Below are 144179 nucleotides of genomic sequence, written 5' to 3' on the forward strand. Positions count from 1 at the left end.
GGGAAGGAAAATTATGTAAATACGATTTATAACAACGCTTCCTTGCTCCTCAGCATGATGCAAATGAGGCCATGGTGACAGGGCTGGCACAAGAGCTGTGCAGGGGGAAAGAAGAAATAGTGATGCTTTAAAACCAGAACCCAAAAATAAGTAGGAATAAGGTAAAAGGCAAAGTGGAGGAGAAAAATTGCAGCTGGTGCTTCCTCCAACAAATAGAATTTCATTATTCGTTCTGGGATTTCAAAGCAGATCACTTGGTGAGGTTTTCCTCCCTCCCCAGAATATTTGTTGTTCTTACTCATGAAGGGGACCCCCAAGGTGAGGTTTGGTCCTGGGATGGTTCAAGGTGATTACCTGCCTGCCGAAATCACTGGGAGTTGAAGTGCCCACTCCTGACATCCCTACTCCTATGAGGGCAGCTCTCCCCTCCTGAGGGCATGTGTGGGGGATAAAAATGAGACAATGACTGTAGGTGGGCAGCTGGTGCCCATGCCCTCACTTTCATGGCATGGAGATGCAGGGAATAACCTCCAACAGCCCCCTCCCCAAGGCAGGAGCTGCTTGATGAGAGTTCTAAGCACTGGTGATCCCATCGAGTTGCAGTCTTCTGCTCCTCTTTGAAGATACCACAAAATGAGCCTCTGGTCATCCATCTGCACTTGAATTAAACATCATTGTTCTGAATTCTCCAAAGTTGTTCGCCCCTGAGTTGCAGCCTCTGGAATACCAGTAATGTATTCTCTCCTTTCCCTCTCCACATGATTGCAGCATAATCTCCTACTCGCTTGATTTATTTAAGCAGGCCTTCAGATGCTCCAGTAATGGGAGTCATTTAGGTCCCTCTGCAGATATGTATTTATTTATTGCTGTTCATTTAAACTGCAGAGCCAGTTGGCAGGAGAGACGCAAGACTGGGGTCACAAGGATGTTAAATTATTCCCTGTCAAAAATAGCTGGTTGAGAAAGTTAAATTAAGCAAGGTCATTCGAGGTCACAGACAATCACTGGTGGGAGGAGAAGGGCGTTAATTAGCTCTTTTATTTGTGGGGGTCATCGTGACCGAAGGACCAGCAGTTGTAACAAAAAGGCAAACTATAGCAACTCCTCTTGTTTTTTGGCAGAAGCCAAATTGCTGTCCTTGACTGTGATGGAGAAGTTGAGGCTATTAAAAGGCAACATTGTGATGTTCAGCAAGATCCTGTGGAGCCCCACAAAGCATGGGCCAGAGAGTTCCCGCTTCCTTGTCTCAGGGGTGAACTCAGCAACAAAAAGCCTTGGGCAGACACTGGGAAGTGCTTAGCAGCAAGGTAGGTCTCAGAGGGCACCTGAGATACTTTGGTCACTCATGCAGACAGCCTTGAGATTTTGCCACCTCTCTTGGCAGACAGTTCAGGAGCTGCATATCCCTTCTGTTAATACTTGTATTTCATTTCCCCTTTGAACTTCATCAGCATCCTCTTGCAGCTGTTAGGCCTTGTAGTAAAGTATCCTTTTCCTCCTAGTACAAGAGCTCCCTAAAATCAGGCCTTTCCTCCCTTCCCGTTCTCCTCTACTGTGCAGTACTAGGGACAGGGTTTAGTGGTGGGTTGGCAGTGCTGGGTTAATGGTTGGGCTCAATGACCTTAGAGAACTTTGCCAACTTAAGTAATGCTATGACCAGCTAAGGTAAGAAATTCAGTTAGTTAACTGCGTCGGTATAACCTGGGGTCACTGGGAGCCAAGAGATCCACACGTTGTAGCTTACTGCATAACCATCACAGTAGAACAGCGCAATCAGGGCAGCCAGGTATTTAATGACAGCAATGCCTGGCCAGAAGAGACATCTCTGCTGAAAGATCCATTATTTCCCTGTTTCTGCATAAAATGCAAGGTGGAAACCATAAGCCCTGATGAAAGCCACCCTTTGCCTTGCTGAATGCATCGGCCACCATTTGGGATGCACCCACTGTGATCTGCACTGTGACCGGCTGACAAACAGCTCGCACTAATTGATAAGTCTGCTGGGAAATCCATACCATTAAATTCTCCCCTTAATTGTCTGTACAAGCGCTTACTTCTGCACAGCCACAAATCAAGCAGCTCTTTAATGGGCTGTCTGCTATTAAGCAATATGAAAGTCAAACAGCAAGAAGCTTGCTTGAAGAGGAATGAAGTCGTGGCATCGGGGTTCGTACTGGAGGAGTGAATTGGTGGTGTAGCTGAGATCACGGTGTGTGCTATGGCCCAGAGAGATGCTTAGATTGGCCTTTCTCTGAAAATCTAGCAAGCTAAATCAGCAGAGGAAATCACAGGAATCTGTGACTAAATCTATAGAAGGTAACTCAGGTATCACAAATGAAGCTCTGGCAGCATGTGGCTTCTTAGGCGTTTTCTCTCTCCTGAATCCTCCTTGAATCATTCACCTTAGGAGTGACACCAGGTGATACAAGTGTGGGAAAAGGGGCTGAGATCCCTAGTCCCACAGCAATAAGAGCATCATTTTTCTCAATAAGGCATAACTAGAGAAGAGCTGGACTTACTCTAACATCTTTCCTATACCACATTGATCCGATCTCCTATGTGAGTACTTCATAGAATCACACAATGGTTTGGGTTGGAAGGGACCTTCAAGATGATCTAATTACAACCCCTTTGCCATGGGCAGGAACACCTTCCACTAGACCAGGTTGCTCCAAGCCCCCTCCAACCTAACCTTGAACACTTCCAGGGATGGGTAGCACGTCTGTTATGGAGACACGCTGAGAGAGTTGGGGTTGTTCAGGAGAAGAGAAGGCTCTGGGGAGACCTTAAAGCACATCCCAGGACCTAAAGAGGGCTACAAGAGAGCTGGAGAGGGACTTTTGGAAAGGCATGGAGTGATAGGCTTCAGACTGACAGAGGGAAGGTTTAGATTAGATATTAACAAGAAATTCTTCCCAGTGAGGCTGGTGAGGCACTGGCACAAGTTGCCCAGAGAAGCTGGGGCTGCCCCATCCCTGCAAGTGTTCAAGGCCAGGTTGGACAGGGCTTTTAGCAATCTGGTCTAGTGAAAGGTGTGCCTGCCCATGGCAGGGGCGTTGGAATGAGATGATTTTTGAGGTCCCTTCAAACCCAAATGATTCTATGATTTCTGACCACAAACCCTTCAGGACTTTGGTCATTGTTCAGCCATGACTACCCAGCTGGAGGGAACCAGGGCTCAGCTACTTTGGCAGGAGTGCACCTCTGCTTAGAAGCAGACAGTGTTGTAGAAGTTCAGCCAATGACCTTGATTTTTCCATAGGATTTTCCACAGTGAGAAGCAAGACTGTGTGGAAAACATGCAGGTTGCCAGCAATCTCCCATTTCCTGTAGTGGAGAGGAATGAAAGGAGCGATTGGCACCACTGTCTTCTCAGCTGCTCTTTATTTATGACAAGTCAGAAGCCACCCTAAAAAATGCTGACTCCAAACAGTCCTGACAAGCACTTTTTAGAAAATTGTCCTGCTGATCCTCTTCTTCCCCAAAAGAAAGAAAAACAGGGGGGGTTTCCCCCTTCTGTCACCATCTCTGCCTTCAGCTCCCAGCAGAGAGACATCTGAAGCTCCCATTTCTAGCACCTCCCAAGACCTGGGCAAGGCAGAACTGCACATCAAGGCTCTTCCACACAACTCTTCTTGCAGATAAGTAGCTTGTTGTGATATTACAACAAATCCTGATCTCGGCTTCACAAGCCTAAATCAACACTGGGATCAGTGGAATTACTTTGGATTTACACTGGTGTAACGGAGACAGAGTTTTGCTTGATAAAATCTTCCCTCTCCTTACAGTCATGCTTGCTATGGAAAAGCAGTGGCTTGTTTCTGAAGGACTCACAAAAAGGCAGGATTTGCTTTTCCTAATCAAATTTTGGAATACTCTGATGAGTTTTGAGTTTTTCCTTGTTTCCCAGTTGCCTAACAATATCACCCATTTATAACGTGTAGATACATCAAAGCACCGCCTGGTTTCTGTGGCAGAAGAGACTTTGACCTTCCAGGCAGTGATCCTCAGATGTTACTTTTGGATTGCCCTCCTTGGCTTTTGAAGTGGCCATATCTGGGGAGGAGGAGCAAGCACACATTGGACCTCACGGGACGACCTTGACCAAATCCTTGCTACCACATATGTAGAGCAAAGCTCCCAGAAGACAAAGGTGACTCAGATGATTCGCTACAAGATGAGAAAGATGAGTAGATAATGAACCTGAAAGGACAAATCTCCCCAGGGATTTATTAATTTTGTGCAATATATTTCTTATTGAGCTACCTCCAACATTCACCAGGACCCATGGGTTGGCCACTCACATCCATTCAAGGAAATGGAGGTTTTGGAGTGGCTAAGGATAACTTGCCATGGTGTCCATGTGTTCCAACAGTCCCTTCTTCCCCCTGCACCAGGGACCATGCACTCATGTTTTCATCACTATCACCCCATGAGAACTTGACATTTGTAATTTCCCCACCATTTCCAAGGCAGATATTTTCACTCTACAACCTTCTCTCCTTCAGCAAGGAACATTTCTAGGACATGTCCCACAGGCTTCTAGGGTACTTCCTTCTATGTATCGCTTATCAGCCTAACCTTGACCTAACACCAGCATGCAGCAACTCCAGAACTTCTGCTGACTCCTGCATTTGGTGAGGAAACCAACTCCAAACTCTGCTCCCAGATGTCTCCAATTACAGAGCTCGGGAGAAGTTGCTTGGGTAATGATTAGAGAGGTCACCTCTACATCTCAGCTTCATCCAGGCTTAGCTTCAAACACTAGGCAAGCATAAAACCATCAGTGTAATCAAGATTTATTTGTTGCAGTATGGACTGGCTGGAAAGGTGGAGCCAAGGGTGTGGGAAAAAAACCAATGCAATGTAATTCTCTGTATAAACCCCAGGAGCAAGGCGCTTCTCAACATCCTTGTCTAACCCCTGAACCGTAACTCATATGCTGTGTTTGGAGAGCCTTGACTTGGGTACAGCCCCTCAATGCAGCCTCAGAAATGATCCTTGTTTCTTGCAGTGTCTAGTGATTGGCTTCTGCCCCTTCCTCCTCTGTAAGTTTTATATTAAAGGGGAAAAACACTGTACTGTAGCCAAAAAAAGAGTGTAGGAGAAGGAGATGTCCCCAAATGTACTTTTTTCAAAGAGATCTTTGACACCAGTAATTTGTCATTGCGTAGTTTGTGAAACAAACTCAAGCATCATTTTAAAAGCTCTGGATACACTTCTTTAACATGTACCGGGAAAAGCAGCAACTGTCCAGCACTGCTGATGAGAGTGGTAGTTACCAGCAGATATTTCCCTCACACATCAGTAAGCTAGATGATAATGGAACCAATGGCATTTCATATGCCTTGATTCTCCTCTTTTTCAAAGTTTTAGAGAATGGGAATGTTTCAGAGGAGAACTTGACACTAACATTTGCTCAGAGAAGCTGTAGCTGCCCCTCCCTGAAAGTATTCAAGGCCAGGTTGGACAGGGCTTCAAGCAACCTGGTCTAGAGTGGAAGGTGTCCCTGCCCATGGCAGGGGGGTTGGAACTAGATGATCTTGAAGGTCCCTTCCACCCAAACCATTCTGAGATTCCAATTTTAAATACTCCGTATTGCCAGTGCAGGATAAGGCAGTGCAGAAATGGTGATAAGGCCCCCTAAATCTTCAGAGGGTTCCTGGAAATGCTTCTCCACAAACCCCAAAACTACGATATGTGCAAGGCCCACCTAAGCTTCAGCAAACTCTGCTGAATTAGCTAGTTTTTTTATTTCAAACCTCCTTTACTTGGCCCTCCAAATAGCTTTCTTCCATTTTTTTGCACAACTGCATCACTCAAGTAAACAAATAATGATACCGTTTCTGAGCAGGCCTGTGGTAATGCCAAGAAGCTGTTGCCTCATTTAATCTGTGTCATATCTACTTTCACTCACGCAAGGATGCATGTCTTGGCGCTGGACAGTGCTCACGGGTTGAGAATTTGGGCTTTTTTTTGTGTGTGTGTTTCAGATTCGCAGTGGTTTTTTTAAAGGAGTCAGTGTTGCACCGCCTGTGGAAAGAGCAACAGCAAAGGAACCAGGAACTCTCTGATCTTGTAAAAAAGTAAACATAAATCCATCTTCTGGAGAAAATTATACCCAGCTCACAGTCAGAATTTTCTGCTTTGCAATGTGGAAGGAAGCAGAGTTACTCCAATTCCCTCCCGATTCTGCAACCGTACCTGCTCGTGGTGCAGTTACTGATCTCATTAACAAAGCACTGCCAGACCTGGCTGGGATTTGGAGAGGAGATCTAGGGAAAAGATAGGTTGCAAGAAGAGGCAAGGCTGATTCACAGCTTGGCTATCTTCCCTCTGAATCAGCAGGAAAATAATTAATATCCAGGCTAGGAATCAGGGACAGCAGCCAACAGTCCTCCTTACAACCCGAGGTCCTCCTTATTTTATAGTAACTCAAGTCACCTCCCTTATTTGTCAGTTGCAAAGAAAAGGCTGTATTAATTAGAAAACAAGTGCATTGTGCGAAGCATTTGTTAAGGAAAAGCAAACTCAAAATGATTAGCTTTTCCTTAAACCCTCAGTGGAGCTTCTTGTTTCACCTGGGTGAGTGATTGTAGCCTAAATCCAACCCTGGGACTTGCTGTGGTGCTTTCAGAGGACCTCAGGTAGTCTGGGCTGTGGAAGGAGATTCTTGCTGCTGCATGGGGCCAGTGGGATGGCTTTGGGATGCCTTACCCAGGTGTTGCATCTTTTGAGAGCCTCTGATCTTGCTCAAGGGGTTCCTAGGGGGATGGCATTGTCTCATATGTGTATCCCTGCGTTTTAAAGGGGAAAAAGAGAGAGAAAACCAAACCCAGCAGTAGTCATATAGCACAAAAAGACCGATCATCATGTATGAGGCTGGGAAGTCTTACTGCCCAAAGATATAAATCCATCCCAAAGCATCCAGATTGCTTCACCTTTGCATATGGTATTTTAATGGCTGATGATACACACAGCCAGTGAAAATGTCTTCATTGCTACGTGTCTTTGCCAAAAAGAAGGCATTGAAGCCAAAAAGGGATAGAGGAAATAGAGTTTCAAAAGTTTCTATTTGAACTCTGAAGACTGAAAAATCTTTTCTAAAAAGTCCAGTTTAGTGATATCAATAATTTAAAGAAAAAAAGGAAGATGAACATTCCCTTCACACTCAGCTTCTTACAAGATGAAAAGCCCAAAGGAGGGAACAGGCTTCTATCTAATCAAGAGATTACGGAAAACTTTCCAAGTCTGGCTTTGGAGTGGGCAGGCAGGGGAGGCTGAAGTATCCCTGTCACCAGAGATTTCGAACAGGCTGTGCTGTGCTAGAGCATGGCAGCTGTAGGAGTGGAGCATCGTGCTGGCCCTAATGGGCTCATCCCACTTCCCCCATTAGCAAGGGGAAGCAGGATAACCCCCAGGCACAAACACCCCTGTGCTTTTGGGTACAGCTCCCACTGCCACAGCATGGCTGTGTGCCAGTTTTTATCTGAGGGTGAGTAAATCAGTGAAACAGTTCAGCCAGAGACATGGGGCATCGTACCTTCTTCCAGGCACCTTAACTGAGGAGGTGTTGCTCCAGTCGTACCCACAGAATAATGTTGTCAGCCTGAGGTCTCTGTCAGGAGAAACCCCACAGCCTCGTATCTGGGTCAGTGCAAGCGACTGCAGAAATCACATCAGTCACTTGTGTAGAACCAAATGGGCTACTTCTCATTAGCCAGGCTGAGAAAAAAAAGGAACGAGGCCTTTAATGCAAGTGCAATGGTTTTAGTTTTCACATAGACATGGTTCATACCTTCACAGCTCATATGCACCTTTCCAGGACCAATGTCTGAGACTTAAAACTACTGTCACATCTTAAAGGGTAAGACTGGAGACTCTCTCTGCCCTCCTTAATTTGCTGACTTATAACTTCAAGCTGCAGGAGCCATGTCTGATATTATCAGATTATATATATATACACATTTGAACTATAGCTCTCTAAGCAGAGGCAGCCAAGCATGGATTTCATAGACCTCACCAGGGTTTCATTTGGAATCTCTCTACCTCCAGCCTTCTCACCTGAGGCTGTTCCTGCTCCAGATACTCATCACCACCTGTATTAGAGGTAATTGCTTCCAGCACCCTGTTTAGCACTGTTAAAACTACTTAAGGCAAGAATGGCCAGTTTTTATTTTGATTTGGGGTTCTGTCCTTAAAACACATATGTTTAAACACTTGTAGCTGTATAGAACAATGAATATAGCTTAAAACTTAAAACTATACAGTAAAACCATGTAGGTTAACCCATATAGCTTATCATTACAGTTCAGGCAGTCTCATCAGAACAGAATTTCTTAAGAGACAAAGTTTCTTTATTGTGAAGCAAAGCTGATAAAGCCGATGAACTAGACGAAACTGTCCTTGTGGTTGTACAAAGTGCACAGACACTGATTGCAAGAGCATGAAGATGTCCCAGAAATAAGAGCTCAAAAAAAAGACAATGCAAGGAAGACTATGGAACAAACAAGAATGACCACTCTGAAGGACCACCGACTCCAAATGGGAGGCGTGTCTAGGAGAGGAACAATTCTGGGAAAGCGGTGGAACAGTATTAGCTAATGCTTTGAATTGTTAATGAGGTAACTAAATAAAAGCAAGAGACTTTTGTAACTCATGCATTCATGTTTTTTGGAGAATCTAACATGTCGTGCATCTGAGGTTGTAAATAAAGGAATGCTGCCTGCTAAAACTCATAACTTGAGTCTTAGGGGTTTTCTTTTAAGAGCTGATTTTAGGCATCACACTGGTTTCCCCTGAAGCCTGATCATCATGAGTTTGGTCTGGAGTTGTTGCTGTCATGGTTGTACAAACCTGACACGGGGCTGGTGATGTGCCGTGTGATGCTTACTAGAGAAGAAGGGGTCTCTATAGGCTACAACATGGATTATGGTATGGGAAAAAGGCCTTTTACTCCATCCTGAACATGAGCACCACGTGATGTGAGCATATGGACAAAACCACTTAGTATCAGATGTCCTGGGCGTTCCTGAAGAGCCACAACTACTCCAGAGGGATGTGCATGAGTGCATCAGATGCAAAGCAAATTGATAGCCAACTGTCAAATCCAGAGGGAAGTGGCAGAGAGATTTTCAGCAGAAACAAGTCCACAACATTAATCAGCCCTCCTGCTTCGATTAATGTCAGCAGCAAGAAAACAGCTGTAGTTTGTTTACTTTTCAGATAACCTGTATAAAAATATCCCTTCTCTAACAGCTCTGTTTTCATGTTGTGCCTTTCAGGTTCATTGCTGGTTTTCATCTTGCAACTAGCACTTAATCTTGTTCTCATTCCAGCTGAGGTGGGATGTTAAAAATGAGATGATTAAAGAAAAAACCCCAAACAAACAGAAGAAAAAAAAAAAAAACACAACAAACCAACCCTCAGAGGACTCCAAATGAACAAAACCCTGTTAAGCAATAAAACCCTTTTAAGCAATGACTCACAAGTGCCTGGACAGGTTTGCCTGGCTGCAGAGTGGATTTAGCTGTTCTGTTCATCAATTCTCTTACCTGAGAAGTTGGATTTGTCCCCAGGCTTCTACAATACTGCAATATTTTAACAAATGTACTCAGTTCTGCTGTTCAGCTCTGAGTCAACACACCAGCTATGAGCAAAAAGCAGTGCTAAGGTTAGACATCCACATAAATCACGGCAGCTCTGATGCTGAGCCAGCCTATAAATATTAGGGGTTTGACATCAGTTTACATCAGCAGAATAACTTAATTAATTCAATTTCTGTGGGATCATGCAAGCTGCTGTTCATTAGCATTCACCTACCTGATGTCAGTGGTGAGGAATCAGAGTCAGAACCCTCAGTGTCTCAAAGTGCCACTGGGTGCTGTGCTGTGGGCACCTGGTCCATGGGAGCTGCACATCTCAAGCTCCAGCTGGTCCCCGTGCTGGCTCTACATGTGTGTCAGTGCCATTAATTACTGCTAATTTCATTAAGTTGGCTTGTGCCTCTTGCATGCTAATTACAAAGTCAGTCTCAGAAAAGGTGATTAATGAGGTTGAATGTTTTTCAGTGGCTATTTGTATTGCTGTAGCAGCTGGAAAGTGTCATTCACTGAGACCTTTGGGTATTGCATGTGAGCAAGGTGAGATATCCAGCTTGTGGGTGTCTCACCTTGGTAAGGAATTTAGGAGCCAGGATGCTGAATTAACCATAGTGATTGCAAAATAGGTCTAAAAGAAGTATGGAAAGTGTCTGCTTGTAGGTTGGGATGTCTTATCCATTACACACAGTGCTCCACACATTAGATCTATCTTGGCAAATACAGGGTCCCCTCGCATGTAGAAGGTGATTGGGACATCATCCCAGCTCTGTTCCTGCTCAGGGTCCAGGGGACCTCTCCTTCAGCTCACCACATTATCCCGTCTTGCGTGTCTGAGCCTGAATCCAGATATTTGTCCTTGTTCCACCTCTGTTGATCCTTCCTCCCATGCCAGCACAACCATGGTGGAGTTGTCTATCTGTCCTGTCCCCATGGGGACCCATCAGAGGAGCCCGGCTGAGCCCCAAACTGGTGTTGGTCCTACCCCTTCAGGCACCCCAAGTTTGTCCTCAGCTGTTGGAAAAGGGGCAGTTTGGGGAGGCAGCAACAGGGCAGATAGCACTGAAGATACTCTCTGAGGACAGAGAGATATCCCGGTTAGTGCCAAATCACCAATATCACCTTCGCCAAGTTCAAGTCTTGTTTTCCACAAAGCCAGGAAATAACATAAGCATGTTCAACAGAGGCATGTTGAGTGCTTGGGTAAGAGCCAAGCCAAAGTCATTTGGGCTCCTTGAGGTACATTCACAGCAAAAATGAATCACCCATTGACCCACAGAGTAGACAGACCCACCACAGCTCCATTAATGACTCCATTATCTCCTCCATCTCTATGCACTTAGCAACAAAGATCCAGGCTGCATAGCCAGCTCCTATCCCAATTGGCAGCAACTGTCTCTATACAGCACCATGAACAGCCAGATCTCTGATTAGAGCCATTGGGATTTAAGTGCTGCAAATCTAGAGCTTCACTTTCAGCCCTTTAGCAGCCTGAATAAAGAAAAAACAAGGGGGAAGTTGGGAGGTGGGGGGAAGAGAGAAATTAATAAAGCTGCAAATAAATTAGCAGTCTTGAAAGGGAATTGTCAAGCTCAAAATTGAATTTTCTGGTTGGGAGGAGGGCTTTGACGAAACCACAATGTTTTTATCTCTAGGGAAATTTCAAAGTATTACTCAGTTCTAGGCCAGCCGCAAGCTTGGTATGCAAAGCTGGATTTCACCCAGCCCAGAATTCTGGCAACGCTTGTCTGAGGAGTTAGGATGTGCCTTTGCATGCAGCACCACTGAGGGGAGGTGGCACTGCTTCCCCCAGCCATTTACACCACTGGCTCTGAGGTTTCCTGCCCTGTGGCTTGGCCCCCAAATAATTAATTCAAGGTTGTCCCTGCAGAGACACAGCTTTGAGAGAGATGAGCAGGAGAAAATAGGGTCTCTGAGGACCTGGGAAAGCAGCCAGAAGTGAAGAAAGTCACTACCAAGCCCTGGTGAGACTTGCTGGGTTAATGCCTAGTGGTCTATGATTTCTGCCTGGATAGGTTCTGCCCTGCAGTGATTATCCTCCTCTCTCACTGAAAGAAACAGGAAAAGGGTGAAGCTGAGGCAGGGCAAACTGCACACTCCAAGCTAAATGCACACTCACCTGACTCCTGCCTTTTCTTCTCCCACCTATGTCACACACCTGAATTCCCTTCTAACTGGTGTGTGCTGTGGAAGACCTTGGAGGTGAGATGTTCCTGCACTATTTGCAGTCAACACCACACCTCTGAGCAAGGTCCAGTGCTCAAAGGGCTCCAGCACAAGGCAGAAAGATTGAGGAACCCTACTGACATGTAGGCTCACCTGGTTGTAGTTGCAGGCAGGCAGCTTCCCCATCAGTGCAGAATATAAAAATCCTGCTGTTCTACTTGCACATCACTGGCCAAGACATAAAATCACTCTTCTACTGAATAGCATCAAGATGAACCACCCATCCCCGTGCAACACAAAAGCCAAGGAACACCTGGGAAAAGTTGTATTTAAAACAAAATTCTTTAATAATTTGTACCATAAAGACACAAATTAGTGCTTGACTGCAGCATGAATAATCAACAAAATACATTAAATATTTCAAAGCTATTGTGCTTTGCAAAACAAGATATGCTGATACATATAGGCCTAATGTTAGTTACCAGCTGGTTTGGTATGAAGAGTCAGTTCAGTGTATCAAAATTGTCAATAAGCATTGCTCAACACAGCTGTGTTTTACAAGTCAACTGCTACTCATCTGTCACAGTGTTGTTATCTATCTGCAACAATATACTGAATTTCAGGAAGAAAAATCACACGTTAGAACTAATAGTGTCAACGTTAGAAAGTTTGGTCACATAATGCATGGGGGATTTCGTATCCACTACAGGTGGACCGATGTTATTTGATCAGACAATGACATCACTGGTGCATTAAGCTGAGATCAACAGTCAGCATGAAACAGTCAACATCAATTTGGAAAATCAAGAAAAAAAATGAGTTCTTGTTCAGTCTAAGGAGTAACTACAGTTTATGCTGATCGAAACTCTCTTCCAAAATCCAGGGAGCAATATTATACACAACCAAAGTTCTTCCACAGTGACTGACCAAGGCTCTAATTTGGCACATAATTTGCTATGAGCACGTGTGAAAGTCCATTCTACTCAACATGATCTTTGGAGAAACATATATATGTTCCAGAGCTTTGGGGAAAGAATGATGAATCTGAGATTGTGCTTACAGCTATTCCTGTGGACAAATAAACAAAAGACCCTTTACCTTTGCATTTTTAAAAATCCTGACAATCTGCTCTTAAACATCAGGCAGATTCAATTTGTGTGAAATATGTGCAAAAAAAAATTGCAGGCACTGGTTTAGGGTCTTGCATTAACTGGACTCTGAACTTGATTCTTCTTAAATCTACAATTACACACCTAATCAAACCTAAACACTTTCAACAAGTAATATAGGAGAGTTCTAATGTAAAATAAGAGGTTCAAGCATCAAACCTGCCCCCATTATACATATGAATCCCCATATCCCCAACCCTGTTTGAAGCATCTGCCTGGGAGCTCCAGTAGTGGGGTTCTGCATAAAGTGCTTGCTCAACTGCTGCATCCTCACACTGCCTGTCATTGAACTACACAACCCAAAATAAACACCAGCTGTAAGCCTAAATCCCCCAAACAGCTCTCAAAGCCTGAAAAGATGCAACAGCATCAGGGATGTAGGGTAGTCAGGCTCACATTTGAGCCAGAGGCAGCCATATACTGGATAACTAACTTGAAAATCACTAAAAATAGCACTGTGATTCCTGTAGAAGGAGAATTTTTAACAATAACTGACCCCACCTTCCAGAGACTTTGTGTTACAGACCCCAGTGGAAAACAGAGCCCCAGCTCTCAGAAAAGCCTTGAGACAGAGAGATCAGGCACTTGGCAGCTGTAGGCAGTTGTGCGTGAGAAACTGAACAAAGAAACCTAAACCCAATCTTAACAGTTATACAGGACGTTCTCTATAGATTACAGACTCTGAAACAAAGCTGGCAGAGGACATTCCAGATGGATAAGAAACGTATTCATTGATGTATGAAACAATCCGTGTCATGTTCCATCCTCATAAAACAGCCGCTAAGTAATATACAATGAACTGAATGTAACAGAGACCACATCACTCCTATGGTGAAGAGTGTAGAGTCAACACAGAAAGCTAAATGTATAAATAGCAAAACATTCAAATAGGTAAAGTGCAGCTACCAGGAGGGCTGATGTAGTACTATGGGATTCTGTGCTTAATCTTTGTTATTCTCTTTTTATGTAAGATTTCTTAATCCCCTTCTGGCTTTGCTCTGCTCATGGGTAATAAAGACTCCATCATTTATCCCTCTTCATGATAAAGTCTCACAGTCAAACAGCACTTCACAGTTAAAGTGCAAATGGGGTTTAAAGTAAACCAAAAATTTTACCTGACTATGTTAAATTAGGAGGAGCACAATTCCACCAAAATGGAAGTGTGTTCCTGAATTCTGATGTCTACTAAAGAAAATAGCAGTGCTGCTTCGTTACAGCTCATCTTTGTCTGAGAAGTGTTGTATTGAATTTTTTCACCACCTGCTATCGAATGTCATAATATATCCACAGAAAGAAACAGGTTTAAAAAAAAAAAAAAAGGTATTACTGAAATTTTTGAATGCAGATTAAACAAGGTGGGAGCAATTGTGAGATACACCAATGGTATTGGGAGGATTTTCTGTTGCCAAGAGTTCCACATGGAAGAGTTTGCTGAAAAAGACATTCAGGTGCTCAAAACCAAATGCTGGGAGCAAATCCACTACAGTCAAAAGAATCAACTGCATTTCAAACCATACAGTTTAGCTTCAGCCAAACAAGACAGCCCCAGGGATAAACATAGTACAAAACTGGATTAGAAGAGAATTAAAACTAATTATAAAGCACTGTTTTCCATCACATTCCTCTTAAAACACTTCACTACACCTGTCTGAAGTCCTCCTACTTGAATCTCTTTCCAAAGCAGACAGACTTACACACAGATGAACAGCAGACTGAGCACAAGCTGTAAGTGACAGACACCAAACAAGTCAGGTTGTTTACAGGGAGTGAATAGAGTCAGTCACAAATCAATATAATACTGTTGCCACTCTCAGGGACTGCATGGTGTAAGTCAGGCTGCTCTAATATACAAGCATTCAGACAAATGTAATTAAGGGCACAGGTATTGTACAATACATGACAGAGGTAGATTGGCCAGTGATAGACTGCATATTCCAACTCTGACTATGGGGTAGGCTTCTAAACACTCATGAGCAGCACATCATCCCTGTGCTAACACAAAAAGCGTTAAGATGAAGTCTGGAGATGACTAATACTGCTAGCCAACAACACTGCCCTCAGAATATGGGTGAGATTCCTCCTCACGTCTTCTCTGCAGTTCTGGATAACGCATGTCTTGAGCTGTATCCAAAAAATCTAGATTCCCAGAATAAAGTATAGCTTTGATCTGTACTGTGAGAATAATTTTGAGGTTTTCCTCTTATTTCCAAGAAAGAATTTTTCAGCTCATGTTCTGCAGAACTACTTGCTGCTCATCTGTGTCAAACTGTAGTTTGTAAAGTATGGCAGATTTCCTGGTTCTTCGTAGATGTTAAAGAATAGAAGAGTTCATTGCTATCAAGTCCGTCCAACACATTCTGAAAGATTCATATTAAATTACATGTTACTTCTCTTTAACGCAGCTGCTGTTTGAATCCTACTCAAAAAATAGTATCAAATGTGACCTTATAAGATGTAGCGCGAGAAAAGTTTGGGATATGCTGCTCTAAGGTCTGTAGAAAAAAAAAAGATCAGCATTGTCATACAAGTGATATAAATAAAAAGCAATTTAACAGACATTTAACACATTACAGGAGTAAGGATGTATGTCTTTCCAGGCACTAGAAAAGGCAGTCTGAATTTCAGTAACATGTAGTTAAAACTGGCTTGTCATTTTCAATATCACTCACAAGATCAGTAAGGCAGTCAAACCAAAGCACCCATGATTTTAGATTATTTATGCTTAGAAGGATACACAGGTAAATTACATTCTTCAAGGTCTAATATAACCTGTTGAAAGAAAGGTTGCTGGCAGGGTGGTAAGAGGTGTGTGTGTTTTTGGTCATTTGGAATGAAGGAAAAAGCCAATTTGCATAATTTTTTTAAAGATAAAATCATCAATGACAAGTGATACGTGAATGGAAAACTATCAGCAGCATAAAATTAAAATAAGAGCTTTTCCAACTTTTTTTTTTTTCTAAATCCTGACAATTCCATTTAACACAGTCTGAAAAAAAACTCCATCATACACTCCCTAGTTGCAAATGTGCCGGAGAATCAACAAATTCTTTACAATATACCATTGTAGAGATGTCTGATCAATAAGAAAGTAGCTTTTCAGGATGCTCTGGTTCTTGCAATTACAGGGAAACTAAACAGAGCCCTAAGATCCTTCAGTATCAAAACTAAGGCCACTAAAATAAAGGTTTTGTTCTTTTTCATAAAAATAATACCAGTGCCTAGCAGATGTCACAAGTGACTGTTGATATGTCTTTTTGCTGCATTGCTCCTCTTATGGGATTCTTTTCCTAACTAACAAAAAAATGCAAACACACTAAATAAGAAAATGGGATACAGTGTGCAGAAGAATGCTTGAGAGAGCCTGGAGGTGAACAGGCAGGCACTTATTTTCAAGCTACATTTTTAAAACAGTTCTCAAATCTCTTTACAAAAAATATGCTGTCTGGATAATTAAAGACACTTGATCCACAACAGCATTTTCCTACCTCTATGCTAATTATTCTGGGTTTTTTTTCAATCTGAAAAGCACTCAAATTTCCCAGCATAGATGCTGACCTCGACTATGGAACTGGAGCCTACTGACACCAAATCTGCTCTAAAATTAACCCTCAGGTGCCTTTATAGTGGTTTACAAGTTGAAATGCACTGCTATCAGCGTGTCAGAGAGTGCTCACTGAACTCACTCAAGGTTAAGTATCTTTTCCCAGCCCCAAGTCTGGGACTATTTGATCCCAAGAGTCCAGGGTCAGTCACATAACAAAAGCCATAGTTTTATCTGGAGAGTCACATCAGTAGGAGTGTTACTGATGGATATGAAAGATGCAGATAAACTGCAAACAGAGAAAAAGACACTAAAGGAAGGAGACCATTTTAGCCACGCTGATTGTACAACAGTCAGGACTTTGAGATCTGGGAGACAGCTTTACAGCTACATTACTGTGCCTTGCTGCTGTGGGCATATTTCAAATCAATATAGAATGGGATTTCCCATCAGTCCGAGCATTTCCCTTTTTTAAATCCCTCAGAGCATCAAAAGCAGACAAAAATTGCATAGCAGGGCAGCAAGTAGGCACAGACTATGTTAGTTGCCCCAAAACCAAGACAATCAAAATCACAGCCTTCATATGAGGTATATTTTGAAAAACTGTGTTAGTTTAATGTTTTCTTTACATTTACTTCTTAACTTTCACCAGCTGGATAAATAAAAATTGCAGAAAACAGAGGGTTTGTCCCCCCCATTAATCCCTAAAGTTTGGTTTTAGAAAGGTGGTCAACTTTCCACAGAGTAACCACGTGACAGACAGATTAAGAGCAAGCCAAGTGCTGCCACTTATATTTGGGGTATCCTCAACCTCAATCTTGTTCTTTACTCCTTCTTCAACTTTTCTGAATAAGAAGATGCTTCTGAAAGTCAGACCAATATTTAAGACTTGTAAAATACAGGGAAGATGAATTCAGAGCTGAACTAGCACGCCTCTAAGGTGTTTGTCAATCGGTATGAATGGAAAATGGGAAGTAAAAAGCAGGGATAGAAAAAGAGGTATGTAAGTAATAATTATAAAAAAATAAAAAAGAGTGTTTCTTATGTTTCTACGGTCACTCTACAGTTTCCTGATGAATCACTGGTCAAACAAATTAGGAATTCAGTTTCCAGACACAAAAAAGAACCCCTATAAGGCTTCACCACTTCAGTGTCTTCAGCTGTCACCCTGGAACATCCTCCCTGATGAACCTCTCAGTCGGACTAAAGAGAATATAGAAGCTTGGTACAAAATGAACTAAATGGCACAGGTATCACAACCATTTTTCTTAAAATATAAATTGTAAAGAGGCTGTGGAAAAGCAAGATAGAATAAAGCCCTAAATCAACCATTACATACTTAATTAATTGTATAAAAGTGCAAGATTAAAATAGTTCAGATTAAGCATTCAGATCACTATAGGCCACACAAATGCTTAGCTTGGTCATCAATGGCCTAGTTTTGTCATTCAGTCATTAATATTAGTTTAAACCACAGAAAGAACAAAAACTGAATGAAAAAACGTATGCGATCCACTTTGAAAATGGTTAGATTTCTGTGACCAGCACGAAATATCATCAGCTATACAATATATACATAAAAATATTGTGTCTTAATCTTTGTTTTAACAACTTAGAATAAAGCTGTACTAAGCTCTATTTCCCTAGTGTGCCAACTCTTTGCTCTGTTCCGGCCGACTGGCCCAGAAATACAGAGAAGTCCTTTTATAGCAATGGTACTTGGATTGATCCACAATTTTGACACTTCAGCCACAGTAACTGTTGAAATGCTTTATTCAGCCAGGTTAGGTGATCTCATGCGACTGCCCAGGGCTCAGTCAAAGCTTCTTGGGTGGCTCCACAAGAAGAACAGGCCATATTCCAAAAACAAACTGTTAAAAGAAAAATAGGAAGAGGGGAAAGATTCCTTTGAATATTATGTTTCTTGGATCAAAAAGCAAACATTATTAAACTTAATGTAATGAAAAGGACAAAGGGGTAATGGTTCCAAAATGAAAAACTGTAGATACAGATTTGATATTAGGAAGAAATTCTTCCCTGTGACGGTAGTGTGGCAATGAAACAGGTTGCCCAAAGAAGCTGTGGATGCTCCATCCCTGGAAGTGTTCATGGCCAGGATGGAGCTCTGAGTAACCTGGTGTAGTGGAAGATGTCCTGGCCCATGGCAGAGAGGGTGAAATTAGATGATCATTAAGGTGCCTTTCAATACAAACCATTCTGCGATTCTCTGAAAATTTCAACCGCATTTTCTGGGATGTAAGTAGAAGTCAAAACCACTACCCTAACAGCGTAATTATTGATCCCCAACACAAGTTCAAAGCACAAGATATCCAAATGCACATTAATGAACACAAAATAATTCTTGCTTACCTTCACCTTTGGTCTGTGTTTCAGGAAAAGTGTCCTTGTGTATAAACTGAGGAGAAGGAAAAAAGCAGGCCTAAAATTTCATGTATAAGACAGCATATAAAATAATGATGTACTAATCCCAGTTTTATTTTCCAACTAGAAAGGAATGGTTTCTGTAATTGCAGGGCTACCCACTCTGCCTAGATTTATTCAAAACAGGAGACATTAACTTAGAGTAAATCCCTCTGTACTAGATTCTGATCAGCAAATTAATTTACCCTATCACCTATGTGGGGAGAAAGAAAGAAACCCAGAGGGGTAAAAAACAATTAAACTGGAACTAGAGTTGGTCATTTTAGAAGGATGAAATATAGCAGATGTAGCAGAGGGGAAAAGAGCATAACTTGATTCTTTCTCTCATTTTTGTTCTTAGACACTTTCTCCTCTTAGTAAATCTTCTCCTGTGTATGATCTCACTTTTTTAAAGGGGACGTAGATGATGCCACCGTGTGGCTAAGAAAATACTCAGGAAACTACTTCAGGGAAAGCTTACAGTCCACTGGGGTAAGACAGACAAATCAGACATCTGCACATTCCCCAAAGGATAGAGGATGCAAACCGAAATTATTTATGTGCTGCATGTTGGAAAAAACCTTGCCTATGCTTGATTCCTGTACAGAATTTTCTTAAAAATATTATCTTTAGTGTAGCAGACAACCTGTCAGCCAAAACGAGTAACTGTTTTCAATATACCTTGACATATTTTTTTAATACATATATATAAAGGTACATATATATATATATACATCTACACATGTATAGATACATAAATACTTGTACATATGTGTGCATATATATATATACACATGCATAAATATAAAACAAAAGCTAACAGATCAGCTGTTGGAACTGTACTTATTTTCCTTGCATTTTCCTTTTACTAGGTATTTTAACATCTGACCAAAAAGAAGAATACCATGCTAGATGTAGGAAAATTGATATGTAATCAGGTTTCCTGAACTACATAGACTGTATCTGTAAAAGAGACATTCTCTTAAGTTATGGCTAAGTGGTAAAATATTATTTCATTATAAGATGAACAAACTGCAGAAATTTTTCACAGACTTCAGCTTAAATTCTATTCCAGTCCCTGATTCCACTAGATGGTGGCATACAGTAAAAACGAGACAAACATCTTCTGGTTCCAGATTTGCTAACTTACATTCTGGTTTAAATCTTCTCCTAAAACTACTATCCTGCCCTTCTGGGAATAGCTTTACTACAACTACTTCAGCCATCACCCTTCTGCAGTACTGCATGATGCCTGCTAGTTTTTAGGAGTGACAGTGCCTATCAAAAAGATTAGTTGTGCTCTGAAATTTAAACATGTTAAAGTACTTTAGGACTGCTGGTCAAGAACAGACAGGTATTAATGGCTTACATTCTGAAATTAATATACTGTCAAATAGTTTTCCAGTTTAACTGCCAAAGGGTTCTCGTTTCTGAATTACATTTTCTTGAAGAACCATGACTATTTAAAGATTAGTGATTACATTTTGAAGAATATAAAATAATTGTAGAGAGTTTTTAGATCAAAGAGGAAAGGAGACCTTGCACCGGTATAATAAGCCATTTTCCTGCACTTCTGGATGATACAACATTCTGAAGTACATCTGAACCTTGGAAAACTCCTAAGATCTCTTTATGGACATCCAGTTTAGAAAACATTTCCTACCTTAGCAGGATATGAAGGTAAGAACCCAGGCCTGTGAGAATATGCCACCATGCATGAAACTGTGTCACAGCTCCCACCACAGGAGGCATCTTCTCTCGTAGTGCTCTGAAAGAAAGAAGCTCCACACAATGGGATATTTTTTTCCAAGCTAGGCAATCTCAAATCACAATGTTTGGCTGTCGGATCACACATTATTGTTTCCATATCTCAGGCATGCGCTTGATGGTTAAGGCTTCACATGATCAGGCTTTCAGCAGATGAGGAGCAGCAGTTATACCTTATACTGCCAGTACAGAAAGATATCGGCATACTGACTTTCTTACACATTTAAAGAAAGCACACACTTCCTCATAAAATGAGTGATCAGATATGTCTGGACTCAAATTTCAGGGGATATATTTACAGCATCTCACAGACCCAAATGAATTCTACCATCGTCCTCATCAAAACTCTGTGAACTCTGTCCACAGGATGAAACACTGACTTTAAGGTCCAAGAGAGGAAATGGGATCTATCAGACATCAGCACTTTACATGTGGTAATCACACCACCTATTCTCCCAGTCCATGGGACCTTAACTTGCCTTTCTCTGTTGGACTCTAAATCAGGGACAAAATGGGTGTTTAGTGAGGAAACAATGAAAGTAGAAGGTCTGAAATACTCTGCCAAGATGCTTTGTATTTTGCAGTTATGGGATGCGAGCTACTTGGAAATGGGCTAAGGGATGGAGGTAGAGAAATAAAGGGAAGGAGTCACATTGCTCTGATTTCTCCTGCTCACTAAGCTTCTGCAGATATTGCCTATTTTCGTTGATGGTGGAGCAAATGTTTGCACCTGCTTGTCTTTTTTCACTTTCATTTCACATTCAGTCAAAACAAAAAAGGGAAAACAATTGCATATGTTAAGGAAGAAAATTCTAGCTTCTTACTTACTGCTTGAAGTTATAGTACTTAGTCCCCTTGACTAAATCCTGAGCTATTGCTTAGTTTTCAGAGCTGCTCAGTCGCAAATATAAGCACAGAGCTTCAATTCAACTAGCCCAGCAATGACATAGTGGAACACACTTGATGTGCTGTCAGCCTGGCACAACCTCTGAGCCTTTGGATGGCAGGAAATTTCAAAGCCCATATGCAAAAGTGCATGGTTCCAGCCAGGGAAACTGAGTGCTATAGATTTTGTTATTTTGATTTTTTACAAAAATTTTAAAAATAAACTGCAGATTTAATGAAATATGGAAAAATAAAATGCGAACCAAACCCCAATTTTCAACTTGAAAACCAGAGCAGGTAGGTGGATTCACAAGTTAGAGCTTTAGAGACCAAAAGATTTCAAGGCATTGAAATGCATTTTCTCTAAATGTTCAAATTATAATGCCATTGATAGAAATCCAAGGCTCTGCAGATGTCTGATTAAAGCTAGTAAACAAGCATTATTTTTTTTTCAGCACCATAACCAAACAAGTATCACAGGAAGTATACTAGCATTTTTCCCTTTACAAAATGAGGATGGAAAAAAGTGCCTCAGCAGCTGGGGTAATTTTTGGGCCTAGGAACCAGCTCAAAAGATCCATGGACCCACAGCAGCTCCGCAAGCTTGGTGAATTGGGGGTTACAATCTCACCAGTGAGGTGAGGGAGCTGCAAAAATCAACCCTGATGCCAATATTTGCAAAGTAACTGCATACCCTACCACTTGTGTTGGCAAATAACTTTTCTATCCCATCTGTATCAAGTGTTTCTAGGGATGAGGCACCATATATTATATTAATTTTTTTTTTAAAAAAAGCTTCAAGAATACTCTGTTGGAGTTAACTTTCAGTTGGCCTAACCTAGTCCAGGAACTACAGAGCCAAAAGGGACAGATGGAAAACTCAAGACTCCTTAACAGCACACTATTATTTGGCCCTGACAAAGCAACCTACTGGGACAATTCTGTACACCACAGATTCAGTGGCATAACAGTGTTCCAAATTGCCAAGACTATATTTTTCAGGATGCTGGAATCAACCTTTCCATCTCCTCCAGCTTCTGGCAGAACACATGCATCACAACTGGGTGTTGTCTATTGGTAACATATATATTGTAATAGGTATTTCTTTTATGTTTATTGGTAACATATATATTGAAATTGGTATTTCTGTAATGTGCAGAACTACTGGTTTTGATATTTTGCTGGAAAATGGCAAGAGCAGGAATCAAAAAAACCCCAAAAAAACAAACCAACAAACCAGCAAGATAAAAACACATTCAGAAGAAATTAAGTGTAAATAGCAGGCTTTAATAAGCTAGAGATCCTCCAAATTACTTCAGTGACATAACTTCTATCAATTTAATTTCAAGTTAGAGATATATGTAAAAAAATAAATTTATTAATGGATAAAAACCATTAAACTAAAAAAAAATCTGTTAAGTGCTTAATCTAGTTATGAGCAAACTGGATAAAACCCTCATGGATGTTTTGTAGGCAGCATACCACATGTAACATGAGATGAACTTGAATATACACCACAGAAACAATCAAATCTTTATACTAAAAGACTATTTAGAGTTATCCAGACAAAGAGAAAAAAACTCACCTCAATTTATCACAGAAAATGTTGTCCACATTCCAGAGAAAAAATCCCATTAAAAATACAGTTAAAGACGTATAGCCTAGACCTCTAAGCCATGGGTATACCCTAGAGAGAGAGAAATAATGCAAAGTTTAGTTCCGAATGCTTTAAAGGCAGTGTGTGGCATACACAAATACTATTACATATTAAAAAATGCTTTAGCAATTTGGTTTTTTCCCCAAAAGAAAAAAATATTAACTTTAAATTTCATCTATTTAAATATTTTATTTTACTTCTCCTCTCTCCTGACTTCACATTCTCTGAGACAGTTATTTTAAATGTTTCACTTCTATATATCTAATTGTTTCCCTAAATACTGTACTCTCCTAATGAAACAGGAAGTGAGAAAACTGACATCGGCTAAAAGGCACTAATTCTTCAGTCCCACATATAATCTTTCATTAAAAAAAAAAACAAAACAAAACAAGAAACCATGTTACAAATTATGACTCTCTCAAAAGAAGAGGCTCTTTTCGAATAGATATCCCTATACTAGGGAACTTGTTTAAATACAGTGTTTCAAAATTACTTTTGTGAACACAGACCACCATGACCAACAACTAACCAAATGAATGGTATTAGAAAACAGTAACCTCATGTGTATTTTAGACTTAAGTGCTGCTGGAGATAGAAAAAAATAAATTTAATTCTGGGAGAAAAAAAATCTTGTTTAAGATATGGGAAACACACTGAAGAATCAGATGCAAAGAAGTGCATCATCAATAAACTTAGTTTCCCTATCTACATTCAGGTTGGACCACGGAATTGTAAACTTGCTACATGAAAGGCTCCTTTCCCACTAATAAGTCAAGTCCAAAAGCAAAGCCAAATCCAACCCTAAAAGGCTGCCATGAAATACTGTTCAAGTGATTTTTAAGTGTTATGAATGCACCGTTGAAATTCTGGGTTAAAATGCATTCCTGAGCTGCTTTTCCCTCCACTGTGTGTGCTACACACAGCACATGTTTCAGAGCTGTGAGCACTGGGAACAAAAACGTAGAGCTTCTTCCACAGGGCAAGCTAACCAGATACAAGCTGTATATGTTAACAAATGCACTGCTAATATAAACTATCAAAACTATTACTTGTTTATCTAATAAATGTGTGGAGCATCATGCAGCACACGGTAGAAACTACATTGTAATATTCCCAACTCAGTGCTCCAGGGACATAAGCAAGACCAAGACATTAAGGAGCACTAAATAGTACGTTAGACATGCTGGTAAGTAGATAATTATAGATAGAATTGTTCAGGGAATAAAAGGTGGTGTTTTGTGAAGGAATGAGAAAGAGACTGGCATCATTTATTAACAGGGAACATGCTTTGTGAACAGAGAATAACATTTGCCCAGTTGTCATGTTGTCAAGGAAGCAGACCAAGAAAGACATTAAAAGTGTGGGGGAAACAGGTAGGACAAGGAATAAATAATGAGGACAGGATGCAATAGTAGCCTGTAAGGAATAACATGCTGTTATTTGGGATTTTCACTCTAAAGTCAGAGTGACTTTAAGCCCCGCACCAAGAAATATGATAGGAAGTGAAGTAAAAAACAAAATAAACAGAAATCAGGGTCAATATTTAAACTGAAACAGGCTTGGACAAGTGCTAGCACTACTGATGGAAATACAGGAATATGTTCTAGCAGTGCAGAAAAAGTAAATCCAAAAGTGTGCTTGGAGATGAATTTTAGAGAAAAGAAAGGATACCTTCAGGCTGGCACAGCTTCTCTAGCAGAACTAATTCAAAATTAGCAGTAGTTTAGTTAAAATTTAGAAGTAGTTTAAACCCACTTCTCTCCCCATCCCAACTTTCTAACCAGTTTGCATAATATTCCCAAAGGGGGGAAGCAAGTCATTGTAGGGCCCTGTTGCAATGAAGTGATCAAGCTAATTAAGAATATACACTCCAAACCCCTAAAACTGAAGCAAAAAGTAGGTGGAACTTCAGAGACAGACTTTGCTGGAGGAAAACAATGAATTATACTCTGCAAGAGAGAATGGTGATGTTATTGATAAAGACAGAAGACTAAGATATATGTCAGAAACAATGGGAATGCACAGCTGTGTGTAATTTGCAGAACCAAACAAATAGCAGGCCCAAGAGTTTGTCTATACAGACAGAAAGAAATTTAATCTAAGTGACTAGAACTGTGCTAAATCCCTGAATAAGAACAAAATTAAAATGACTTGAACTTCATTCAATTTAGTTCCCCCAGAAGTGAATTAATGTAATATCACTTCAGACCTTTAGGTTAGGATTAAAACTTCCAGTTCATGGGTTTGAAAAGTGCCTTTAAATTGATGGTTGTTTCTAAAGCTGCAACACACTATTAGCTTGTTACTTTTGCTTAATAAAACTGTGAACATTTTCACTTGGTCTGTCAGAATTTCTTGAGGAAAGCCAAACCACATGAACTGAAATTGCAACTGGAAGGTGATTCAGTGCATGTACTTGATCCTTGTGGGTCCCTTCCAATTCAGGATATTTAATGATTCTATGAAACTTCAAATTCACACCTTCTGTTAAATTTTTCCTTGTGCTCCTGAACAGATATGTGTGCAACTCAAAACAAAGTTTAACAAAAAGCACACTTAGAATGATGACAGTAGAAAGAAATAAGCCATTTTCAGGAGCAGTTCCCAAATACACAAGAACACCAACAATTCACATGGCATAGACAGAAATGGACACCCAACTGAGTTCCTGAGAGCTAAAAGTATGTGTTTACTACAATACTCATTCAATTCTACTTTCTTCCCTTTTACCTACCAAATCTGTGCTCTGATGATTCTAATGCTTCTCATGTCTCCTAACACTTCTAATACCTTTTGTTTGTTACAGTTTTTATTTCAATTTCCATAACATATAGCTAACTTTACCCAGCCAAAACTGTAAGAAAAACTATCATTTTACATCTTTTACATTTGAATTTTAAATACTAGAGCAGGGAAGAAGAAGAATGGAAATTACTAAGTGATGGTTCTGCTCTGCAGTCTTACTCTTACCACTCTCCAGGTATCATCATTATTTTGAACACTAGCAATAGATTTCGCATTACCCAGCAATATGAAGACAAAAACTCCATTCCCCTTAAAGTCCCAGACTAACAGCTGAAGCCACCAGCAGGACACTTGGCAGTGAACATTGATCGTAAATGAAGAAATCTCAGTTTAGTTTATTGTTATCCCAGTGGCTTCAAAAAGTGTAAGGTGATGAGCCATTCCCTATGAACCAAGCAGAGCCCATGAGCTAGCATTATGTACCTAGTCAAAGAAATTCTGCCACTGCAAATTTCTTATGTTAAGCCCACCAAAAAAAAAGATGCAAATGTCATGTTATAATATTGAATTAAATGGTTACTTACCATAATACTATATAAACAGATCGTAGAACTATAATAGAAACTAGCGTTCCATACATGACCTGGGGAAAAAAAAAAAAAGATAAAATTCAGCAGTTGGATTTGAGAGACCTTATAAAACACTACAGGAGTAAAAAAATTTTGAAGCCTCTATTGTTTTTTTGATTTCTTAGTCTCAAGAAAACAGCATTCCTTCTAACTTCCTCTCAAGAAAGCCTTCCATTAAAGTTTCAAACAAAAGTATGATTCTAAACCATGGCCTTTATGCAATAACAGGAAAAGTCAGTTGTGTAAAACCAGTTTCACTGTTTTGAATCAGAAAGCAAACACTAGATGGCACTCGTAAACCACCCTGAAATCAAAAATGGTAACCAACTCCTATCATCTCTTCTTTGTCTCTGCATTTTAGCTCAGGATTCTGTAAGCATCAGCTAAAACCACTTTTGAAAGCTGTACTTCTTTCACTGATATCTAATAATATTTTTTCCTGAAAGCAAACACCTGAATAGACTTTGCAGTATGCCCACACTAAACATCAATATGGAAGAAACTTTCCAGGAAGCATTTCAAACAACTATTACAGATTGTTGGGATTCAATTTAATTATACAGTGGGAAGGCTGTATGCTCTGAAGATCCATGAGGAAAATCTGGCTCACTGCAGGCTTGATGAACTTGCATGCAATTGCCTGACATATATAAAAAGTCAAAGTAATCATTTATTTTCTGCCTCGTGATCTTTAAATCACTGGTTTTTATTCACAAACTTAGGATCCATGTAACACCATCTCCAGGATGTAAAGACTAAAGGAAAGGAAAAATGTGGTCAGTCATGCCTAGGAATTGATGCAGAAGCCAGTGCAGCAGGCTGGATTTTTAGACACTAATGACATTCAATTACTCTCTATACTTTTTATTCTGAACACTGGTTTCCTCCTGCCAAAAGGCAGTTTGTTCCAAGCAGCTGTGCCTTGCTCTTTGCCTCTCTCCAGTGGCCCACAAGCCCCTTGCTATTTTTTTTTTTCTTTCTTGTTCCCTGACTTAACCTTTCCCGTTTTGCTCCTAGTTAACTTCTATCTAATGCTGCATGAAAGACAAAAATGACAAAGCTTTGCTGTCTATTTTGAAAAGCCACTAAACCTCACAGAAGTGTGTCTACAAACCAGTGTCCTTACCATGTTCTACTGACCTCCTGACATCCTTTCTTCTTTTAAACTATGTTGCCTTCGAGACAAGGACTGGCTCTTACTTTGCTGTAACTGGGGCAGTCAGATACTACTCTCCTGTAAGCATATGCATGCATCTAGTCATCTGACATAAAATAGGTAGCTGTAATACTGCAAAGTGAAACCTGCCTTTCAAAAGTATATAAAGGCAAATTTGCCAACTCCTTTTAGCTTTAAGGATGAGGTTAGTAGTACACACCATATGTGCATACGTGCATATGTATCAAACAAGACAAACAACAAACCCCTTAGTTTTACGACAGGTAAAAGTAAGCTCCAATATTGACTATTCAAAGTTATTCAGTACAGCAGCTCTTCATATGCATTCAGAGGGAGATTGAAGAACTTCAGTAAATAAATTATTATTACTGTGTGTTCTGCTCTGTGGGCTAATTGATTCTGGCTTGAACTTTATACAAAACTGTTAATTCCAGTCCCCTTGTTGGGGTACGGCACATAAATCAGGAAATAAAGAAAACCAACAAAACCTGCTAGACACAGCCCAAGTATCAGGTGCCTATCAGTCCCAAGCTAAAGGTAGAAAGGAGAGTGATCAGGTGAGCTAGGTACTGCATGATGGTACAATTCTTTATTGCTGATATTTGGCCTAAAAAGACCCCACCATATAACAAATACAGACTAAATGTAAAACGTTAACAACATGTACTTTACCAGCCTCATGTAAAACAGCCTGTTTCTTTTTTTTCTAATCAAATTCAGTAATTTATTCTAAGAGAGGGATGGCACATAGGAAGATGGTAGTCGTAGAAAGGCTCCTCTAGAATCCAGATTACAGTTTGATGCCCTTTCTTTGCTGATCTCCTCCTTCTTACAATTTTCATTGCTAAAACACTCCTCTGCAGCAGAGACATGAGAAAAATCTATTCATGAAGAGAAATTTCTGTCATACACATTAGGGGTGTGACCCCCTTTATGCTTGTACCCAAATTGCTCTTGGATTCTTTGTACAAGGAGTTAAACAGTGTCAGACTGTGCCCAGAGAAACAGATCTTACAAGCAGCCCAAAGTCCAGGTAAAATGCTATTTTTTTAGCAGTTGCCAAAAGTGGGAAAGAGGAAAAGCTAAGAAAAGCTTTCTTTGTAGAGCTTCCGGCTTGGTATTTCCTACTGAACTGCTTAATGGCTTGCAGAAGAGGACAGTCTTAATGGAGAGAGGAAGGAAAAAAAATAAAAAGAACTTTGCAGTGACTGATGAAAAATATGCCTACAGCTGACAGTTCAATTTCTTGTCTTTTCCGCTCCCCCACCCAACCAGGTTGTTAGCAGTAAAACACATTTGTGTTTAAAAGCCTGTGAAAGACTGGAACAACAAACTGTTCTGCTCTGCATGCTCCAGTCCTCCATGCTGAAGGTGAGCACTGAGAGGGTGTTGCTGTGATATGCAGAGGCTGTAGCTGCACGTTTTGCTACAGCTCTTTCTTACTAGAGGGCTATACACCAAGCTGCATAATTCAGTTTGTACTCCAGGGAGCAGTGCTTACTTTATCTCCTTTACCAACTATGGATTTACTATTTTCATCATGGTAAAAATTTGTTAGGTATAATCTATCCACCCAAAGAAGGATAAAGTACAATATTAAAAAAAAAAAAATCTACCTTAATCAAGTTAACTCAAATTTTTCCATTCCATTACCTCCCTTTGTTCTTCTTCTTTAACACATCACTTAAGTGACAGATGAAAACCCAAGCAAGTTTTCTGCTCTTTTATCTCACAGTGTCTTTAAACCGTAAGCCAAAGAACATTCTTGCACTGCAATTGAAACAAAAGGAAACAGCAGAATCTTATCACCTTTTGTTATCACTAGACAGTTCCTTCTTTGCTGTTTCAGATGCAAATAAACCTGCACATATTTCAGCTTTGAAGCCCTTATCTTTGCAGTTGGGGAAAAACCCAAAGTTTGGATTACCTGAAAAGAAGGCCAAACATGAAGAACATCCTTCTAATTCGCAAATGGGAAGTAGGCATTTCAGGGCTCTATGTCTGGCAGCACTTTTGATGTGGAGGCAGTTAAGCAAATCATATAGATTCACTTATGGAAGTCAGAAGCAAAGTTAGTACTCCACACTGAGAGAGAGGAGCACACAAAACTGGTTCTTCATCTACCCTTCTAGTACAGAAAGCAGAAATAGCCTGCTATTTCCACTTCTCTGTTTCCTCTGCTCCTGGCCTTCTGCCCATCCTTGGTTAATAAATTCAATTTATCAGCTTCAAATATTAGCATACACATTGGGAACAGCACTGATAGATTCTAGGTTCTTGGCAACCACTACTTATCTATTAATACACCAACCAGCTATCAAAAGATAGTTAGCCTAAGTACTTGAACTCGGAAACTGTATTTGCAATTTGCAACAAAGAAAACTGACTTCTACATGTTTTTGGATTTCTGGAAAAGAAATTTGAGCCAAGAGAAACAGAAGGAGCATCCCCAAGATGATGCTGAAACATTGAGTAACTCCGCACAGTTACATGCTGCCTTGACAGGTCCTGAATGAACTAATTCAGATTCACTTGGTTGGGCCCTGTTCAGATGCATGATCATCATCATGGCTGGGTTTCGCAAACGAAGATTTGGGGAGGGTTCTACCCACATTTGTTACAAGTGCGTTGGTGGATAAAAAGGCCAATACAAGATAGACAAGATCGGTTGCAAAACGCACAGCAGAAAGACTCCTTAGGTGGTATATTCTGCAAGACACAATTCCTTCTGCGTTGTCTTTTCTCAAGAGTGATCCTGCGTGCTTTCTCAAAGGCATCAGCAGCGTTATAGATAGTGTGTCTCCAGACCTCCTGATTGGAGGCCAGAGTAGACCAGTTATGTTGATCAACATGGCCAAGGCTGAGATGTTGTTTCAGGGAGTCCTTGTATCTTCTCTTCGGGGCTCCTCTCATGCGGCAGCTGGGGGCAAGTTCACCACAAAGCAAGATCTTAGGGAGGCGGTGGTCCTTCATCCTGGAGACGTGCCTTGCCCAACGCAGGTGTGTTCTCAGCAACATGGCCTCAATACTTGTGATTGCTGCTTGTTCTAGAACAGATGTATTGGTCCCATAATCTGACCAGTGGATGTTTAGGATTGTATGGAGACAGCGTGGATGGAAGCGTTCTAGGAGTCACAGGTGGTGGCAGTAGATGACCCATGATTCAGATCCATATAAGAGTCTCTCTCTCCTCTACTCTACTACTCAGACGCATGAACATGATGGCAAAATGACACACAAGTCAGAAGACACTGCTGTAGAGCTTCTGGGACACTGCCTGTCACAGTGAACCAAGCTTCCCCTTCAGTGACTTGCAGAACTGAACCTTTGGAGAGTTAGAATATCCTTCCTCATTCCCTAAGCTACTGTGCAGGTAAAAGCACTAGCCAGAATGAAAGATGTACTCGCTTTCTGGAAGACATCCGCAAATGGTCTGTGTAACAGCGAAATATCACTCAAGTCAGTTTTATATGTGGTCTTCAACAGGACAACAACAAAACAGAAAAAGCTCTGTAGTGAAGACATGCCTGAAAAGGTCATTTTTATCAGATGCTTGGCAACCTGACCATACAGAAAGTAAGAACACATTCCCTTAAAAGGCACAATATATTTAGCCACAAGCCTACAACTAACTGTTGCCTTTGCAGCCAGAAGGACTCTGGAGAGCTGGAAGACATTGGGTGGGTACACACAGATTCCCCAGAATGGGGAGTCCTGTAAGTCTGAACCAGTTGTGTCCTGACATAACATATTCTTCACGCAGTTTCAATCTCCCCTATGTACTTCTACAGACATATTTCATTGTGATTTCACTTTTTTCTTTGAACATATATATTTAAAACACTCATAGAGAAAAATGTTATTAATTTTTTTATCAAGGCAAATGAATACCTTTTCCTGCTTTAGTCTCTCTCTCTTACTCAGTCACCTTAATTGGTAAATCTAATACTTGTATTTTACTTCTATCAAAAGTAAAAAAATTCACTGTTCATGTTATTGTGTTGTGATCAGTAAACATCCAGGTACTCCCTCTCCTCCTTTGGTAATCTGTTGAGCAGTTTAAAAGAAGTATGGTTGGTATTTGTCCAACAGCACATCTCTTCAATTTTGAACCAGCTGTCATCCTAGTCCTGAAGTCTCCCAGTTATCTCTTCATCTCCTCCCCTGTACTCAGTGATGCCTCTGAACTTTGTATCATCACAAATACCATCAGTACACTACTCTTTTTCCTGCTATGGGTTGTTAAAAAAAACTCCCAAAACAATCCCACTACTTATCCTAAGAAAATCCAGGCTTTTCATCATCTCCTTTAATTATTTTTCACTAGTCACTCCCTTACCCTATTCACAATTCTCATAATAATCTACTTCTCCAGCTTGCTTAGTTTCTCATGGGACACCACAACTACATTCTGAAATGTCTATTTTTTCATCACATTTCCTAATGTAGAAGAAACAGCTATTTAATCTGATTTTCCATTTACCTTTTAATTATTTGTTTGCAAAAATTTGCTTCAAACTCTTGCAGCAGACGACTATGCAAATAAAATAGGTTTTTAGAGCTATTTTATTATTCATGTAACTTGGCTCACTAGCTGAATGAGGTTTTTCACTGCTACAAGTGCAAATGCACAGTCAGCATATGATATGCGGCAAGCAAACAAATTAGGATGGAAGACAATGCTTTGTAGGTGACAGCTTTCTAGACCTCATCATATTAGAAAGAAGGCCACTTACTGTAAGACTTGACTTGAAAAGTTTAACTGTCAAGGTAATTTTGTCTGCTTCCAGGGCTGTCTTATATTTGTGTGTCTATGGATCACTCTATACTAGCAGCTGGTCTTCCCCAACCCCTCTTCTTGTATAAGCACTAATCTACATGTGGTAAACAGGGATGAACAACTAATCTGATTTAAAACTAATTCCGAGGAGAATTAGTTGTTGATTTGAACCTGAACCTCCAGTCAAATTGCCATCAGAGAGTAAATTTGTGTGCCAGATGGAAAAGAGGGAGAGGCACAGCTGTTTCCTGTGACAATATGCTGGCTTAAAAACAACTAGGCAACTGCAATGTAAGGTTGTTTAGCACCTTGAAAATTAGGTAATAATAGTGCTCTAGCCTGAGCAATTTGAACATAAGACAATATACACTGGTAAAGGCCACTGGTATCTTTCATTTAATTGATGAGGTGGCAAAAAAAGCTAGTTCAGTAGTCAGGCAGGAAGATGTTTACTTCCTTCTAATGATGTGCTGCCTCCAACTGCCCAAAACATGCATCTCATCGCTCCCATGGTTAAAGCACTAAGACCCTTAAAGATCTCCAATAAGTGGATGGAGAAAAAGAAATTGGTCTATGTTGCCATGTGCCATGGATAACAAACTGAAATCACCATTGTGCCTTGCTGGCAGTCAGCAACTTATGAGCCTAAGTTGAGAAGACAAGTAGAAAGTAATTTGTGGAAAACTGAGGCTTGGATCCTGGTTGCTAAATATAATACGATCCTTTTCCATTCTTACTGCTTTTCTTTCAGAGAAAAAACCACCCAAACTGAAACAATGAACAATATTAGGTTGTCCATGCAGTTATTCCCCTTTTTGCAAGCCTGACAAATTATGATAATCACAGACAAACACTTAGAGGAATCAAATGTTGCTTTATCTCCTGATGCTGCTTTCTAACACAGTTAGGGACCAAGACCGTGATTTCAACAATGATTGCATGAGCGTATTTAACTGTACTTCAAGTCCATGTGACCCATTCAGTTGGAAAATGCTTACTGAAATGACTTTACTTTTTTTTAATGCACTCTAAAGTAATGGACAAGTATTAAGAAAATAACTTTGCTTTGTTGTGCAGTCAGAGAAACATTTCCTCAGGATTTACAACATATTTGGCAAAAACTGTGAAAAAATGAGTACAGTACTTGAACATTTGGAATTTGGCCATAACTGTATGTTCTCCATAAAAATCAATTTGCAAAGAATTGTTGTAAAATGTCCAGCACTTTTATTGGCCCAAATATTTTCTACATGGATTCCTTGTGTATAAATTATAACAAAGAATTCATACTTTGAACCTAAGACAATTCAGATGCAAAAAAATTAATGGTCTGGGGCAACAGTTTAAAGTTTCCATATTTCCCTCTTTCCCAACAAGTCACAATATCTATTGTCTTAGTATTTGTGACATGGGACAATATCTATGCCAAAAGCATCAAACTGGAATATAGTGAGGCTGTGACATATTTATTGCAATAAATGTAGGTTGGGTAAATAAATGATTAAAGAGATAAAAGTTCGTAATAAATAAATAAGTAAATAGTAAACAAAAGTAGTCTAAGTCACTTCATTCAAAACCAGTTATGACTAGATGAGTAAAAACACCAGAAATTGCTACTTTCATCCCAGTCAGTATCTTCCTGCTGGAAACGTAAGTAGGGGGAAAAATGACAAAGATTTAATTAACATTACAGAAAAACCCCACCCTGCAAGTTTCTCTTTTATTTACAGGTAGAGCAACAATTCATGTTCCTAGGAGAGATTACCTGGAGCAGCTGAGAATGTATTCTGTTGATCAGCGCCTCACTAATCCAGCAACAGGAGCCACGTATCATTTTTACAACTGCTGATGCAGCAGGTACATTTTGACAAGCAATGGCACTACCAATTTTAAAAATTAAGGCTTTAAAGCTCTGACCTGCAAAGAGCTCAGTGCTTTTTGCTTGGCAATTTTTCAACTGTTACTCCTAATCAAAAAATCATAAATGAGGGAAAACTACCCGTGGCATACAGAAACTAGCATCTTTTCTAACCTCCTGTGAAGAGGAAAGCGATACAGTCCAATCCCCACAAAGGAGCCTGTACCAAACATGCCATTAAGCCTGTACAAACCAGTCTGCTAAATAACCCTAGAAGGCATTCTGTATTTAAATTCACCTTGAATTTACACTAAGTAAAGTCAAGTAGTTAAAAAACTCAACTAATATGTTAAAGCAGTGAGAAGAACATGTTCTAAGTCACACAGGCCATGTTATGATGCAAGGTCATAGATTCAAAGCAGCTACTAAAGGAAAAAAGCAGAAAAGGATTTCTTAAGCTCTGCCTCTCACACACACCTTAGGGACACCTTGTTATGTTTGCCTCTGATGAAAACCAAAAGAAATATTAGGTCAAATGCTAAAACAGAACATACATTAAACCATTCAATTTTTTCAGCTCATTAAGTGAGAGGATGGCAACATGACAGACAGCAACATATTCAAAGAAAAAGCAAAAGGCAAACCGTTCTTCCCTTTCATCTTCCTTCCAGCTACAAAATACTATAAAACATTCCACTAAAACATCATAGTTAAAAAACAAGATTAGCTGCTCCAACAAAGCAAGATTTACCTGATGGAATACAGGCTCTTTCAAATTTAAGTAAACCTGGAAAGATTAAAAAAAGAGAAATAATTTGCAACACAGAACGACTGTAACATTATTTATCTAAATATTGCCAAGACTTGTTCTGTTAGAATCAAGCCATAAATGTCTATCCATGCACCATTAAAGTTGATTAAACATTCGAAGTTTCCTCTGGCAACACCTGAGGTTTTAACTGCGGAATTATTTTAAATTAAGAAGCACAAATAGAAACATTAACACCTAACATCAGGCTTCTCATTTAATAGAGTTGCAGCACATACAAAACCAATTAAGATGCTGAAATTACCAGAAACGTTCTCAACATGCATTGCAAGAAGAAAAAGTACTCTATTTTGATTTGCTATTACTAATGTTTTAGATAATAATTTAACATTTCAATTCATTTTACAAAAAGCTAGTAGTTCTTTCTTTTGTTAATTAAGGTAATTTAATTTATGCTCTTAAATAGAGAAGGGCACTAGACCTTAGGCATAACATGCCACAGGTGTAAAAAACTGTAGGAGAAACAGAAGAGAAGAGGGTAGAATTTTGACAGCTGAAGATGACTTACAATATTACTTATTTTCTTTAAGAAATGGCTATCAACAAAAAATACGACAAATTTCATCTGTGGTTGACAGTCAGCACAAAACTAAGTTTATTCATAAAGGGAGAACACTGTGCTGTGTTTTGAGCTGTGACACAGAAAATATCAGAATTCTAACTAACAGCTAAATTCTTTTCTTATTCTGGCTGTTTTAAAACACCAGTCTGGACCGACTATCACAGTTCACTTTTTGAAGCCTGTCGAACAGGATGATTCTTATTTCTATAGATGAATTCCAGTGAGAGAAGGTGAGGAATGCAGCTTGTCCAAGGCCTCATAACAAATCAACAGTGACTATTTTTCTCACATTCCTATTCTAGCAACTGGATTATTGCTTTTCCCCTTCATTTATTCTATAAAGTGGTTTAGATAGAAAGGTGGCCAGCACATCATTTTCCCAACAAAAGAATAATTTGTCTTTCTTGACTGGAAGTGACAGAGATTCAGTATTGCCTCTGTAATGTTCCTTTGCTGGCAGGAAAACTGTCAACCTACAGGTGAAAATGCCATATTAGAAAAAGTTACTTACTATGCTGACTACAAAGCTGTATGTTATTAAAAAGAAAAGCAGCGGATAATTGACTGTGTTCTTGTACTTGAAACATTCGTACCTGGAAGAGAACATAAAGGAGAGTAATAACATTAATCACTTACCATATAAAGGATGCATTTTTCAAGGTATATTATCACAAAACTTGGGAGCAAATTGATCCTAATCGGTCTTAGACCCTTCAAGAAATTGTAACTCTTCCAATAAAGATGTATTATTTTAATAGAAAAATTCATACTTCTACCAATAAATGTTTTTTTAAAAACATTTATAGTGCAAAAATCCCCCAACACCAATAAGCATATACAAAAAAAAGTTACACCCTCTAAGAAAAGAGTCTGTAAAACAGAAGTGTTTTCAGAAGGTGCTTAAAGGGTGATAATGGATGTCAAATTAGAAGTCAGTTTGAAATGCAATACAGCCGTCAAAAACCATTACACCTGTGAGCTAAAGGCAGTGGAAAAAGGACTGCCTTGCAAAACAGTGAACTCCAGAGATATGTTAAAATGCAGATTGTTTATGCCTTCACTACAGTCACAGTACAGTAAATTTGCTAGATTGGGTACTGGTAGGAGTGGAAGGTAACTAGGTAACTGCTCCCAGTATGTAAACCAATCAATTAAAATTAGCTTCACAATCTCTGAGCTGTGCCTCAGTCTCCCTTGTGATGGAAATACACACACATTGCAGACCACACATCCATCAGAAATAAAGGTCCAAAATATCTGAACAAAGATGAACTTTGAGAAGCCCATCATCATTAGGGCTGGAGGAAGTTGTCTATAGAACTCCAAGTCACATTTGTCTAGTTTATTTGTTTATAAACTTTGAGAAACAGACACATTCATGAATGAACAAAAGGAAACAAATTAAAAACATATCTGGGAAAAAAATCTAAAGGCAGCACAACGTGCTACATTGCAGAATGGCTTGCTGAAGTAATTACACAGCTTAAGAGTCAGCAGGACTGAATGACGTATAAGGAAATGTCCTGTGCAGAACCACCTGCAATCTGCCTTCAAGAAAACCAAAATGATTATTAAAAGCCTCCTAAACTACACATTAGCTCATTCTTTTGAACATCTTAATTGCTACCAAGCTTATATATACAGAATCTTATTAGAGCTGTAAATGCAGTGACAGGCTTCAGCGCTTTTGAAGATAATATAGTAACCACTGCACACAAAAAAAAAAAAAAATATTTTTTCAGACAGATTTTTATAGCCACTTCTCATGCTTTTTCCCAATCACATTCAAATCAGCCAAAATAAATGCAAAGGCAGTTTCAAGGAGATAGGGAGCTACAATGGAAATATTTCCGCTAAGAGAGGCATTAGGATTCTGGTCCTGAGTTTGTACAAATCATACTAATGTATGAATCACAAATTGAGAGTTATTTCCACAGACAGAGGTTTAGTCCTTGAGCACCCCGACTCCATTGCAAACTGCTGGTAATCTTTACCAAAGACATTACAATTTTCAACAGCTGAATATTTGATATTTTCAAAAGCAAAAAGACTTTTTTCCTCTCTTTTTGTCTGCAACAAGTTGATTTATCATTTACATTATCCAAGTGACAGAATAAATCATGTTAAATACAGGCCTTGCAGCAACAGGCAAGTAAAAGCCAACTTAGGGTATCTTCACAGCTGTCAAATGTTATGTTGCTCCCAAAATTAAATGGCTGAAAACATCCTGGCATTGCATTAAGCTGTCACACATGTTCCAAAACACTCTCCACAAAATATACATTTAACTCTTCATAAAATCTTTTCTTTAATTTTCCAGCTGAGTGGAAAGCAGGTTTAGCCAGAAACCTGAAGTGTTTTGAATCAGACTACATCACAGAAATCCAGTTGCTAATTTTGTAGGTGTTACTGAAGTTGATTTTATTATGTCTGCTGTTTTTATACCAAGTAGCACTGAGCTCTGATTGTATACTAGACTAAATCTTTAATAAAAGTGGGGGTTTTTCCTGCTAAAAAACACCAGTAAAATATATCTAAATTAGCAAAAACCAGGACTAATGGCAGCCTACTGCTCCAATGTCATAGTGCTGTGCAAAACCAGACCTCACCGAAAGCAGTAGAAGCTTCATCTCACTATACACTAAATTTGGCTTCAGAGACTGCACATTTCAAAAGTTAACATTTCATAAATATTCGGGGGAAAAGAAATTAGCAAATACTTACAGGCAGTAGACAAACACACAACAACTGTATATCATTGGCAGTTCATCCAACAGCTATAAAAAGCAAAGACATTAAAATATGAAAACTACTTTTAAATCACAAGCTTGTGTAAGTTAATCAAGGAGAGGTAAGTCTTCAGTAAACATGAGTTTTTAAGTCACTTGGATATCCACCTTCTTGACTGTACTTTAAGATGTAGCAGTGTCAAACCCTAATCAACTACCAAAAGCTGCTGTGCTAACCAGTTATTACTCTGAATCTTTTGAATATTACTTTTCATAAAAGCCCACATCTTCAAATAATCTTGCTATATGCTGTTCATACTTTTTAAAAAATTTGTAAGAATTAGTTTTGAAAAGTCAGATTGAATAAGACCATCCCATCTATAGCCTTACAGTCAGTAGCATCTTCTTCACAGAGAAACTGAATTTTTTTCATAGCATAAAATACAAATTCAGCCCATTAGGATAGGCAATGTGCTTGCATGTTTACTTCCTAATTTTAGAAATTTCTTACATTGTTTTAATTCAGAGACAGAAATTTTTGTTTGTTTGATGTGGGGTTCTTGTTCTTTTTGTTGTGGGGTTCTTGTGGTGTGTTTTGTTGGGTTTCCTTCCCCCTCCCAGACTACAACTGCATATAAAGTTTTATTGCCTTAATTTTTATACTTTGGGAGAAGACCTGCTTGTTACAGCTAAATCAGTTATTTTTCTGAGAACTTGCCACATTAATAGAATGGAATTAAAATAGTAATCACAAGATACTTGATTTCTCAAGAACTGGTACACTCAAAATTGTCATTTATCATTAGAAGGAAAAAAATCATAGTACCATTTTCTTCTAAAACTTTTCTCATCAAAGAACTTTAATGAATTTTTGCTTGTAAATATATAGCTAAACTTACCTCCTCTTATGAAGGACTGAAAATCACAAAAATGAAAAAGCACACAAATGGATCAATGAAGATCCACAGCCTCTGATTTCTAATATGTTAAGCAAACATTAATAGTTAGGCCTTTTAGAACTTGATTCATTCCTAAGAAAAACAAGAACTAGACGCAAAAAAGATTTTGATCTTTCTCCATCATCACTTTGAAAATTCTTGATGGTTATGCCTGTACAGAAATTGCTTTCCTACTACTGGTAAAGGATCCCTGACAAGCTCAAAACCATGTTTTTCTGAATAATGAGACACATTAAGAGCAATAGCAGCTTACGCAAACCCTGTTATAAAGCCAGCCTGATTCTGCTTGGTTTGGGATAATTTTTCTAACTGTGCAGTCAAAAATGACATTTTAGTTTTGAAATTTCATACTGGGTTAAATCTAATTCTTTCCAGAAGGAGAGAGATGTATTATCCTAAGTGGTTTTGGTCACAGAAAGTTCAGGAAATGTTTCACAATGCTGCTAAACGTTTCTGCTGACCAGGTGCTACTGAAAGGGCAAGCCTTGCTTCTTCACCCACACTCCCACTGCTTCTCTCCAGTGAGCCAGGTCCAATATCTGAGCCAGCACACAACTAACCTTGTAGAAGAAGGTTGAAATCCCTGCACCTGTGCATTATAGGGTCAGGGACCACAACAGGTAGCACAAAGACAATATCAGGAACACTGACAGCAGCTGAAGCTAACAGGTGCGTTAGGTGGCACTTTGCCATCACATTAGTCTATCTTTGCTGTGATGCCTTGGAGGGGAAAAAATAGAAGAAATAGCTGAATTCAGCTTTATAGTAATAGTATTTTATAAAATTGGTGATGTGCTTTTTCAAGCCTGGCAGGAATTAGCTGCACGATTAATTCACGTGGCTGTTAAAGACCGTGAGTCATTTAACACCTCATAAAAGATAAAAGTGGGGGAAGAACAAGAAATACAACACGGAAAATTTTTCAAATTTGGATGGCTGATTACACTTTTAAGTTCATATGCTGGCAACATCTCAGAGAAATTACAGTAAGAACAAAGAGCTTCTCAAAAGATCTTAGTTAGAATTTGCATGCAGAAGACAATGGCTTCTGTATCCAAAGGAATTAATGCTTCTAGAATGTCAAAGGCATGTCTGGACAATGAAGAACCACGGAAAGAAGGAAACTCGGTGAGTTGATTTCACTGGTTAAATACGCATTTCAGATTCTTGAGGAATGCACAATCATGCAGCTCCCATAAAAACAAGAGAAAAAGGGGTGATTGCTTTAGAACTATTCTGAACAATTGCTTTCAAGAACAGAGGCTTTCACATTTCTCTTACTTAAGCAAACTGAATCAACCACATACTGTATTAAGACTGCAAAACAAATGTAAAAAAAAAATCTCTTTGAACAGCTATCAATGCTGATAAGAGATAAAGTGAACCAGAAAAGGTTATTTATTGGTTGAACTGTTTCCTCTGTGGTGATCCATGAGCCAGCAACTGGAGTAATTATGGGCCACTTACGGATTTCACCTGGCTGCCAAAAAAAGTGTACTTTCTCTGCCTCACACGAAGCCTTTTACATCAGTTGGAAAGATGATGCAAGACATTGCTGCTTCCCTCTCATCTGCTTCTGCCCACACTTTACTTACCACAGTTCATAGGCCCTTTAGTTGATCTGATGCAACATGGCAAGTAGCAGTAAAATGACTTGTATTAAAATAGCCTCTACACACACACAAAAATAAAATAAAATAAAATAAAATAAAACCCAAAAAACTCCATGTAAGAATGTTTTAAGTCTGTATCATCTCAATGATTGAGTTTCATGGTGCCCTTGCTCACCTCTGCATCAGTGTAAGAAAGAGGATTTGAAATACTGGCCATGTTAGGAATAAGTAGCTTGGGGAAGACATACGAAAAAGGTTGAAATTCAAGGCAATTTCACCACAGAAGTGAATATAGGTAAATCATACTTTAATTTGGGAAGAAATGGTGAAATGGCTCTACAAACTGCCTTTTTCATGCAAGAAAAAGACCAAATATTCTTACATGGTGGCAACTATATGCTTTGTGGAAGCTGGCAGTCTCCAGTACCTGCCAGAGATATGAAACAGAGCATTATGGAGACAAACTTCAAACAATTGGCAATATGTAGATGCCACTGAGACCAGTAGAAATGCAGGACTCCATTCGGCTGCCGCAATATAGTTGCCTAATACCATCTGAGATGCTCTGTCACATCCAATACACCCACCCAAGACTAGCAGATGTGACAAGGGAGTCTAAGAAACCTGCACCTCTGTGGCATGGCAGCTGGATGCCTGACAACACACTCACAGGGTTTAAAATAACACTAAACACCTATATTCAGACAAATGAATCTTTTCTGAGTGAAGGCTGCCAATGGAGTCTGGAGAACGATTCAGCCCAGCTGACTGCCTCCCTAAATTCCACTGACTTAACTGTATTTCCACTGACTACGGTGAGAGCACAGACCTCCAGCACAGACTTTTAAATGTAGATGTCTTTATTTTGAACTGAATCCCACTTCATCTTGCCTTTGATTCAAAGATGAATTTCCTTAATCTTCGAAGACCTAAAAGAGGACAACAGGACAAGACTTCCTGCATCCCTGTAAAAAAACAGGAAATACCAGGACTAAATCCCTATGCCTTGTGATTTGTTCTAGAATGCCTTCTACTTGAAAATAAGAGAGAAGACAACTCAACTACTGCTACTCAAAAGATACTAACTTCACTATTAATGCTAGAGGTACCTCTAGATAAATAGAAATCATAATAGAAAACAAAGATGTAAAAGATAAAATAAATAACAGTAACTCCTGTCTATACTGCTTGTTATTAAGCCAAAACTGTAGTAAATTTAAAACAACAACTTGTGTAAAAAAATAGCATGATTTTTCAAAGGATAAAAGTGTCCTCCACCAACATAAGCAATTGATTACAGCTCTTATTGTAGATGCAAGTATATATTCCTGTATGTCTATCAGTGGAAAATACCTAATGAAACAAGACCTGAATTACTCTCTTGTTGAGAGTAGGAGTCATGTACAATGATACTTAAGGCAGATTAATTAATTTTATATGAGTTTCATCTAGTCAAGAAATGGCAACATGACTGTATAAGTGAGATACACACACAAAATAATTCACAGCTACTTATCATTACTCACCTGCATTTCATACTTCAGGGTCATGTGGAAGCACCAAGATCCCAATCCCACAGCTGAAAACAAATCAAAACCATGGTCAACATAAGAGTCTAAATGTAAAATTTTCAAGTATATTAACTTAAATGCATGAATTTTACATTGAAAAGAATTCAGCAGAACATCAGCATGTTCCACTGCAGGGACAAATCTCCAATTTTCTACAGCCTTCTACTTTATACATTAGTCACCAGTGATGTCCCTGAATTTCTGGGTTTTTGGGGCAAGTGTCTTCTTTCCCTCCTCTCAATACTGTCTCCTATGAACTGGTGTAATCTCAAAGAGGATAGGAACAGAGGAAATCCAGAATGAATGGAGTATTACAATTCAATATATCTTTTTTTTCTTTTAATTTTAAGTACATTAAGAGTTATCTGTTTCAACCCTTCTATAATGAAAAGCAACATTTATCAACATTTCTGCTTATTGTCCAGTTTTAAAACTTACATTTTACAAAGAGCTTTTTATTGTCTCTATAAGCAGAAATGAATTGCTACTAGAACTCAGAACTTGAACTTCAAGGTAAACAAACCAATCCCACACAGTATGTATTCCTTTCGTGAAATGAGATCACCATTTCCTGGCCTTCTACAGAGAAAGACAAGCTTCCAAGAAATTAATTATATTTATCTGAAGTACCCTCTTTTCAAACTCTGAATTTACTTCTGAAATTACTTTATGAGATATATACTTTGCCTATGCACAGCTTTTTCACTTAGACATGGATAATGTTTCTTAGATTCCATTGTTTAGAGCAAAGTTGGTACAGTATTTAATGCATCATTCATTACTTTGAAATGTTATCAGTAAAACACTCTCATCAAGCACCAGGTCATTTTTACTTTGCAAGAACAATAATGTGATGTCTTGTCTTCTTGAAGAGAAGAAATTATGTTTTACCTCAGACTAGTTTCAGGGACAGCCAAGTAATTTGCACTTGAGCCTTGATCACCGGGTGGTGCTGCTATGTTTTGCTGCAAGAGCATCACCTTGTCTACACATGACAGTCAGGTTTCACTGATGCTTAAACAAGACCTGTATCTCTGCCTTCTGTAAAGGATTCCCAAGAGAGTCGACAGACATGTCTGGAGATGCTTCTTTAATGTTATTAAACTAGAATTGTGATTATTACACGTACTCAATGAAATTAAATACCTAAGCGTGTAACTTTACTGAAACCTGAAACTGTAATACAGCTACATTAAAAAATGTATTGCCAAAACTTCAACGTCACTAATTCTCTGGGAAAACTGAGCACAGCTCTCTACGACACTATAAACAACCATATGCACTTCTGTAAGCTCTGATTACATTGGTTGGCTTCTGAAAAATCTTTCCAAACAATCAGCAACAGCTGCTTTCACCTTCATTGAGATTCTAATGAGAAATTCTCATAGTCATTTTTCTATGTATACAGAATATATGACAACTACTATTCATTCTGTAGAAAAAACCCCATTAAGATCATAATTAAAACAATACTATCCATTATCCTGGCTGTCACAGGATACAAACTCCTACAATTTGTAACAAATGTAATTTTCAAATATGGGCAAAAGGACTGCATAAGAAATTTCAACTGATTTTAAATTAACAAAACACGTCATTGTGTTGTGGGGTTTTCTGTTTGTTTTTCTTAATGTTATTTGGGTTAATAAATCTCAACAGTCAGCTACTGAACTCCTCTTCTTCCTCCTACATGATTAGAAGCACTTACTTTTATCTTAATTTTTCCTTTCTAGTCTTTCAAAAAATCAAGAATGCAGCAGATATTACTGTTTCAGCTCATGAAATCCTCAACTACAATTAATTTCTAAAATTAATTAAACCCTTCTTGTTACTGCATAATGATCACATTTAGAGTTTCTCTGATTATGAAATTTTAATATGCATTGCAGAATGATATTTTAGCTATATTATGTAGCAATAAAGCAGATATTTGAAAGAAGAAAAGTTTACAGGGACTTGATCACATGGTCCTTCCTAAAATAAAAACCTCTAATGGAAATGGCTGCAATACTGCTTGCCGCAATCATAACAGAGCTCATGAGCATGGTCAAGTCTGTCTGGTATACATGCATTCAGCAGATAACCCAGAATGTTATGTGACTAAAAATTATATGACCTTTTTGTCACACTTTAACTTATAAACTTAGACTTATTTGTCTCCAGTAAGCAGTGGTTTAATACTTAGGCTAAAATGCTTTCACATGTGGCTTCTATCTGAAGTTCTACAGGAATGCAGTTATCTTGAGATATACTTCTCATCATCTAACTTCAGGCCCAAGGTATTTCTAAGAAATATCTACTTCACAAAAGCCATCACTGTAATGAGACAATCTGCCAGCTTTGTAGTTTTCAAAATAGGATTGATCATGACCATTGCGATTACACCAGTTTTTAAGAGAAGCAACTTTCCTGTACAGCCACGGACACACTGAGCAATAATTTGCTCCTTATCTTGTAAGCAGGGGTTGCAGTTTTTAATTTAGGTGTTTCCTTTTGCAAAGGAGCTTAAGTCACTAAAAGCTGCCTATTGGTAGGGAAGTTTTTACGTCATCTGAAGCAGTACCATTTCCTCCTTAACTATGGTAGCTCACTTTTCATAGATACTGCAAGTCACTTGACATTTTTACATCAAGGAACCTCTCAAGTTACATGGGTTATATAAAACTACGTCGTAAGCATAGAACAGACATTAAGTTACAATATTATGAGATCAGAATGGCACTTTAAAAGGCTGGACATGCAAAGTCAGGTTAGCTGCTATATGTAGACTAACAGAGTCTTTTTTTGTCCTGCAACAAACACAAAGTGTAGTTACTGCCAGTTGATAAAACAGTTGTGTTAGTGATGACGTAAAAGCAATGCATCTGCAAACTTTACTTCATATACAGTTATTCCACTGTCAAAAAACTTGAGGGCAGTAACTATACTGGAAATAACATTACACAGAAGATCCAGCTCTATATACGAACCATATAAACTTTCAGGATTTGAATCCTAGAGGGATTTTTTCCAAGTTTTAGGAAGCATCAGAAGTAACACGTAATCAGTGATAATTCAGTGTGATATAAATGCCTATCAGCATTCAAAATTCTCACCGTAAGCCTAAATCCTTTACAGAAATAGCATTTTATTAGGATTTCAGAAAGGCTTTGAATTTAAACTCAATTTAAATTTAAATTTAGGGTTTCGGAAAGGGTTTAAATTTAAACTTTGTACAGGTGTTGTATGAAAATATCCTGAATGTATGATGCTCCAGATGCAAACACCTTTATTTAGGTATCTACACATGAACCAGGTGTCACAGCTTCCACTAAGAAAATGGCATTATTGAAAGTAATTCAGCTGGCCAAACAGGTATTTTAGAATGAGTCAAATGATCCTTGTGGCTTTACTGATCCAGTAAAGTTCTGTCTGCAATGGCAGACAGAACCCTCTGCACAGGCAGACACGTATGTTTAGGTGTTTAAATTTGGAGGTGAATTCCATCTTTTTTTTTTTTTTTACAGTGATAGAACTGAATTAAAGATAAACAACAACACACTGCACTATAAACAGTCGAAGAACGAAACAATGAAAATGCAGAATTCAATTAAACTATTTTTAATTAATTATTTTGTTTTGCAAAGGTTTCCCTCCACAGCATAAGAGACAGGAGAGACCTTGGATACTCCAAGGTTACAGCTCTACAAGTAATAAAGACACTATAATACAAATGTCTGCACTAGTGAGTTGTTAGAACAGTCTGCACTGTGAATCTGGGCTACTCCAACTAGCACTTTCCCCAGGCAGCTTTCAGGCACTGCCCAACAGCCAGAAGAGTCCGGGGCTGTGCTCAGCAGGGAATTTGTATGCAGTCACCTTGTTTTGGAGGCTAAGATGAACAGACATGGGCTGTTCCATCCTACTTGGCTTCAGCACTCAGGAATGTTCCCAGCCACATTTGATGTACTAACACTGACACAGCCCTAGGAGCTTCTCTATGGGTGTTAGGTAAGAATAGGGGAATTAATTTTGACTGAAGAGCTTCAAAGAAGTATTTTCACAGATACAGAGTTTCACTGGAAATAAAGTTTAGTAAGTTGCTTACAAGTTCCTATGGCTATGCCTAATGCAGAAAACTTTTTGTATCCTTTTTTTTTCCTCCACTTTGGCACAGCTTGAATGACTGGGCCCTATTAAACAGGACAAAGAAATACAAACCAGAACAATCCTTCCAATTTTCAAGTAAAGTATCTAATAAAGTACATTACTCCATTTTTCTTATCTTCCTATGTCTAGAACAGTTACATTCTCTTTTTTCTTAATACATACCTATAGTTTTTTTTAAATTGAGACTCTTCTAGAATATGAATCATTTCAGAATCAGTTTCCCAGGATGCATGAGGAGAGGACATATGGTACAATCTGATACAATATCCCAGTATCATAAGGAACCACTCAAAACAAACTGCTTATTCTTTGAGGTAGTGACAGTCTGATGATTTGTTCCACGTAATTCAGGAGATGCAACATGTTAACGTAATTGCTTAAGATTATTCTTCATAATTTATAGGTTGATTAAATGGTTCTCTAAAACTTAAAACCCACATCCAGTTCCTACTGAGTTAATTGACAACATGATTTTTGCGCTGAAAGGCAGCAGAAGAAAGGTCTAAGAACAGTGTGCTGTATCTCAAAGAACTTGCTGAAAAGTGCAACTCAGTCTGGGCACCAGTATGAACAAGAAATTTATTTGAACAATTATTTAGGAATACACCTGATTGTCCTGCCAAGATCTTAGCATGTATGTGAAACAAACAGTGCTTCCATAATTCAAAATGCATTTGGTTCTAAAAGGAAATAAATGTCAACCAAAGAAATTGTGTGTATAAAAGTGAAGCACTGAACAGGGTGTGGTAAAACACAAAGGAACTGACAATCAGCTAAATGTCTGGAAGCATCTAAAAAAAGCAGCTGATTTGGATCAAAATAATGTCTAGAAACAACACTTCTTACATTCTCAAATGCTAACAGATTTAATTTTAATGTCCTCTTTGACAGCTGTCTTTTCATGTGTTGTAAAATCTCAGTAATTATTCCAAGTTTTTAAAATCTAACTGAAGTACCCTCCCTTCCACCTCCATCTTCACAGAAGAATTGTTAAAGCATTTCTACTTTGACAAAACAACCCTCAGACACTACTAGCTAGGTAGAAGCACTGCTATATGATCTTTAATGAAGCATGGTGCCTGAAGGAAATCAGAAGTTTTCATTAAATTCACTATCCCTTCACAGAGTAAGTCTCTACTTTTTTGTTACAACTTAAATAAGTAGAATGAAATCTGTTAATAAATAAAATTCCTGTGAGGGAAAGAACTCACTGGTACTTTCTTACAAAAAGGAATTTCTGTACACTTACTATCTCCAGTATGCAGCTCATTCAGTCACACGCACAGAAAAAATGCCAGTGTTCCTGGCACATTTCAACTATATTTAAAATTCTATTTATGTTTTCATTTGCTGCTTTTATTCTGTAGTAGAGCAAATGTTAAGAGGATTGTCATTCCAAATCATCCTGTTCCTGTTTTTCACTGAGAAACTATAAAGTCTTCTACATTCCTTTACATCTTTCAACAGCTGGAAAACAGTCCAGCCTTACGAATACTGAAGTAGAGACAAAACAGAAGGGAAATGCTTTTGGGAGTGACCTTTAATGCTAGGTTCCAACATATGAGATAAAAATCAAGTTATGCAAGCATTTATCACTTTAGACAGGAGTCAAAGCCATCCCAGTCACAGATGAGCAGGGCCCAGCTGGAACTCAGGACTGCCCTCCAGCACTGCTGTTGAATATGCAGGCTGAGCTCCCCTTCATCAACATCACAAAGAGTACAAAACTGAAGTCCATGGTATTTATTAAGATCAAAGACAGATGAGGGGGGTTTTTTAAGCATTTTAAAAATTAAATGGGATATGAGAAATGCCTAGCTAGTGTGGCAGCCTGACATTCTGGTCAGAGAGTGGCACACTTTGTCCATCATAAAGTGTCACTGACAGAGACAGCCACAAATTACAGTGAAGACAGTCTCAAACAGAGTTTTAATTTAATTCAATTTTTTTAGTTTAAAAAAAATGGCAGTATGGGATACTTTGATTCAAGAACACGCAAAGTCAACTTAAGCAAATGCTTACACACCATTTCTTTCTCTGTCTTTTTAGAAGTAAACCCTGACCTTCAAGAATTCTGTTTCATACTGAGACAAAAATAATTAATAACTCAAAACCATAAAAAGTCTACAAATGGCTATTTGGAAAGTGTTCAGACAACATGCAAAGCTGTGCACTGTTGCTGCCCACCTTCCACATAGATCAGCAAAGCTGATGTTACTGAATACTCACCAAGTTGCACCCTGTCACCATCACACACCTAGTATATGTTACAGTTTAACTGGCATCAAGGATACATCATTTAGCATATGGATATGTGTTTTTCAACAATGTTTGCCTAAATACAGAATATGCCAATATTAAAAGTAACATATATCAATCCCTTACCGCTGTGAAGACAGAGAAAGATCTCCACAGAATTGGGAGCTATAGCAAACACAGATACCCGTGAAACACAGAAATTCTGTGAAATCTAGTTTGAGACCCAACAGCCAAATGTGAACCATCTTCAAGCATCTTTTTTCATAAGGAGTATGACTTCTATTTGCATGATTAATGTTTCAAAGGAAGTTGGTTCTTTTCTGGATTTTGTTATTACAGAGAAAACAGACTGCCCTTAAGTAGACCTAAATATGAACATCACATTGTTCTTCCATCCTTACAAAACTTGCAAGCTGCTATGGCATTTAGGTTGTTGGGTGATATATGCCAAAGAGGAATTGAAAACAAATCCAAATTCACGAAAGAACACCTTTCCAGTTCCCTCAAGATCTTAGTAATTTCTTGTATTACTGTTCCATACAAATGTAACAAAAATATTAATATAATGTGAAAGCATCTTTTAAGTAGAACACACAAGACACCTTCTGTAAATTATCAGAAAAGTACAGAGATGCACCAAGCAGAACCTAAAGCCAGAAAGGGATCAATCTTATTTAGTTATTTACTGAATTCTAACTTCATGTCCTTCCAACAAATACCAATTTTCTGTACACGTTAACAACTATAACAAATTGAGGTTTACTTTTCACACACACAGTATTTAGATTTAACTACTTGGTTTATTAATATTTAGATATATTGCTCATTGCACATCTGAGCTCTCTTTATAATCACAGAGCAAATTAAGTTTTACACATACCTGTAAGACACAAATACGCAGCTAAATACCGTTTTTCAAGGCCATCTTTATAGGTCTGAATCGCACCATAGATTGGAGGTAGAATGAAAATCAGGTTACTCACTGTGTTCCCTGTAGGACAGAAACCAAAAGCAGAGATTTAGAATTGGGTACTATGCACTTTTAACTAAATATAACCACATTTAACTAAATAAAACTGCATTAACTCATTAAAGACAGATTCCAACAGTTTTCATCCAGAAAGCTACACCTTTTTGAAAGTTGTCTTCTGCTTTTGCACATAATACAAAGTTAAATTTTTATAACACACAGTTAACTACACAAAGGCAAAGAACATTTTAACTCTTTTGTCTTTTTTCACATGTGGATAGTAATAAAATACTAATTTAACTAACAGTTTGATTTAGATGGTGCTTACTTTCTTGTCAGAAGGGAAAAAGACAGGATTACCTTAACGACACAGATTATGAATCAAAACCTGATTCCTTGAAGAGATATAAGCCCCAAATAGTTCAAGCCTGGTATTTTAAGACTGTTTGTTTGTTTTTTCTTTTCTAAAGCCGATTCTTGAAACTCATCAAGTGACTCATTCCCAAATGAAACCAGTTCAATTTTTACTCTGAGTGTGCTAGTCACTTTGGGCACACAGAACAAGCCAGATGGGATGCTACATCACAGATTATAATCTAAGACAGTACAGTAAGGAATAATAAAATGTCGGAAGCTGCTACTGATCACCATGATGGACAAGTGTCAAAGCTTATTGAGAGTCTGAACTTCAGCAACACACCACTGCTCTCCATCCCTCCCGTTGATTCTAGGATGCTATAAGGTCTCCAGGAAGACCTTATACCAGCCTTCCAACGCCTAAGTGGGACCCACAAGAAGGCTGTAGAGGGACTTTTCACAAGGGCCTGTAGTGATAGGATGAGGGAATGGCCTTAAGCAGGAGGGCAAGTTTAGATTAGATACTGGGAAGAAGTTATTTACTGTGAGGCTGGTGAGGCACTGGCACAGGTTGCCCAGAGAAGCTGTGGATGCCCCATCCCTGTAAGTGTTCAAGGCCAGGTTGGATGGGGCTTTGAGCAACCTGGTCTTGTGGAAGGTGTCCCTGCCTATGATAGGGGAGTTTGGAATGAGATGATCCTTATGGTCCCTTCCAACCCAAACCATTCTGTCATTCTGTGATACATGCTATGCAACACAAAGAGATGACACGTTGCAGAGACCAGAGAAAGCAAGAACAAGCAAAGAGCTCAGCTCTTGTACCAGGCGGCAATCTGATTTAGATGTGGGGTTTTTTTTTCAAACTGTGCTGGCCTATGGAAAATTACAATGAAATACTGCAACTTTAGGTGAAGCATAAAGAAATGTTATATCTCTCAGCAGAAGGGATGCAGATTCAGCTTTTTAGCTTAACCACAAATCATAATTTTGAGAATAAAGGTTATGTTATGGGAATTAAATGCTATGCAATTTGGGAAAATGAGCAAATCCATTAAAAAAGGCAGAATGTTGCTTATATAAAACTGCACACTTTCACACATCATCAGTTAAATATATATAAAACTGAAACTCTAATTTCCTTATATCCCAATGAAAAATACAATGTATGAGGCTATGGAGACACCAAAAACACTCCCTATTTTGGTCTTTTTTATTCAGCAGAAAATATCAGAAGCATTTCACATTCTAAAACAAAGAACAAGAGTGAGTGGGTCCTGTCTGAATTACACCCCTAATTTAAGCACTTATTTTTCAAGAGTCCTACTTGCCAAGATTCCTTCCAAAGAAAAGCAAAAACTACCAAACTATGTTCATATAACCTAAAGTATTACAGCCCCCCTGGAAAAAAAAATTCATACTTGACAGTTTTAAAGAAAATTCAGACCCAAAGGGAAAAAAAAGTTCATTTCAGAATACATGGAGCAGAAGTATCTGACTACTTTTAACAAGGTAGCTCTTCTAAATTCTCACCAAGTAGATACAAATCTCACTTTGAGACAGTCTTCTCAACCAAATAAAAATCTCATCTGATTTTAATCAGATTTTCTTTAAATCACTTCCTTAATGATTTAACACCATCTCCTGCACAACCACGAATTTCACCAATTTATACCAGGCTAAACAGAGATGTGCCAGAGAACTTATTCTTCTAGTCAGTTCTGTGGTAAGTTCCTCCACATAAAAAAAAGCCCAACTGACATCAAAACAGCTTCTGAAAGACATACAAGTTTATACCAATTTAAAAGGCCTTTTTCATGTTTAAATTCTTTGGGGAATCACTAACCTTTCACCACACTCCCTTAGTGTTGCAATGGGTAGCGATTCACCTTCAGTGGAGACTAGGTTTAGAAGGAATTCACTAAAACTCTGCTGTGAGGCACGCTGACCATTCCCACGTTCTCTCATAAATCATGCAAAGATGTCATTCAGCCTTGAAAAGTAGTCTGGATTAGTGAATCTTCTGCTTTCTAAAGCAGTCCTCAACTACGTCCATTTTCAAGAGAAGTTATAAGATGTTATATAAATGTCACTGTTTAAGGTCGCTTAGTTATGAAACTGTCATAAACCTGGCAGAAATTCAAATATGAAAATGCCAAACAAAAGAAATATCACGATGTTCATCCGCAACTGGGAAGGCACGTGACTGCAGAAGAGAGTTGCAGTAGGATAACGAACCGCGGATGGATGTAAGAACGCAGAAAACAGAATCTTCTGTAGGAAAGAGAAGGTTTCAACACTTCCTGTAAAGCTATAATTATGTTAAATTATCAAAAATTTATGAGCATTTAATCTAGGACCATCTTGCTGAGAAAGGAAATACCGTAGACCTAATCTAGCTGCAAATTCCTGCCACTCCTTCTCTGCACTACTTGGCCCATATTATTCCGAACACTTGCAGCATGGATTAGGCAAGTCTATCTGCAAATATACTTATCAAAAGTTGCACAATTTTTAACAGGGGAAGTAGGGGCAGGGGAACAATACAGTCTTCTGGCATGGTGCTAGCAAAATTACTTCTTTCAAGAACAAAAACTGCAAGGTCTCTTGCAAACCCAAGGTCCCTAGGACTGTATATTTCATAAAAGTCTAGCTAGTCTTTACAAGATTATCCTCACACAGAACAGCTCATAAATTCATTAAAAGGGATATGCACAGATATTAGCAAAGAATACAAGAAAGAAAAAAAAGGTGACGCAAGTACAGACCCACAACTATAAAGTTAATTAACAAACAAGGGAGTGAAACATGCATTGAAGGGAATAGACAAGGAAGTTAAAAATGGGAAAATAGTCCAAACTATCAAAAAAAGAAAAATCTTTTTCACTAAATTTCCTTTCTAAAAAAAAGAGGGAAAAATAATGCAGCAGACCTCCATGGGAAAACCAGAGACTGGAGAAACTGCAATTAAGGCAAGAGGTAGAAGATATGTAAAATAATTAAAGAAGAGATTATTGGTTATGCCTATAGGAAATACAATATATCAAAAATTTGACGAATGTGCATGGACGGACCTGGGCTTAACTCTGTACAGTGCTGTTATATTTCAGTACTGGATTCCTTGAACACTGGTCCAGAGAGTGACCTGATTTTTCTTTATTGACCAAAGACTGCTTCTCAGCATTTTACTTTCAGCTTTTCTGTCAACAGAAAGGAAGACCATATTATCTGAGGAAGAAATGAATGAACTTGCAGACTGAAATGACAGGAATAGGATTAAATACAATGGCCAAGAACACATCTTTTAATGTGAATATGAATCCTTATTCCAAATGTAGAATTAATCTATTTGAAGAGGCAGAAAAGTGAATTTAGACTGCATGGTAAGTGACCATAAGCCATCACAGTAGGCACCAAACTCCCTAAATTTATTTCCAGTAGAGGAAGGGAAAATAGTGGTCTTCATGCAAGTCAGTAGCAGAATACACTGTTCTCTAGCTATTGATAAAAGAAGAGAGAAAGTACATCATGTACAGAGAAGCACCACTCATGTGGGAGTGATGAATGGGAGCCTACAATTTCAGAAAGGACAAAAATTGCTCAGCTCAGCTCCTGAACAAAACAGCTGGATGGATTAAAACTGCACTCTGTAAATACATCATGGGTCAGTGCCAAAGACAAGAGGGAGCTATTTGAATGAGAGGATAACACTGACAAAGATTAAATAGATATAAACTAACCCTAAATAGATGTGGGCTAGAATAAAGAGGAAAACTTCCCACTAAAGTGGAAATATTTACAACTGGTTCCCAACAGAAATGGGCAGCATGATGAACCTGCTTTCAGGGTGAAGCTCAGTAAGCTCCACAATCAGACTGCATGATGTGGTGGCCTGTCACAGTACTAAACCAGACCATGTCCACAAAGATTATACGTAGTACTAGGTACAGGACTAAATTAATGTCTAATCATGATAAATGCAGACTGTGTGACTGATCGCACAAAGTTTTACAGAAGTCTTCAAGACTGTTTTAATGCAAACCATTGTTTCAAAGTACTGTTTTATTCATTGAGCAAATGCCATACGGTACCAGAACAAAATCAAATTTATGCAAAACATCATTTCAACAAGCCTCTGTCTATAGGAAGGAGAACAGTATAAGTGTTAAACGACATCTGCACCCTGTTCTACAAATATAGCAGCAAAACCTGACAAGTCTTTTTTATGATGGATGTACATTCAGAGTCATCTTCAGGCCCTAGAAAGTGTATATATATATACACACATATATATGTGTATATATATATCATAAATGCACAAAGATCTGTACAAAGACTGACCTCAAATACAAAGAATATTAACTTAAAAGGGGAAATAGTATCTACAGGCAAACACAGGCACAATATACAGCTTACTGTCATACAGACATTATACAGACAAATAAGGTACACAAATTTGAAGTACCTTACTTTCATAAAGTTTCCATTTTTAAATTCCGCACTATAAAGTAACTTCTACAATAAATTTGGATGAGGAGTCAAAAGGAAAAAAAACATGTAAAGTTGTAAATAAGTTGAAACAGAACATGGTCAGAAAGAAATAATAAACAGGATGTAAAAACATCAGGAACAATACTGGGAGTTAGAAACAGATGCTGGTTTTGGTGAGGGAGGAAAAGTGCTATTATAAAAAAGAAGCAAAAATTATCATTTTCAGCTTTTGACATGGTGTTCAACATGATTTACCCAGTGTTAAGAGATGCTTTCTTTTATGTTTGTGCACAGAATGACTGCAAGATTTACCAACCAACAACAAGGATCTTTTGAGATTTTAAAAAGTTCTTTCTCTCTCTGTCAAACAAATGAAGACTTTTCATTCTCTTATGGTTTCTACAAGACAAAACCAACAGAATTAAATGTTACCCTCAGAGAGGAAAGAAGAAAATGTTTGCAGTTTAAAACACTGACTACACATAAAAAGCTCATTTAAAATCAGGACTAACAAACACAGCATTCACTACGGGAAGATTTTTCAGCCTCTCCTTAAGGACAACGGCATCTCACTGAAACAGGGAAGTAGCTGCTGCTTTCTAAAATAGATACCTAAGTTGCAATAAAGTCAAAGTATCCTTTTAAGTAAAAAACACAAGCAAAGAAACAAACAAGACTTTAAGGCTGAAAACATCCATTTCATTGTCTGGATATCACTGGGCTCTGCACAGTCAATTTGAGTGCACTTCCTGGATCATGTGGCTTTATCTTTTTCCATCACTGCAGGAAGACATTAAAAATATTGTAAAAAACCAACGCCTGTCAGAAGGCATCATGCAGAAATTGATTCCTCCTCCTAGCTGCTTTCAGTTATAAGGAATTCTACTTCATGGCTTTTGTTTCTGGAATCACCTCACATAGTTCTGGTACAAAGTCATTTGGTAATGTCTGGTTTTTCAGCTCATTATAAGAGAGTTTACCATGTTTAAAGAAATTGCAAAGCAATTCAATTTGAGGCACATTTGAGAGCTTAACCATTACCATTAGGTATCCCCTCTTTTCCTTTCCTTGGAAGGAACTCCATAGATATGAAACCAAAGACAAACACAAAAAGAGAATGACAATGAAAGAAAAGTGAATCCTGTGGCCCAGCAGCACCAGATAAGGGGAAACAGTGAAAGATAAAAAAGGTATTTGGAAATTAGATATGAACTGGAGGAGTAGGTAGTCTAACAGCCAAAAGACTGAGGAGGAATCTAGAGTATCTCCTTATAAGAAACTTATTCAAATCTAATATGGGAGTTTTTGCTAAGATATAAGCACTTCATAGCTTGCCTACCACAATATTCAAACTGTCAGAGAAATTAATGCGAATAAAATGCAACGAGTTGCCATACAGTATAAGCTATATATTATCAGTCAATAATAAGTAACCCAGAGCCCAGAGGAGGTTTGTATCACTGATTTTTGAAACTAAGAGCATTTCACGATTGTTCAGAAGAACCAACTACACAGAATTGGCTGGTTTAGCCCCTAACTCCAATCTCGCACTGTTTTCGTTTACGGCTTATCACCAGGAGGGCAGTGCAGCAATTAGATTTTCACTTCCACCAGCCAGTTTTAATATCTTCCACTTCAAAGTCTACAATAACTGCACTTCGGAGTGTCAGGAAATGAAAACTCCTGTTTCCATTTGATATTTCAGAAGGACCTCAAGGGGAGAAAACCGAGTCATCCTGACAGGAATTTTGCCAATATGTAATTACTGAACTCCCTACTCGCTAATGTCCATGAAGGAGTAATATAAACTTCCTGTTACTCAGTGAAATACAACACAGCATTACTCCAGGCTGAAGCACAAGACCAGTGCTGGCTTAGAAAATAGAATTACAAAATAAAAATAAAAAAATGTGAGCAGGGAGGTGTTTAGAGTGTTTATTTTTAAGTGACAAGATCAATTTTTCACCTTGTGTAATTCTCGTTTCCAAACACTAAGCAAGCTTTGATTTTGTTTACCAGGGAATTACCTGAAGTTACAACTTCAGCAATTCAGCTGCAATTTGTATTGGCCACCACATATCTAGTAACGAAATGGGAAAAACACCAAAGGAAACAAATACTGAAGGAATTACAGAACTGTTCAAGCTATGTACGCAAGCTTCCTTAAGAACTATAAAAACAGGTAAAGATAATCAACAATTCAAATGTATTATTAGAGAGGCTATTAGATCTCCCTATGTCTTTACAATAGAATCAGAATTCTAGAGGGCAAGTTCATATAGATCATGGGAATCATAAAATTAAGACATAAAACAGCATAGAAAGATGTGATGAACTGAGTACATTACAAAGCAATATGCACTAATCTAGCTCTGTATAGATGTTGTCATCCTATTATGAGAGAAACTGTAAGGAACAAATGGGAGGGAGGGAGCAGATACAGCAACGAGGAGTACTACAAAGGAAAATAATGATTTACAAAGGAAAAGAACAGCTTCCTAAATCTTAGCCAGGCAGTAGTTACAAGAAAGCAACATGGAATCCAACAGATTTAGATGGGGGAAGGACTGAAAAAAAATATTATTTGCATTACTAATGAAGAGTATTCTGATCAGCACTAACACACTGACACAAAGAAAAGGGAAGTTCCGGTAGAACATCTAGAAACCAAGCTTATTTGGCAGCAGAAACATCTCCCAGAAGAAGCCATGAATCCTGGAAGAGTTTCAAACAAAATGGACAACCCATGGCAAGATATACAAAGAAAACAAGGCACTGTGGGCAAAGAAAGGCAGCAAGCGAGGCAGGAACACAGGCTCCTCAACGCTAGCACAGATGCATACCACTCATGTGAGCACGCTGCGTTCCAGTCTCAGCGTCTCAGCCTCAGCAGAGCACTGCTCCCAGTAAGTCCAAGTGCTGGGACAAGGCCAAGAAAACTGAAGGCAGCATTGCTGCTGCAGAGCTGGTGGCCAACTGGAAAGTTTTAGTGTCTAAATTCAGCATGCAGGGCAGCTCTTCTTGGCTGCCTCTCCCTTGCTGGGCCTCGATTTCTCCAGGATATGTAAGTGTACACTGATATCCTTCTGAAGAGGTAAACCATTTCAGTGATTTATTGGGTTGGGGAGGGGTAATGAGGTAATTTTAGGAAAAAAAATTATTCATAACACAATTTGATTTTTATTGCCAGTGTGCATAGTGGTTCTGACATACTATATCAACTGATATGTTCTCATTATGGCCTTACACACTTTATATTCCAGCTGCAGAATTAATTCCCTTGACATTCATCATACCAGTTCAGCTAATATTTTTGTAGATTGATCTACTCTGATTACAGTATTTCATATTACAGTTGTGTTCTTCAAAACAATCAAAAGGTAATTAGAAGGAAAAAGCTCTCGACATTGCTGACTAACAAAGCACACGCAAGTAAGCTCAGTTCAAACCCGTAAAGTGTGGGTGTTTTCTTATGCACAAGCCTCTTTGGTATGTATGTCTTACAAAAGCACTTATAATAAACTGCTTCTGAATTGCTCTAGGTTACAATTAAGCTATCCTTTCCCTTACCCTCCTCTCTGCAAAGTGCTTTGCTACTGTGTAGTAAAGACACTCGAAAATTAGAATCTAACAGGAGACTTTACTAATATTGACCTTGCTTCTTGTGTATATTATACTGATAAATGAGTGAAAGCTAATACTACACAAATTCACATTTTAAAGCTCTACTTGTTTCTTCATAAGAAAGGGATACCTTTGAAGACACCCTTGTAATCCCAGAAACGCAATATTTGTGTTTATCATGCAGATTAAAATTTAGATGGTGAAACATTTATTGCTGAGCTAAAGAAGTTTTTGCTCTTTCCCTTCAAACCCAAAACACATTGGTTACCTATTCAGTCTCCTTTACTCAAGGGTCTAAGCAACCACAGCCTTCTGTGTACTACCTCTCAATATCCTTGCAAGGAGAGGACAGGCTAGATGAGGGTGCCCGAGTCACAAAGAAACCTGCATAAAACTGAAACCAGGACCTGCAAACACTAAAGTGTTCCTCTAGCTACTAGACTTTCCTTATCTGCCACAATGAAAATGAAGGAGTTCACCCCACCAGCTCATAAATAAAGCTTCAAAGCAGAAAGGACATGAGATTAAGAGCTGAGTACTTTTCAGAAGAAATGTTTGTTACCAGTTCTCATTTTTAGCATAAGGAGTCCTCCTTTGCCTCCTCCTGGAATTCTTGCAAATGAAGAAAAAGCATCTAAAGACCCAGAACTTGTATTGATGGGTTTTTTTGAGAAAGAATAACTGCTAATTTTTTTTCAAAGGGATCTGTCTTAAAGCCTTTCATGAGTGAAGTCTGAGATCAGCATGAGCTGCCGTTCCCCAGAAGAGCATTAAAAGGGCAGATTAAAAATGGAGGACCAACTGTGAAATTTAACAGGCAATTATGAAAGCAATTGCAAGGGAAATATTCCGAGGTGACAGGCCAGAATAAAGATAGCTACAACACCTAAGTTAAAAAGCCGTGTTCCTCCCTTTTGAAGCCAATTATCTTACGGTAGCCCTAACTATGTTTATCACACCTATGCCTGGCACGAGTGCAGGGCATTCTGAGGTATTAATAACTGGGTTATGCATTTTGAAGGGAGCATTACATGAAAAATAACAGTATTTAGAGAGGTAACAGAAATGCTATCAGTGGCCATTTTTTTGAGACTGCAGGAAGCAGCCTGGGAAAATGTGATAGTACACAGCTTCTTTCTAGGACATTTTATTCTCAATTCAAGATATCCACAATTACAAGAAATAAACTTGCATTACAACTAGCTGATATGTCATCCTGTAATATTTTAATATTTCTTTCCTAGAGTATGGGAAGCCATGTGGAAAAGAGAGCATCATTTCCCTAATAAACATGCATCTAAGATGATAGTAAACAGACCAATTACTTTCAAGTATACCTGGAAGGATTTTGAAAGCAAATTTAAAGGAAAAACAGTTGACATAGGCAGATCATTTGAAATACCAATCTAGAGAGCTCGCTAAAAGCAAGTGCTTACAGCTGGAAAATGCAATCAAAGTCTAAAGAGATTAGGCTGAGATGATGTAAAGTTAGAATATTACATGCAATAAGCTTGTTGCTGAAGGGCAGATTTTCTTCCATTATAGCCTTTACTGGAAAACAAAATAAAACATATTTTATATGTTATTTTAAGGCAGATTGATGATGTCAGACTGGAAGGAAACAACTGAGATGACAAAACTTACTCTTCAGCCCCTGCTAAAACTAAGCAGTGACCAATATGATGTTACAGTGATCATCTAGTTGATTTTCATCATTCTTAATTCCTTCCAACCTTTCTTCTGTGCTGGTGCCAGTGCCCTGGCTTCATGTTCAGTGCCTGCACCAAGTCCTTTAAGTCTAAAGGTCTGTCCAGAGCAGAAAGCACAGCTTTTGGCAGCAGGCAGCTTTGAGCTACCAAGTACATCTGCCCAGCACCTGTCAGTCCTCCCTACAGAGACGCGATTTGAGGCACAGAAGCTGTGGATATCAGCTCAGAGGCTTTGTTGGGGCTCCTACAGGCACTATGCAGTGACATATGAGCTGAGCCTGAGGGGAGCCCATTATGCTTACTGGATGGTGAACAGCAGAGGATAATGCATGCCAGTGCTCTTGTCCAGGTATCTGTAGCTTTAACTTGAGTACCCTTTCTTCAAAATCCAAAACCTCTAGCTTTCTTCCTTTTCTTGCTATCACTGTGGATTTCCCCTGTGTCCAGAACAATTAAAGCCTCTCCTGCTAATGACTCATGTCATTCTTTTGCATTTTGCCCTACTTGGATGGTAGGAAATCAAAGGTGAGATGCTACGTGACAAATGTAGAAAAACATATGGGGATAACGAAACCAGTCAGCAACCACAGCATGATTCAGATATACAGCAACCACTCAAATACTGATTGGTGACATTCCCCCTTCTATCAGCAGCATTAATAAAAAATCCCTTCTGTAACTAACTATCTTTTTTTTGCAGGGCTGCCTTAAATGAAAAGTCCCAAGGCTACATGGAACATGTGATAAAAGAAAGGCAACTGATCTCAGAAATGCCTCGGAGTCATCTTCTTTGCTCCTAAATACCTAACTTTATCTCTTTTACTAGGTATTTCTTTTCTCTAAAGTCTTCATAACCTTTTCCAGTTAATATAACAACCTCTGGCAAGAACTTTCAACAGTACCCAATTAATTCACTAACCCAAGACCCAAAGGTTTTCACTCCTAATTCATAACTTCTAACTCCAACTGTACTCTTTAGTCACTGTCCAATCGTAATTTCAAGACAAGTTTCTTGTTCCTGTTTGAAAAACGAAAAGAAAAAAAAATTGACAGTTGTCTATCCGCCCACAAACCTTGGCAAAAGCCATCTGTCTGGAGGGGAAAATGAAGCTTCTCCACAAAGACAGTAAGATCAAAGTCCATACCTTAAGTACCTCACAATCCAAAACAAACAGAGAAAGAGATATAAAACACATGGAAAGTTCAAGTTTTAAACACTGTCTTTTTGTGATAACTTAATGCAGTATCTATACAGTAACAGTTCATAAGGTGGGTGGTGAGCATTTGGGCAGAAGTCAGTTTTACCGAACAATGATACAACATAGTTGAAAACCATATACAAATTAACCAAGTTCTCAGCACAAATAGTGGCCCAAAGATTGGCAGAGGAAAACTTTCAGAGGAAACATTTGAGACAAACGTAGAAAAAAAATAATGATGCAAAAACCAAGTGGAAATCAGCACAGAAGAGTTAAAAAGCAGGAAAAAGAACAGAGGAGCTTGGAAGGAAATGCGTTTAAGAAACGGAAATAGCTTTAAGATATTTCTCCACAGCCCGGAGTAGATTAAAAAAAAAAAAGGGGGGGGACAAAAAACTAAACTGTGATGGATTCAAGAGTTTTAGCATTTGAGTACTGTGCTGATATTAGATATTGTGTTGAAGAAAATATTCTGAGGAGCCTTGCAGAAATATAAAACTTGGGCCTTGAAACATTTAACAGCCACCAAACCTCTGAGTGAAAAGCAACTGTGATATCACAGATCACAAAGCCATAGCAGTTTGTTTAAGTGAACGAAAACAACATCTGCTGTATGATTTCACTACCACAGTGCACTTCTATGCTGCTTTCCACGGCATTGACACAATTCAATTGAACTGATTCTTATTAGGGACACTGCATTCACCAGCTCGAAAGAGGCACAAATGACAAGAACCAGCGACGATCCTCTGGTTTTCACTCTGCTACTTCTAAAGCCACAAATTTCCACAATTGCTGCTAGTGCAGCTTTATAGAGATGGCACTAAACAGTGCCCATCTGCAGGTACAGCGTGCTATGAAAAGAACTGCATTGCCAACCTTCTTTCTAAATTTCTGGTACTAAATTGAAAAAAAAAATAAAGCAAAAAGTTTTGCTTCTTTGATTGACCAGGCAGTTTACTCACACACTGGTCAGCACACTGTGTACGTTAGTTCTCTCTGCTTATTTGGGTCATTTCCAGAAGTGTGAAAAAGACTTGGGAAGAAAAAAAAAAAAAAAGAAAAGATAAAAGCTTCAATTTTCATTCATGAACAAAATATTACATGGAACAACTCTGAGTTTATATACTTGTGGTTTTTTTTCTTAAGTCTGTTAGATTTAAAACCTAAAAAAATAAATAAATCTATACCCTGTAGGAGGAATGCAGGAATATTTGTAGAAATACACCCTGCAGCTCTCCTCCTGAGTGCAATAACCCCCAGAGCAGCTTGTCTGCTGTGGTCTGGGGCCAGCACCAGACGCGAAAGTCTTTGGCAGCAGAACAGCACTGGAAATGCCCTCCAAGAACAATCAAGACTGTAATGAGAATCACACAACATAAGAAGGTTTGTTGTGTAAGAAAGGGCACGTACTTGTAGAGGAAAAATACACCAATTTTACCTCGGAGAAATGTGAATTACACTCTGTGATTTTAAAAAATAAAATAAAATCAGTTCTGTTGGTCATTTTAGCTCCCTGTTGTAGATGACCCATTTGATATCAGAGAAAGCCAGATCTGCAGATCCTTTCTCAAAGACATGCAAGTAATTTTACTTTTTCAGTTATCCTCATTGTAAGCTTAAAATACCCACTAGAGGGGATCACGATAGCTAGCATGCTGCCCAGTGGGGAAGCAGGTCTTTGCCTGAACAAACAGTGTTGTTGACTAGGGAAGATGAAGAAAACCTGATGAACAAATGATGGATCTAATACAGAAATACTCTGTCCCAAGACTGACAGTGTACAGACTAATTTTAATGCTCACTGCTCCACGAGACTTCTCTGAGCTAGTACTGCATCTGATTCCTAGATGCCAGTTCTTGTCCAAATGAAAATCCTTATCTAACTGGAATTAACAATTATTAAAAATCCAGCCTACAGAGTAGTGGCATCTTGAGCTTCCACTGCAAATAATGAGCTCAATAAAGCACTGTATAAATCAGAGAGCTTCTAGGGTCATGTTTTATGACCATAAAGTTGATATCTTGAAATCCTATTAGTTGGAAACATCCTCTGGTGTCCTGTGCCATATGTCCAGGACTCACAGAAAAGCAGATGTGAAAGAGAAATGGAGGAGGAGGCTCAGTTAGTATGAATTATATACAGTGTCCTGGCTTCAGTCACCTCATCCTTTAGGCAGAAGCGGATGTTCAGCTCACACCTAACACTATGTCTTTTCCTAATTCTGCTTGTCTGTTTTTTTGCCTGAAGAAGTCCAAATCTTGCCTTCTCAAACCTAAAAGTCAAGTCCCAAAGTAGCGTTCCAAACCTTGCCCAGCTGAATCAGCCAACACTCTTGTCCCCTTCTCCAGTTCCTCTGGTTAGGGAAGAGAATCAGGACAATGGTACCTGGTTTAGGCCATAAGGGAAAATACCCTTTTGCTCACAAAGCCAGCAGGAGATCCTTCAAGAAACATGCACTCTGCATGTATTATTCCAGGGTCACTCCAAGGACACAAGATTTGGAAAACAAAGGAATGAAGGAATAACGCAAAACTAAATAAAATAAAATAAAGCCCTAGGACACAGCTGGGAAATAGACATGCTGCTGGACACTAATCTCAATTTTAAAATAAAGTTTGGAATTTCCTTCAGGAAAGCTCTGCAATGTGCTGGGCAGGTTGAGTCACCAGTTGCTGGAAAGGCAAGGAATTGAAGAGGAACTTTGTAAGGCTGCGGCTAGCGGGACACAAAGTGTGCATCTCTCCACTGGGATTGGCAGAAAGGATTACTTCTGCCTCCCAAACTCCAGACACTGAAGCACGTGCTCTGCCAGACGATGATGGCCCTGATCTTAAAGGGGATAATGATCCTGCAGATGCTGACTGCACTGATAATTTAGAAATGTCAGTTTTGCAGTCACTGATCACAGTGCACATGCAGTATATTTCTTCAAGGAAATTCAATTTTATAAACAGAAAAAAAATATCCTCATTAGACACTTGAGAGTTTTGAGCTAGCACAAAAACTCCAAGTGTTTTATTATTGCATTTTCAAGTGCAGAAAAGGGTCTGTGTCTGAAACCTTAAATCTAAACAGTGCCCAGTAAAATCACTGACATTCTACCCAGAGTTTGCCTATATGGAGATATTTAGATCATTAATGGTAAAAGACTGACACTAAAGAAGTGCTGCTCTGGTTCTTTCTTCTTTTCTTCCGGTTGTAACCTTCCCTAGAAGTTTCTTTCTTCTCTCTTTGAAGTACTTCCACAACCACAGAATAATCAAGCACCTTTAATTCATGCAGCAGCTCAGTTTCTCTGCTAATGGACTGAAAAAATGTCCATAATTAATGAGGCAGGTGTAAAGAGCCCTAGAAAAAGCAATCCAAGGAAGGTAGATTTTCCCTGATAACCACTTGTGAGTTCCCTTCTTCCATTATAAACGTCATTTTTTGATACATATTTTGAATTAAAAGAATGCTTTGCATTTTCTTAACCTTTCATGAGCCACAAGCCTTTCCATGATCCTCTTGGATCTTGTCAGAGAAACAGTCAAGTGTGTGAGCACCTGCATGTGTTGCAAGATAAAACGACCATATACTGCTGAGACACTTCCCAGAGTTATTTTCAATATTTTTGCAGTGATTATTAAATCTTTCTATTGTTTTAAAAAACATCTTTCCCCATCTGTGAAAGGCTCCAGCAACTATGGAAAGTGCATAACAAAAGTATAAGTTTCACACACACACAAAGACACAACATACTCCCTACTAAAGACATTTTTGTCTTTCAATTATGACAAGTTGTTTTTAATCTGTGACTAAAAGCTCATTTAAAGTAATTTAAAAGTCAGCAGTGTTCCCTTACCATCATTTATATTACATTAATCTTCCTATTTCTAACTACAAATATATATTCTGCAAATTCATATCATGCAGTTCATAAACCTCTCTGCCTTAATTTGCACATAAGAAAAATTAAACTGTAAAAATGTCACTGCTCTGTTACCATTTGGAGTGGCAGATGTCCAACTGCCAGCTGTACACGTGCTGAATACGAAGCACTAATTATAGAGTAATCAAACGCTTTGCTAAACCATATTTAAGAATTTTATTGTCACTTAATGACTACACAAGTATTAGCAGATAAACACACATGTGGTCCATTAGTACAGCATCTGCCAAGTGTTAAGCATATTCATAATGTGATGGATAAATGAGAACTGATGACTGGACAAATCAACTTTCCAAGAGCCTTTGACCTTGTCTTTCAATGAAACTCTCGAGAAACAGAAAATTAAGCTGTCATAGAGATAAAAGGTAGAGTTGCATCATGGATTAGAAAGTGTCAAAGAGAAAAAAAAAAAAGGAAGAATTAAAAATAATACATAAATCTTTAGTTGTGGCAAAATGCATCAAAACAGTGCAAAGAGATTATCTTCAGGCTTAAGTCAAGTATATACCTTTACAACCTGGGAAAGGAAATAAATTAATGCAATTTGTATTTGCCACTGACTCAAAAATACTTAAAATCATTAAAAAAATAAGAAACCATGACAGCAGAGACCATGCATCTGGCTTATGATTTTACTTCTGCTATATTATTCTTTGAAGGAAGGAACCCTTCTTTCAACTTTTTTTGTCTACAGCACAAAAAGCAAGCTACAGTGTTGATCCTAAAATACATTCCACAGCTGGGCACTGTTTCATACACTCTACTTGACTTTACACTCACCATCAATTAGTTTAATGTTTCCTTTACCTTTGTGCCTGCATTGTCCCCTCAGTTGAGGGAGCTTCCTCAAGGAGCCAGATAAATTTCCAGAGGAAACTTGAGATGTGGCTTCCTCCACTTAGGTCATTAAATTTACACACTCGAATCCCTTTACATTTTAAAGTCTCTGAACTTGTGACATTGTCTTGCCTCAAACTGCAGTGCAGAACTCATCTGCGTCATGTCATCTTTAAATCATTCAGTCTCAGCCAGGCAGTTGAGCCGATCACACCCAATTAAACATAATGATGTTTCTTTCACCTGCCACTTTACTACTGAAAGGACAGGCAGAGCTCTTGAAGGCAGACAGTTAGCTTTATTTTTTTAAACTCACATGGGCAGTACCTAGCCTAACAGTCTCTGCCTGCTTTCCAAAGCCTCTGGCAAAAAAGGAAAAATACAGCAGGATGCCCAAGAGGAACAAGTGACAGTCCATACGTGGCAGTAAAAATTCAATATTAATGACATTATTCTAAGTTCAAGTAAATTTTGCAAGTTAGGTTCTAAAGGAACAATTCCCGTGCAAAACAGAGATTTGTGCATCTTTGGCAGCAGCCTTTTTTGAGCAATGCCTAAAACGAAACAACAGTATTTTTGTGTCACTGTTCACAATGTAGAGAATGCTTGGATGCCAGTCTACACCATCCAAGATGTGACATAATGAGATATATCACATCTAACAACATAAGTAACAGTCATCTCAATCTCTTATTTCTTGTCTTAAGCAAAAATTAGAAGGATTTAACCAAGAGCAGCAAAAATAGCTAGACATATGGGCAGATTCTCATAATTTGGGGGCGAGGGGGGTTCCTAAATAAAGATACCAATAAGGAAAGCCCAGTTACAAGTATTTTCTTACCAGATCTCCAATGAAAACAAAAAGCAATGGATTTAACTCTGGTAGTAATAAATAATAATAATAATAAAAAATATTTTCTTATATGGAGGTATCAGAACATACTGGGAAAAGACCAAAAGCCAAGAAAGAAATTATTTCATCAATTCCTTGAGAAGCCCAAAACAATAGTCTAGATGCTTGCTGCTGTAAATGCCAGCATAAGGATATACTCTCTCAAAACCAGTCATGTTGTAGATGATGCATATTACTCATGGACAACGATAGCTCAAGGCAGTATTTCACATAACTGGAAACATCACTCAAGTTTGATCCAAACTGAAACACAGCACTCTGTTGATAACAACAACAAATTTACCACTATGACTCTCCTGATTGAGAATTATAAGCCCTCCTGTACCATACAGGGCTCCTTTGAATTTAAAGCATTTGTTTAAATTGATACTACTCTACACGTTTTCAGCAAAGGAAATCTGTGAAGATCAGCTATATTCATTCATTGTATTCTACAACAAAAACTCTTATTACAGGGATGACAGGAATGTAAGAAGGGTAAGTAAGGCATGTGTCATATAGACACTGACATCAAAACAGACCCCCAAACCTTAATGCTATGTGAGCTAAACTGAACTGAAACATCAACCTTGTCAAAAAAAAAAAAAAAGGAGTAAACTGTAACAACTGAGCACTAAGTGTTAAAGAACAGAACTTACATTTGCCCTTGTTCTGTTTGCTTGGGTGGGAGGATGGTGGGTTTATCCTTTATTATTATTATTTCTCATAATTTAGTGTAATTCAGCATTTGGGTAATTCAGCATTCAAGCACTGGGACCTGGAAAGGATTAGTTGGAAAAAAAAAAAAAAAAAGAGAGCATCTCTACTACTTGCCCTTTAGCACACAGTAGTCAGTCCAAAAGTCCTGGGAACCCCTGAAAAAGGAATTACTACACCATACAGTAGGTTTGATCAGTATGGGATGTAAGAGTCATTTTAGGGTTTAGCATAGTTAAGCTCACAAAACTGTTCTTTTCAACTGGTTTCCCATTTCAATTGGTTTAATATTATACAGAAGGTTGTAGAGCAGTTAGTCATCCACCTCCACAGGGGAGGAAAACTGACTAGAGACAGACTCAGAAAGCCAAGAAAAAGCATTTTTCATTATTAAAAAAAATGAACTTCTGAATACAGGTCATTGTGCTTGGGGTACATCAAGAGAATGCAAACAGGCAGTTCTACAACACCAGCTTACCTCACTTCCACATCTCTGATTACATACAATGGATTAGCTGCCATCACTTAGACTAGCTCTTTAAGGTCTGAATGGCAAAGAACTGCATGTGGGCTTTTGGAACACAATGTAGCAATGTGTACTAAAAGTAGCATATTAAAAACAAATCGCTAAATGGCACAAAGATGTAATTTGCACAAACACGTTTCAGTTTAGCTCTTCAGTCTTCAACCCAAGGAAAACAATATTTGGTTTGACCACACCAGTATCCTTAAGCTCTGGGCCTCCAACAGTTTCTTGATTTATAACATCTAATGCAAAATTTTTAAATATCATCAGCTTTAACTGAGTAGTACCAAGTCAGAAACCGATTTTCACTTTTCTGTAAGGTAGCACTAAAACCAATACAAGCTGATGAGAAATATATTTTGTACTTTCTGGTTTGTTTACTCACTGAATTTGAATTTTTTTTTTGATAGAATATGAAGGCCACAGAGACTTCAACTCTCTCAGCTCTTCTTAAAGCAACTAGATTTCAGGGTAAGTGATCTTGCAAAGTAGTCAGCTTCACATTAATTGTTTCAGAGAAAGTTGGGAAAGACCCCTTAGTTGTTTTATGAAAGATACATTATTAACCACTTTAGCTGGCTAAGATTTAAATGTAGTGGATTCATATCATGGCAAAAAAACAAACAACAAAACAAACAAACAAACAAACAAACAATTACTTTCCTGGACCCTGAAAGCACTGTTAAGAGAATTACTGCTGAAGAAAATTTAAACCATCTTGACATTTCTACTGAAATTAGCTACTTTTAAGCTAACTTTAAACCCAAGTGGGCTTACTTACTGTTTTGTGTTTTAAACTTAGACCATTTAAATGTTTTAATTTACAGCACAGCCCTTATACAGAATTTTTTCAGTGCAACTGACAGACCAACAAACTGCAGTCCCAAACACAAAAACCATAAGGAGGGATCAGACCTTCTATAATTACTCCCTTTTTCCTTCAGAACACAAGCCTTTCCACCTCCCACCATTAACCTCATCCTCATCTTCCTTATCCTGAATAATCTAGAAGTGGACAAAATGTATCAGTTCACAAGGCCAACAATAAGGGCATTATTTAAAAAATTTACATGCTAGTCAAATTTATTTTTACATGGGTGAAGCAACAGAACTTCCTCTTCCCTATAAGAATTATCCAACAAATTATGCTTTACCATAAGGAAAATAAAAATACACACTCTGCAAAAGTCTCATTCTATTTAAAAACTTCTAGGTTTGTCCCATTTAAGGGTATTTCATTTTGTTCCCTCTTCAGCCACGCTGACTCTTCTCACCATAAATCTACACACCAACTTCCTTTTTCCTCTGAGTTTCTATGCTGCCTATGCTACTGTTGTTCATTTCAGATCCTGTTCTCTTTCCCATTCCCACACTCTGAAACCTCTTTCACAACTACTCATTTTGGTTCCTCACCCATGTCAGTGTTTGTAACCGGGAGTCACAGCCTGGCATGGACACGTAGAACCTTCCATCTCCCGCATGCCAAGCTCTTCCAAAGCGCTGCTGAAGCATCCCAGCTATGCGAAAGGCCTCCTCAGATTGCCCGCTCCAAGCACTTCAGGGTAGGAGAGCCTGGTCACTCTAGCACTATTTTCCTAGGACCCTAGCACTTCAAAAGCAGCCGCCTACCTTATACGTGTGAAAGTTTTTTGTAGCACAGGGCGTCTGTCAGGCAGCAGCACGTAATTATAACTACTACACCCTTTATAAGTCACTGTCCAGGATGTAGAAATATTTATTTTTCAGCAAAACCTCAGTGACATAGGTCTTAATCCACCTGCCACAATACACCCCCTTCTCAAACACCTGATGGATGGCCCTGTAGTTGAAGCACCTTCTTTCCCTAAATGTGCTTTAATATAGCTAAAATCCCGACTGTTTCTGAATAACAGTTTTGAGGTCAAAACGATGACCTGCTCTCTTGCCACTGCTCCGAGCTATCCTAAAAGATAACCCCCTGCAACAGAGCAACTTGATTGATCATGGTCATGACCGACCAAAAACTAGCTGGGGAAAGGTATCTCCCCTGGATGAAGATGTGTCTTCTGTATGGATACCTTTTCTCTTCCCGAATAGTTTCACGTGGTTTGACTGTCCAGGCTGGGCAGATGCTTCCTTCTCAAGGGGAGCAGAGCTGCAGACCCATGTGGCTTCACAGCATGGCACCCCAAGCACGATTTCAGTGAAATCCCCCCTCTTCACCCATCCATGTGGTGCCACACAACTATCCCAGCTCCCGTGATAATGCCGGGACCTACCTCACCCGGCCACCCCATCTCAGCCCTCCCCGCAGGCCCCCGGACACCCCTTCTCCTGCCCTACCATCCCCTCGGACACAGGTCGGAGGGACACACTTGGGATAGGGGCCCAAACAAGACGGTGGGGAGAGAGGGGGCTACACCACCCCCTCCTTACGACACGGATTTGTGGTGGAAGGCGGCAGGAAACACCCATTTCCACCCTGCGGGGCTGGATGAGGGGAAGGGGCGCCGTCATTCCACAGGAAAGACGGGCCAGGGAGGAGGGGGGATTGCCCCGCTGTGGGGTGAGGGCACGGAGGGGGGCACGGAGGCGGCGGAGGGACGCGGCCCCCGGGGCAGGAGCCGGGGCCGGAGCGGCCACTCACAGAACTCGGCGATGTAGGAGGACACGGCGTAGTTCTCCTCGCACCATTCCAGGGTGGAGGTCGGCGGGCCCCAGTAACCCTCCCGGTCGGCGGCCGGAGCCATCGCGGCGCCCGCTTCAGGCTCGAGCGGAACCGAGGGAAAGGGGAAGCGGAGGGAAGACGGCGCCGGGCCCGGAGCGCAGCACCAGCGGCGGCGGCAGCGGAGCAGGGAGGGCGGGCGGGGGCCGGCACTGGGCCCGCCCGGCCGGGGGCGGAGCTGCGGGTCGCCATGGCGACGAGCTGCGGCCTGCTGGGGGGGGGGGGTGATAGCTAGGGGCAGGGGAAGAGCTTTGTGGGAAAAAGGAGGGATTTAGGGAGTCTGTGGGGAAGGAATTGGTGTGGGGCACGTTTGGCTCTTAGGGAGCCCGCGCCATGCCCCTGTGGGGATGAGGCGGGACGGGCAACATCACGGCGCCCTCCTTGCCCTCTTTTCAAGCCAGTTTGGAGGCACTGAGAAGGTTTCCTCTCTCAGCTTTTCTCACTGGTTTTTCTTGCAGACTTCAGGTAGAGCTTGTAGTGTGAGCGGGGCTGCGTGCTGCCTTCGTGTTGTTAGAGCAGGATTCGCAGAGTCGTGGGGTGGTTTGGGTTGGAAGGAACTTTAAAGGCCATCTAGTTCCAACCCCCCTGCCATGGGCACACCTTCTAGTAGACTAGGTTGCTCAAAAGCCCCATCCGGCCTGGCCTTGAGCAATTCCCGGGAGGGGGCATCTGCAGCTTCTCTGGGCAACCTGTGCCAGCGCCTCACCACCCTCACAGTGAAGAATTTCTTCCTTAAGGCAATGAAGAGGCAAGTGTTCCTTGTACTCGTGGGCTGAGAGGAGGAAGGTTTTTTATAGCACTGCCTACTACACGGGGGTTTTCCTCTCATCTGATGCCTTATTTAGTTTCCTCAGTGCTTACTACGTGTACTATACTTACACCCATAATATGCAAACTGCTTCTCAAGCAGAGTTGGTATCCAGAGGCAAGTAGAATCTAAAAAGGGAAAGACTCAAAACACATGGGAAAAGAAAAAAGTGCACCAGTAAAGGCCTCATAGTACTGTGTGATTTTCATGTTTCAGAAGATGGTCCAAAGATTGGATGAGAAGCTTTGGGGCAGACCTTGGGGGCTGTACACAGTGCTTGCACCCTGCTGGTCAGCAGAATTTATTATACCCACTTATAAACCCATAAACCTCTTTTCCCACATTTTATTTCTCCTCACCTCCCCTTCTGTAAACTATAAAACTCCAATCTAAACACAGACCTTTCCTAGTGTAAATTTCAGAATGTATACATCTATCATGAAGACTAGCCTGCCTTCTGCAGTTCAGTTTATATATCATTGCTTTCAGCATTAGGCAGAGATATATTTAACAGATATCACTATTTGTCATAGTGTTATACAGCCTTCAAAGCAAGATTTATTTTAGTGATGGCAATAACGATACACTTAAATGGTCAAAACAACATCAAATAACTGTGGATTTCTATATGCAGACCTGGCTTTATATATTTTTCTGACCTAGATTATCCTTCTAAAATTTAGTCTTTCAAAACTGAGGGCAGGAAGAGTATCAGACTGATCCAGATGCAGAAAAGTGGCTGTAAGCAATGAAGAGTATTTTGACCTGTTTGATGCATGTTAGCTTTTCGGACTTTTGAAGGTTCTGTTTATATAGTAAGGAAATTTGTAGGGCTCTAATCAATCTTTTATTATCATGGTAAACTATTTTAAGGTTAAAAGTTCTTAACAGAAAAATAATTCAAAGTTTGAAATTGCAGTTGTTCAGAAACTAAAGAAATAACTATGAAATATCTTAAATATTAGCTAATAAATATTTGGTCACCAAGAATAAAAATGAGAACAATACGGAAAAAAGCAGGCAATTTTTGTAATACTGAATTACAATTGGCTTTAAATAAATAATTAAAAATATTGATGTTTGTTTCTTTTCTCATCACATGCATGCTGGCCATGAGAAGATTTGTCACCACAACAGAAACAGATGTCAGACATGAAACTGGCTTTAAAAAATGGGTGAGATAAATTAATGGAAGATTGTATGGGGTAGACAGAAACAACAATGTGGGTTGTCATCCATTCTGATGTCCATAGAAAGACAATAAAAATGCTTAGCTAGCCCCTTACTTTGAATCATTGGGGTATTTTTATTTATTTGGCACATTTCTGTAGTATTTTCCATCACAATATGCATTTACTTCTGACTTGTTCTGTGGTTTGATTCTCTGCTGTTGAACTCTGATGAACCTTTCAGTCCTCAGAAGGATAGTATTGAAGAGGCAGCCTGAAAATATTTTATAGAGGTAAATTCGTCTTCCACAACACCAACTTTGACCATCTCAGCTGTTACAATAATACATATCAAAAGCATTACTTTTCCTCTGTAACCTTGAGCTATGCATTGTTATGTCCATTACTGCACTGGATATAATGTGACAGCCTGAAGTTATTTGCATCTAAATGTGGTCTATCTGATTAAAGGGTCAAACCTACCTCTGTCTAGGTGTTGGATTTTCTTTCTCTGATCTGTATGACCTATGGAGGGAATGTCTTGGTTTTGAAATAACAAACAAACATAAAGCTCCTGAAATGCTTATTTTCAGTAACACTAAAAATGTACTTATGCTGATGAAGTAGTTTCCTGTGGCCTCAGGTTGCCTGTGGCTAAGGATCCTCTTTCCACACAGTTTTATGTTGCCCTGAAACCTCATGGCCTGACTGATCAGTGGTTAATTGAGTTATGTCAGTTTACACCACTAGAGGGATATGTCCTGTTAATTTAGTGTGTGAATCCAGTAGTATTTTGCTTGGGAATGGAAAAGGGCTGCTATTCAGAAATGGCATGTGTTCAGCTTATTTTTGTGATCAGTGAAATTCAGGAAATGACACCTGAAGAAGAACATTTTTGTCTCTCTCTGCTCTATGCAAATACTTTATCAAGGCTTATGCTGCTGATTGTTTCATTTCTGCATAAAATAGGACCCTGCTGAGAAAGCATAATTTTACACAGACCTGCGCCGCCTTACCCAAGAGGTTCCTGCAGATGATAAGATCATTATCCTTGGTGATTTCAACACCAGAGTAGGAAAGAATTTTGAAGCATGGAAAGGAATATTAGGCAAGCATGGTGTTGGAAACTGCAACAACAGTGGTCGACTTCTGCTGGAATTCTGTGCGGAGCAACAGCTCACCATCACTAATACTACCTTTCAGCAGAAAAATAGTCTGAAGACAACCTGGATGCATCCTAGGTCTAAGCATTGGCACCTCATCAATTATGTCTTGGTGCAACGGAGAGATGTCCGCGATGTCCACCATACCCACGTGATGCCCAGCGCAGAATGCCAAACAGACCATCGGCTTGTGCGCTGCAAACTTAACTTCAATGTTAAGTTCAAACCTAAAAGGGGCAGTATCCCAAGGAGGAGACTCCAAGTTAACAATCTCCAATCAGACACAGTGAGAGACAGATTCCAGGCAAATCTTCAAACTACGTTCAAAAACCATTCCATAGATTCTACAGATGCCTCATCTGAAACACTTTTACACCATATTAAAAACAACATCCTGCAGTCCTCTGAAGAATCCTTAGAGTTCTCCTCCAAGAAGAACAAGGACTGGTTTGATGAAAACAATCAAGAGATCCAGGAATTGTTGAGGAAGAAGAGAACCGCTCACCAAGCACACCTTGCGCTGCCATCCTGTCACGTAAGAAAAACAGCCTTTCATCTTGCATGCAGCAAGCTCCAACAGAAACTCTGTGACATACAGAACAAGTGGTGGACCAATCTAGCTGAAAAAACTCAATTATGCGCAGATAGAGGTGATCACAGAGGATTCTATGAGGCCCTGAAAACAGCATACGGGCCTACATACCAGGTCCAGTGCCAATGGTCAAATGCTGACAGATAAAACCTGCATTCTGAATCGATGGTCTGAACACTTTCAGACCCTTTTCAGTACTAGCCGTGTAGTCCAAGACTCAGCAATTCAGTCCATCACACAACAACCAGTGAAGTATGAGTTGGATACTGCCCCCACTTTAGGAGAAATCCTTAAAGCCATACAGCAGGTGAAAATCGGCAAGGCAGCTAGGGTTGACGGAATTCCACCCGAAGTCTGGAAACATGGGGGCCAAGCACTCCATGCTAAATTTCACGAGTTTGTGGTGCGCTGTTGGGAACTAGGCAAACTACCATCAGACCTTTGAGATGCAGTCATCATCACTTTGTATAAGAAGAAAGGAATTAAATCAGACTGTTCAAATTACCGTGGTATTACTCTGCTCTCCATTGCTGGCAAAATCCTGGCAAGAATACTTCTGAACAGACTAATACCCGCTATTGCAGAAGGAATTCTACCTGAAAGCCAGTGTGGTTTCAGAGCCAACAGGAGCACCACAGACATGGTATTTGTTCTCAGACAACTGCAAGAGAAGTGTAGGGAACAGAACAAAGGTCTTTATGTAACCTTTGTTGACCTCACCAAGGCTTTCAATACAGTGAGCAGAAAAGGTCTTTGGCATATTTTGGAACGCTTAGGTTGTCCCCCCAAATTCCTTAAAATGATCATCTCAGCATGGCCAAGTCAGATATGGCAATGCACTTTCTGAACCCTTCCTAATAACTAATGGTGTGAAACAAGGCTGCATTCTTGCACCAACCCTTTTCACAGTCTTTTTCAGCATGATGCTCCAAAGGGCCACGGCAGACCTCGATGATCAGGATGGTATCTACATTCGATACTGCACTGATGGAAGCCTATTCAACCTAAGGCGACTGAAGGCCCACACCAAGACCTTAAACCATCTTGTCCAGGAGCTGCTTTATGCTGATGATGCCGTCCTTGTTGCCCACACAGAAGCAGCTCTGCAGCGTTTAACATCCTGCTTTGCAGTCGCTGCTGAGCTCTTTGGGCTGGAAGTCAGCTTAAAGAAGACAGAAGTTCTCTATCAACCTGCACCTCAGGAAGTCTTCCATCATCCCCATATCACCATTGGCCAATCAGAGCTCAAATCAGTCCAGACAAGCCCCCTACAGCAGTTATATTACCTAGGTAGCCTCATCTCCTCGGATGGTAAGATTGACAGAGAGATAGACAACAGGTTAGCAAAGGCATACAGTGCCTTCGGAAAGCTTCATAAAAGAGTTTGGCGTAATAAACACTTGAAGAAAAGTACCAAGATCAGTTTACAGAGCCATTGTGCTGTCTACTCTCTTATACGGATCTGAATCATGGGTCATCTACCGCCACCACCTGCATCTCCTAGAACACTTCCATCAACACTGTCTCCGTACAATCCTAACATCCACTGGTCAGATATGTAACTAATACATCTGTTCTAGAACAAGCAGCAGTCACAAGTATTGAGGCCATGTTACTGAGAACACACCTGCGTTGGGCAGGGCACGTCTCCAGGATGAAGGACCACCGCCTCCCTAAGATCTTTGTGGTGAACTTGCCCCCAGCTGCCGCATGAGAGGAGCCCCGAAGAGAAGATACAAGGACTCCCTGAAACAACATCTCAGCCTTGGCCATGTTGATCAACATAACTGGTCTACTCTGGCCTCCAATCAGGAGGTCTGGAGACACACTATCTTTAACACTGCTGATGCTTTTGAGAAAGCACGCAGGATCACCCTTGAGGAGAAAAGACAATGCAGAAAGAATCGTGTCTTGCAGAATACATCACCTAAGGCGTTTTTCTGCTGTGCCTTTTGCAACTGGACGTGCCTATCTCATATTGGCCTTTTTAGCCACCAACACGCTTGTAACAAACGTGGGTAGAGCCCTTCCCAAATCTTCGTTTGCAAAACCTAGCCATGAAAATGGGACCTAATAAGCAGATTGATTAGAACTCATTATGGTGATATATGTTGGAGAAGATTGTACTTACTTCCTCTCATCAGTGTATATGTGCAAAGGGGAAGATAAAACTGACATAAAATCTTGAAAATGTTTTCACTGCTTGGTTCTAATGATGTTAAAATAAAGAAGTCATTCACAAAAATAAAGCTGATTTTTTTACTATAAATTGCCTTTTCAAATTTTACAGTAATTATCGCAGAATGGTTTGGGTTGGAAGGGACCTTAAAGACCACCTAGTTTCAACCCCTCTGCCATGGGCAGGAATACCTTCTACTAGACCAGGTTGCTCAAAGCCCTATCCAACCTACTCTGAACATTTCCAGGGATGGGGCATCCACAGCTTCTCTGGGCAACCTGTGCCAGTGCTTCACCATTCTCACAGTGAAGAATTCATTCCTGATCTAATATCTAATGGAGTAATTCCTCCTTGTCCTGTCACTCCATGCCTTTGTCAAAAGTCCCTCTCCAGCTCTCTTGTAGCCCCTTTAGGTACTGGAAGTAGCTCTAAGGTCTCTCCAGAGCCTTCCCTTCTCTGATATGAACAGACCCAACTCTCTCAGCCTGTCTCCGTAGCAGATGGGCTCCAGCCCTCTGATCATCTTATGAACCTGTCCATCCTGTAGGATTTTTTTTTTAATTGGGCCATAACATTTACATCATCTTAGGTGTTGAAACCCAGGCCATGGTTCTCAGCTCTAAAGTCTCACTTCCCATGATAATATTGGTTTCTAAATACTACATCTCAAAATGTCATTGGCAGCTTTCTGAATTGTCTAGTCCATACTGGTTAAAGAAAAAGGTTATTAACACCTCTAGATTCTGCAAGCCTGATCCTGTGTAACATGTAATTTATCCCATTGGTTTATGTGCAGATAGCATGAGTAAGATGCTAAAAACAGGATTATAAGGGGCTGAATCAGAGTCTTTGTAATGTGCCTTGAAGTCTGAGGGTTCTTTATGAGACTGAGGCTGAGATGAAGATAATTATGCCTGAAGAAATACCCCAGAAACTTATTGGCACCTGAATGAATGAAAAAGAGAAGTTGTTTCCTGGTGTGGAGAAGGATTTGATCAAAGAAACTTCAGTGGGCTTTAGCAGACCTGATTGCTTGTTCATCTCTAGGTAAAGCAGAAATGTCTGCGCTGGTGTTACATGGAGTCAGGCATTTGTAAATTATCATCAAAAGGATTCATGTCGCAAAGCCATAAACATTTTCATAATTTCCCCAGTGTAATATGACTCTTCTTAGTCATATTCTCAAGGCTATTGTATGCATTTTGGCAACTGATTGTGGTAGTGAATGACAGCATCACAAATTGCAGCTCTGTGGATGCTGTAAGCATCCAGCGCTGATGGGCTCAGATATGAATATAATCACCTGAATAGTGCTGATGGAAACAGGGGTTGCTGAGGACAGGTATTTAGGAAAGGAGGTGTGACCTGCTGGGGACAGGACATTTCCTCATGCAGAGGGTGGTTCAGTCCTATATCCAATCCTCAAAGCCAATTTTAGGGAGGTATTTTTCCTCTCCATCTCTTTCCTTGCACAAGCCTTTCTGCTCAGGCCTATCAAGTTGTATCCCAACGCCTTTAATATCAAAACCTGAGGCAGGTGATACCATCCACAGTGGGTCCCATTTTACCAAAATGAGGAAGTTTGCTTTTTTTTTAGCAGTGGATTAGGCTGAAGCTTTTCTGCACCTGGTTGTTACTACCCTGTAACCACAGAGTCTGCGTAGGTGTCTCCAAGCACCTGCAGCTTTCAACCCATTGTATTAGTATGAAGTAAAATTCATGTCAGTTTGCACTAAATTGCAGGGCTGAAATTGGTGAGGGCGGAGATAAACCTGCTGTTCAGCCATTCCCAAGGGAGAAGCAGCTGACACTGGGAGAAGTGTGGAAAAAGAGCTCAGCCTAGTAACTTCTCCAATTATCCGAGCTTAATTCACCCTTATATGTGAATAAGAGCCCTTATCAGCTGCAAAATGTCTATGGTAAATGTACACCACTTTAAGCTGAAACATCAAATGAAAATCTATCATGGGAGGGAGACTTTACAGAGGCACAAATGGCATATGCCTCAATCTCATCGAGTTTCAAAGAAATCTTGCAATCCGTCTGCCTTTGTGCTTTGGAATTCTTCTAGTGCTTTAGTAGCAGAAGGAAATGCCATAAGAATTCAGTGTTTACACTTGTAAACAGCTTTCTCTTTAGGAAAAATATAGCAAGCTGTCTTTTTCTGCCTGCTAATTTACATACAGTTCAATATGAAGAGACTCCAATGAACTTTGTGACAATATTTGTGTGTTAATCTCAATTTGAATCTCAACTTAAAGGCTCAGTTCACTTCCTTAAATGCTGGCACCTTGTGTCACTGGAGATTCTTTCAGAGCAACAGCTGAAGGCCAGGATGCCCTGAGATCACTGGAAGTTTCCTAAGTACAGTGTCATCCCCCATATGGTGCTCAGCTGCTTTGCATTCAAAAGCACTAAATGGTTATGTTTCTATGAATTGAATTAAGCTTAGCTGTCTGGCTTTTTTGGCCAGATGAGGTCATGAATCCTTAGTCTTTACTCTCTTCTGAAAAGCACTCCACTCTGTTTTGAGGTCAATGAAGCTCCAATTAGGTTTTCTGTCCTGACAGCATCCATGGAAGGTTCATACCTAATTGATGCTTGGACTTGCTTTTACATCAGTTGGCTTGAATTGAGGCATTTATGGGAAGCGGTCTTAGAATCATGAAATCGTTAAGGTTGGAAAAGACCTCTAAGATCATTGAGTCTAACCATTAATCCAGCACCACCATGTTCACCGCTAAACACTGTTCCCTAGTGCTACAATCCCCATGTTTTTTGAACACTTCCAGAGATGGTAATTCCACCACTACCCTGGGAAGCATGTGACCATACAAAATTCTATGAATCACAGAATCATAGAATGGTTTGGGTTGGAAGGGCCTTAAAGATTATCTAGTTTCAACTCTCCTGCCATGGACAGGGACACCTTCCACTAGACCAGGTTGCTCAAAGCCCCATCCAACCTGGCCTTGAACATTTCTGGGTTTGGGACTGTCTGACTTCTCTGGGCAACCTGTGCCAGTGCCTCACAACAGCTCACATTAAGGAATTTCTTCCTAATGCACATCTAAACCTGCCCTCTGTCATTTAAAGACATTACCCCTGGTCCTATCACTACATGCCCCCATAAAATGTCCCTCTCCAGGTCTCTTGTGATCAGCTGGGGACTGTAAAGGACTGCTCAGCAACCACCTATTGCAGGAATGGAACTCCCAATGCTATGAGGGTTACTTAAGGCAAATTTGAAGGAAAAATATTGTCAAGAAGCAAGAAAATGGCTGGAAGACAGGCTAATCTTGTCTGTGAGAGAGAAGGGCTGAAGTGGTTTTTTATCCCAAAACTGCAGTGGGAATGGATTTAGAGAATTTAGCTATTGCCATTGTTTCCCCCTTTTCCTATAACTTTCGGTTTAGGGAAGAAGAAGCACCCACAAACCATTCATCAGCGTATTTTGTATAATATAGTGTGTGAACCGGAAGGTGATGTATGTGTTCTATAAACCCTCTCCATCCAATTATGCATGCTTGCACTTGGTCTCACGGATAGGGAAAGCAATTCCTCATATTGCTGCTCTGAAAAGCCTGGAATAAAAGGCGGGAAAACCACTAGAAGCAAGAAACAGTCTCCAATGGTAAGCAGATGCAGATATATATTAAAATGTCAATAATAAATAATTTTTTTTAAATTGAAATATCTTCAGTTGCACTGCACTGACAGTGGGGAAGGCAGCTGCTATTCTCTTCCTTGATCTCTGGGAAAACGGCATATTTACCCCAAGCACATGCAAACTTTTCTACTTAGCCTGGAAATGAAGCACATTCTGCCCGATGTGATGTTATAATTCTCCCGTTTACTGCAGGAAGGAGGAGGAAAGGATGGTCAAGTCATTATTTACTGACAAAAATCCTTTGTTAGTTTTCTGGATATCAGTTAACTACCAGTGAGCTGACCAATTTACACCTCAGCCAAACTCTTTTCTTTAGCAAGTAGTTAATTAAAGAGGCTGCTTAGACAATTCAATTTTACTTTATTATCATAGCTTGGATATTCAGACCTGTGAACTAAAATGGAGGATAAAGGAAACACAAATAAATGCAATAATACATTTCCACTTGAACTTTCTGCTGGAATGACTTGTGTCCTCCTATTTCCACAGTAAATGGTGATGATCAGCCTCAGTAGGAGAGGTCATTACTAGACAGGGAAAAAAAGATATTTTCTGAAGCTTTTGTATCACGGATCCTGCTTTCTTATGGCATCAGCTTCCAAGAAGTTGATCTGATGTCACAGAAGTAAGTCATAGAATCTACAGAATCATCTAGGTTGGAAAAGGCCTTTTAAGATCAAGTCCAATCATTAATCCAGCACTGCCAAGCCCATCACTAAACCATATCCCTAAGTGTCACACCTACACGTCTTTAAAATCCTTCTAGGGATGGTGACTTTACCATTTCCCTGGATAGCCTGTTCCAAAGCTTGACAATCCTTTGGTGAAGAAATTTTTTCCTGATATCTAATCTGAACTGGAGAGAAGAGACTGGCCCGGCTGAACAGTTAGCTTCATTGGAACTCAGGGAAGAAAGCGAGTTTATGACCTTTGGAAAAAAAGGACAGGCAGCTCAGGAAGTGTACAAGGATGTTGTTAGATCATGTAGAGAGAAAATTAGAAAGGTAAAAGCTCAGCTAGAACTCAATCTGGCCACCGTTGGGAAGAGAATAAAAGTGTTTTTATAACTACTTTAACAACAAAAGGAGGGCCAAGGAAAATCTCCATCCTTTATTGGATGCAGGAGTGAACATTGACACCAAGGATGAGCATAAGGCTGAAGTACTTAATACTTCTTTGCCTCAGTCTTTAACAGTAAGACCAGTTACCCTCAGGGCAATGGGTCCCCTAGGCTGGCAGACAGGGACAGGGAGCAGAATAGGCTCCTGTAATCCAGGAGGAAGTAGTTAGTGACCTGCTGTTGCCACTTAGACGCTCATAAGTCTATGGGCTGGGTGGGATTCATCCAAGGGTACTGAGCGAGCTGGCAGAGGAGCTCACCAAGCTACTCTCCATCATTTATTATCAGTCCTGGTTAACCAGGGAGGTCCCAGATGACTGGATGTTGGCCAGTGTGATGCCCATCTATAATAGGGGTCGGAAGGAGGATCCACAGAACTATAGACCCATCAGACTGACCTTGGTGCCTGAGAAGGTTAGGGAATAGATTATCTTGAAAGCCATCACACTGCACTTGCAGAACAACAAGGGGATCAGGCACATCCAACACGGGTTTAGGAAAGGCAGGTTCGGCTTGAACAACCTGATCTCCTTTTATGACCAGGTGACCCACCTGGTGGATGAGGGAAAGGACGTGGAGTTCACTAAAGCCTTTGACAACATTTCCCACAATGATGTTCTGGATAAGGGATCAAGGGCACCCTCGGTAAATTCACAGATGACGCTAGGTTGAGCAGGAGTGTTGATCTGCTAGAGGGTAGGAAGGCTCTGCAGAGGGATCTGGACAGGCTGGATCAATAGGTCAAAGACAGTTGTATGAGGTGCAATAAAGACAAATGCCAGGTCCTCCACCTAGGTCACAACAATCCCATGCAGTGCTACAGGCTGGGGCAGAGTGGCTGGAAAGTGAGCCGGTGGAAATGACCTGGAGGTGCTGGTCAACAGCAGCTGAACGTGAGCCAGCAGTGTGCTCAGGTGCCAAGAAGGCCAATGACATTCTGGCTTGTATCAGCAATAGTGTGGCCAGCAGGACTAGGGAAGTGATTGTGTTCAGTTTTGGGCTCCTCACTACGAGAAGAACATTGAGGTGCTGGAGTGTGTCCAGAGAAGGGCAATGAGACTGGTGAAGGGTCTAGAGAGTGAGTCATATGAGGAGTGGCTGAGGGAGCTGGGGCGAGGCTCAAGGAAGATTTATGCCTCTCTACAACTACTGGAAGAGGTTGTAAAAAGGTGGGAGTCAGCCTCTTCCCCCAGCCTACTAGTGACAGGACAAGAGGAAATGGCCTCAAGTTTGTGCCAGGGGAGGTTCAGGTGGGACCTCAGGAACAATTTCTTCACCTGAAAGGGTTATCAAGCATTAGATGGGCTGTCCAAGGAAGGGGTGGAGTAACATCCCTGGAAGTGTTCAAGAAACGACTGATGTGGCACGTAGTGCTATGGTTTATTTGATAGGGTGTTGTTTAGTCAGCGATTGAACTCAATGATCTTGAAGGTCTTTCCAACCTAAATGACTCTATGATTCTATGACACACCAAAATTCATACATATTCATATCAAAACTGTAGGTTGAGAGCAGGTCCATCATGACTTTCTGAAAGTTTCATCCTGAAGTGTAACATAATTATTTAATTACAAAGTGAATTACCACCTAATTACAACATGTGAAATTCCATCATGGGCATGAATCATATTCTGAATTCTGCCTGTGTTAAAGCATTATGGCACCAATGGTAAGTCAGTATGATACAATACGGAATTACTGCACTGAGTGCTGAGCATGGCAGCTGTGGACAGTCTGAAACCACTCAGTGGTTGTCTGACTTCAAATGCCACAGTAGCTGTGACCTAAAAGTTAGGCAATGCTTATGTGTAGTTTAAACTTGACCAATATGCTTAACACAACCGTAAAATACCCTCCATGAATGCTATGGATTTCTGTGATCTGTATTAATAACTTTGTAGCTTTCTGGTAGAACCTGGAGTGTGACTGTCTCAGGGAAATGAATACAGTGACTCTCCAGTAGGCTAGACTTCAAAAGCCAATCTACGTTTTCCCCTGTAAAATAAGAAAAGGGCTCAGCCCTGCTTGTCACAGGACTGGCTTTTCTCTAGGCCCATCTCTGAACAAGGCTGGGGAACTGTACTTCTGTAGGACTGAATTGTCTGCATCAGTTTTGCTACCGAAAACACGTGCCCTGTTCATGAACAGGTACAACTGACACAGATTAGAGTATTGCTGATGCTTGAACAAAAGGGGAATAAAATTCAGTGAGGCTCCAGTGCAGATTTGCTACTCTCTCATGCCAATCCTCCCAAAGAAAGTTGCAATGCACTCAGAGGTTAGTGTCGTATATCAGCCCATTTGATCAAGGGCTAAGCAGTGCTTCTGGATGAATTAAATTGGTGGGGTTTTTTTATGCCATCCAAGACGCTCTTTACTACTCAGTTGCTCTATATGTGCCAGAGACAATCAGAAAATAGTTTAACACCTTCCTGCTTGTACTCCTTATTCCCGTACTTAAGAGGAACATTCTACACATGGCTTCCGTTGTCAGGGACCGTGCTATTCACATGACTGTCTTCATTTTTGAAGCCAACGGTCTCTGAAGGCTTTGGAGGCCAGACTGCTAATCTCTTGACAAGTGAGTGTATTTCTTGACAGTGTGATTGGTGTTGGCCCATCGCCCTTAATGGCTTGGCCCTCTGACAGCTGGCAGTGATTTTCTGACGGCTGGAGCCCTGTCACATGCCCCCTGACAGCAGCAGAATAATATTCTCATGCCTGCTATAATGGCAAATGCATTTGGAAAGCTCATGAATAAAATTCCCTTCCTTGTCTCTTTTTATAACTCTGGTGTGCATTTCTGTTGCCTACTTTCTCCTCGTTGTTTTTATTTTAAACCCTCTCTCCACACTTATTTCTCCTACTCTATTATTATTCTCATGTTATCAGAGTGACATAGATAGACACTTCTAATTTCCTTCCTTCTTGAGATTCAATGCTCTTTCTTTTGGTCTTTGAGCAATATTCCCCAGATATTGTTTGCAGGAGGCTGAGTCCTGTGTGAAACTGCCATGCAGAGCCCCTCTTTGTTTATTCCTACCAGCTTCTAACAATGCCATTTCCATCTTCCATCACCCTTGCTTGCCAGCTTTGATATTTATTTTCAAAACATGCCTTTGACTCTGTGTGTTTCTCAGGAAAGTCTGGGCTTGGTTCCACAAGCCCGACATACCTCCTAACTGAAAGTGCAGACAAGAACCTGGGTGCAGGGAGGCAGGGGAAAGGGGGAGCCAAGGTGTAAAACATTTTTGCCTTAGCTCTTGGACAGTATGGTTTGCCCTTAGCTGAATAGGAGGAGATGGCTGGAGTTAGAGCTCATCTACATGACAGACAAGGACTCAAGAAAGCAGAATCTAGGTGTTTTATTAATGGGAGTTACTTATTATCCAGAGAGACTAGTCCATGAGAGAGAGAGAGAGGAAGGGAGGGAGGGGATTGCTGCCAGCAGGCGGGAAACCTCCTGTTTCAGCAGTCTGGGATGCAAGATTAATGTCTAATTCTCTAAGGGTTCTGGGAAGATAGGAAAGTAGATTATCTTTCAGTACCCATTTCAAAAAAATAGTGTGTCCTTAAATCATAGAACTGCAGAATGGTTTGCATCAGAAGAGGCCTTTAAGATCTAGTTCCAACCCCACTGCCATGCTAAGGGGACACCTTTCAATAGACCACATTGGTCAGAGGCCCAAATGAAGAGTCTTATTTCTTTTTCAAAGGGGAGACACCATTGCACAAACCAAACAGGTACCACTGAGCATAACACCCCAACCTGACCACCCTCCTATTTCATGATACTGTTTTATGACTGTGTTCACTTGGTGGTGATGAGTGGTGCTCAACTGGCCTGGCTCCAAGGCTGAAAGGAGTTTCTGAGCTGTGGTTACTGTCTGAAAAGAGGAGTCAAATCATAGAACATAGAATCTTTTAGGTTTTAAAAGACCTTTAAGATCATTGATTTCAACTGTTAACCCAGCACTGCCAAGTTCATCTGCTCACCTGTGATTTCTTCTTTATGCTTCTTAGCTGGGGCACTGGTTCCTACTAGCTTGTGCTGGTGAGGGAGGAAAGTAGGACAGCTCTATGTCTAACCTGATTCTAGGTCAGCCCTGGAAGACCTTCCACACACAGCAGGACCGGTTTTTGTGAGGTTTCCAAATATGCTGTAGCCTGAGCTCTCCCAAATGCAAGAAAATGTTTTTTGGAAGCGTTTGGGGGAACTTGTTTTGGAGGCAAAGAAGTTGCTACAGCTACCTGTTCAACCAGGTGGGTGAGATGAAACAAGTGGCTCCCTTGGAGCCCCCATCACTGTTCTTGGAAGCTTCTTCTTAGGACAAGCTTGTGTTCTGTGCCACATGGGTGTCTAAAATTAAGAAAATACCTAGCAAAACTCATGTTGCTGCACTGTGCTGTTGCTAATAAGAGGCTGTTACACCTCTGTCCTGGAGGTGTGGGTGAAACAAATGAGATCCATGATGGGAACAAGATGGGATCCAGCAGCCAAGAATCCCCTGTATAGACCTGTCCTGTTGGATCTACCCCACAGTAGACTATTTCAGGGCTGAAAGCCAAGCCGTTGTTGAATGCCGCTATTGCTTATGGATTCTGATTTTAAAAATAGGATACCAAGGCATGGAAAGGCAAGCAAAAGAGAGAAAAGATGGTTGAGGAAATGACTGAGAATGTCCCATGGAGAATGAGCTGGTTTGAAGTACCTAAAGGCCAACACAGCACATGTAGACACTGAAGTTAGATATCTAAATCCTGGCTCAGGAAAGTCTTGGAAGAGGAAAGCCAACACAGATGCTAAGGGACACACAAGATGGGTCAGATGTCAGGTTCCCTTGGCCAAATAGGAAAACATAGGCCCTTGTGCAGTGGGAGGGCAAGCAGTTGGCAACCACCAAGCCCCTGGCACAGGGCCAAACCTTCTGCTCTCTGCGATGGATGTGCCACACTGAGGATTGCCCCACATGATACTTAGAGATGGGTCCCTCTCTCAAAGCAGAGCAGGCAGGCAGGTGGTTTTTGTCTTTCTATGCTTTATCTGCTGCCCTGGAGCTCAGAAATGCTTAGAAAATCAGATGTTCGACTTATTCCCCGTCAGCAAAGACTTCTTCCCAGACCTCGGATATTGCCTACCAACAGCCTACTGGTTCGGCCAGCAATCAGCAACAAGATGATGTATTGAAACAATCCAAAATCCTTGATGGATAGTGGATCACCCAAGCAAATCTGGTTTGCCCCTCTCTACCACGCGTTGCTTGCTCTCTGCTGGGTAGTTGACACCACCCCACCTCAGAGCTTGTTCTGATTGCAGAGAAGGGAGCGGGTTTTGTCTGTTTTCCCTTGTTCCATTCCCCCAAGGAATCACAGAATCATAGAATCAGCTGAGTTGGAAAAGACCTCCCAGATCATGAAGTCCAACCCTTAATCCACTACTGCTGCGGTTATTAGACCATGGCACTAAGTGCCACATCCAGTCTCATCTTAAAAACCTCCAGGGACGGAGAATCCACCGCCTACCTGGGCAGCCCATTCCAATGTCTGATTACTCTCTCTGTAAAGAATTTCTTCCTAATATCTAACCTAAACCTCCTCTAGCAGAGCTTAAGACCATGCCCTCTTGTCTTACTGATAGCTGCCTGGGAGAAGAGACCAACCCCCACCTGGCTACAACCTCCTTTCAGGGAGTTGTAGAGAGTGATGAGGTCTCCCCTGAGGCTCCTCTTCTCTGGGCTAAACAACCCCAGCTCCCTCAGCCTCTCCTCATAGGACTTGTGTTCAAATCCCTTCACCAGCCTTGTTGCTCTTCTCTGGACCTGCTCCAGCACCTCAATATCCTTCCTGAACTGAGGGGGCCAGAACTGGACACAGTACTCCAGGTGTGGCCTCACCAGTGCAGAGTACAGGAGAAGAATCACTTCCCTGGACCTGTTGGCCACACTGTTCCTGACACAAGCCAGGATGCCATTGGCCTTTTTGGCCACCTGGGCACACTGCTGGCTCATGTTCAGCTTCTTGTCAATGCAAATCCCAGGTCCCTTTCTGTCTGGCTGCTCTACAGCCACTCTGTCCCCAGCCTGTAGCGCTTCAGGGGGTTTTTGTGGCCAAAGTGCAGGACCCAGGAGGCTCAAAGGAGACCCTGGGGTTTCTTCAGCAGCCTTTTCCTGCTCCCAGCAATGTCTCCTCCAGACACAGCTCTTCAAACCCACGCCAGTTCCTTCGGGGGCAAGGTGCCAGCAGATGGTGCTCTAAGACCCCGAATTAAGCTTTTCTGCCCCATATCCCAGGGCAGGGGCACCTTGGCACAAGCACCCTATTTGCTCAGGGCTTTCCACTCTGGGCACTGCACCTTGAAGCTTCTGTTGAGCCAAATGCTCAAGAGAAAGTTTCAAAGTTAGGTATGCTTTAACATCTTCCAGCTCTATCCATCCATCCATCCCCCATGACCTTTTGTACCAGAAGAGTTTTTCCTTGGCAAGGGGGATTTCCAAGCTAAGACAAACACATTAACTTCTTCCATTAGAGCTGATCTGTTCTCAAAAAGCTCAACTAGTTCTTTCCTCTAACTTAGTCATAAAAAGCTGTGGCTCATATCTCATCATTGTACTGCCTTGACTTGAGCACACTGCTTTGATGAAACTCTGTTCCAGCTAAGAGATGTACCCAGCAGTCCTCAGGATGGACAACGCTATTTTCTGTTAAAAAGAAAAATTTCAAGGCAAAAAAAAAAGAGGCAGTTTAGCTGACTACAATATACCCTGGACTCAGGAAAAAACACAGCAGTGCTGGGGAGACTGAGTTATAGCTGTGCTCTGTAGTTTATGGGAGATGTAAAGTCTGTGTTTACAAAGCAAGAAGAAGAGTGTAAGATGGTGCTTTTAAGCTGTCAGCTATTTATGTCCCTTGCTTGTACGGACTAAATATAAAGGTGGTAGAAACCAGAGCATGCAAGTACTTGGTGACTTGGCACAAAAACAATGTAGAAATTTTAAATTTGTGCTGCACTGCTATTTACTTCACGGTGATGGTTTGTGGGGAACTGATAGCAAGAGGTGAAGGTTTGCCTGCAATACCTACTGCATGGTTGCTTGGGTGTTTGGGCTGGGGAGTCAGACAGTAATTTTTGTGTCCCTGAAGTTTAGAATCATCGAGTCCTAGAGCGGTTTGGTCTGGAAGAAAGATCACCTAGTTTCAATTCCCCTGCCATGGGCAGGGACACTGTCCACCAGACCAGGGTGTTCAGGGCCCCATCCAACTTGGCCTTGAACACTTTCAGGGATGGGATATCTTCTTGGGCAACCTGTTCCAATGTCTCACCACTCTCACAATAAAGAATTTCTTCCTAACATCCAATCTAAATCTACCCTCTTTCAGCTTTGAGTCCCGTTCAATAGCTGCTGTGGTCCGAAGGGGGGATGGGGCCGTGGCACAGCACGGGGCCGAAACACAAAGGTAGGGTGCCGGTAGAATCCTTATTCCTGCGTGCACACGGTTCTTTATCAGCTCAGGAGGGGAAAGGGCCAGGACATGGGGTGGAGCATGAGACAGACAAGGGGGGGGACAAACCAGGATAGGGACACAGGCAAAAGGGGGAGGAGCGCAGGAGGAACCGGGGGAGGAAAGGACGAATGGGGGCTGTCTCCTCTCTGCAGCTTCTCTGGCCAATCAGCGGAGAAACAGGGGAGCTGGGAAGTGAATAAGCCGGGACGTGTCCGGGAGGTACAAACTCTGGGGAAACATACAATGTGTATATACATAATAACTGTAAAGTCTGCATCATACAGTCCGTTCAATTGCTGTACATATTTTTCCACTTCTGAAATCATTCACATTCTAATTCTTGGTCCTCGACAAATAGCTACTATGAATACCTGCATTATTTGTTGCTCCGAGCTCCCATTTCAGTAACAACTCTTCCTTGCTGGAAACCAGGCTGTTGATGCTCACCCAAGTAAAGCCAACATTATGGTGTTTGCTCCAAAACTCAAAACGGGTTTTCATGGCAAATCTACAGAAATCCCTTTTCTCTACCAAAATGCACCTGTCTCAGAGGTAAACTGAAGCAGAAGATTACCAAGAAGATTCATGTGTCCTGCTGAAACTGTAAGGGGGAATTTGGGTTAGCAGGAGTTAGAAGGTTACTAAAACTGGAGTTTGGCTGTGTGACTAGATCTGATATCCTTTCATTCCAGAAAATTGCTGTGAAGATTTCAAGTGAATTTGAGTCTCATTCCTGAGCCCCATTCTGGAGATGACAGCTCCCATGCCGGCTGTGACATCTATCATGGGAGGAAGAAGATGCTGGAAATGTTGTTTAGGAAGCCCTGCAGTCCTGCACCTTTGCTTTTAGGCTGGGAGAAGAAACAAGCAATTTGATAGAAAATGGAGAACTATGCCAGTAATGAGATACTTGTCAACACTCCCTGTGGATAACCTTATGGCAGCAGAATTATTTATAGACAGAAGTGTCTGGGAACTTATTTTCTTTGACACTGTGGCCATGGCAGAGAAGGATAGCTCTATGGGGTGGGTTTTCAAAACCACTCAATTAGGAGCAATGAGGTGCAAAATTACATGTGCAAAGAGATGAAAATTTAGAGGTTTGAGATAAAAAGGCCCTTACTGCCCTGCCAGCACCAGCTGGTTCCCAACAGGTCAGAAAGAGAAGTCTTTTACAAACACTCTGATGGAAAATAGTTATTTTTTTATGGTTATCTTTGAACACATGACTATGATATGTGGAGGCTGAAAACTAGAGATGCTTGGGTTACTGTTTATTGCTTTGGATGCCTGTGTGTGTATAAATCCATGCCTACACAGAGAATTTGGTTTCCTTCTCTCCAGAGGAAGAAAGTTAGAAAGAGCTTGATTTAAAGTGGAGTTTCTGTTTTGATTCATTCCTTGGGATAAGAGAAAGAGTAGCTTTTTCGAAAAGGGCATATCCATCTGAGGAGATCAACAGACAGACAGCTGATCAAAAATGCTCATTTTTAAGTACAGCCACTAAGCTCTCCTTATTTTTATTCTTCTTTTCCACTATATACAACACCCCCCAAAAAAGTACCACTAGATTGAAAATGAGTGGTTCTCTCCTTGGATAAGGAAACATTTTGCTCAGGCAAGATTCTATTTTACTGCTAAAGATTTCTTGGTCAGACTGGACTGGCATTTACTGTCCCTTGGGATTTTGAAGGATCCAATCTTTCAGATCACATTCAGTCCTTGGAAAAAGTGTCCCTCCAGTTTTGCTTTTCTGAGTATGGATGAACTTTGATCTTGATAGGACAGTGCAGCTCGCTGCTTATTTCAGCTGTTCTCAAGGCTTATGCTGGTCTTTATCCAGGATATCTCTAGCTGACTTAAATTCAGGAGAAAGAAGAGAGGAAAACTGGTACCCAGTAAACCACTTTGCAGTAAAGACGTTTCCCATGCTGTGCTGCAGCAGAAGGTGATGCTATTTTATAGAGTAAAGGAGCAACCACTGATTACGGGTTATAAAGATGCCCTGGTTGTTACTAAGACTGAATTTCAGATGCAGTGATTTGAATGGCAAAGAGTTCCAAACATGAACTGTTGGCTCACTGGGTCACCCTGAGCATGATCTTCAGGCTGTATCGCTCCTTTCTTCTTTCCTGCTTCTCTCTGTGCTTTCTTAATACAATCTCGATCTTCTTCTGTGATGTATACATACAATACAAGAGTCTTCTTTTCCTGCATCGTTGTGTTGCAATATGCAAGCCCTGTTCATCACTGTGTGGGATTAACTTCATTTTCCATCACACATCTAAATGCAAATGTCTCTACTCCATTTGATTGAGTCACCCAAAGCTCCCATTTTTAGTCACAGAAGAGAAATGGCCACTGCTAAATTAATTCCCCAAATCATTTTATGTGCCTGCCTTAGGATAAGTCAAAAGATGTATCGTGTCTCTAAAATAAAATGAGACAACCCCTCACTGACTTGGATCGCCTGTGCCAGTTCTAAATGATTGAGATACAGCCCCACTAAAACTTTACTGAGCCTTATGTGCCGAAGCAGCAAAAGAATTTTCCCTCAAGTATTTGGGAATGTAAACAAAAATCAATTTAACACAACAATTAACCCCAGAGGTGTTGGGCAGTGCTTTGGCTCTCTTTGAAGGTCACACTCCCATGTAGTGTACCAGAAGAATGGTTTAATCCTCTGGTCTACCGATGCTTGTGAGTCCATGAGACCTCCCCAAAGGGCCGGTGGAGAGAAGAAACAACAGGCTTAGCCATTTCCGCTGTTGTACAAGAGTCTGTAGCTCCATGAAGGAATTCGTCTAGTACAGGTTGAACACCTCTATCAGAGGATATGTCCTTTTCTGGCCTGCCCTGATATATGCATTGGAGTCAGATGATGATGGCAAACCCTGTCATGATTCAAACTCCGTGGTGTTGGTTCTCCCTGTCATTGCAGGTGTATACCCAGGGCGCACTGACTTGTCCACTTAGGAGAAGCATGTGTGGAGTGGTGTTGTGTCTTCCCCCGTGTGACCTGTGTCTGATGCTGAAAGGTACCATGGACCATATGCTATCCTGAACCATGGGCCAAGATTCACAGAGTGATCAGAGACTCCTGGTTTAGGGAAAATTTGTATCTAAGGCCAGTGGTAATAAAAAGAAAGTCAAGACCTCACTGGAGAAAATTCCCAATTTTAATCCCAAATTTTTACCTACCTTGATTGCCACTCTTGCCTGATCCCCAGAGCAGAACCCAGGATGGGCTAGGAAGAGCCATCCCCTCAGGGATGCCCCAGGCTCTAAATTCTGGGATCCCACACAAGTTGGTGCCACCACTGGGTTGGTCCATGTTCAGGTTGTGTGCCCTTGGTCCTGTCTCCTCTCCACCCCATTGCACCCATAAAATGAGCTGTGTTCAGCTGTTAGGATGCAGAGCATGTTGGCATGGAGGGAGTGCCATTCATCAAGGAGCTCCAGTCTCTACTCACTCTGTGCCGGCTAGAGTGAATTAACATTAATGAGGCAATTTTTGGCCTTTTCCACTTTGTATGCAGAATAATTATTTTCTACCCTTGCAAAATATTCTGTAATTAAACTGATGTATTTCAGTAAGGTCTTGTGAGAGCAAATGATGTTCCTCTTTTATAGGAGCACTGTGGCCAGTGAAATCCATTGCGACCAAGCTCTGCAAAGAACAACAGCATTTCAAATGCCTCCCTTACTGGGTTTAATAGGCTGAACAAATGGAAAGCCTTTGGTGAAATCAAAGATAAAGAAAGATAATCTCGTGGATTGCAAAAAAAACAACCACCCAACTTAGCTCCTTTAAGTGCCCTAGGACAGCGTAATATCAAATATGCAGGAGAACAAGATGAAACTCATTCATTCACTCAAGTCAGGAATGCCTGCTCATGAAAACGCAGGCAGGAATCTGCTGTCTTCTATGGTCTGAATTAAACTAAGGGTGACATTTTCATGTGTTACTTCCTGCTTCGTGAACATCCCTGCTGCAAAGGGACCCTCTTGAACACAGCATCTCCAAGCCATTGTGCTACACTAAGAGTTCTGTTTCTTCTCAGCAACAGCTGTTGAAGCAAATGAAGGTCAAGAGCCTATTGCTTCCAGCCTCAAAGACAACAGTGCTCTTCGAGGAGCCTTTGCTTTAAAGCTAAATGGTCTCACTGTCAAGCTGTAACTGCTGTCCTTGGAGCAGGCTGTTGCAACAGCTTTGGAAATGGTTGGTGCTCGTTGCATGAGCAGATTACAACAAATCAGCTGAGCCACAGCAATTTCTTGGATGTAAACTCATCACTAGGCAAAGGCACTATTATCGGTCTGAGTTCAGCTCATGACTGGAGAGGATGAGCCTAAACTAGATTACCCCTCATTATCTGCAGGCTGCTGATGAGCAGACAGAGTAATGTGACCTTGCGCTCACGTCTTCAGACATTAGGGACATGACACCCATGGCTGCTGGTTTATTTGGGGTTTGAAAGCAAAAGCAAAGAAGGAGTCTAAGTCCTCATGTAGAGGTTCCTAGCCGGTGTGCTCTGAGACCAATAACTACTTTGTGGGGAACCTTCATGGAAGACAGATGCGGCAGCAAGCAGGGGAGACCTCTGCACACCACATAGGAGCTCAGCCCTTTATGCTTTGACTCTTCCTAGGGTAAGAAAATTCATGCAAACGCTGATAAGACAGAGGAACTCAAAGCTGAAATGTGCAGGGCTCAGTCGATGGCATCAATAACGATATAAAATGACTGTTCACCCCAAGGGCAGAGTTGTGGCAGGTTGAGACATTAAACACAGGAACAGGACTGGAATAGGAGGTGAGTGCAGCAACTGTGAAATTCTCACAGTGTCAAACCAATGCCAGTTACAAAGCACTGCTGCCTCTCCCTCAGCCCATCTGCAGAGACCATGCCCTGTACTTTTCCTTCTCTACATCTCCACATCTTGCATCCCACCTTTCAGCCTAATTTTCCTTTTCTTCCTTTTTATTTGGTGTGCAACCTCTGAAGAAAATACAAAACATAGAGAAAGATGAGTAAGACCTTAAGAAACACGCTGGCAAAATTTTGCTCAGAGCAGAAGTACATCAGTTTGGATACAGAGCATTGCTTTCTCTTTATCACCCTGTCTATTAACTACACGGGATTTGCTCTTAAGAAAAAAAATACCAAAATGAACCTAGAGAAACTGTGAGACATAAGGGAAAGATGTTTGCTTAAGTTATTTTTCATCATGAAATGCTTTTAGCTCCAGATGTTAGGTAAGGAGCCAGCTCCTCATGTTCCTTTCCACTAATTAAAAGAAAAAAACCCAAACCTGGCATTCTTTACATACAGAATTAACATATTTCTATCTTTCAGAGATAATACATTGATCTGGAGGAATCAGATCAGAATACGAATATCTTTATTCTAATTCCAACTCAAGTGAACATTTTTTTTTTGCTGTAATAAAATCTAACAATATCAAGTGGCCTTGAGTAGCATCATATGGCTGCATCTGCAGATGGGGTAAGCTGGTTGATTTACCAGTAAGGTAAAAGCTAAAGCTATTGATTTAACTGGGGCTCTAGCTCTGATTAAACAAAGAATGTAACTCATTGTTTTTGGTAAAGTTAACTTGAGGTGAGGCAGCAGATCATCAGTGTTAGAATCAAATGGCCTGACACAGGACACAGGAGACAATTAGTAAAAATAAACTGGAAAACCCCCGAGATTTCTCAGATGTGGACATTTGGGGAGACAAAGAGAAATTCAGGGGGGTTACCAGTAAAGGTGATGTTGAACAGAGTCAGTCTTTACACTAAAAATGAGGCAGCCCTTAATCTCCTGCCTGAGACCAGTTCCTAGTCAACAGCCTAAAAGAGACAAAGCAATCCCCTGCCTCCCTCACAAATTCTTGCCTTTGATTGTTTACTTTTTTTCATATAAAACACTCTGGTTGGGCATCTTCCATCTTGGCTATCATTATCTCCAAGGAATGAGCTTCAAATCAACCTTCTTGGAAGCTGGCTTCTCAGGAAACCTTCTTCAATAACTGGATTTTCATGTCTTCTTAAAAGGCCTTTCAGAAGCATCAAAGCACCCACTAATTGTTCTTCTCTGCCTCACAAGTGCCTGGATATGTATGGATGCATAAGGATCATCTCAGACTGGTTGACTCTAAAATATTTCATTATTTTACTCTCAGATAGACAATCAGGAGTCAGAAAAATGTTGCTATAGTCAAGTGACTAAGCTGAATGACTGAGCTGAGCAATTGTGCATTGCTCCCTACCTTATGGTTTTCATGTTTTTTTCAAGGTCTTAGTGTTATTCATGTCATTCCAGCCTTGATGCAATTCCTGAGAGATTTCTAAAGCTCTAATCTTCCTGCATCACCTTAAATGAGCTCAAGGAATCACCCACTCCTATCCTAGATGGGGGGAACCCCACAGTTGATGCTTGTGTCTTGATGAGATCAGCTGCTTCACCAGATACAACCTGGATTCCAAGACCAGATTGCTCTGAGTGTCTACTCAAAAGAAAAGAAAAAGCCCTCACATCATCTCCATGGATTCTGGATTCCAAGACTAGATATCTGTAGTGACCCCATATGCAGTAATATCAAACTGTATCCATTAGCAATGAGAGCAGAGATGAACACAGAGAAGAAACTAACAAATTTAATAAGGTTTCAGTTGCAGGTTCTAGTTCTTAAGGCTGTGCTAGAAGTCCCCAGGCCAAGGGTATCACACAAATCACCTGAGTGTAGAATGACTTGGTGATACAGCTCCTGCCTGCACACAGTGTGTGAGCCAGGAGAACAGCTTGTGGTCCAGGTGCTGAGCCCTTTCACAAATGTGACCTTACAAGCAGAGAGGAAACAGAACAGGTGAAATGTTTGCTATACCTGTTAAATGAATCACAGTGAAATGAGTGCTAATTAACTGGTCATGCTAATGAGAATGTTGGGTTTTGGAAAAGTATTTTTTTTTTATTGGAGAGAGTTGTGGATGCTGGTGAGGAGGATGAGACAGTGTGATCTTCAGAGATTTAGAGGGGCTTCACATTGTGACTGCAAGAAAAATATTTTAAAAGCCTTTCTATTAAAAAAGGAATTAGAGTCTAACAAGAGAATAGCAAGCTGATATCTCATACTGTCAGGTGCTCTTAGAGGTTTTCAGTTTTGGTCTTGATGCCACATAGAGCAATGCTTTTTTTGAGTGGGTGTTCCTGGTTATTTACCTGGGAATTTATGCTTTTAAGTCCATCACGCTGATTCAACCTCAGATACACTATAGATATATCAAATTCCCAGAGGTCATCCAGGCCCATGTTTTCCACCAAATGCACAGCAGTTCTTTTATGTTCCTAAGGAGTATACATGCCTTCAGAGAGATTTTATAAATGCTACTAAATAAGCGACGTTTCTTAATGAGATTCCTGTCTCATTCTCGCAAGCCTCATTCCTTAGGGAACTTATGAAGGACAATTTGATCAAAAATCTGCTCCCATTTTTCCATGTTAATCAATTAATTAGTGCCACATCTTTCTCTGGGGCCTGAAGCATCCATTGAATTATTTCTTGCTATGTTACCAGATTGGACTGTGGCTTGGCTTACTTCTCTGCTGAATTTCTGAGCAGGTTTCAAGGGATAACATGGGGGCAGGAACCATTCCCAATAGGCAGCTGAGGGTGATGATATTCAGCCCCCCATCTGCTGACCATCAGGTAGCACAAGCAGAGATGCAGGGGCTGTATCACGGTGTCTCTATCCCTCTGCCATGCTGGACAGTTTCTCCTAGACCAGCCTTTTGCTGTTTCCCCTGTACTCCAAGCTGTCTGCAGATACCAGGACATGGTTAGCACAGAACTGAGCCCTGACCCAACTCTGTGCAGGGATAGGCCCAGGAACACAGCTGCACTCCTTGCAGCCATGGAGCCATGGACTTAGTATCCCTTCCTGAGGCTGTAGGGGCATAGAAACATCTGCCCAGTGCTTATTAGCAAAGTGTAGGTAATAACATTAGATTTTGTTCCACATCTAAATAGATTTACCATTTAATAATAACCACCTTCTCTCTGAGAGACTGCACTAGTGGAGGTAAATGACAGTGGGAGTTGGTTCTGTGTTCCTAGAAGAGGGTTGATGATGCTTTTGTGTAGAGTAGACACAGTTTTCCAGCCATTTCTGCCTCCTCTGCTCTGCCAGCCTGCTGTCTCACCAGTGTGGAAGCGGGCAGCATCCTCAGCCCAGTGGGATGGGAGACAGCCAAACCCATCCATGTGCACAACTGGGGTTTCCAGATCCTGCTTGCTTTCTGCACTTTCAGAGCTCTGACTCTGTCCGTCTCTTGGCTGATGTCAAGTCCCACATAGGGATTTGGTCCTGATGCAACGATCGTTGTCAGATAAAATTAACAGAGGTCATCTCATTCACACAGTGGCAGGCCAGCAGAGCAGAGCTGTGTGATAAGCTTTAATTAGATCCATAATGATTGTCCTCCCTGGGAGAGTTATTTGGTGGCTTGTTCAACAAATTCACTTTTAGTGGCTGGTTGCCACTGCGTGCTGGAGGGCAGCTCCCTTCTAACCAAGAGTAGTGAGAAATTTGTATGAAACAAATTAGGATGGGGCTTGGGGATTGCTTTCCTTCAAACACATGCTTCTGTGCTGTTCCCTCCCGCAGCCATGTGTTTGCTCTCACTCTTCCTTCCCACATACACCTTTCACACCTCCCATACACAAATCACACCTATGCACACCCTATTTCTCTGGTGTCTTACTCTTACAACCATATGCTCTTCACATTTTCTCCATTCTGTTGCTTGCAGGTCCCCCCAGTTTGTCTCCATTAGGTTTGAACTCTTTTTCTTTCTGTTAGGATGAATTCTGATCACAGAAACACTTGCAAAGAAGGAGGTTTATGGGGAAAATTCCTCTTGAGCCAATCTCTGATGCATGAGAACAATGTAGGGGGCAGGCTGGTGTGAGCCCCCATTTACAACAGTAGGTAGGTGGAGAAGATGGGTGCAAGAGAGAGCCATGGAGGGGGACAGCAAAATATGCCTTCTGCTATCAGTTGCCATTGCATTAACTGTCAGTTAAATTACTTTGGACTATAGCCAGCTTCAGCAAAGCCATTCTTTAGAGTATGTCCAACCTAAAGCGCGAAGGAAACCATACAGTATGAATGAGCTGGTGGTATGCTTACAGCGCTTTCTGCTTCAGGCTCCTACACTTTAGCTAATCACATGTTTCCTACCCTCTCTTTCTTCTCTAGTCTTGTCAGAGATAACATTTTAGACCAAGACCTGAGCGCAGACATACTGGGTCTTCACTGCTCAGTATTTTGACATCTGGCAACAGGAGTCTTCCCAGTGCAAGATCTCTGAGCTTCGGTTGGTATGAATGAAAAGGAAAGGAGAAAGTTGGCAAGCTCATGTTCCCACAGGGCCAAGTTCTCTCCTCTACCCACACTGCAGAACAGCAGCTCCTCATCCCATGAAACCCACAACATCCTTCACAAACTTCAAATGGCTTAGTTTTTTTTAATCTTCCTTTTCCAGTTCTTAACAAACTTCCTTTGGGCTTTATTTAGATCCAGCAGTGGTTCCCGCTGGGATGTTGCCAAGTTTAGATGGAGATACGAGGGGTCAGCATGGCAAATTTAGACAAAGCTCAAATGTTGGGTGGATGATCATAGTATCTGTTTGTACCAGACTGAACTGGATTTTTCTCTAGGAAGTCTCTGGCATAAATGGGGCAACCTGGGAGAAAATAAATGGCAGAAGAGCAAGGATCTACCTGATCTCACATACCTTTAGCAGAAGACTTTCTCATATCTCAAGTGTATTTGGCATTGAAGCTTATGCATGACCCTGCTCTATCTTGTAGCAGGTACTGCTTCTGTCAGAGCCTCAGCCTTTTATCATGCTGCCTTACTGCTGCCCAACTATTCCAACTTGTTTGGGTGATATTTAATGAGCAGATGCCAGATGATGCTGACATCTGTCTCCTTTTCCAGGTGATATGTGAAAGAGCAGAACTTCAGTGTTACAAGATGTAAAGTAGCTCTTCTGCAGAATTTCAGTCCTAACCTTTAAGAGATGTGTTTGACAGCATCTGCCCAAAACATCAGTCTCTGAAAGAATCAGTCATACAGTGAGACTGCACAGTTTCCCTTCAGTTCTTGAATTGTTCTTTTTCCAGTCTCACACCTTTGGGGGCTCTTGGCAAAAAAAGAAATGAGGGAGAAAAGAGCTTGGCTTGATTGAAAGCTTTATTCCCATTTCCATCTTTACCTGCACCTTTCTTTCACGGGGAAAACCAGGTAGAACTGCAAAAGGTCTAGAAATTATGTAGAGTCAGAAGAAAAATGGGAGTAATTTCTTGTTGCACTTGCTCTGAAATTTTCAATTTGGGGCAGAGATGAAAGAAATTCTTTCTCTGAACAGTCCCATGGTGGGATTTGTTTCACCTCTCTGGATCATCATGGAGCTGGTCACTGTGGGCTTCTTTAATAGCCAACAGAGGGAAATAAGTCCATCTCTGGTCTGATTCTCCTGCTTCAGATCTTCACCCCTGGATGAGCTGATTCCCATACAGCAGTCTCTGGTCCCCTCCCTTGAGTCTGGGCTGCCAGTTTGAATGGAGATGCCTACATGAGATAAAACAAATCTCCACTTTCTGCCCCTGTCTCTTTTTCTGGCTCCTGAGCAATGTCTGGTTTTGGTCCAACATGCTCAACTCTCTCATGGTATAGAGACCCTCAGTAGTCATAGCAGAGTGTCTTCTCAAGTAACTCAGAGTGCCTCTAAACAGAAAGACCCCTGCTCAGGGGGGACTTCTCTGAGGAGAAGTGAACCTTCAGGACTTCTCTACTTTGCTCCATGGGGAAAATATGGAAGGTTGCTTTCTAGGAGCATCTTGGTTTGGGGGCATAATTTCTGTGGCTCACCAAAGCCCATTTGCTTCTGGATAAAATTCTGGGTGCAAAGACAACCCAGAACCTTACCTCCAATCCGTTGCATTTGCCTCCACAAGAAGGAATAGTAATCAAACCCAAGGGCCCTAACCTATCCAAAAAATAAAAGACAAGAAAAACTAGGCACAAGAACAAACACTTTCCTGCCAGATTTCAAGAAGCATTTGGACAATTCTGTCAGCCGTATGGCATGATTCTTGGCGGCATCCTGTTCAGGGCCAGGAATTGGACTTAATGGTCCTTGTGGGTCCCTTCCAACACAGGATATTCTATGATTCTGTGTTTTGCTTAGGAGGTAGCAAATGAGTCAGACAACATAGCAAATGCCTCATTTAGCTGTTTTTAAATACCTATTTAGCTATTGACTGTGTCAGTCTTCAATAGCTTCAACCCTTGCTTAGCAAGCACTAAGGCAATCCTTCATATCTTCTTTCCTCTGGCCCAAGGAGAATAATATGATCTTCAAGGTCAATATAATTACCTACTCCTTCTCATTAAGGGAATTGCCAAAGCACCATTTAAAGTCGTTATCCTCCCTGCCCCTTTTATTGCAATTGATTCATGAAGAAGTTAGTTATTCCCTCCTATTTTCTCCTGAACACCTTTCTGATTAGGAGTGGCACATTGAGATCCCCCATTGTCCAGACTAGAATCCTATTTATTGCAAAAAGGGAAGCATGGCAAGCTGGAAAATAAAGCAGACAGCTGATTGTTTCAAAGGAATAAAATCCTTCTCATGGCTGAAGGAAGAGAAACAGCTCCAGCTCCAAGTCCTCCGCTTACAGACCGTGGGACAGAGCAAAAATCAGCTGAATAGAGAAGGCTTTAATAGATACCGGCTCAACTCTTGGACATGCAGATGAGAGGACAACAGAGGGAGTTCCTTAATCTGTTGGTTTTCCACCCACCAAAAAGTCATTAATTTTGGCTCATTTAATCTGCCTGGAGCTGTGTGGCTGTCTTCCCACTTGTAAGGCTGCATGTCTTCCCTGGCAACACAAAACAGCAAATCACAATTGGCCCTTGGCTATTTCAAACCAGCTGAACAGTCATGCTTGGCCAGGTTATGGAAAACACTCCATAGAGCCCTATTAAATGGGAAAATTTGGAAATTTCAGCCCTGTGTGATGATGGTGGGAGCTGCCAGAAGTGACAATAGCCTTTTGTTCTAAGTGTTTGGAAACTACAGCACTCATGTTGTGACAGTGCAATTAGCTGTAATTTTTTCACACAGTTTTAATGGTCTTTCCTAAGACCACAGCTACACACCATCTGAGATCAGCAGCCAGCACTCAGCAGACCCTGTAGTTGACAATGTTTTTCATTTAGACCTAATACAGTGTGCATCTTGTTACTGCAAACCCCCTGTCAACCAGCTGTAGGAACCAACTCATTCCTTTTCTGTGTGTCCCAGACAAATCCTTGTGGGAAGAGGGATGAAGAAGTGACTTCTGGGTCCCGTGGATTTTGTGTGGTGTTTTGATCATGGTGTGAGGATGTCAAGGTTTGCATGTGCACCTAAGCAGCATATTTTGTGCAGTGAGTACCTTGCCAAGCTATTAACAAATATGTCCAGGTGATGGAAGGATGAGCAGGGAGCTTTTGGATTTAGAGGGCAGTGCCTGCACGCTGCTGCTATCCCCCAAATCATCACTAATACCTGCAGGATTAAAGTTAAACACATGCAGGGTAAATGAAGCTGTAACAAAAAGGAAGAGGAGGCTGCCAAGAGAAGCTGTGTATGCCCCATCCTGGAAGTGTTCAAGGCCCAGCTGAACAAGGCCCTGAGCAAGCTGGTCTAGTGAAAGGTGTCCTTGCCCGTAGCAGGGGAGCTGGAACTAGATGATCTTTAAAGTCCCTTCCAACCCAAGCCATTGTATAATTAGCTGATTTTATGATACAGGGACTGGACAGAAAATCAGGATGGAAGCGGTCAAGTTCTGCTCACACATCACTGTTTAGCTCTTTTTCCATGGGTACGAAAGGAGCAATTTCTAAAATTTCCCTGACTGGGGAGCTCCTGGTGTAAGTATGGCTATTAGCATGAAATCTTTTCAAATTAAAAGAGTTAATTAAAATTAAAAGAGCTGTGTTTCTCAGTCCCAGCAGCCTTTCAGAGAAACCCAAGACCTGCCATTCCCTCTCAGTGTCTATTTTCTATCTGGAAGTGAATCCTGCCTTAATTTACTCACCTCCAACATCTTTGCGTTACCGGCCCTTATAATTTCAGGGTTGGTCTTGCAGGGTGTGCATCGTGAATGAATTAGCAGGATCTTATTCCTGCTGCTGCTTGGTGTAGGGGGAAGCCTTATTGGATACATGATTATCCTAGCTCTGTGCCTTCTGCCTTAGTTTCCCCAACAGAAAAAGGAAGATACTGGCTTTGGAGAACATGAGGTATCATGTACCTGGCGAGAACTGCTTTTGTGGATTCCCTGATCATGCTGGGCTCCCCAGCTTCCTTGAGCACTTTTCACTTGAGATCTTGTACTGCAGCAGAGTGTCCACGGCCAAAAGAAGGGGGAAATCAACTTTCCTAGTAGGTTTTTTTTTTCTGCAAATGCAGAGGGACCCTCAGAAAGGAGGTGAGTTTATGATTACCTCCTCAGCCTCCATTACAGCCCTGCTCCATGTCTGGGGCTTTCTCCCAGCCCTCCCAGTCCCTTTGCTCTTTCCCCATCTGGTTGCTGGAGAAGGTTGGATGTCTCAGGGGTGGTTCTCCCATATCTCAAGCATAGAAATACTTCCATACTTCATCTTGATTCCCTATGAAGTGTGAATAACTGGTCACTTTTTGGCATGGGGAGGAAATTTGTCTCTCCCTGGGAGCTATACCTTCTAAAAGGACATGAAGCCATGATGGGATGGTCTTTCCTTCAATACCACCTGGTCTTTTAGGATGGGAGATGTCACCCTTGATAAGTTTGTGTAGGGCACAGCATGATAAAGTTCTCCTGGAGGATTAGCCGTGGTCTTCCAGCCCTGGACTCATCTGAGGGTTGAAGGACCATGCCTGACCCCATGTCCTTGGTGGGGCGTGTGCCCTGGCCTGGCTTGACATCAGGAGCAGAGAACAAATAGCCATGTCTGTCCTCCATTCCTGGTTTGAGCCTGGCAGGCATGAGCAGTTTGGGTCTGAGCTTCCTGGCGCCACAAGGAATGTTTTGATGCATAGACATGCTTGTTCAACACTGCCTCAGCTATGTGCTAATTAAATCCAAAGGGTAATCATTATTTCATTGAGTTTCCTCCAGCACTGTAATTCCATCTCTGCTGTGGCAGAAAGCTCTGGGCAGAGAGGGAGTTACATGGGCACTGGTTTAGGCTTTTTGCTTTCTCTTCTCTCTTCTCTTCTCTTCTCTTCTCTTCTCTTCTCTTCTCTTCTCTTCTCTTCTCTTCTCTTCTCTTCTCTTCTCTTCTCTTCTCTTCTCTTCTCTTCTCTTCTCTTCTCTTCTCTTCTCTCTCTTCTCTTCTCTTCTCTTCTCTTCTCTTCTCTTCTCTTCTCTTCTCTTCTCTTCTCTTCTCTTCTCTTCTCTTCTCTTCTCTTCTCTTCTCTTCTCTTCTCTTCTCTTCTCTTCTCTTCTCTTTTTTCTTTCCCTTCCCTTCCCCTTCCTCTTCCCCTTCCCCTTCCTCTTCCCCTTCCCCTTCCCCTTCCCCTTCCCCTTCCCCTTCCCCTTTCCGTCTTCTTTCTCTCTTCCTTTCTCTCTCTCTCTCTCTCTCTGATACACAAGTAGTTCTTTATGCAGTGAGTAATTCCTTGCTGAAGAACTATATCAGTGTGACAAAGTCACATAAATTCCATGGGAGACCGGTCATCTTCATAAAGTTAAATCCATTGGAGCCTGCTAGAAAGCACCCCCAGCTTAGGAGCTTCTTGAGAATCCAGGAATGTGTCTGGAGTTGAGGAAATCACTCTGGGAAACAACACGTGTCCTCACCCTCTTCTTGGGCATTTCCTGGGACACTGAGGGGGACTTTTGATCTGACCAATACGTGTTTTTATTTGTCCTTCTCTCCCACTAGGCCCACCCCTGGCCATTTGGCAAGGTCACCTCTTGACTTTTGTAGGATTGCTTTTGTCCTTGTCACTGCAGAGATGGATCAGGCCCCATTGGCAGCAGGGTCACCTTGCAGTTGGTTCAGCCCATGGGAGAAGGATCTGTGTGGCATGATGCAGGAGAGGGTTAAAAGAGTTGTATTCCCATTGGGAGCAGGGACCTGAGACAGCAGAAAAGGGAAAGATTGAAACCCTGAATGATTTGACCCTTGCAAACATGCTCCTGGTGTGTGAAAGAGTGTGTGTGTGTTCTCTAGGATGGCTCTGTCCTCTCTCTGCTATTGCTTGTGCAGGGATGTGTGAGACACCAGAGGGGCCTCTGCATCACCAAAGCCCAAGGCTGTCTGAGAGACCTGAACTGAAACTGGATTTTGTGCTTCACTGACTGATATCAAGAAGGTAAAAAAAATCCATTCTATTTGAAGCAAGAGGGGTCTTCCAAGGGGCTTTCGGTGAAATGATTAAAAAATCTACCAAATAATAGAAACCACCTAAAATGACTTCATTGTGGCTTAATGCTTGGTATTCCCTTTCTATTCATTATGAAACATTTTGGCTTTATTCTGTATTATTTAGTATGTCTTAGCTTTACATTTTTTTTTCTTCCTATTTTCTTCTCAGAGATATATTGTTGAAAGAAAAAAAAAGGAAAAATATCAGTCTGGACTTTTGGCTATCGCACTTCATCTGTGAAACTGCTGAAATGGGATTTTTGAGCCCAGAGAGTGTAGTAGACCCCACAGCAGCCTGGTTTTGCAGTCAGGTTTCGGTCCCTCTGTAGTTCCCTTTTCTTTGCTAGATAAAGTTGTAGATTACTCTAGACAGATTATATCGAAAATCCTTTTTCACAGCTGAGAAACAGTCAGAGAAAGCCCTTTGCCACAGAAAAATATCTCTCTGCTGTGACCTCTTCAGTCTGGGCCTCCTCTATCTCTTTGGAGAGAGTCTCACCTGACTTCTGGTGTCTTGTGTGTTAATGTCACCGTTTGGGCCAATCACCCCTGACTCCCTTCAAAGTCAGCAGGAAGAAACAGGCACTTTCAAGAGTTGCTCCATCTGACATATTTTGGCGCTGCTCCGTGTGGCTGGATGACTCATAGCCCTTATTCTTGGTGGTTCTTGGCCATTCTTTTCTGTGGAGATGACACCATCCAGAAGTTTGCCTTGTTTTGATAGATCCTGGCTTTGTTCACATCCCACTGGGGCTTGCACCCCTTTCTCTGTCATAACCACTCTATTCATCTGGTCTTTCAAGTTTGCCTGATTTTCTTTCTCCTGTTTCTGACATGGAGGAATGGGGTGCAGGACCTCATTGAGCTGTTGGAGGACTGTGTTTGGAGGCTGTCCCTGCCAACTAGCAGGTGAGTCCTTTTTTTCTCGTATACTCAGCAAGATTTTAAATTTTGTTGAAGCAGAGAACCCTTTCCACCCCCTATAAATTCAGCATGGTCAGACTGCATCTCTTTATTGCTGTTGCAATATAAATACCAGGGAAAACCTGACCCCTCTAAGTAGTTCTGTGATTCATATGAGGTTTAAAGAAACCTCAAGAAGGCTTGTCTATCTTCCAGTAGGCTAATGGGACAAGAGCCAGGAATTTCTGAGCTCTCTTCCCAGCACTGACTGTATGCTCTTGAGCTGGGAACTTAGCCTGTGTTATGTATTTCCCTTTGACTTGCCTGACACGTCATGTACCAGATGAAGAAGGATCCTTACACAGGGGAGTTTATGCTTTCTGAATTCACAGACTGTGCTGTCAAAAGGCACCACAAGGATCATCTCATCTGACCTTCTGTATACAGAAAATAGACTTTTCCCAGAAATCAGATTAGAGCATCTCTTTTCATAGATAGCTAATCTTTATTTCAACATAGGAAGCCCTGGTGACTTGGCAGTCTCCCTGATAAGCTTTTCTGATATTTAATTACCTTCATAGCAGTGAGTTGGTGTCCACTTCAAAGGCTGAATTAATCTAGTTCTATCTTCCACCTATCATGTCTTCTTTTTTCCATTATCAGCACAGTTGAAGAACCTCCCCTTCTCTGCCTCATTATCAGACAGCTTTTCCCTAAGTAAATACCCATAGGTAGTGATCCATTTCAGCCTTCTTTTTGATGAATAAGGTTATGTTTCTGAACCTTTATGTTGACAGGTGTGCAGCTAATATCCGACCCTCTGTGATTTCCCCAGCCTCTGGTATATGGCCAGCAGAATTGACCCATCACTTCCCAGCAGCCATTGTCTGCTGTCTGCTAAGGTGAGAAGGTGTCCTTTCTATGGGACTTTTCTTTGTTTTGGATGCCCAAGATTTTTTTCAGCCTCTTCTGGAACACAGCTTGGCTGACACTCACTCATCCCCAGCTCACTGCAGTTCAAGGCAGCCTGTCACCCTTTAGGAGTGAAATAGTTTCTTTAGGAGTGAAATAGCTTCTGCTGGGGTATTTGTCTTCCAGGCTGACACTCCTTTGACTCTCTCTCCTTAAATGGATGCACCTATATATCACCCCAGTACGTTTCCCATACCACAGACCTTTGAACTGCTCATGCAAACCCACCCACTTCTCAGTACCCTTAAAGTCCTTTTGCACCTGCTTCCAGTGCATCCTCCCCAGACCCTCTTCCTGAGCCTGCCTCTGGGCTTTGAACCCTTTAATGGTCCATGCCTGGACTTGCTTCCATCTGCTTCTCCATGGCTATTCACATTCAGCCTTCTCTTTTAAGAAATGGTTTACAACCCTATCCATTTACAGACACATTTCAAAATCTGTCAAGGGCCCGGTTCTGACACCATTTAATGCACAATTCGTTAATCTCATCTAAAGCAGTTTAGAAGAAAAAAAGCAGAATACCTTGGAGTAACAGGGAGGTATGACACCGCCAAGCTTCCTTTATCAGCAGAGGCTCAGGGGCTGAAGTGTGAGGAATGCTGGTGAAGGTTTTCTGTGCTGCCATCTGACTGTTTATAGACATACATCCATATTGCAAGCCCACTGATGAAATCCAAAATTAACTGCTCTATTATTTTACTAAGAATTGATGGTGCTGACCATTCTAGTTGTACCCCTCTCCTCTGCCCATGTTGCCATGATCCAAGCCCTATGCCAGCCCGTTCCTTTTTACCTGAGATTCTCCAAGACGTTACATTTAATGTTGGTGGCTCTTCGGGTAATTTGTGATGGCTCCTGGCAGTGAATTATCCACGCCTATTGATCTGACAGGTGTCATTACAGCAGACAAGTCTCCCTTGCTGCAGATGGTTAGCTCTCTGATCCATCCGTGTTGCCTTCTTTCAAACAGGGACTAGAGAGGTCTATCAGGGATTTCTGAGTCACTGGGTGTGATCCTGCCATGTGCATCCAGAGATCAGCCAAGTCCTGACCTTACACTCTTTTTTATGTAAGAAATCTTTTTAAAAGATGCCTCTGAACATCAGGCCTGGAGCTTTCAGAGTCTGAGCCAGAATGTCTTGCCCCATCAAGGATCTACCAAATGAACTGAACATCTAATCTGGTTTTAAAGCAATTTACACCCATGCTCACCTAAAGTTTTCTGGCAGAAGGAGATTAACCATAAGCAAGGGTTGTATCTTAATTGCAACTCATTCTCTGTTCCCAGCAAAATCAGTCCTCCTGAACAAGATGCATCAGGAGGAAAGGGCTTTTGCCTGTCATTGGGGCAGAAAGAGTGTGGGTGATCCCCTTCATTTCCCGGTGCCACTGCCTTTAGCCCTAGTGGATGTGTTCTTCTCTGGTGAAGTGCCATATCTTTGCATGGATGAATTTGGTGGCTACACTACTTCTCTGAAGATCTGGCTGACTCCTATCAGCAGAGATATCACAAGAAATTTACAGACACTACCTGATCAAGTGACATGCAAACACTCATACTAGATCTCCAGCTTTTGCTTCGGGAATGCCCAGAGACTTGCCATGCTTTGTATTTTATAGGACTTGCATCCCTGATGACACTGACATTGCACCCTTCTCCTGGCAGTGTCATGGCTTCCTAACAAAGTTATCTCAAGGACAGAAGTAGTATTATGATTTATGGAAAGAAGTGGTATCTAATAATTTCTATTCACCCTTGAATGCATGCAACTTCTGAACAGGTAGCGATAACCTGTGTCACCCTGACATCTCTCTCAGCGGTTCAGTCTGTTGGCAGCACCACTTTGCTGCAGTGGCTGTGAAGGGGATCAATCCACAGGCTACCACACTAATCACACCCCAATTCCCTTCTGAACCTCACTTCTGCCTGTTCCAGTAAAAGGAGATCCTGGCTGGGGTTAGCAGAAACTCTGCCTCTTGCCAGCACTATTTACCCAGTGATGGGGCAATTTGTGACCAAGGTGACCATCATGGGACAATTTCTGTTCTTATTTCTTCCCAACAGAGCATCTCCTTTGTTTTATGTGCATGCTGTCTGCTCCCTGTTTAACACAGCAGGTTCCTGGGAGAAGAGCAGATACCCCAGTTAATTTCTGCAAAACTGATAAAAACACTATCTGCTGCATACCAGGCTGTGCCTGGGGCTGGAAGGTGGTTAATGAGGGAACCAGCCTTCAGCAGGAGCTCAGCAGTTCAAATGTAGCTGATATGCAGAATTGTTGCCTGTCAGTCATTAATTTGGTGACCTTGTCACCATGTCTGTGCGGGTAAGGACAAGGAGTCACCTGTTCAGGCTGAAGCTAGGGAAGATTCATATTAGAGGCTGGGGAGTAGATTTAGATTAGACATAAGGAAACTTTTTTTAATTATAAGGATGGTGAAGCACTGGCACAGGTTGCCCAGAGAAGTTGTGGATGCCCCGTTCCTGGAAGTGTTCAAGGCCAGGTTGGATGGGGCTCCAAGCCCTGGTCTTCCTGGTCTAATGGAAGGTGTCCCTGCCCATAGTAGGTAGGTTGGGTCTAGTTGATCTCTAAAGTCCCTTCCAACCCAAACCATTCTATCATTCTATGATTAGAAACTGAGTGCAGAGTTTCACAACCATTAGGGAATATCTACTATGTACAGGATCTCCAGAGCTTGTCAGCTTCAGGATTTTGTCCTCTCTTCCAACTGCTTATGAAGTTAGTTCAAGCCCTGGGAAGAGCTATGCAGCTTTTATTTAGGTTTTCAAATGTATCTTGGGAGTTTGAAGGAGGGAAGATAAGGGATAACAGCAAATACAACAAATTGCTCATCCCTGCTTATGCCCAGATGCCCAGAACCACATTTGTAAGATGGAAGGGAAATCTCCGTTCTTGGACCACCAAGTACTTTGCCAGGAAGGACTCCGGAATCTTTGGATATATGAGAGGTTTGAAGTCTGAACAACCCCTCTAATCCCAAGTCCGTATCCAATCTCCATTGCTTAGTTGGTCAGGCACACGAGCTTGCACTGCCCATGCTGAACCAAGAGAGTAGGGAGGTGTGATGAGGAGAGACTCAAGTTGATGGGACAGAAGCCAGGCAGGTCCAACTGCAGCCAGAATGCCTTGGCTGGGTGTCAGCAGAGCTTGGTGCCAAAACTAATAAGCCTACCAGGAGCCAGGACTTCCTTGCTTGGATGAAAAACTAGGCTGATGGTGCTTGGCTGGCTCCAGAGCTCTGCTGGAAACTGCATAACTCTATTCTGCCATGTGAAACTGCTGCTTCAGATGGGGCAACCAACTTCTCTTCTGCAGCAGGTAATGCAGGGATCTGTGGCACTAAAATGGGGACATGTCCTGACACAAGGATGGTCCTGGGGACCTTCTCCTCTGCTGTGGCTTAAAAAGAGAAAAGAAAGGAATTGCCACCTCATTTTTATTATGCTGCTGGAGCTGATACTGTAATTTAGATATCCCCTTGGTGACACTAGGATGGGGTCCCTGCCAGCTGTGGGGCGTGCACTCTGTTTTGGGATACTGGAAAAATGCATTTTATATAGCTCTGATTTTGTGGTGAGTTTTGGGGAAAACTGACTGAAACACAGTCTTATTTTTCTCATATTTCTGTGACAATATCCTCTTTGGAGATCTTCTCTGCTTGCAAGATCCCTGGGGCAGGATCCTTTCCAATTTGGATATGGAGGAATATTTACTTTGGGAGGTTGAGGATACTGCCACAGGACATTTAACAGACAGCGGTAAAAATAGCATTGTGACATGATTGCCACTATGGAGTATCCAGGCATTTCCCATGGGATATCAAAGGTATAAGTTCCATGCTTCCCCCATTGCTGTTTATTCAAGGGGATTTTCACCTCCTCACTCTCTGGGATGCAGGTCCCAGATGGCACCATGACAAACAGGCAGCTATTGGGTGGGGTGGTTTTTGAAGGCAAAAAATCACTTCATAACGAATTTAAATGAGAAAATTTCTGTGAGTGAATACTTCTGGGAAAAATGACAAATTTTTACACTGGTGATTAGGTTTAGGAGCAAATAGGAGAAAACTTTGCCCCCTGTGTTCCTGCAAAGGAAGCTACAGGTAAGGACCAACTAGTAAGCTGTTTCCCTTGGTGTATCTCACAGGAAAAGCTACACCCTCTTCAGGAGTTTCTTAACTTTGACAGAGACAGCAAATTAACAATTCTGAGAATTACTTCCAGAGATTCCAGGTTTTTCTAGCAAATAAATCTATTCATTATTTCAGGTTTCGTAATCACTAATGCAATAGAAATAAATAACATCAGTGAAAGCAAAGAAAAAGCCTGTATAGTATTATTCTTCAGGGATATCCCAAAAGTTATGGAGCAGCCTGGGTTGATTTATGCTTTAATATGAATTTTCAGATGTTTGATCAATGCAATGAGGTTTTAAGAATGCTACCGTATAGTGGTAACTATATGCACTTGGTTCATTGCAATTATCAGACAGGACATATTAGCATAAATATTTGACTTAAGTGTTTGTTGATGTGTCCTTCCTCACAATAGCTGAAATTAAGAGCTTGGATTTGATCAGTGAGCAGGGCTGAGTTGAAATCTAGGGATTTCCTGTGATAATTACTGTATGGACAATCACTGGCAGAAGGGAACTTAACAGCCTGGTGTGGTTGAATTAGAGATGGTAGTAGAACCATGAAGACATGGAAGACTTGCCTTCCAAATTCAAGGGCACCTGAAATGAAGTCCAAATGAGGTGAAAACCAACACTGGCTGGAAAGAAATTCAGTCCTTGTAGCTTTAATTAGAGCCATAGTGGTGTGTGCCCCATGAAGGACTCCAAATTCAGTTTTGGGATCATGCCAGAGCTCTGCTCCATCCTTGACCTTCTTCCTTTCCACCATACCTGATTCTGTCCCAGCTGGTGAGAAAACAGTGTTGAGATAGTTCCTCTCAAAGACTTACTGAACATACTCGAGCCTCTCAGAGATGCTTGGCAGAGCACCTACCATGGAATCAAGGAGAATAGCTAATGTGAGCCTAGAAGGCATAATTAACAATGCAAGGGATTTAGGCCCGTAAGCCTAAGGATGACCCCAGCTGACAATGAGACCTAACAATGCAGGTGACAGGTCTGGTGATGCATAGCTTGTCTTTCAGGACATTGTCTAACCTGATAGTCCAGCACCTCACAGTCCTATACACATTTATCTTTGTGACAGACCAACCAGGGCCAAGTTTTAGATTATAAGCAGGCAAGATGCTCGGAGGTACTTGGGAGGCTTCAGTACACCTGTTTGGAACCTAAGATGGATGCAGACATCCCTCATGGAGTCCAGATACTGTTGGGAAGAAGGGCTTGGAGTGCTCATTGTGCAGGGTACCGTCCTGTTCTAGCTGTGCATTTTTTCTAGTGGGTCACTAATCTGTCTGAAAACTAGTGGTCTTTGATCTTTTTTTGATACACTGAAGGGCTGCACAAACGCTGGCTTTGGTGTAATGGAAAGGAGATCAGAACAACGTTCCTGTACTGCCCTGCAGTCACAGGGTGACTTAACCACCCATGAAAACACACCCTGGAAAAGTTGTCATTTGTGTGTCCAAGTGCATCCAGAAAGTCCAACTGGTAGAGAGGCTTGAACCCAGTTTCTGGGTGAGCAGCCCATAACCTGTGGCCCCTCCTTGTTTCTCCACTGGCTGAGAGACCCACATGTGATGTCAGGTGCTTCTGCCAGTCCCTTGCCCATCTCTGGACTATTTCATAGAACCATAGAATCAACTGTTGGAAAAGACCTCTGAGATCATGAAGTCCAACCCTTGATCCAACACCACTGTGGTTACTAGACCATGGCACTAAGTGCCACATCCATTTCCATCTTAAAAACCTCCAGGGACGGTGAATCCACCACCTCCCTGGGCAGCCCATTCCAATGCCTGATTACCCTCTCTGTAAAGAATTTCTTCCTAAATATCCAACCTAAACCTCCCTTGGCAGAGTGTAAGACCATGCCCTCTTGTTCTTTATCTTTAATCCCCTCTAAAATCAAGGAGCAGCTTGATTGCACCAAAATGCATCACCACATGCCACTTGGTATCACCACGCTACCAACATCATTGTTGGTAAAAAAACACCAGCACTAATGTGCCGGGCTTCCATCAAAAGGGGCTCTGGGAGGAAGATGCCATGTGTTTCCTTTAACCTACAATAAAGCGAAGCAGTTCAAAGAGTTGGAAAAGGAGGTTAACAATCTCTTTGAAGTGTAGGTTCAAATTCCCAGCACAGCCCCAGTCAATTATCAGCAAGTGCCGTGACACATCTACCGCTAACAAGGAAGAGGAGGGAGGGAAGCCTGTGGTGCAGAGGTCCCGATGGGCAGCGACAGGGGTTAGAGGACATCACCACGGTGGTGGGAAAGTTTCCAGGGGCAAGACTTAGGTGGTTTTTTTCAGGTTGATTCACTCCCCTGCTGTGCACCCAGAGTGAAGGCTGGGCCACTGGAGTGAATGGAGCTGGGAGGGAGGCAGCACATTCCCCTGCTTGAACCCCCTTGCACCCGGCAAGGCTTTTTTGAGGGATGTGCAGGCACAACAGCACAGCGGGCTGCTGCTTTCTCTGGGGTGTTCCTCTGTGGCAGCATGAACCACTTTTATTTTAATCCCATTAATGAAAGGCAGTGCAGGGGTGGGGATGGGGCAGGAGGGGGGAGGGTTTGTTTTGGCGCTGAGGATGGGTGCACACAGGCATACAAATGCTAGGAGACAAAGGCTGTGATTAAGGGCTGGTACTCCAACTCCCTGCTTATTACAGGAAAGGATTTATCTGATGGCCTAGTTTCAGCTCCAGTTTTCCACCTTTTAATCAGGTTCCCAGGTCTGCTTTTCCACTCATAAAAGGAAGGAAGAGGAAATCTCAGGGTGATGGAGCAGGAATAATGCTCTATAAACATGCATGGGGCAGAGAGTTTTGCTGCCCCAAACTTTCCCAGGAGGCAGACTCCTGGGCAGGCAGAAGGATTATGCCCAGCCATGCAGTATTATTTTCTGGCATAGCAAGAGAGCATCCATGCTTTCCTGCCTGATCAAGCCAGGGTTGTGTGAAACAAACGTGCTGGAAATAAAAACCTCCTGCAAAATGGAAAATGTACAGACGAGCAGCTATTTTTAAGAGACAGCACCTACTGCTGTTATGAAGTCAGTCACATAATCAGTTAGCAAGGGACTTCTGTGGGCTGACAGCTGACAGCCAGGAGAAACAGCTCCAGCAGACTGATGAGAAGAAAATGAGTTTTTGGCTTCTACGAGATGCGTGTTTTCTAATGAAGAGAAGAATTTCTGTCCTGTGCTGCCCTGGGCACAAGGCGGATGGGGGTAAGCAACCCTCAATGTCTTTCCCAATGTGCTGGAAAGAGGAGTGAGCTGCTGCTAACTCTCCAGGAGACAACACTGCAAGCAAATGCTAGCTCAGCCACCTCTTGCCCCTCCCTAACCCAGTCTGTCCTTATTGCCCAGTATTTGCTGAGGTTTTCCTGCTTCTAAAAATGTTCAGCCTCTAATTAAAATGCCCATCTTGCTTGCCAGGGCAAACGTATCTGGCCACAGAGCTGAGTTGGTTCTGGAGACAGCCAAAACTTGCAGCTAACCAACCTGGCTGGCTTTCCTGGCACGGGTGGCTTTCCTGGCATGGGTTTATGTCTGACACTAGGTGCCCATCATACCATTTTATCAAGCTGACAGCAGCCTCAGGAAGCTGGCATGAGGGCCTCCTCAGCTTATCCAACCCTGAAGCCACCATGTGCCTTTCCTCCTCTGTGGGGTCATTAGTGCTGTTTCAGATGTTCACAGCCCATTGGTGAAGAGGGAACATACATGGGCAATGAGGAGGTTCATGTTGCTGAGGGAGGCTCGCATGCTTCTTCCCATTCAAAGGACTTTGGAAAGGGTATTTCAGTAAGAAATAACAATTGAAATAATGTTTTAATTTACAACAATTAAAACAATATTTTAATTAACAATAATAGAAATAATTAACTAATTTATTAAATAATGAATAAAAATCACTAGAAAAATAAGATGTTAAGGCAAGGCCCCAAAGAAGTACTGGGAGGGACAAGGAGCATCATATATGTGGGGTATTCACAATGAGGTTGGAAAATACAGCTTCAGACCCACGGGTCCGAGGACAGTGTCCCTCCCCAGGAGAGGAAGACATTCTCCACTGTTCTGAGTCCACACCCCAGGGCAGAATGGATTCCATCCAAAAGGAGGGAGGTCTAATGGTCACAGCCTTTTGGTGAACAGCAGAGGAGCTGTCATCTCTAAGGGTTGGTGGTGGTTTTTCCCTACAGTCCATAATAGTTCTGTGAGCAATATCTGGCCTCTTCTGGTACCTTGTATGTCATCCTGGAGGACAGTGCAGTTTGAGGAAGCAGATGAAGAACTAACAGCTTCTTCCAGGCAACCTGCAGCTCTACCTACCTGGCTGGAAGATACAGTTCTTCCTTCAGGCTTGGAAGGAACAGGAACTCTGCAGCTACCCAGAGGCAGTTTACTCAGTGAGTCTCTGCTTGCACCACTTTTATACACAGCATCAAGAAGTACTTAATATTAAATTTACTATTTAAGAACAGGAAGACCCCTCCAGAGAGGTTTCTATTTCTTCTTTAGGTACAATAGCTTTGCATGCCCTTAGCCCTCCATGCAGCAGCCCCCACTCCTCAGAGAGCGCTGCTGAGACTGGATCATGTGTATCTCACTACTGAAAGCTCTGCAGTCTGGCAGTCTGCTGCTTTTTGTGCCATGGCATTGCTTCTGCACCCATTTGCTCCCTTCCACACCCACAAAACCATAGACTCCTTAAGTTTAGAAAAGACCTCTAAGATCATGGAGTCCAACCATTAATGCAACACTGCCAAGTCCACCACTAAACCATGTCCCTAAGCTCTGCATCCACATGTTTTTTAACACTTCCAGGGACTTGTGTGTGGCCTCTCCCCACATCACCCATGCTACAAATCTATCCTTTCTACACTAGCAGACCATGTCCCAGATTGGCCAAATCCACGAAGAGGTCTCCACTATTTCTTACAACCTTTGGAGCAGATCCTGGAGCAGGGAATTTGTGTGACATACTCTTGTGCTGCTTCATTGCCATGTGTTCCTAATTTCCTTCAAGTCAACCAATGAAGGTCTCGAGCCTTTCTGCCAGTGAAGAGCACAGTGAGCCAAACACAGTGGGACAAATCCTGCCCCCAGTATGGAGATGCAAAACCCATGACAGTGATGGGGATAAGCAAAGCAGGGAGATAAGCTGTATTGCACTTCAGACTCAGTGACAGCTGTCACCCTCCCAGCACTAAAGCAATAAATCTGGGGGATCTGGGTTTATTCTCCTCCAAACCACTTTATTATATTGTGAGTAATCACAAAGTCTTACAATGCTGCAGAGATTCTTTAAAAAAAACAAACTTACACAGCGACAGTATCTGCTAGCTTTTGCTAAGACTAGTTTAGCTAGCAGCTAGCGTGAGATTATACAAGGAAATCTTGCAGTCTTCAACTGGATTGTCACATTGAGTTTTAAATTTACCACAGCACTGAAAAGACAGTAATTTTGACAGTAGGTGATACCCCTAATGTTTCATCTATGTACAGACTTAAAAAATTAAAAAAATTTCTCTTTTTAAAAAAATACATTTTCTGCCAGCAGAAAAGAATTATCTTAAAAAGGCAAGATCAACTAAAAAACCCCACTTCTTTCATCACAAACTGCCCCCATCTTGCAGTGCAGTTGGTTCCTGTTCCCTTTCAGATCTCTGCCAATAAGCAGTCCCATTGCCTTTTTAAGAAAATCAATGTGTTTTCTGTGACTGTGAATGCTGGTTGAGCATTGCTAAGGCCCAGTAGAAAGGGTAAAAATCCCACCCTAAGGTCTCCAAACAAATTATTGAAATGGACATAGGTGGAAATGTGAGAGACAGATTTCAGTATCCAAAGTGAGGCATTGACTCTGACTTTTGTGGAGTCAGTGGGTTTGAACCATCCCTGAAGTCAGGTGTTTTGAGCAACAGAGTTTCCATTTGCAAAGACCATTGGGCCTGTGAGGATGAAACCTGAGCTTCTTCCAACACTCCAAAGGATAGTTGTGAGATGGGTTTATATCTGCATCACCTTTACATCCATCTCCCTGTATCAGTTTCAAACATTGATGCAAGGCTGGGTTTACAGATCAAACTGCAGGTCGGTTTGAGCAGGACCCCATTCACAACACCCCTTCCCATCCCCCAGGACAGAGCATGCCAGATGTGGACCAGACCTCAGCAGTCACATCCATTGCTCCTATAAACAATTTGAAGGCTTCACACGTGGCATTTAGTCATGCTGAGCTGCCTTCTCCCACTTTCTCCGAGCCTGGAGGAGAAGAAGGTCCACAGGGACTCCCCTTTTCTTTGCCAGCATTTCAACAGTGGAGTGAAAAATGATCAAATCTTTGAGGACCAGGATTTTTATCAGATTTTGGTTGTCAGCCAAGTAGTTGTGTGAGAGAAAGAAAAGCCACAACTCTGGAAAAAAACCCCAAGATCTTTTCTCTGATAAGCAAAGTGCTCCATGGTCACCGACATCAGTGCTAATTCTTCCCCTGGCACATTCTCAAGAGCGTTTTGGTACTGGAAGTTGCCTCACATATGCCCAGATGAGTAGCAGATGTGGTGTTCAGATAGGGAATGTCAGCATGGAAATAACTTACTCTCATATCCTCTAGGTCTGCATCTTGGTTTGATAAGGTTGTCAAGACAAGAATCCCTGTCAAAGTTTCCTTCCTTCCAAGCTTTCCCAGAAAGGGAGGAGGGATTTTTTTTTTTTTTTTTGCTAAAATAGGCTACCTGATCTCTTCCCTTTGCAACCTCCTTCATCGAAGGCTGGTTCTTGGATGAGATATGGCTGTTGGCAGACCCCTCTGCTTCCCTTCCTCTGCTGCACATAATTTCTGAGCAATGGCTTGCTGAGGTTAAAAAGACAGGAGGTTGCCAAAGCTGGAACCAATTTAATTAGACATGAAAAGGATAAGGATGGAAAAAGAGGGAGAACCTTGTGGGAAAAGTTCTTGACTTAGCTTTTGTTGCACACCTATGCAAATAACATGTAAAACCCAGCACATTAGGAGCACCCTGTGTTCAGCTTTGTCTGGAAATGTTTCTTCAAGACTGAAAGTGCATGAAAAAGAACAGGGTGCTGCTAATGAGAGCAACATCCAGAAGGCACATTTTGGAGAGTAATAATTAAAAAAAGGATGATGCATGGGTTTGTAAGTAAGCAGCTACAGAGTTGGTACATTTTGGTGTGTGCTTTGGAGAGATGTAGCTTTGCTCCTACAAACATGTCTGAGGCATGAAGGTTTGCTCTAGACTGATTGTTCTACTATGGGACCTGCAGAGCAGCTTGGCCCCTGTTGTCCAGCATCACTGCTCTTGGCCAACATGATGAGTGCAGGACCAAAATGCACCAGGTAAAGTTTGGAGCCTGCAGATAATGTGGGCCAAGATTTGAGAGTTTATAAAATGCACAATCAACTAACTATTGGCATATACAAATATATAAATTATTGACAGTTTTACAAAAGGCACACTGCAAGCCATCTCAGTCCAACACCTATACAAATCCCATGGCCCTCCACCCTCCCTGTCCCACCCCTTCTTCTCAGCTTTCATCACGAAACATAAGGTGCTGCTGTTATGGACCCATGGCTGTCATGGCAAATGAGGACTTCTTTTTTGGTCAGCCCAATTTGTCTGTGGTACTGTCCTTCTCTGATGGTCTTAAGACACTGTATATTCTTCCCCAAGGTGATGCTTTTGATGGAAGGCAGATATTTCAGCACAGTCTTTGGCAAGGACAACACACCTGTCCCAGAGAGGTTGAGCTCTTGTAGGGAGTTCAGACCAAAGATAATTTCAGCAGTCAGTGAACTCAAGTTGGGATTGTTGGATAAATCCAGAACTTGAAGGGCTGAGAGTTCCTTGAAGCTATGAGGAGATAACTCTTGAAAGCCACGCAGGCCACTGAGGGATAAATGAATCAAATCTTTCAGCCCTGTGAAGTCTCCTTTCTCAACCTTGACTAGAGGGTTCCCATCAAGATTTAAATATCGGAGAGGAATGCCTTGAAGGTTTGGCACAAATGTTAGCCTGTTTCCAGAAAGATTTAAACTCTGGATGTTGGGGATGCTCTTTTTATGGTGCCTTGTAATTGTGCTGAGCATATTATTGGATAGATCCACATTCAGGGATTTTCCTTGGCCTTTTGATGCAAAAATATCCATAGCTATATCCAAGAGCTTGTTATTGCTCAAATCTATGTCGCCTAGAGGAGAACTGGAGAAACAGTCTTCTGGAAGGACTTCCAAAGAGTTATGACTCAGATCCAAGGACTCCAGGTACCGAAGCCTGGAGAAGGTTGTGGAGGAAATCTTGGCAATTTTGTTGTAGCTCAGGTCAAGACTCACCAGTGTGGTGTATCCAGGGCCTGTAAGCATTGATTCATTTATTGTTTCCAGTTTGTTTGATGATAGATCCAAGTAGGAGGTATCCAGAGGTATTGGGACAGGAACAATATGTGAGCCTATTCCACTGCAGTCCACCTTGGTCAAACTAAAGCTGTCAAAGAGACCAAAGGTTTCCACTTCACAGTGGCAGCCGGGGAAGCAGGTTTTGGTCATACCAAAACAAGGAAGGAGAAGCAGCAAATTGAACCAGGCCAGGAACTGCATTGTACCTGGAAAATAAGATAATAAGAAAACAGATTAATTGCTGTAGAAATTACTTTACGGAAGATGTGTAACTCTTTGAGCTATGCATTCTTCTCCTCTCTCTTTCCAAAAGGATAGGTTAAGAATAGCCTTAAATAGCATGGATATCCCAAACACCCCAGTGGGAACTTAATGGAGAAAACAAATTGGGTCAACAGTCTTTGCACATATAACCAAGTTAAGACAAAAGTGGAAATGAGCTGCAAGAACAGTAGGCTGCCTTAAAGCACAATCTATCCGACATGCATCCTTTTGACAGGACCATGGAAGAAGCTAAATGACAGCTCAAACACTGAGTCATTTTACAACCTGGAAAACTTCAGCAAACAAAGGTCTTCATGTCAGAGCATCCCTGTGAGATTTGGGAGCACTGAATTCAAGACCTGAATTGACAGGTTGGAGAAATCATTCAGACTGTGGGAGTCTTAGGTGTCCAAAAGCCTTATCAGAAGAGGAAAAAGCAAAGTTCCATTCAAATTTTCTGTAGGGAACAGATAATGGCATCATCAAAACAACATCCGGGATGAACAGCTAAAAAGGCCACCTGCTTACTGCCCAAATGGACACAATGTCTCCCTTGGTCAGACTTCAGATGCAAATTTAGAAGTTTTTAGGTAGGTATGATCATGGCTTTCTGTCAGGTGGCTAAAAACAACTCTCCTTGGGCTGGTGGCAGTAGGAAGACAACAGCCCCTTGGTTCCTCACCTAGCAGAGCAGAGGAACCAAGGGTTGCTCAGTATAACCCAGACTTTGCTGTGGTGGGCCCAGGCTCCTGCACAGTGGAGAGAGACAATTTGCTTCATATAGAGCCTCTGGGGAGCCTTTGTTAATTACAATAAGTATTCTCTCTGATTAACAATGCCAGCAAGAAAGAAGCTCTCTCCACCCCTCTGGTTTTGACCCTCCTCCATCCAAAACATTTCTGTCCCTCCACCATCACAGACAATGGAGGTAGAGAGCTGATCTGCACCTCCCTGGCTCTGCTGGACATCTTCAGATCCAATCCTAACAGCTCCTTCACACAACTGTGGGCAACAGCAGCTGTATGATTTCAAGAGACAGCCAAAAAAGCTTTAGCTCTGCATTTCTGGAGAAGGTAAATTGGACCATGCCAGCATCCTGAAGGTCAGCAGTGGCAGCAAGGACTGTCCTCACTGGTTCTCATTGCAGTCATGGGTGATGACTCCTCATGCCTTACAAACAAGGTATCCAGGAGACCAGCAACAAAAAATCCCACCAAACCAGGCAAGCAGATCCGTCAGCATCAGTCCTTGGCTATGCTGCTGGCCATGAACACAGTCATGTGTCAAGCACTTATTTAACAAGAAAAAATTAAAAACCACCCCTTTAAATGTATGTTCCCATCATTACTTCAGCCTCCCTGGTCTCTATTCTCACCTTTCCCACCACTCTTTAAAAGCACTTCATTAACTTCCTTGCAGTATCATCTTTCCCACACACCATTTGATCTGGCTGAGGCACCTTCCCCATAGCCCTTGCACATTCCCAAGACGATTTCCTAGAAATTCACACTTCATCTTCCCTCACCCGCCCCTTGGCATCAGTTTCTCTCCCTCTTCAGCGTGATCTTCTTGGCTCTCATTCCCAGGAGACTGATTGGGGACTACTTGCCAGTATGCAAAAGAAATGCAAAGGGGAAAAAATACTGCAGAAATATTGTCCTGATCACCGATATGAGTTGTCTGGCAGTGTCTCCCAGACCTCCTGCAAATAGAGAACAGAGATTGGGACTCTGGCCAAATTGCCTTGAACCAAACCACTGCTAAAGGCCAGCATGTAATCCTCTGGAGTCCATTATTCTACAGAAACAACAGAAAATCCGTAAGATGAGCCCTAGTCTCAGCCCATCTCAAGTGTTTCTTGAGAAAACACATATGTGTGCAAAGGGGACACAGCGGGTAGAGCTCTTTTCTGCAGACATGTTTCCAGATATCCCTTTCCTAATGACATTAAGGTTGATCCCCTCAGGTTCACAGAGACATAGCTTGCTCTCTTCTGCAGTCCCTCCTAAAATGAATACTACTCTTTTTCTTTTTTCATGAAGCTGCATTTGGAGTGCATTGAAATGTTTTGTTACCAGGGAAAGTTACAGCAGTGGGGAGCTCCTTGTAAACTAAAACTGCAAAAACTCAAATGTTAAATGACTCACGGGAAGTACCTGCATTAGTGTTAGCTCAGCCTACAGGTATTTCTTCTCCCAAATTTCACCCAGTGGCTATTCCTGCTTGATGTCTCAACACGGAAAGTACCTCCCAACTTCTTCAAAAGCCCAGCTCAATTCCTCATGGCATTGTTTTAGCTCTGATGGGAGCTGAATCACCTACCAGCAAGTCCAAAGACAGACCAGTGTGATATTTGACTTTCCGAGAGCTGCTAAGGCCTTCATAGTCTCCTGCTGGGGCATTTGAAGAAAGAGGACAATCTCCAAAGTCCTAGCTTAACTGGGAACAGACTTTTTAATAGAGCCTGTAGTGATAGGACAAAGGGTGCTGGTTTTAAACTAGAACAGGGATGACTCAGACTAGATGTAAGTAAGAAATCTTTTTTGATGAGTGTGGTAAAAAACTGGCACTGGTAGCCCAGAGGGGTGATAGATGCCCCATTCCTGCAAACATTCTAGGCCAGGTTGGATGGGGCTCTGAGCAACCTGATCTAGTTGAAGATGTCCATGCATATTGTGGGGGAGGTGGAGCGGATGGCCTTTAAATGGTTCCTTCCAAACAAAACTATTCTATGATTCTATGAACTGAGATAAGAATCAAAACCAGTGCTGGGCTTCGATATGTGGCTGCTCAACCGCCTTTTGACATGGGAATTCCCTTCCTGATCAGCCTCAAAAATGATTGCCAGAAGTGGGCAGATACAGTGACTCCCACTGCAACATTCATCACTCCAGCCAGCAGCAAAGATAAAACCTTACACAGCTGAAATGCAGTACGCAAAGCTCAGCTGAGGTATTTGCACAGCATATATTGCCTCTTCCCTCCTCACAGTACTTCCACAAATTCTCCCTTTCTGGCTCTGCAATTGCTTTGCAGATGGGATACAATCCATTACTACCAGTTAAAAACTCCCTTATGGAGCAGTATGAAGCATTCATAGGCTAACATGCCACTTGGTTAATAGCACTGATGAAAGATAGGAGAAATAGTTACTGGTCATCTTCCAATCCAAGAAAGAGGCTCCTGCATTGCCAGATAATCAACAAAGACCTTAGTCAGGTACAGGCATGCTTTATCATTGTGTGGAGCAATCGATAGCTCTCTTTGAAATGGGGAAAGAAACATGCCCCAGGCATTTACAGTTCATCTGTGTACAGTGTGCATTTGAAACTGCATCAAATTGCCTTTGGATTGCTGCCTACCAGCTGCTTTGTTGATAAAGGCAGGAAGCCAAGGTATCCCCTCATAAAAGGAAGAGGAGTTATCCTCTTGCAGCACTAGGGAGCTTCATCTGGGGGAAACACCTTGGACCAGAAACCACTAGCAGCATCACTTGGGATAGTGAGGGGAAAGTCACTGGGACAAAGCAGCCCGCCCTGGGGCTGGTTCAGCGATGACATCTTCATTTCTATGGCTGTTGAGGTGTGTAGAGATCCCAGTGATAAGTTTTGGCCATCCAACAGGTCTAGGGGACTTGTTAAACCCACTGATTTCAATAGAAGCTGCGGGGGGTGCAACATCATCCCCCAGGTTTCTGGTGCCCATAGTGGCTGCAGAGCTCTGATCTTTATAACTTGCTCATCCTTTCTGCACGACAAATGCTCTGAAACAACCTCAAGGAACCAGTGGTGATTAATGGAGCCAATGTTGGATTAAGTTCCTAGCAGGGCTCTAGCCTTCTACCCAATTCCACATCTCTCCTTGAGCCTGCAGATGCCCTGATACCTTATCCCTTCTATGCTGATCCACTGCAACATCGTGCGGCAGGACCCATGCAGAAAACTCACACTGAGATTTCCGTGCCAAAAAGCCCCCAGTATTAAAATCTGATTTTAAAACCAGACTGCAGAGGAATCCCAGGTCTTAGCTGATGGTGGAGAAAGGTGGAAGAGAGGAAAACCTTATTCCTTGTGTTGTTGGAAATTAATGTTTCTCATTACACTCGATTTCCTCCTTCTCTCCCTTAAAGACTTTTCTCATTAGGGAGATGAGCTATCGCCTCCCTCCCTGGATGAAAACCCACTGCTTGGGGACTGGTCCCCCTCATTGGGAATGCAGATATTTGGGTTATCTCCAGTTGCCCTGGCAACCACCAAGCTGGAATTCCCTATAGCCAAAATTCAAGGAATAATTAAAAAATTATACAAGGGGAGGTGTTTTAAAATTTGTTGTTTGATGGTGTAGGGACACAGTTACCTCATTCTTCATTCTGCACTCCTCAGCCTCCCTGAACATGCACCTCAGCAAAGTGTCGCAGCTGGAATTGGGGCTGAAGACCCAAAATCACCCAATGAGGCTTGAGGTATATGAGCAAGAAGTGCAAAAACACCAAGTTGTCTCTATGGTGGGGCAAAGAGAAAGGAATTGCTCTAGAAGGGGATGAAACCTACCTAAAACCAGACACATTCTTGGAGATACCCTGTATCCCTTGTCCATGACAGAATAGGATGCCCAGTCTCCCTCGTTACTGCTTCCCACCCCATTCTTGGCTGCATCTTCCAAACCCATGTTCCACACAATAACCAGGTGCACTGGGATGAACTAGATCAGCTCACTCATCCAGCAAAAAGCCCCTAAACTTCCTCTTTCCCCTCTGCTGGGTCAGCATTTCAACAAATCAGGGTGATCAGCCACAGGGTTACCAGCTGTGACACAGGAGTGGGAAAAACAAGATCTGTCTTTCCCATGGCAGCCTACAGTTAGAGCAGATCAGAAATGACATGAATCTATAAGGCACGGTGGACAGATCCTGGTAATTTCCAAGGTTTTTGCCAATATTAATTCTGGATTAACAGCAAATAGAGCAACTTTCAAAGAAAAGAGGCAAAAAGGAAGGGCAGAAGTCCACCTATCCCAAATAGAGTTGTTGCTCTAGCAAAGGACAGAGGAGTTGTATTAGCAATAGTATTTCATCAGAATGAAAATTTGGGGATTGTATTCTGCCTCTTACATCAGCCAAGTAAAGAAAAAACAAAGTCTTTATAGCAAAGCTCACCAGGCTCACTTGGCTGCCAACACTAATTGGGGTCAGGGAAAAGGAATTTTACTGGAAAGTGAAACAAGTACATAGGTTATGACAGAGGCCATAAATCCTCCAGACTGAAAAAAGAAAAAAAAAAAGAAGAAGAGAGAGTTGGCTCATCCTCTCTTTAAATATTGGGGAGGCTAACTGGCAGCTGGAATTGTGGCTCCAGAGCACCAGGATGTTCCAGAGTTGCTTCTTTGACAACAAAATTGCATCAGAGATCTTTCTCCCACTTCTCCACCCATTAATTATTCTGTAAAATTAGAATAATTACTGACTAAAGTGCAGCACTAGCAGCAGCTACACTTTTCCAGCTCCCAGGCTGAGCTCAAATGACGCCACAGATGAAATCGTGGTTGGGTCTCCAGATCCCATATACCAATTTGAGCAAACAGCAAAACTAGCTTAAACCAGCCTACACCCAGAGACCATTAAACTCTTAACTGCAGACACACCCTCCTTCCATAATGAAGAGACTATTGCTGACAAGGTTACTTTTTTTTTTTTTTGGTGAATCCATTGAAAGCAGAGGTCACCCAGGCTTTTCCGTTACCTGCTTCGGACTGGCTCTTCCTGCAGAAAGGTTCCCCACATGCACATTGGAAAGAGTTTTATATACTCCCTCAATAAATATTATTAAACCTCACAAAAAAGCTTTGGTGTAAATGGGAATGGTGTTTTCTGACTCAATTCTTACTTTTTGTTGTTTGCTGCTTTGGAGGACACTTTGCAAGCAGTCCTGGTTTTATACTCAGTGTTTATGACTTCTCGGATTTAGGGAGATGAAAGATAATGGGAATCCAAGAAGTATCTTTTTTTTATGTCTGATCCTGCGTTTTAGATGGTTTTGAGAGAGTTCAGTGGAATTATTCTAGGTGTCAGTAACAGCAGGATGAGAATTAGTCCCTTGGCTCTTCCAAATTACACTTGATTTCATGGAGCCCTCCATCAGGAGATATTGCACAAGTCGCTTTTGGGGGATAGGTTATCACTCTTCACACTGATGGTTTTATCATTGGGTACTACAAAGCTTCTCAGACAGCAGAGCCATCCCCAATTACCCAATATATAAAGAAGGGGATATGCAACCCTGTTTCCCTCACCAGTGCATACAAGCATTGGAATGAGGGGATACTCAGACACTGGGATGGTGGCTTTAGCCCTTATGGCTCAATGTAAAGAGACACCAAGGGCCTGAACAGGAGCTAAAAATCTTCCTGCAGGTGCCTGAACACTTTTTGCTCCATCTTCCTACTTAGTGGCAAAAATCAGAATTAAATGCAGGGAATGAGAAAGAAAAAAGAAAATATTTCTCCATGAATTTCTTTCTGCTTTAATTATTTTACCCAGACAAATCATGGAGCAGATCCTCATGGAAACTTTGCTAAGGCACATGGAAAATAAGGAGGTGATTGGTGACTGCCAACATGACTTTACTAAGGGCAAATCCGTCTGGACAAATTTCATGGCCTTCTATGACGCTGTTACAGTGTTGGTGGATGGGGGAAGAGACTGATGTTATCTTCCTGGACTTGTGCAAAGCATTTGACACTAATCCACACAACATCCTACTCTCTTTGGAGAAACATGGATTTGGTGACGGATGACTCAGTGGACAAGGAACTGACTGGATGGTCATACTCAAACAGTTGAAGTCAATGGCTCAGTGTCCAAGTAGAGACTAGTGAAGGGTGGAGAAGCTGGGTAAAGAGAGACAAGATTCTGCTCCCAGATCTGAACAAGAACCTCACTGCTCTGCATCAGGTCTGTCTTTGCATAAGTTGAATCTCACCAAAACCCATGGAATTTGGGTTGTGGACAGCCAGAAGGGGCAAGGAATGAAAAAACAAGACACCATTCCTCATTTTACCCAGACCCTAGTTATCTCCATCAACTTTTCTCCTCTCTGGACATAGAGAAATTACTGAGCCAAAACAGCAATGATTTTTGAGCATCTGACCTGTGTTCTCCATCCTTTAGGAAGATTTTTGTAGATGTTACATGGGATGGAGTAAACAAGAGCAAGGGCAAAGCCAAATTGTTGAGCATTAGAAGCTTTTCACAACCCCAAAGCCAAAACCATACTTCCCCTCAACTCACCATGCAGGCTGCAGAGAAGACATGTAGGATTGATCTAGAGGGAACCCTACAGCTCCACACTGTGGGTCTGTTTTCAAATATAGAATCACCTAGGTTTGAAAAGATCATTGAATTCAACTGTTAACCCAGCACTGCCAAATCCACCACTAAACCATGTCCCCAAGTGCCACATCTATGCATCTTTTAAAGACTTCCAGGGATGGTGACTCCACCACTTCCCTGGGCAGCCTATTCCAATGCTTGACAACCCTCTTGGTAAAGAATTTCTCCCCAGTTTCCAGTCTAAACCTCCCCTGGCGCAACTTGAGACTGTCTCCTCTTGTCCTATTGCTTGTTACTTGGGAGAAGAGACTGACACCCCTGCTCAACTGAAAGTCTCTGCTCTAATTTTTTAAATGTAAAAAAAATTCCTTTATTTAATAAAGAAATGGAGAGACCTATTAAAATAATCTTTGTTTCAACTGTTAATGTCACAAATCCCATCTGCTTTGCAAGAGGTAACAGATAATTTAACATCCTAGTGTTTAAACAGCTAATAGTTTATTCCACTTGTGCAAGCTTCCCCCTCCAGCATCCCTCATCCCTGAAGGAGGAAATCAAGGTTCAGGGTGGTGTATTTTGGGCTCTGACAAAAGGAAACATGTGCGGGCAGGTCTACCAGCCCATACAGTAAGTTCCAGCTCATTTACATTCATGGCTGAAATAGAATTTCTGCCACCCTGAGAGCTGCATGCCTTGAAAAGCCACATTTTATGAGCAAACAGCAGCCCAACTCCCAGGAATTTTGCCTTGAGTGGGAAAATTCTGGTGCTACCTCCAGCATGGGCAAATTAGGAATTAAATCACCATGGCACCAGGGTTTGCAAAAAAATTCCCTCCTCTACTCAGCCCAGGAAGCTTTCAGGGTAACAGCAGTTTTATTCCAGGTGGAGGAATTAGTCTCCCATGGCTTTTGAAAGCAATTTTACTCTCCAGCCTCAAGTCAAGTTGTGCTTGTGCCCAGAGGGGGCATTCCTGAAAGGAAACTGTCTGCCAAACCTCCTGAGCAGCTGGGGGCAGGGGAAGGCAGGTGTTGGAGTGGTGTAACACCTCCCAGTAACACCAGGAGGGATTCACAGGGTTTTCTGGGATCAGACAGGATGTGAGCATCCCAGCCCCACCATTGCCTCCTGGCTATACCAGCTGCAGGACCGCTCAAACTGGGAGCATTGGCAGCCACACACTGTTTCCCAGCAGCCTGGAGTTGCATGGAATCAATCAAAGGTGCCTGCAATGGATATAAGAGCTCAGGAATTGAGCTAAAATCACCCCAACCATGACCACCCTGAATTCTTTTACCCACAACAACCCCTATTTCTCATCCTCCCCCCTCTGCTTTTTAACTGTGAGCATTTCAAGGAACAGGAGATTTCACTATCCTGGCACTCACTGAGTATAACAGAGACCTCATCTCAGCCAGGAACACAAATATTTTCTTAACACACCTCAAACTCAGCCCAAATAGAATTTTTATCATAGTGACATGTCCCAGAACGGGAGGTCTCCATTATTTTGGCACAAACTTGGGAAGACACCAGCCCTTCACATGGTGCTTCATAGCCAAAGGAGAGGTTTACACAGTTTTATGCCAGTCTTGATGCATGTTGCTGTAGAAAGAGCTGGTGAAGCTACAAACAGATCCCCCTGCCTGATATCTCCAATGCCCAAGGACTCACTGTGAGGCACAAAGGGAACCTGTGAGTACCCATGCTTTACCAAATCACAGCAGTAACCTGGGCAGGATTAAACCCTCCTTCTTTCTTAAGTAGTCAATTATTTAAAGCTAAAATGATCACAGCAAGCTTCTCCTAAAGCCTCAGTCCTTGGTGATGCACACCTGACTGTCCAGCTGGTTCCTGTGCTGGATTCTGCTACAATGATACTTTTTCCTTGCACACCAGCTCCCAGAGACATGATATAATTCCAGAGGAATGCACTCTGGGATGAACACCATATGATAGCAAGGAATGTTAAGAGGTGCAGCACAGGGAGGTGAAACCTACCCATGATGGATACTTGGTTTTAGCTGTTAAAAGAGCACATGTCATTGTGCCCAGCTGGGAAATGCCACATGCCAGACATGTATCCAGGATGGCATATACAAAGTTCCACCCCAAGAAAGCGCGGGTTGCAAGGACCCACCAGCAGCTACCTGGTCAATGAGGGAAAGGTGTGATGTCTGTGGATGTACCCCACATCCCTGACTTGGTTTGCTTCCAACCACCCCAGAGAGCTGATCTGAGCTGCAGAAGGATCATGCTGCATGGGCAGACATAGATGGGTTCCTCTGGAGAAGCTAAGCTAGGCAGGAGGAAGGAAGCAAACGAGAGGAGGGATGCTGCCAAGGAGAAGGTCATATATGCCAGGGTGATGTCTCTGTCCTTTCATGGTGAGACACATCCCTCAGGAGCAAATAACTCAACACAGCCTCATCATCCTGTAGCTCTAATGGCTTTCCAGTTATTTTTCCTTGAATCAGAGAATTATCAAGCTTGGAAAAGACCTCCAAGACAATTAAGTTTATTGAATTAGAGGTGGCTGCAAACCAGGTGTTCAAACACCGACGGCGTGCCTTGGTCCCAGTGCACCAACACTGGCAAAAATCATGAGAAGGCAGAGGGAAAACAAATTCACCCTGGTGGGGCAACACCTCCCACCCTGGCAGAAGGATTTTAAGAGGATCCCATGCATCTTTAGTTTTCTGAAAGGCAGCAGCTGCCAACCTCCCTTCTAACAGCCCTGCGGGGCTGCTGACTTCAATAAGGAAGGACAAAGTGAGGAGACCGGGAGTTAGGCTGGGTGCCCCTTGGCACTGCTCCAGCTGGCCCAGGCTTCTTTGTGGGCTTTTTATTTATTTTTGTGGTTGTTTTTTTTTTCATGCACAATAATCTCTGGGCCCCTTTGCCGTCTGTGGCTCTCAGCGTGCAGCTGCAGACCTTCCACTGAGGAGATAATAAATACAATCCTGACCATTATTGTTGCAAACAGCACAGCTGGAGGCTCCCATCTCATTCCCCTCATGGCCTTTCTTTGCCCCCCCTCCAACAATTCTTGCGTCGTGATGCTGCAAACAATGAAGGCCAGTGAAACTGCTTGGTAAAGCATCAGCTGGGGCTTCAGGAACTGCCCCCACCCCAGCAAAGCACGAGACATTTGCTACACCTAGTGGGTCTCCTACAAGATTTGGGAAGGGGGGACTTGGGGAGGGGAAGGGGTCTAGGTAAAGCTGATTAAGGGTTTACCAGCAGGGCATTGTCACCTCCATGGTTCCCACCCTAGATGATGTTCCATTGCCCCAGTGATGTGGTGGTGTGGTATCTCCTCAGCTCTTTTCCTCCCCTCCTTGGCCCAGGATCCTCCAATCCCTCTTGGCTGGTGCAGGATTTTGGAGAAAGATCATCTGAAGTGGATTGGGAGAGCCATTTCCCCAGCAGGACCCATTTCTCACCACTGATGCTACCATGAGTCCTCATTTGTATGCCTCAGTTTCCCTCCTGACACCATAAGAATGACTAGCGCCAGGACCAAGAGGTGTTCATTCCTGTGTGGGGATGGAGGTACCATCCCTGTGTTGAACTGGGAAGGGAGGACAAGTCAGGACAGTCTGGTCTCACCGTATGCAGAAGCCTCCAGCCAACATGCCACTGCCACACCTGGTCCAGCCAAATGCTACTGCTGTCCTTGTGCACCATGTCCAGCTCCTGCCTTGTCTGGGCAATCTAGGGACACCAGCCCTGCTTTGTCTTCTGCAAAATGGGCAGTCAGGCCAGGGGACAGGGAAGGGAACATCTGGGGAGGTGGTTGTGGTGGAGAAGTATTTAAGTGCCCCTTGGCACTTGGCCATCAGTGTTCATGGACTCTGAAGTATGGCTGCAGTCTCGGTGACAGCCAACAGCATGCCTGCCCCTCCAGGGACCTTTGCTCACCTGTGCTGCTCAGCTCCCCTGCCTCCATTCTGCCCCGACCTTTGGCCCTTGCTTTTGGTGCTGCTCTGTGGCACTTCTGCCATAACATAGAGATGCTGTGAGTCATCTGGATGCAGACAACCATCTTTCTTTACCATTTAACTGTGTATTAAGCCACTTCCTAACCTAATTTGGTCTGATTTCACAGACAGGCAGAGTAAGACTTCCCAAATCACAGCATCCTAATACACACCCCCCATATGGGCTACGTGGTGCTGACTCCTTGCACCCTGTTCCTCACCTCAATGCCAGGAGAGGCCACCATGCATCATGTTGTGAACACAGGAGACAGAGACATCACCATGGAACATTTGGGGATGGTCCAGAAAAGCAACGCTCTCCCCCATTTTATGAGACTGGCTAGGTTCAGAGTTACCCTATAATCCTATAATCCTTTGAATTGGAGATCTCTTGCAAGAGGTTGCAACACTCTAGTCCTGGATAGACAGAGGGGCTGCACCTTCTGCATGAACTGAACCTTTGCACTGGGATTAAAGGGCTTTGGAGAAAGGATCTCATCCATCCTGCTCTGTGAAACTTGGCTTCACCACACCCCCTCCTACAGACATCTCATTCTCAAGGATGGGAGGAAAATGATCAATTTTGAGGTCAGGGATGTCTTCTGTCCCACTTGGAGACTAGTCACACAATCCCCACACACATGTGTCACTTCAGACATTATGGGGTTGAGGAATCACATCTAGCCTGACCTGTCTGTCACAACACAAGTTTGCCTCTAAGTCTTAATTTTTTCTGATGAGGGTGATCTTATTCAAAGTAAAAAAACCCACCAAAATTCAGTAAAATTAGTCCCCATCCCTGAAAGTGTTGGCCAGGTTTGAATGGGACTCTAAACAAGCTGATCTAGTGGAAGATGTCTCTGCCCATGGCAGCGGGGTAGGAACTGGATGATCTTTAAGGTCCAACCCAAACCATTCTGTGATTTCTCTCCCCACTCCAGGGTTTGAGTTGCTGGCAAGAATCAGGGAAAAGGAGAGGAGTCAACATCACAGAGACACAGACTGCAAAAAAGAAGCAGGACGGGAGAAAGGGGAAGGAAAAGAAATCCCACAGGTGCTGACACTCAGATATTACACACAGCACATGGCCCTCTGTCAGCTACGGTGAAGATAAAGTGCTTTTTTTCCAGTTTGCCACTACTCTGACATACAGATTTCCAGCCTGCTTTATGCAACTCAGGAATGTGCCACGCTGAGGCAGCCAGGTTGGTTTAATCTCTTGCAGCATTTGCTCCCCAGAGCAGGGAGGCTGAGAAAATTCCCAGAGCACATATTTCCTTCTCCCCTGCTGCACACCATACATACAATGAAAACTCCCAGGAAAATAAAAAAAAAAAAATTGCAGTAAAAAAATCTCAAGGTTTTCCTCTAATGAGTGGCTGTACCATTCATACATTTGCCTCAATAGGTTCAGGTGCCAAGTTTTAAGACAAGAAATGGCTTGCTCAAGCCACCCTTTATCTCTTCCCAGCCCTCAACATCTCAGTGTTCGGAAGTTTCTTTTGATAGCCTGCCAAGGCAGCCAATACTGCAGCTACCGTGCAGAGCCTGGGGGTGTCAGGGGTCAGGAGGGCTGCCGGACAAGGATGCCTTGTCTTGTCCCACCCTTCAGCCTCTGCTTCTCCCCATCAACCAGCTAACAAGAGAGGAGAAGAAGGAGGAGGAGGAAGGAGGAGAGACTGAAAGAGGATAAAAAAAAACCCAGTTAGGGATGGAAGGAAAACTCTAAACCTCTGAAAGACAGTGGCTCACCTTTTTTCTCCCAGCTCTGTGTAGCACTGGGGTGGCACACACGGCTGCTCACTGTGGGGCTGGGGAAGCACAGAATGTTTTTCCTATTAAAAAAAAACAAACAAACCAAAAACCAAAAAACTTTTGAATGTTTTTTTGTTTTGCAGCTCTTTTGTCCCAGTTTTCTCCCATCCATTCAATGCTGGTTAAATTCTTGAACTCAGTTTTAAAGAATAGGGATGCAAGAGAACCTCAACCCAACCCTGCAGCCTTTCCTGCCAGTCCAACTTGTCGTCAGAACTTAACGTCCCCGGGGATGCCTGTCATCATTCACGCATTTTGTCATTGGTCCCCAATGCCTCTGACAGCAGCTGCTCAAATTCGTTCAGAAAACAGCAACATCTCTCCTGCTCCAGAATGCCGCAAGGGAAAATCTGTCCCAGTGCTGCCACCCAACCTCCTGCCTACCCCGGTGTCAAGCATCACTCACCCCGCACACCCGCTCCGGAGATGGGAGATAGCAGGTCCTTGTTGGGCCATTTATAACCCGCATGGGAGCAAGCACCGCCCACATCTTCTCTGGGACAGGGACTGGCTCCCGTGGGTCATGATAGGACATGATCCCTGCCCTGCACCAGGGCGATGGCAGACACCGACCCGGTTTGCCTGTGAGCGCCTGGCTGCTGACAGCAAGCAGCCAGCCAAATTTGGCCTGCAAATCCTCCCAGGGACATGCCAGCCTGCCTCTGGTCCTTCCAGCATCTAACACGTCCCGCGTGCTTCTTATTCCTGTAGAGATCGGCCAGACACGGATCTAACTCTGCCTTTCCCCAGCACCTCTTCTCCCGGTATTCTCTCCGCTCCTTACCGCTGCAGTAAGCCGGTGCTGCCAGCTGACCCTTGGAGCGGCGATCAATGCGATATTTCAGCGCAACGCCAGCCATCGGCACCGGCTGCTCTCTGCAGAGCAATGGCACAGTGTCCGCCCAGACAAGTTTCCTACTGTAACTTCAGTGAATGCTGTTATTCAGGCTCACGGCAGCTGATTTATCATGGCAGGCACACGGGGAAAGCTTTCCATTTGAGAGACTGGGGGCTGTTCGTTCCGCTGCCGCGATGAGCAGCGTGAGCTCAGCAGAGCTCGCCGTGCTCCAGTGTCTCCGCTGCCACCAAATTACACTCGCTAACCGTGGTGGAGAGCGTCGGTTAACGGAGGCAATGCCACTTCCCCACGACACAAGCCACCAACTTTGTCCTCACCACCAGCTCCATCCTCACTACTCTCCTCCCCAGCCTTCTCAAATGCGAAGCAAGAGGACTAAAGCTGACAGACCCTTTTGTTTCCGAAGAGCTTGGCACGTGTTGTGGTTTACTGAGCTAATAAATCTGCCGTGGGCTGCGCCTTTTAATGACTGCAGCACTAATAACAAGTTTCCATGGAGCTGCTTAAAAGTTTACAGGGTGTGTGCGCTATGAGGGGAACCCCGGGCTTTCTGACCTTCTGTTTCAGAAGTCACAACCAGCAGCTTCCCTCTTTCTTTCTTCCTTTTTTTTTTCAATGACAGAAAGAATAAATCCTGGTCTGCTTCCTCTCCTCCCTCCCCAAACACACCTTCCCCTCCAGCTTAATCCACTTATAGAGGGGAAATTCCCAAGCAGGGAGCTTTGCCGTGTCTTTATCAATGTAATCCGGGGAGAAAAGACCCCCCCTCTGCACCTTCCAGCTTCTTCACCCTATCCAGCCGACCCCTCTATGCTTTCCCTCTCTTCCCTTCTCTTTTCTCCCCTTACCTTGAGTAAGCTGCAAAACCCTGAGAGTCTCCCAGCACCAGAACCCCAACAAAAAGCCCCCGAGAGGGGAGTGGAGGGCCGGGAAAAGAGGGGGAGGGAGAGGAAGGGAGGCAGGGAGCCCTATGTGAAATCAAAGCCCCGAAGCCGAGCACGGGAGGCGGTGCGGAGCCTCCAGCTGCTGCTCGGATTACTCTGCAGCCGTGGCAATCCCGAGCACTCTACAAACCACCATTCCACTGGAGGAAGAAGAGGAGAAGGGATTCCAGCTGGAGAAGCTTCATGCGGGCTGGGGGCTCCTACGCACCCCTTGCATCTCAAAATTCCCCTTTGGAAAAACCAGAGGTGGAGAAAAAGTAGTTTGTCTCCACCCGAGACTTCTGTCCTGCCCCCTACCCTGCTACCCCGGCCGCTGAGCCTCCACGCGGGGAATAATTCATCACACCAAAAAAGTTTCCGCACTCTGAGGCTGGGGAGGGCTTCCCAGCAGGCACCCCCGGGGCTGGCCCTGCGCATCCCCGGGGAGGCGATAGGGAGGACTCAGCCCATTTCGATTCAGATAGCTCGCCTCCTCCCCAAAAATGAGCCCCCCCATGGTTCTGCACACCCGGGGAAGAGGGGGGTAGCTGGGGGGGGAGGAGGGGGGAAGAGAGGGCACGCGAGGGGCAGGGTGAGGATGGAGCGGGGCAAGGAAGCGATGGGGGCCAGGGAGGGGATGGGGGCACAAGGAGGGACTCACCGGAGCCGGTGTCGGTTCCCAGCGCCGGTCCAGTTCCCACGGCGGGGCGGCCGCACAGCGCCGGTTCCCACGGCGGGGAGCGGGCGCCGCAGGGAGCCGGCAGCAGCAAGGCTTGGGGCCAGCTGTCCCCTTCTTCCCTCCTCCTTCTCCCTTCTCCTCCTCTTCCAAGGCGTGCAGCTGGCTGGGCAAGATGACTGCCCCCTTCCCCGCAGGAGGAGGGAGGAGGGAGCTCAACAGATGGCTGCACACAAGGGAACATCTGGGAGGAGGAGAAGGAGGAGATGGAGGAGGAGGAGGAGGAGGAAGGAGGCAGGACTTGCGCTAGGCTGTGCCACTCCTGAACTGGCAGACCCCCCTTATGGGGGAAAGGAGGGGGGAGGTGTCAAGTCGGCTTTGCACGCACACACACACACAGACACACTCCCTCTGCATCCCCTCTGGACAAAATTCCTTGTTGTCCCTTTGCTTTCTTGCAAACAGAAAGCTTACTTACTCCAGGGGTAACCTCGCAGCACAACCTTGTTTCCATACCTGACCTCTGCAGGGCTGTATTTGCAGGAGTGAGTCCTATTCCTGAACACTGCCTGCACCCAGTTTTCCAGGCTTTTAGGGCCAAGGTCAGCTGTGGCACTCCAGGGTGCACAGTAGGATGAGGCAGCACCAAAGTTTGAGCTATGCCAGCAGGCAGGAAACTGGGGCTTATAAACTGTATGCTGCAACCCCTGGAACAGAATACCTCCCCCCCTCCCCATCAAACAGATATTAATCCACACTTTTGGGAACAGAGAGTCTGAACTCCATCACTGGAGGATGAGCTCCCTGGGGCTTTGAAAGAGCAGCCCTTCACCAGAATTTCTTGACTATTACATGTAATGGCCTGGTGGTGGCTTGAGTCATGATTTTGATGCTGGAAAGAGAATCAGAAGTCTACCTAGTGTCATGCTGCTGTGACACTGGAAAAGGCAAAGGGGATTGCAAGAGACCACAGTCACAGAGGACATACCCTGTGGCTGGCTGCAGCTGCTCAAATTGCACTCCTTGTGTATTCGTGGCCTTTGCCAGGTCCCAAGCTGTGTGGTTGCTTGTTTCTTAAGAAGTTTAAGTCAAGAAGGTACAACTACGCTCCCTGTGCTTACTTTTAGTAGCACTGAAATACCTACATGCTCCATACTCACATCAGAGTTTGCTCAGGCCATGACCCTCAAGCAAGTATGTTGCTGAGATTTGTGTTTAGCATCTCTTAGTGATGAAAAATAGGTAAAAAAGGGGGTTTTTTTGGCTCTGCTCAGCTGCTTTCTCCAAGTATGCCACTCCATGAAGATTTGCTGGGCAACCCCCACCCCTCCCAGCGACTCCAGCTCTGATCAGAGGGACTGAGGCTCGAGGCAGGAGATACTAGGGATGTGAGGAAGATGTCACAGTTACTCCCCTCCACACTCTGCATTTCCACATGAAAGTGTGGCTTATCTGCATTATGTGTTCTCTTTGTGCCCATGTCTCATGAGCTGCCTTTCGGGAATCATCATCATACCACAAGAGCTCTACCAAGGGGCAGACCCAAGGAGCCAGAGAGAGGAAATCTCTGCTCAGGACTCAGATGACCCAAATGCTTTTTGGGGAAAACCATGGGAAAACCCCTTAATCTGTGTTGTGATTTTCCATGTAAACACCACGGTGCTATCTCCAGACATGAACAGTCTCCTGCAAGGGTCCATTTAGCTGGGTCTTTACACTGTTCACATTTTATAGCTCTGGGTAGGGGAAGTTGTTAAGCTGGAAGCTTTTGTTTAGTTTTCCATTTTGTTCATTTTTTCCATGTCTCATGTTAGGCCTTTGCCATGTCAAAGTTGGTCTCAGTAAAGCAAAATTCCAGTTCAAAGCTGGAGAAATTGGGAATTAAATCCTGTGGCTGAGATCCAGTTAATATATACATATATGTAAAAAAGTCCAGTGTATATGTATATATATATATGCATATCTATTTTTATGTATCTCTCTCTCTCTCTCTCTCTATATATATATATATGTAAGTCCAGTAGTCAGCACTGCCAGGACTGGTGATTTGAAAGGAAGAGCAGGAAAACATGAATCTGGCTTAAAACCTCTGAATTTTGCTAAAGAAAGATCTGTAAATTTTGTTTCCTTTATTTGTGGCCTAAAATAAACAAGCAATATTTTCTGTTAGAGGGACAATTGTGTACTCAGATATTTTGTTGGTCAGGTAAAAAATAATCAGCTGAGAGATGTTCTGGCTTGGATGTCTAATGCTAAGAGAGATTTTAATAGAAGTTCCCCAGTTCGAAGGAGTTGACCAAAATCATGACAGGGAGAGGTCTGACAATTCTGGGTGACCTGTGGATAGGGATTAGCCCTGATGTGATGCTAACAAAAAATTAGTTATGCATCCATCTGATTCTTAAGTACTTCAAACAACAACTGTACCAGTGTCTCACCACCATTACGATAAAGAATTTCTTCCTAACTTCTAATCTAAACCTCCCCCTCTCAGTTTGAAGCCATTCACCCTTGTCCTATCACTCCGTGTCCATGTTAAAAGCTCTCTTACAGCCTCTTTAGGTACTGGAAGGTGCTCTAAGGTCTCTCCAGATCTTTCTCTTCTCCAGGCTGAACAACCACAGCGTCTTCATCCTGTCTTAATAGCAGAAGTGCTCCAGCCTTCTGAGCATCTTCATAGACCTCCAGCACCCTCCAGCACCCTCCAGCAGATCAAACAGTTAGATATCATGATAATACCGAGGTAATTTTTAGAGGACATTTAGTTTTAAGGTCATGTTTCCCACCATCACTATTTCTATTTCTTTGCCATGTTGGAGCACATATTTGTAAAGGTAAAACAGGGTTTTCGCAGAGCTATGTGTCCCATGGGCTGAACCTTCACATGCAAAACCAGCCATTCTGTATTTGGACAAATTTCCCCACCTGTCTCAGACAGTTCCCTGCCTGGGACACCAGGGGAATGTGAAAGATGAAATGGAACTTCAATTTTATCTCTTCAAATAGGTCTGGGAACTGTAAGACATCTTCCCCCAGTTAGGTTCTTCCAGGGCCATGCTGAGCCTTCCTCATGTCTGCTGTTCCCAGAAGACACCAGCTCAGTTCTGTGTTTCTCAATATCTGATAGCATCATGCCTGGTTTGACTTGTTAAAATCCAGACAACTCTTAAGCCAAAGGAAAGTTATCTGAGTCACTCGGAGTTTCTCCTGAATAAATCCTAATAGACACGTCAGGCAAAAGAAGCTGAAGTGTGAATGAGGATGACATAAAATGGATTAGTAAGAAGAGCTAGTGTTGGATCTTTGCCTGATGATCTTTGAGTCCCTCCCTAAGATCTCATTTCCCTTCCTCTTATTATGCAAGCCCAGGAATGGAGGTTACTCATGCACCAAACTGTTGGAAAAAGCCACAAAGCCAGATCAGTGCCTCGCAATACCCATTTCTTATCTTCTCCCCGACACGAGAATAATCCTGCAGACAAAGGAGCCCTCCCTTTCTGCTGTGCAAGGAATTGCTCATAAACTCTCTCCTTTGTGGCTTAGGAAGTTGTCCAAGCTCGATTACAGTTTCTCTAAAGGAAGAAATCACAGCATCAGCCAGGATGATTACTTATGAAAGTGTTTAGTTATTCCAAGAAGTTATAAAAAATGTTGATGACAATAGTAGCAAACAACTATCACCAGTTCCCACTTGTAAAATATGAAAAAGGTGGGTCTACCTGTTTGCTCTGGGAATGTTTCCCATCCTTGTGGGAGTCCTGTAGTAACTCAGAACTAGAAGTAGAGATTTTTTTTAACTCCTGTAACAAGTAAGACTTAAACAAACAAGCACCTGCATCTGTGGTTTTCGTTTTATTCAGAGGAGCTTGGCAATCTTGGATACACATTGCACTCTGTTGTGTACAGCCTTTGTCAAAAATACAGATTGTTCTGTAGGTTCATCCTCACCCTTTGTCACTGAACCACGTCTTATGGATGGGAGCCCACCTGACAGTAACTGACTGCAGTCAACTCACTTGTACTGTATTGACCAATGGACTGGTATAGAAAATTGTGTCATTGCTTTGCTCAACACATTGATTATACCTTTACTGACTGGGACACAGCAGGAAAAATACACAAAGAATATTTGGGAAAGGAGGCAGAAGCCAGCTTCTCCTGGTGGAAGCCCCATGGCTGTCAGCAAGGGTAGAGGTTCCTCTTACTCGTTCTTCCTGCCTGACCACATGAATTTTGCTCCACTTAGTGCCTGGTGATCCAGCTTGAGCAAGACAGACAGAGGAGACCCTCTTCCTCACTGTTTATCCCCTGCCCCTGCTTTCTCTCACTCCAATTGCTCCACAGCCTGGTGCATTTGATACTGTTTTGACTAGTGGGATCTATGGATTTCATCTCCCTTGGGCTGAGGAGACTTTTTTCTGCATTTTGACTAAAATTCAGCATCGGAAAGGCAGGCCAGCCCTCTCTGCTTACTATCTGTAGCCTGAGTCACAGAGTATCATGCAGGAGCACTGAGTCTCCTATGGGGTTGTCTAGATACCATTCACTGAGGGAGAACACAAGGGTCTTATTCAAGTCCACTGAATCATGGAATCACAGAGTGTTTTGGGTTGGGTTGGAAAGGACATTAAAGATCATCTTGTTCCAATCCCCCTGCTATGGGCAGGGACACTTTTCACTAGACCTGGTTGCTCAGAGCCCCATCCAACCTGACTTTGAACACATCCAGGCATGGGGCAGCCACAGCTTGTCTGGGCAACCTGTGCCAGTGCTTTACTACAGTAAAGAATTTCTTCCTAATATCTAATCTAAATCTACTTTCAGTTTAAAATCATTCCATTTTGTCCTATCACTATGAGGCTTTGTGCTAGGTTTCTCTCCCCATGAACATTGGAAGAGGCTTGGGCACTTATGATAGTTTTATTCCCACACTAGGGCCAAGCATCTACTTCTCAGGTATCATGGAACCTAAGTAGCCCACCCAAGGGAAGTGTGGGCTTTTGTCCATCTGCTTGTGTTAGCTGTTCCCGGAAGTGGGTGGTTGTTTCCCAGCAAGCTGCTCACTGGACTTTTTGTTTCTTTTTTATGTATGTTAAGACTCTCACTGAAGATATTGACTTCACTTTGACATCAGTCAATACTTAGCTCTGGAGTTAATAAATATTTAGGTTTACTTGGTTGAAATCAATGTGTCCTGAGCCCTTTCTGCTGTCATTCATGGTTAGGACCTGACCAACAAGTGGGAAAACCCTGTCATGCTTTCAAGACCCATTTCTGCAATGGTATTTGTAGATTGAGCTCATTCTGTTAATGAAAGGTCACATCCCCACCTGTGTTGAATGCTACGTGGAGTCACCAAGGTTCACAAGATCACACAAGGAAGGAAGTAAAGAAAAGGTATTTTTATTTTCGTTTTTCTTCTCAGTTTTTCAGAACAGCTTCACCTTGGTATCAAGAAATCAATCTGTAGCTTGAAGTGGTGTTTGTTTGCATCTTTCTAACACCCTTTTGGGGTTTCCACTCAGTTCCATGTCTTTAGATCCTAAATCCTCAGATGTTTCATCATCTCTATTTCCCATGTAAACTGGATAGAATCAGAATCCCTTTTAGAAGGTGGAAATCTTTGAAATCAAAGCCAGACTGTGTGGCTCACATTTACCCTGTCGATCTATACTGAAAGAGTCTGAGTGGTACATTCAGGGAATCTGCACGCTACTTGATGCTGTAAGATACTTCAGTCATCTCATGCCCAAAAATGATACTGAAGTGTGGGTTGAGACCTCTATCCAGAAAAACAGAGACTTGAAAATTCTCTAGGAGGACAGTCTGGAAAATAAGGCTAATTTATATTGTCAAGATGAGAACAAAGGAGGAATAAGCTAAGATCTGTGTAGTGTGCATGCAGACTACAGAGACAGATATAAGATTACAAAGAGTAATTTAGGCTGGAAGGAACCTTTGGAGTTCTTTGCTTCAAAACTCTAAAATCCAGCTTTCATCACAGAAGGCTCTTAAACTCATATAATATTTTGAATTTGCTAAAGCTCCACTGATGTCACATCTGTAGAGGACTGAGGCTTCACTAAACACCTGTGGCCTATTTTAAATCGGTACAAGTGGGTGAGTACAAGTACGTTGCTGAAACAAGCCCTGCAGCAATATGTGTTGCGGAAAAAAAGGAAATATGAGATATTTAGATTTTTTTTTAAATGCTGTTGCTGGAGAAATTTGTTGACATACTTTTCTTGCTCCACAAGCAATGAAAGCTGGTTTCCTAGTTTGATGAATGTTTGCATCCTGCAGTTCTCCCACTTCCTCTGAGTGTCCCCTACCATTTTGGTCAGGAAAGGGCAACCTACAACATTCCTGGTAGGGCCCTGAGTACTGGCTGGTGGACCAGTAGGTATTTGCTGACTGATCAGTTGGCTGCTGGCTTGCAGGATGAGTAAGGAATTGCCTTCCCATAAGATAGATTAATTTGGATTTAATTCTCCTTTAATTTGCCTTGAATTCTCCTTTCCTTGGTTGATGATATTAAAGAAACTTGTAGGAGCTTCTTACCTCCACAGAATAGCAAAGACCTTTTTCTGAGAGTGGGATGATACTGGCCAACGTGCTTAAAAATGTTGATGCTTAATTGTTAGGCAAAAGACCACATGGGCATCATTTTGTTCAGGAACAAGGCTAAGAGACCAAAATAACTCCAGTCCCAATAAAAGGCAGCATTTTTTCTATTCTTCTACTTTTCTCAGTGTAAGCTAAAATGATTATGCAATTCTTTTTCTTATAATTTGAAATGTAAAATTCGCCTATGCACTGAAGCCTTCGAAGCAGGTTTTTAGCCCAAAGCACAAAATCATTACTCAATGAAGTTAGCCTTTGAACAGCCAAATTTCAAAAGAAAATATTGATTTGGCATGCTTCTACTTGTCAATTGATAAGATTAAGCACTATATAGTGGGAAATAAAGACAACAGGAGGCCAGATACTGTGAAAATCTTCTGTCTGGTGGAATAGCCTGCTGAGGGAAGCAAGGGATGCCCTTGTTGCTCATACTTTTAAAGTTAGATTAGGACAAGAATGCAAACACCTGCTGTCTAATATCTAGATCCTGTTTCTTGCAATCTTAATGAAAATACTCTGATTACAGAGGGTACAGCACAGTCTTCTCCCTTATCTGTCTGCTAATCACTCTTTCCCTTCCTGAAGCCACCTATATGTCCATTGCTATGGTAACCGAGCATGGTATGTATCACAGACAAGATAACATACGAATCTTTTCCTGTTTTAATAGATCCTCTTTTTAGGCTGTAGTCTTCTTTCATCTCCCAGTTCCCCAAAGTATGTATGGTGACTTCATGGGTTGGCATTTCCATGCAGGAAGCTGCTGTTGGAAGCTGTCATTCAAACCACAGGCCTTAAGTCTGTGATGTGTTCCTCCGAGGCTTAATTACATTTACTTTTAACTGAGTGGCAAGAAAATGTTTGGAAAGAAACAATGTTCATTGAGCTTGAAGTGTAATTACCCAATAGCTAAATTTGCCTGGAGAAATGGGAGTTATTGCACTCTCGGCTTTGCCAGGCAGGTCAATCATTACAGTTTAACAAATGAAGCCAATGTTTCATCTCAGCAAGTTTGCCCCAGCAAACATTGATCCATTGGCTGTTTGTTCATGCTCCAAAATGTATACTCATCAATACCAGAAACCTTGTGAACCCAAGGATGAAGTCATAATGAAACAAGCAGACAGTTGTCAGCAATGCTTAGAAGATTTATATCATCTTTAGATTGAAAAAGGGTGGTTTAGATTAGATATTAGGAAGAAATTCTTTGCTGTGAGGGTGGTGAAGCATTGACACAGGCTGCCCAGAGAAGGTGTGGAAAGTGTTCAAGGCCAAGCTGGGTGGGGATTGGAGCAACCTGGTGTACTGGAAGGTGTCCCTGCCCATGGAAGGCGGTTTGGAACAAGATGAAGTGTAAGGTGCCTTCCAAACCAAATAATTCTATAATTCTATGATATTAAAAAGTCTTAGCTTCAGAGAAAGCTCAAGATTTAATGGTAAAGTCAGAAGCTGGTCTTCATAACAGAAGGATCCACCTTTGCAGTCCTCATCAACAAATAAACTTCATTTCTGCTGCAAGAGATAAGAGCGCCAGAAGCCTCCATTGAGATGATAGCTGGATTAATAAGTGACGGTGCCTTCTGTGAAGAGCAGGAACAGGCACACATCTTTGGATGGGAAGAGGACAGAGAGAGGGAAAGGGATGTCCCTGACAACAATCTGACAACACCAGCCTTGGTCAGGATGACCTGAAGAAGTCCAGCAATAAGAAGCTCGTTTCATAGTGCAGCAAATGATGGTTCTCCTGTTTTCCCTTCTGAGCACTGAGTTCAGCGTGTTGCTTTCCTTTTATTCATCCACTCCCATCAAGAAATAAACATGTAGGTTGAAGCTGTGAGTCTTGCTGTACTTGACAAACAGAAGCTGAACAAAGATACAGTTACTCTACCTAAATGCATGGGTATGTAAACATTGGGAAAGAAAAAGAGTTAAGTTGAAAGCTGCCTCTGGAACGTGAACAACTGGATATGATGGGGCAGAAATGTTTTATAGCTGGAAATGTGTTGTTTTCTGCCTCAAGTTGTGAGATAGAGGTAATAAGGCATAGATGTAATGGCCAGAAGCTTTTGCCAATTCTTTGAGGATTATCATATTTCATATCTGTGGGAAAAAACATACCTATTTGGTGGGTTTCATCTCTGTCCTTCACTTACTTTTACTCTTACTCTACCCTCCTCCCTGCAGCAAAGCTCCCCAGGAAATTGCTTCCCACTCAAATCTCAAATCCCAAATTCCAAACCCTAAGCCCTGTGGTTTCCTCTGAAGCTTACTGATGACTCACAGTGTACCAGGGAGCTGCATGGCAAAGGGTGGACTCTATGGCAGAGAAAAGCTGCATTTCCCTTAAGGGAGTAGCGAAAGTGCCTGAGCTATCCCAAGATAAAAAGTCAAGGAACATAAGACAGCTCTGTTTTACTGGGAGGTACGTTTCCAGGAATCAGCACTGTGCTTGACGTATAAACATCTAAAGTGTCACTTTGCTGGGCTGGTGAGCCTTGTGCATATTGTTACTGCTAAGGTAAAAA

At 42.0% G+C, this 144179-nt stretch overlaps 2 protein-coding genes across 8 annotated transcripts; both read right to left on the reverse strand.

The window, feature by feature from the left end:
- Positions 1-12319: 12319 nt before the first annotated feature.
- ACER3 (alkaline ceramidase 3) lies at positions 12320-71190 on the reverse strand. The gene is made up of 11 exons (XM_032679505.1): positions 70967-71190; positions 49967-50077; positions 42634-42686; positions 38531-38583; positions 36318-36399; positions 35167-35202; positions 26556-26614; positions 23155-23256; positions 20581-20685; positions 18867-18912; positions 12320-18367 (listed from the first exon to the last, which is right to left on the reverse strand). The coding sequence occupies exons 1-11, from the start codon at positions 71067-71069 to the stop codon at positions 18314-18316; spliced, it is 804 nt and encodes a 267-aa protein (XP_032535396.1). The 5' UTR covers positions 71070-71190; the 3' UTR covers positions 12320-18313.
- A 44812-nt stretch (positions 71191-116002) lies between these two features.
- On the reverse strand, positions 116003-135263 carry TSKU (tsukushi, small leucine rich proteoglycan). Of its 7 annotated transcripts, none has more exons than XM_032679668.1 (4): positions 134280-134379; positions 132510-132592; positions 126734-126822; positions 116003-119390 (listed from the first exon to the last, which is right to left on the reverse strand). In XM_032679668.1, exon 4 carries the CDS (start codon positions 119383-119385, stop codon positions 118327-118329), a length of 1059 nt encoding a protein of 352 aa, XP_032535559.1. In that variant the 5' UTR covers positions 119386-119390; positions 126734-126822; positions 132510-132592; positions 134280-134379; the 3' UTR covers positions 116003-118326. The 7 variants fall into 7 exon arrangements, with proteins under 7 accessions (XP_032535559.1, XP_032535558.1, XP_032535561.1 ...); XM_032679667.1 differs by lacking the exon at positions 134280-134379 and adding an exon at positions 133357-134218; XM_032679670.1 differs by lacking the exon at positions 134280-134379 and adding an exon at positions 132979-132998.
- Between the last annotated feature and the right edge of the window lie 8916 nt (positions 135264-144179).

Source organism: Chiroxiphia lanceolata, chromosome 2, assembly GCF_009829145.1.
Source record: "Chiroxiphia lanceolata isolate bChiLan1 chromosome 2, bChiLan1.pri, whole genome shotgun sequence".
Lineage (NCBI taxonomy): Eukaryota > Metazoa > Chordata > Aves > Passeriformes > Pipridae > Chiroxiphia > Chiroxiphia lanceolata.

Coding starts and splice junctions, on each gene's coding strand:
- ACER3 (XM_032679505.1), bottom strand. CDS start 71,069: ATGGCTCCGGCCGCCGACCGGGAGGGTTACTGGGGCCCGCCGACCTCC. Junction 36,400..38,530: donor TGTGTGTTTGTCTACTGCCT/GTAAGTATTTGC, acceptor GTTCTCTTCCAG/GTACGAATGTTTCAAGTACA. Junction 18,913..20,580: donor TACCTTCATATCCTGCTAAG/GTAGGAAATGTT, acceptor CCTTCTCCTCAG/TTTATACACAAGGACACTTT.
- TSKU (XM_032679663.1), bottom strand. CDS start 133,028: ATGGCCCAACAAGGACCTGCTATCTCCCATCTCCGGAGCGGGTGTGCG. Junction 132,593..132,978: donor CTCCGGAGCGGGTGTGCGGG/GTGAGTGATGCT, acceptor TTTTTTTAATAG/GAAAAACATTCTGTGCTTCC. Junction 119,391..132,509: donor ACAGAGCTGGGAGAAAAAAG/GTGAGCCACTGT, acceptor CTTATTTTCCAG/GTACAATGCAGTTCCTGGCC.